Genomic DNA, 144,179 nt, shown 5'->3' with positions numbered 1-144,179 from the left:
GTGAAAAGGATTAAAAGTTTAAATGTATTTCATATCAATCATGTATACTAATTTATTATATCTTGATGAATAAAAATGAACAAAATTACATTAATTTTATATTCGATATTCGAAATTTCGATAATACGGTTAGCATGTGCATGCAAAATGGTCTTTTATTATTTTTTAAAAGCTACAGTAAAATATTTTCTGTGTTATATTGAATTTATAATAAATGTTCCCTATATGATTAAGGGGATAAATGTCACTAAAATCCCTTCTATATATGACAATAAATATTACATAAAACCATTCTATTCTTGATAATATAGCAGTTTATTGAATTATTTCACAAATCGGAAACAGGATATATTTCTAGGGAGGACGAAAATACATTTATGTAAGCCTTCTTAGCTAACATGTGTTCCGAAGATTCTGTCGAAAACCATTAACCTACACAAAGAAGTCTGCAAATTGTCGCGGTAATTTAAGTACGTTAGAGTTTTGTCTAATGTCTAAAATTGGTAGACAAAGATGTCGATTAAGTAAATAATTGTGATTATTTCGGCCTATTTCTGTTTAAATGTACATTGTAGTTAACATGATTTTATTAGTTAAGCGGCAGGCCTAAGATATATGCTGTGTTTAATAGAAACCAAAACATTTCGTTAAATTACAAAACTGTTGTTAAAACAACACTTTATGAGGATTACGCTTGAATGTTTAACTATCAAGTGACAAAAAGTAAGTTAGCTATATACGGTTCAACAAGATAGCTAGGCATAGCCCTTACATCATTACCAAATTAGAGTGATATACGAAAAGAGTCGGTCAATATGCTCTGGAATATGATAAATAAATTTAACAAAAGAGCAAACATTTTACAATTGTCTATTTAAACTCTTCAAAATAATCTCCCTCTACAGAAATGCAAAGTTTCAATCGTTTCATTTGATCTGATTGAAAATACTTTAACATATTTCCCCTTACATATACCTTTCAATATCTGAAGAATGACCAACCCAAACCCATTTCTACTCTTGTAGCGATGCACTGCAAGATGATTTTCTTCAGTCCAGGAAAGAGAAAATGTTACAAAGTGCCAAGTCAGAAGAATACGATATGTGTGTTAAGTATAGTCACTAGTTTTTCGATAATAAATCTACTACAATGCATATTCTTTGTATGCTGGTGCGCTGTTATGCAGAAAACGCAGACGAAAGGTGAATTTTATTTAAGTGTTTTTTTTACACAAAAGTGTATTATACTTGGATATGATAAGACGGTGTCTAGAAACAGAAAATCGGACAACAGTTCCACGGATTTTGAAAAAAATAAGGTACATAAATTTCGATAAACTTGACAACAGTTTAGTCGAAACAGTATAAGTTGGCCTTTTTGGTATCCCTGCGATATGAGCTATCAATTTAATAAGTGAAAGTCTGGCATCTTTGCCAATGATAAGTGTTGTCATTCGTAACCATTGTGCGTTTTCTACAAAACTAACAGGTATCTTTCATTGACTTGTGCCCATTTTTGAAGAATTTATGCATCCATGTTAAAACAGTTGCAAAGGATACTTTATTGTTGCCATAAATATTACATATATCATTAAACATATATAGCAGATTTTCCTTGTTATGTTAGAGATTTTATGTAAGCCCGTATTTCGGGCAATTTCAACTTAGCGATTACCAGCTATTTTTTTAATTAATGAAATAACTCGTGTAAAGTATCTCTAAATGTGAATACATTCTAAATTGGGTTTCCTAAATAATTGTAAGGGTTTTTTTTGTTGTTTTTTTTGGCTTCGGAGGTTCCAGAGATTTTTTACGAGTAAAATGCAAAACTTAGCTTAAATGGTTTGGGCTGACGGTTGTTTAAATTTTTTTCTAACTCCAGAATTGTATATTTCTTGCCAAAGAGGCAGTTTTTACAACGATAACTTTTTTTAAGTTCCATAGTATAATAACACAATTTCAGCTGTTTCGATTATTCCTATAAATGAATCGAAAATTTCAATATTCAATAGGAGATTAATAAACTGATATACCATTCGTTAGATTGAAATGGAAATTAAATCGCACTAGTTTTATTATTATTTTGATATCAATGAGATCATACCATTTACAAAACTATTACTTTTCCATGAAATATATTTGTCAAAAACTGTTATAATTAGCTTTATACACCACCTGTTCCATTTTTTCTTGTTTTCAGGCTGAATGATGTTGTAATATAGTAAGACTTATTTTAAAAGGTAAGTTATAATATCAAATATTTCAGTACGACCGAGAATGTACAATCTTTCACAAACGTTAATATATACAGGGAAGACAAAAATGGTGACATTGACAATGATGACCTTGGCAATGTTAACTTTGACAATAATGCTGAATGTCATGGTTACTCAGGAAAGAATCTGGTTACAACGAGAATATTAAGCACGTCTTATTTCATTAAGAAAGTAATAAACGGAAGAGTATTATGTTTTCTCTTTATTAATTGTAGAGACCAGAAACAAATAATGAGAATCCTTTTCTTTGAAATCATGATGTATTTTATATTGGTCATATATATTAGAACTTGTAGTAAAACAGTAGTGACTTCTCTTAGATAATCATTTTAGATAAAGTCATGTTTCAAGTAACTCATTTCATACAATTTTTATTGGTATGCCATTTACAATGCGGCGTTTTGTTTCATTCAGATAGCATAAATCAAATCAAATTATAAAATTGAAAGGAATTATGGAAACTTGAAAAGTTATCTTGACAAACAAATGTTCGCTCACTTTATACCCATGAATAAGCATAATGTCATTTTAAATAGATCTTTGTTTTTCTTCTGCCGGATATTGTCTTTGATATGGCGCATTCATATTTTAATCACGGTGATGAACTAAAATTTCTTGTGGACCTATGACTTCTTTATTGAAGAAATGAATTTCATATGAATGATTATAATTTGCAATAGTTTTGTGATTTTTATTATCATAATTGAATAGCTGACTCGCGCAATGTATAAAGGAAATACATGTTATCATTTTAACTGCTTTGTTATACTTTAAGAATTATCATCGCTAAAGAATTTTTGTGTGTGTCATTGTAAGGTATTAGGTGCCTTCTATTCAAGAAAATAAATTGTTGAAACCTTTTAAAATACTGCGTAAAATAGAAATATTATATTCTATGAAATGAAACTGAGAAAACAACTTGAACAACAGTTAAATTTTATTTAGAAAATAAAAATTAATTTTAAGTGCATTGTTGCAGAAATATGCACGGTTTGAGTTCAAAGGCGCAGTAATATAATCACGAAGGCCGATATGCCAAAGTGATAACAAAGCATTTGAACGTAAACACGTCCATTATTTAAGAAATAATATATCCCAAACAGTGATTTTATTGCTCTATTAACATTTATTTTTGGAGTTCGGATGAGATGAATTATATCACGAGGGCGTAACAGAACGGCAAACAGATATTTTATCAAGCGAACAAATCACAGATTTGGATATAATATTTCGATTCAAACACGACATCAACAAATAAATGCTGCCGTACCTGATATTAAGCAAAAATGCGCCTGATTTGCTTCCGTACTTATTTTCATTGCGTCGGATTTTTTAGTGGTTACGTCACATGTATAATGATTACGTCACATATCTAAATATAGAACGTCAACAGTGATTTTATTGTAAAAAAAACAAACACTTTCGGTTCTTAAATATTCAAAAGGGAAAAATTCGGCTAGAGTTTGATTATACAATAATGCACGAAGAAATGCTATCTATTTCCATCCTAACAAGTCAAGAAAAATAAAAATAATTATTATATAGTTGGACTTTATGTTTTGTGGTTAAATTTGTTTTCATCTCAGAGTGTCCAATAATAACGTTCTTTAAAGGTTGTTCAAGTGGGTTGGAAAAACAACTGTCGTAAAATCTACCGTGTGTAAAAAACATTTTGAGAATAACGAATTTTGAAAACGTTGATAAAACTTTGTTTGTTTATTTTATTTCACTCTATATTTTTAAGCGAAATACAAAGTATAAAGAGTGAAATAAATGTTAAATTTAATCGTTTGTGATATTGAAATAGCGTTCTTGAGTTGATTGTTTTAGCACGTTCTGTTTGGCTCTTAATTGTGACGTCACGTAAACAACACTTTTAACGTCTGTACAGCGTTAACGACTGAATTAAAAATACTGGTGTTCGGATTCATTTTCTTAGTTAGACCATTTTCTTTCATTCTACATAGTTTTCACAACAAAATTCGACAAAAATTGTTTTTTTATTTATCAGAATTTTCAAACAAAATGGCGTCATGTGCATTCACGCTTCCGGCTTTCTTTGTTTATAAAGAAAAAATTCCGATAATGTTAAAATGATTTCTTATTCAATCGATCCACAGTATAATCAATATCGATTATTCAAAGTAAAATAATATTATCAACTTTATTAAAGATAAACGAACTATTTCCGTAACTTTATCAAAGACAATACATTTTAACGACCTCTCGTTCTTTTGAAAGCTTTTTGATACATTACTAAACGACATTAAATTGGCTATTTTACCATATAATAAGATTGTAATTCCATATTAGGAACACTTTTAAGTAATGTTACTATATGCATTGTATGAAATTTAAAGAACATTTAACGGTTACATTAAACAGTCATTGAACATGAAAAAAGAACAAAGTAATGCATCAGATAATAGTATTTTGTGATGATTTTATCTCTAAAACTATTCAACTAATGTTACAGCTTGTTCATCTTTATTACGGATCAAAAAGTAAAAGACCGTACTATAATTTAAACTAATGATATTGAAGGCAAATTAAGCATTTTTTTTCTGTAGAAAGGGCAAACATGTGTTTTATTATGGATGAAAACATATTAGAGGCATATCACACTGATAGAGTCAAATGTTATATTATTTCTGATCAAGGCAGCCAAATGTACAAAGTTTAGTATTTTAATTTCCTTATAAATTATTTAACACTAAAGTTAAGAAATTGTGTATGATATCCAATGTTTCAGTTAAATCCGAAAATATATATCATTAAAGTAATAAATGAGGCTTCACTGAGTTTTATTTTAGACAAGACGGTGCTCGAAATTTGTGAGGTTTATATATTAACATTTGATGCAGGTCTGGGCCAATTATTTGTGACCAAAATTTCAGATCATTTATTCAATCCTTTTTTCCAGAGTAACCTTTTCAATTGCGCAGAATGACCTGAAAATGAAAGACCGTTGAATGCGTTTAACTCAAATTTGGCTAAGAACTCCGACTATACATACATTTATTTGATATCTTTGGCATATTTTTCCGTTTCAAGGGTCTCAGTTGTTCTTTGTTAGAAATTTGTATGTTTTTGATTGTCTTGAAGACTTTAGAGGAGCTCCACTAAGTGTTCAAATTAATGTTAAATGTTGAATTCTGCTTAAGCCGGTGCTAGGGGGCGTGGACGGTAGTTTGCACTTGACAGTACCGTCCATGAACAACCTTAATCAAACCGAGCCTGCAACATTTTCAATTTTGCCGTGTTGGGCTTTTTTTAGGGATTCTTATTTTCTCTATTTTCTAAATCGGATCCACAGCGATCTAAAGTACATGAATAATCCCCTGCAATTGTAAATGCTTTTAAGGTTCAAACTTCTTAAAACGACAAAATAATTACACTCAAGTAATAAAGTGTTTCTGAACTGCATTGTGGATACCATTGTCACATAATCTAATTGAAGTTTAATGTAAAAGATAATTGACCACGTGTGATTATAGGAAACTATTACAACAAGATCTAAATGGTTTTGGACTATTTTCTGTAATTACATGTCAGACATTGCTTTTAAACGTTAAACGTTTAACCAACTTGCACTGACAATTGAATATTACATAACCGACTTGTTTTGAAGACATGCAAAGTACAATTGACAACTTATAAAAAATGATATTAGAAAAGTTTATCCTTTTTTCATGATAACGTTTGCACGTTATCGCATTTGTTGTCTGGCAAAGTTAACAAATGTCTCCAGATGACCTTTATGGAATAGTGAGAATCGTTATTAACAATTATACTTAACAATCTAAATCCTGAATATTGGTTTATATTGATATAAAATGAGTTTGTTCATAGCATACATTAAACGATGTCACGTCTATTAAGCACCTATGCATCGTTTTTAGGAGTATTCAATGTTCAGAATAAAAATAATTTTAATATAGCAAAGTTTAAGGAACATAGAAATATAACGCTCCTGTGTAGAAGAACAGAGCAGTTGCCTACAGTTGTGTATGTGTTGTCTGTATTTTACGCTAATTTCATTATTTTTGTAATTATGTATTGGCGGCATTTTTCCTAAATAACTTACAATCCTTTTTTTGTTCTTTGTAGATGAGTTGCTGTCTGAAAGTAATGCATATATTTAGATTTTTGTTATTTAACTTCTCTGTCCCATTTGCGTGTTCTATCTAAAGATGTAGTCCTAAATGAATACATTGTCTAAAGCTTTTGTTCCTGGATTATGTATCTGAATAATTTCCGGTTAGAAACATAAACCACTATTATAGGTTTTAAATGCAAATTTTGCAGTTCTTTATGCTGTCACAGGTCTAAATATTCATGTTCCGTGAATGCAAGACAAGATAATTGGTGCTTAGCTGTTAATGCTTTTAATTACTACTTCGTATCCGTTCTTTACTAAAATTGCCTGAAAAGAAAAGCATGTTAACATCAAAATTGTTCTTATAATGTCTTACGTTATTTTTTAATTTTTGTGGAGGAGTAAAACAGTTCTTTCCAGTGCTGGTAAATACATTTTTACAGATAGAATGGGCGTCTAACAAAGACTCGAAGGTGTTTTTATGTTACTTTCAAAAGACCTTCATGTACATCCGAAATCACATTTTATAGTCTATTTTATTTATGTATCATGGAATTCTCCTAGAAAGAATACGGGGAAGCAAGGACGTATACAAATATAATTATAGACCAACAAAAGCACTCAAAAAAAAGAATTTTCAAATAATTAGCTGCTAATTTCACAGTAAACTGTGTAAGTAGGTACTTTTTTATTGAATTTGTTTCATGTCTAGTGGATCTAACAATATATAACAGAAACAAACAAATGGTCTTAAAGTCTTCTAAATATAAATTTATTGGAACAGCTACTTTAAACTATTGTGATGTTGGCTGTATTTTTCTTAGTATGAATGCACTGTACATGGTTTGAAAATGTAAATCATTGTCTTGTGAACCCCATTCAAATATATCTATATTAATTTTCACTGAATAATCGTGACGTGAACCTATCTGAAGCAAAGTAATGCACAATTAACTGAAATTTTTACTGAAATATCGCGATGTAAATCTAACTTAAAAATCGCGATATCAATCTTATTGAAATAATTGTAATATTAGGTTTGAATCTAATTGAAGTATTGAAATTGTTACATATGTATTTGTCATTAAAACATAAAATTAGATAAAATTAGCATAATAATGCAATAAAGTGACGATTATTTTAAGTAAGTACATGTATTGCGTTCACTGAACGCCGTCCCTCCTTGTTTTTCATATTTTGAACCTGTAATTTTGTTCGGGGTTTTCAGTCTTGCAAAACAAAATAAAAACCAAGCAAACAAATAAGATGAAAGAAAAAATAACGAATAAATTGTTGGAAAAAGGTCTCATTATAATAATTTCAAAAGTACCATTGTTTGTAGTTAATCATCAGGAGACATTTAAATGTTAATTTAGCTATTTTAGTTTTTACATTTTTTCATATTAGTTTCTAAGAAGGAGACGTAATTGATCCCAGAATTATAAACTGGTATAAAATAAGTCTCATTTATTAATAATTGTGACCAAATTGCGATATTTCCGAGTTTTGATGTTGTTTTTTTTTTTTTTTTTTTTTTTTTGTTACTTTTTCAGTTCTTGTAGTTGTTTTTTTATTATTCTTAATAAATTGTTGTTTCCGTAACGAAACGTTTTTTGAAAGTTTAAAGAACCAATGCCTTTTTTTATTTTGAGCACCAAGGTAATTTAGGTCAAAAGGCGCCCAAACAGAAAAGATAATTATTGCTTACTTATAAATTATTTTAGAACAAAATATGATCATTCGTCAAATAAAAGTTTTATTGCCTAATTGTCTTCTATAAATACTTATTCCTAATTCACAATTATTAAATTGAACCGCTGTTTTATTAAACTTAAAATTCTGTGACTGGCCATCGGATAATTCCGTTCACACCGTTCGCCACTATTCGGTATTCAAACGTCCCTCAGATTTATGTACGGTAGTGGTTTTAACGTCTGTTGGGTTCATTTGTAAACAGTTTACAATTTAGTTGTAAAAATGTAAAAGTATGTTGTTGCAATATACATTATAGTTGGATTGCAAAGCAAAGACAGAGGTCAAAGGCCGAGAGCAACAGTCCCAAATGTCATCCCTTATACCGAGGGGCAACAGTTTTGACTGTTCAACGAATACCTATGCGATAACTGTATAATGTTCAATGCACTTTAGAACGCTATAAGTTTTTCATTAACTATTTCCTTAGAATTTCAAAATGCAACGTATGTTTGTTTTTACCAATATTTGAAATACCCAAAGCAACTTGCCTCGAGATTCATGCTTATTTTCATGAAAATGTTGAATATTAATTTAAAAATAATTATTGCTATTTTTTATTGTGGAATGTGCAAAGAAAATAGTATATTTGTTCAATTATTTTTATTGTTCAATTATTTTTTTTAAATGTTTTGACTCATTTGGGCGCTTGAAGCTTTAAGGAGAATGTGTCCATTTAAGATGAATGCACTTATCTAGCATAAACAGATATAAATGGTTTTAAAAAAAAGTGTTTTTCTCAGGCGGTTTTGTTTACTATTTGTTTACTGCTTTTGGTTGCATTGTAAATATTTATAATCGGTCAGATTTCTTGTAAAAAATACATTTTAAATTGCGTCAGCAATAAAGGTAAGTTCATCATATTCTTTCTTGTTATTGTTTGACAAAATAAATGCAGGATTATATTTAATATTCTATATCATTAAGCTTTGTGTGTAAATAACGTATTATTTATTGACTCAATATGCTTAGCCACAATCATATATAATAAACAGATTTTGTGCATGCTTTTGTATTTACATTATTTAATGGTTTTACTTCAAATTAATTTCAGATTTCTTTCTCTTCTTCTCTTTCTTTTTCTTCTTTTGCACTTTTTGATTTTGTGTTGTTTTTGCGTTTTATTTTGCAAACTACTTACCTATCAAAAGCTCAGATATAAAGTCATATCATTTATACCTAAAATTGTGTACTATATTGATTTGTAACATTTATATTCTGAAAACCATCAACCAAGAGGAAATGCAAGGAAGTTGCAGACAACTTTGAAATAAATCAAACTAAAAACGTCTAATAAGAAGCAAACTTTAAGGAGATTATTCCTAAGAACCATCATTTACCATGTTGACATTAACTTGCTCTGACATCTGTAAATAGGCTTCATTCTCTAATTTGTAATTTTCCCCTTGCGTAAGCTCAAACTTACTAGAATTTACATCTTGAACATGTTCGTGGCATTTGATAATCCACTTATATAAAGGATTATTTATAAAATGACGGCTAATCGCGGCATGTAAATGCTCAAATTGTCTCTTTAAAAAGGAATGCGTCTGCATATAGTAAACATTTAAAATTAAAGTCTACAAAATTACTTAAAACTATCAATTTCAATAAAGCCAAAATTACATTGTAATAACCTGCCTAGTGTTTATTCACGGGAATGTCAGCTGCTATTATAAGTTTTACGAACATTTCAATTTCATGTATTCCATAGGATCTGTTTTTATTTCCTAAAATGATGTTTAATTTTTTTCAAATGTTCGTTTAATTAGTTTTGTGAAGGGTATAGGTCGATGTTTTTAGACATGGATTGTAAACAAAGAAAATAAACGGATGTGAAATGGAAAATTTATTTTACTTTTTCCAGAATTTATTTCAGACATTACTTGAATTATATAAATGTGTTTTACTGTAACTTAAATGAAATTGAAAAATAATTTGTTTAAGACAGGAGATTTATTGACTTTTCATCGGCAGAATTTCATTTGTTCACAGAAAATTTCAATATCAGACAATTGTGGCGGCTGAGAAATGTCCGCAATTACATTCATTCACAGATGTTATATTTTCGGTTCGTGTGAGATTCTAATAAACATTCTCATTATACCGATGGCTTTTGTTCTATATTTATGTAATTTCTTGTTTCGTGGTTCTTGAGTTATTTTAATCACATTATATAAAGAAATAAATTTATCAATCAATACTTAAGACCATGGATCTTAGCAATTTAAATTAAATGTTGAATATATTAATTTATATTTGTTTGTTTGTGAATTGTTTTGTTTAACAGCTATCTGTATAAAGTATCATTCGGAATATGTGATAACGATGTACGAGTAATTTACATTTCCTACTTTATAACGTCACATGATTAAACTTAACTTAATCTCTCCGCACGAAAGTGTCACATAGAATGCCTCCGAATCACCAACATATTAACACATTTTCAGCTCCTTCCATATTTTATTCATACCATATACAGTCTCATTTTTTAATCTAATTGAGCCAGTGATAGCGTTTATGCATACAAAAAAGCACAACGGAACCTATTAAAACATTATAATTTTCCATATTGTGTCATTTTTAATTGCTTTCTCTTTTTACTGTTGTGGTGAATGTATGTATAAATACTTAATGTTATATTCATTATACATGTAACACAATCATTTTATTTGGAATAACTCCCTGACATAATGACTTTAGCATCATAATTCAATTTTAAGGTAAATTTGATGGTCAAATTCACTTATATCTCAGTGGAATTAATTTGCACTTCATGTGCAAACTAATAAGTATATGTTGGTTTGACATGACTGTCGCAAAACACACTAATTAAAATGAATAAATGACAACCAATTAATAACAAAACAAAAGTATTTATCTAGTTAAATATAGGTTAAACTAAGGCCTGTTATGACCAGAAGACAAAAAGCTGTCGGTTCATAGCAAGAAAGAGTATTTTCTTAAATAAATAGTCATAAAATTTAAAATTATTTTCTTTTCTTTCCTATTAAGGATCTATAACAAAGTGAGCAAACACAGTTTACAAACAAAAGAGTAATCCTTGTAAAAATGCTATATGTAAAACAAACTATAAAAGTGTCCAAATTTCTCAATTCCATTAAAACAGCATACGATCGCCGATTAATTTAATGCTTTTGTACTAAAGATTTAGAAATATAATATCGCTAAAACCGAAGGATTCCCGAAGTATTGTATTTGAATCCATAACTATATTGTCAAAAATTAGGAGTGAGACTAAAATAATGTCTGTGTACTCTGCCGCGCTTGAATTACTGAATGCTAAATCTCGCTTTTGTGCTCATCAACATGCACTTTAAGACGTCTAATTTATCTCTTCACACAGATTTATGTATCACCATGAATGAACAATTTAAGAGTCAGCGAAAAAAAAACGGTATCAATTATGCAAGCGTCTAGAGGTAATTTTCCAAAAATCCAAAAATAAGTGAGTGGTTTGCTATATTTCGAATGCTCGCAAGCATTCTGAAGAATATTTTTGTATAACCATTGCCCAAAATAAAACCATAAATCTTTATTTTTCTTGCTTTAAATATATCAGTTTCAGAAATAATGTAAAAAAAACCCTATCGAACATGTCTTGTTTTGTTTGTATGATTTGTTGGATTTCGTGTCTAATTAATTGACACTGTAAAGGTCATACTTCAATTTTCTTAGCTTTTTGTCTGTTTTTTATCTGAAGAAACTGCAATATTACCAACAAACAAAATGCATCTCATTTAATTTTATTAAGGTTTATCAAAACTTTTTTGTGACGCAGATTTCAAAAATGTCTGTAAAAAGTGCATCGATATCTATTGTTAAATTAGTAATGTATGAGTGTGTTTTGACATTTATAAGATAGCGCTTCTTCCCTTAACCATGAACAGTTCTTCAACATTGTATGCATCTTCTTATTGAAATATTATATTACTATTTGGCAGGGTTTTATGGGGGGAATGAAAATAAAGATAAATATCTAAATACGTCAATGTCTTCTGTAACTTCAATGTGTCTTGGGAAATGATAAAGGATTTGTGGTATTTAGGTGATCAATAGAATAACCTGCACGCTTTAAATATTTTCAAAGCTATTTGTTTGCTTCTTAACTTTCTATATAAATGGAAGACATATTTTTTTCATATCGTTATGCATAAGAAATCAAATCATCGCGAAAAACGATTACTATGCAAATTCAAATTCTAACAAGCTGATATACCGACACAAATTTCCGCTGTATTGCACAATATACAATTTTCTTTTCTAAAGATTCTTTGTATTTAAGATTACACTTTGAAATAAACAAACTAAAAATATATTTGTTTTCACCAGAGTTGTAAGAATAGATTCTGGAAAAAATAATGTAATGAAGAAAGTAATGATAAAGTAATGGGCAAAATAATTAAAAAACGATTTGTTTTTTAATCTTAACCTCTGTGCTAAATACTTGCATGCATTTTTATAAAAGAACAGTAAGAAAAACAAGACATATTTACTTTACAACCTATTCTATAATGTTAGAATTTATTTCATTTTTAAAGTGCGAAAAAATATGGGATGAATTGCCAAAATTGCCCTGGCAAAAAGAAACCGGCAGCTATTTAATGTGATAACTAAACAATTTACATTGATGTCACCCGTAAATCAAATCACCGCTTACACAGCATACATTTTTCTTTTTCTTTTTCAAAAAGAATTGATATGATTAAGGTATATCATACAATGGATTGCTTTCGTGATCTATCAAATAATGATTAAATATATGCAAACGATGTCTGTCTATTTTGTCAACTGTAAAACGATTCTAGATCAGACTGTCTAACCGCTTTCCCTATTGTTCACAACATATTGTTTGTCTTTACAAAGAACATATCCTACTTTATATCTACATACAATATTGCCTAGTCCAAGTCCAAATTCAAATAATGAAGATTTTTACCTCGGATACATTGTGCTACACTGCATTTACACAATTGACGATGTCTAGAAGGTTAAAGCATTTCAAACAGTATCGGAGTTTACACAAAGTCATAAAATGGTTAAGTATTTACGATTGAACTAAACGAACTATATATAAACAAGGAATATTTCATCTGTTTTAACCTGTAAAATGCTTGTTTTTATTGCAAGTTCGGGCTTTAATATATATTAACACTTTAACTGACAAACCTACGTGGCTTTTCTAAAGAAACAGATCGGCTGCAAAATATAGCAGTTATGTAAACACTACAAAGGGTGGCGCGTAATGATGTTGCTCTTCTACCTAAAAGTTGACGATTAAAAAAATGTTAATTAATGTGTAACCAAACAAAAAGACAACTAGACCTTACACATGAATCTTAAAAACACTTAAAAAGTTATAAATTCGGCACATAACAAGAAACGAATATAACCAATCATTTGTCACCAAAGAAAATTGAAGTATGTTTAATAATTGTTAGAGGAGAAACAAATTTACTTGGAAAGTAATGTAAGAATCTATGAGCTTAATCAACGTAACCTAAATGTATTCCTTAAAAGAGCTTCAGTTGCTTAATTATAAGTCAGGAATTCCAAAGCAACTGAGATTGTTTTAAAGATAAATAAATGTTAGTTGACGCTACACCGTAAATGTCAATGTTCAGGAAATCAAAATTCTAAAATTGCCTATTAAAATCAATTAATATTTGGAAATGACGTTAAACACGAGATTAAAACATGTAACTATACGCAATAACGAACATATCCATCCTCAGTAAATCGACATTTAAAAAAAATTTCTATCAAAATCAATTCAAATTTATTTAAATTTTAAAATGATGTAACTATATTTGTCAAAGATATATCTGTTGTGCCAATGCATATATTTACACTTTAGTGATATCATCTTGAAGCAAATAAATAGAAAATGGCAAAATGTCAACAAAGTGGTATTTTTAACTTCATACAAAAAACTAAATTACTATAACTGCATTAATTCAAAGCAATAGAAGCAAAATATAGTTCACGCAATTAGTAACTGGGTAACATTTTGGAAAAAATAACTATAAATATTATTAAATAAGAAATAATGATCATTTAAAATAAAAGCGTTTTGGGGACATAATGGGCCTTGAAGATAAGGTAAAGTAATCCGCAAGAAATGCAATCAACAAGTGACATGTTGAAAAGGCTTATCTAGGGCATTTTAAGCACATTATTTTAATCATCCTTCACTGCTTAATGTAAACAAGATTCATCAATGATCGTTAGATTTTATAGAATCTCGAATCATTCGTTTTAATCTTCAGCAGATTTCTTTCTGTTTGAAGATATCATACGGATTCATTTTTCAGATGCATCTCTGGTTTTACTTCAGAAAGCCTGCTTGAGACATATGTCTTCTGTTAGTTATATAATCTTCTAATATTAATATATTGCAGATGAATGCGTACTTTTTATAGCCGATTATAGAAGATTTTAAACTCTGTCAAATACAATAATAATTTTTGTGAACTCATATTCTTACAATACCAGACGTAAAGCGCTGTGTTGCAACTGTTAAAGGTTGACTCGTACATCATTCTGTTGTACCTTTTTGCTGGCATTTTGTAATTATAATTGATAGCGTTGAAGATTAAATACTGCTTAATAGGCCAGTTCTAAGGGGGAAGTGGTAAGCAAGAAAGATTATTAACTATATTTAATGAACAAAGTCAAACTGGGTCTGCAATTTTCATTTTTAACTTTTTTTTTTCATTGCTCTAGAGGGAGAGCTATACAGATTCTGTATTCTATCAAAACTGGTAACATCTGAATAAAAATCTGTATAACAAGTATGTGCATCATTTAATTACGAATGCCGATTACTGTTTTTGCATGTCTGTTAACGACTCACAAAACTTTCTTTAATACGTTAAATCATTTGCATTCAAAGTAACTGATAATTGTTTTACCAACGAAAATGAGGAAATGCTAAAGCAGGTGTTTACGATATATCGTCTATGGAAGACTCACTCTTATCTTTTATACATTATATGGTTATTAGTGTCTAATTGTAAGGATGCTAATGGTAAGTCTTATTACAGATTTTACTATATAGAATCAATCATCTATAAAACTCTCACAGAAATCTTTGCAGCAGCTATTTGACATCTCGATTACAGTCGTATATTTTCTTCAAATGTATAGTGCATGTGGCCGAGTGGATAAGGTCGTTGACTTCAAACCACTTGCCTCTTACCGCTTCGATCCGCGCAATCGTCTTTGAATTAATCCATGTGAGAAAGCTATCAAGCTAGCTAACGGAAGGTCGGTGGTTCTACTCAGATCTGAAAAAATCCAAAAAGGTGCACATGAGACATTTCTCCACAAGTAAAACTGGAAAGTCCTCATATGACCTATGCTCTGTTGGTGCGACGTTAACCCAACCAAAACAAAAACAAACAAAAACACTTAAAATGTGCACCTTGACTTATTATTCTGTATAAAAAAATGGGGAAAAAAGAAAATTTTTGGTCCAAAATAATTTTAAGTAATTTTGTTTAATTTTTTAATTTCTAAAACTGGGGGGGTTTATTAACCCCTTTTTTTTTGAGCAAACACGGTTTTTTGGGGGTTCGGGTTCCAATCTTTTGTATTAAAAAAAACCTAAAAATTTACCCAAGAAATCTTTTTGACATAGAAAACTTTTAAATTTTTGGAAAATGAAAATTAACTTTTTTAATTTTTACATAAAAATTGTAAAAAATTTTAATTTGTTTATGTTTACCCCCGGGCTTTTGGTTTCTTTTTGAAAGTTTTCCCTGCAAAAGAGACAGAAGGGGCCCCAATTTTTAGTTTTCATTTTTTCCCCAAAGGTATTGATTTTAAATTTTAAATTTCAAATTTCCCAATTTTTAAATATTTTTTTAACCCCAAATTCAAACAGCAACACAAAATGAAACATTTGTCTAGCTTGACTAAAAGAAAAACAAACTGAAATAATGTAGTTTTGTCAATTAATTCCGCAATAGATACACAATTAAGGCAAATTTTCATTTTAAGGCCACGGAATGATAGTTCCAAGGAAATTTATATTGTTTTCATCATTGACACTTAGCTCTTAAATGTCTTCCATTCACATAACTAACAAAATATACAGCCACTTTCTCACGTTCACCAGGGATTAAAACTTCAAATGTTTCATTGTTATTCAATTCCTGTTATGCATGTGTTTATAGTTGCGTATGTAAGCTGTAAATATTTGCTTACACTTATGTCACTTTGAAATTCATTAAACACATATTAAATGTATGTATGGTTGACTGAGAGGCTATTGATGTATTTTGTCAATTTTTCAAAACAAATTGTGTCTTGTTAAGAGAATAAAAAAGGAAATAGTAAATAGTATTATATCCTAAGCGTTTTAATATAAATGTCCGAGTACAATATTTTATATAAATTATTGTAAACATCATAAGGGAATTACTTTATTCTCGATGTATGATGATGCTCGATAAATTTTGTGAAGTTTCCTAGGTATATTAAATTTTCTATCTGATTCAGATACGTATAACCGTTGATAGAAGGCGTTTTATTGCTTTCAATGGATCTTTTCAGGATTTTTAAAGCATCATGCCTCAAGGTTCATCTACTTGTCAGGGAAATTTTGAAAACTTACGTAAAAGAATATTATTGTTAAGTGAACAGAAAAAGAACTTTATATATTGCAAACGACACTTTTAATCCACGTAAATTACAAAAAACTAGGTCAAAATAATCATTACTGTGTTAGACATGCAGTAAAATATACTTAGAAAACTGCAATAACTATGAAATAAGTCATAAATCGCTCATTACATGCAAATTATTTCTTCAATTTTGAATCACTTTACCTTTTTTTTTTTACAAGTAAGTACATTTTTCTCAAGAAAAATGTTGATTAATCAGGAAAAGAAGCATGTAACTTTAATAAACGAGAATAACTAGCTACGCAGTACGAAATCTACGTAATAGACATGGATTGTTTGATCTGAGGAAATATATTGTCAAATAATACGACGATTTGTTCTTCGTTTTAGTGGAATATGGAATAAATTTTCACGAAACATAATAAAATTCCATAAATTTACAAGAGCCGTTATTTCATCATGTCAAGTCATATACCTTCTAATCTCCATTCATTATAATCTACATTTGTATAACATGCAATGTAATGTTACTGTATATATTTCAAAATCGGTACATTCTTTATATTTAATGGATTCTGAAGTTATTAGGTTTAATTATTGTTCATTTGTTATCTAATAAAATTATGTGAATTGAAACCTATGATTAAGTTTTCTGACTATGCTGTGTACATCTGTGTTTTAAATAAATGTCTGGTTTGGAGAACATTTGAAACATCTATTGCTTGAAGTATCTAAAAACAAACATGAAATTATAGCCCAGACATTTGTCATAACGTTTTAACATTATAGCATGTTATATTATTAAACAGAAGCTCTTAAATGCTGTCATTTTGTTTTGAGAAAAATTATTGAATTGCATGTTTCAAGTGAATATTTTAAGAGCTTGCGCAACAATCATAATGAATGTCAATTTCAACATATGAATCATCAATATGAGTCATCCGCAAGAAGAGTTGACATGTCACATTTAAGCGCTCGTCTTCGTGGTTAAATTTGGGTCGTGTGTAAGAAAAAAAGCACTATTCAAAGCTTATTCATTTTTCATCTGATGCTTTTCCTACACTTTTAATCAGTTTGTTTTTAACTGGGTAATACGTCGCACCAACACTGTAATGGACTTATGGTGACTGTCAAGCTTTACTGGTAGTGGGAAACATCTCGTGCACCTTGGTGCATTATTTAGGCAAAAGAGTGCCCTTCAAGAGAACCATAGACACCCTAAATCTAGCTAGATAGCTTCATCACATGAAATAATCCAAGCACCTAGCAGGACATAGACTTACGGCTGCCATCGCAATTAAGATTAAGATTTTATTCCCGCAAATAAGAGAGTTCTAACTGGTATTCATTTGCGTTTGCTATTCACTAATTTGACATTCTTTGTCCTCTACCTTTCTGTTTTTTATGCTCATGTATGGTATCTACCGTTTATATGTGTGCCTTAATATTGTCGTTGTTTCTTAACTTTCATAGACGTAGCTTTTCTCTTTTTTTTTTGACTTAGTCCGTCTGAAAACGGGTGAACTTCTTGTAACATTTAAAGAGAAGAACTCAACACAAGTAGGATTTGCATTGGTCACTTTAAAGTTACAAACTAAAATCAGCGATTCTTATTGGCCATTCTTAAAAATGTATTGTAATATAAAGAATATATCTGAAACGTATACACGTCTACATTAATAAATAATCTAAAATAGTATCGGAAACAAACGTTGTTGTTTAAATTTCTCCAATAGTTGAGATCTGTAAGCCTTGTCCTCCCATTATTACATTATACTCTCTGGTGAAAAGCTAATTCAACAAAATAATTTGCTGAAGTAGTAATGACATTATGTAAGATTTGCCTATTACTTCCAGTCACGCTCATGATCCCGGAAACTCATTTATATACCAAAGCACAGCGAATGAAAAATCCCAAACTGTTCTGGTACTCTTAGTAGATTATGTTCAGTAATCATGATATTTCATGATTAATAATGTGTTCAATTGATATCAGTTACAATATTTCCTAATATGTCTGCAAATTTATAAAGCATGTATTAATGTGTACATGAATACGTATTACCGAAACTAAGGGGAAACAACAGTTCCAAACTATGTGTACATTTAAAGAAAATCAATGCCCCCCTTGGTGGCCAATTTTGACTACAAGGCTTTTATTTGAGCAAACTTGGAAGAAACTCACTACAAGATGTTTTATGCTAAATATCTAAGCTATAGCCATTTGGGTTTTTTTTAAATAAGTTTTTTTAAGCTTTTACAATGTACATATAAAGACAATCAATGACCACATGGGGACAAGTTGTGACCCCAGGGCTTTTATTTTAACAAACTTGGTAGATTCGTTTTTCATAATAAAGCTTTAGATCTTTGGGTTTCTTAAAAGATGATTTTTGAAGTTTTTTCTATATTATGTAAGGAAAATCAAAGACAGCCTGGGACAGGGCCAATTTTGACCTTAGGACATTTATTTAAACAAACTATGTAGAGACCCATAAGAAGAAGTTTCTTGCTTAATATCTAAGCTCTAGCTACTTAGGTTTTCTTAAAGAAGATTATTTTTTGTTTTTGCCTTTATACATATAAGGAAAATCAACGATCCCCTAGGGTGGGGCACATTTTTTTTCCTATATACATATTAGGTAAATCAATGACCCCGGTGCGTGCCAATTTTGATCCCAGAGCTTTTATTTGAACACACTTGGAGGACACACACTAGAAGGTGTTTCATGTGCAATATCATAGCTCTAGCTATTTGTGTTTTTAAATGAAAAGTTTTTAAGTTTTTAATTGATACATATAAGGAAAATCAATTACCCCTAGAATGGGCCAATTTTGACCTTGAACACACTTGATAGACATTCACTAGAAGATCTTTCATGCAAAATATCCTAAGCTCGAGCTCAGTGTTTTTTGTTGTTTTTTTTTTTTTGTTTTTTTTTTTTTAAGAAAACGTTTTAGTTTTATTTTCGGTTGCCATGGCAACCAGAGTTCTGCATGGAATAAAATTCTCTGAACAATTTTTAAACGTGATCCCCAGAGAAGCATACTTGAAGTTTTGCTTTTATTTGAGATACTTTTAGAACTTTGGCAACGTGTAACCTAAAATTAGGCACATGTGTGGATATTGTTAACAACACATTGGTTAAATGGTCTTATTGAGAGTTTTTATATAGAACTTTAACATTAAGACTTACGTTAGATTTCTTTTATTCATTGCAAGTTATGGAATATTTTAGTTCATGTTCATTTTGATCAAGCATACAGTAATATATAGGATAATGTTCTTTTCAATTTGTTGCATTAAATGTTATTTTCATTAAGATGACTTTTACCCTTAGAATTTGTTGCTTGCTTTTTAAATTTGTCTTTTGATTGTGATATACAGGCTTCATAACCTCAGATCCCCTTTCAAAATTCCATTTTATTTAGTTTCGCCCATTGTTTTTTCGTTTAGGGCACACGCATTCTTTACTTTGGGATCATACGCCGCTTTTCATTGAATGACACTACTGTGTCACATTGAAAGTTCCATGATAACCGCCGTGCGAACACATCTGCGGATGTTTCTATATTCGAAATTTCACCACTTCTGTGTTCTGCTTAAGCCGGTGCTAGGGGGCGTGGACGGTAATTTGCAGTTTGCAGTACTGTCCATGAACAGGCTCAAACAAACCGAGCCTGCAACATTGTACAATTTTGCCGTGTTGGGATTTCTTTAGGGATTCTGTTTTTCTCTATTTTTTAAATTTAAATTATTATATTTTGGTATCTCAATAAGGTCAACATAAATACTCTTATGGGTTTCAAATACGCAGAAATGTTAAACTTAAACTGTAACAATTGCCTGGCAAACAGAGTCAATAAGCTTTGAATGAACGTTTTGTTTTTGTTTTTTGTGTTTCTTTTGTTGTTGTTCTTTTTTGCACCAGATATTCGGAATTGCAATCGAAATGATATGCTACTTAAATAATGTAAATTAATGTTAATGCGCTATGGAAATTGTATAGACAGTACATTAAAGCTGGATTTTAAAATAAGGCAATACGACTTTAAGATATTCGATGATATTTGCAAATGCATACAATGCTGTCAGAAAGGCATTATATATGTATTATGGTGTAACAGTGAAATCAAATAATGCATTGCAGACATAAATATTACGTTTTGCATAAAACATATAACCTGAAATATTAAAATAAAGATATATACTATTTAGAATTATAATTTTCATGATATTGTAAAATATTGTAAAAATAAATTCAAATAGCTTGTAAATTTAAAACGACTTAATTACATCTAAACGTCGTGTCCATTAAGTTTTACTTCACTCAGTGTTGTTATATTTTTCTGGTCCTTTGGGATCGTTGATGCCAGCACTATTAAGTGTTGAGAATTAAGTACCTCTCAAGCCGGTGATAGAGGGTGTGAGGGATGCTCCACTTATTCATTATCCCTCATTAAGGTAGTACACCCCTAATGGGCACTATAAGGAATTGTAAATTTGACAACAAAGCACAGTTATATGCCTTAAATGTCACCTGTATGCAAAATTTAAACAAAATTTACCGTGTGGTTAATGAGTTACGGACAATTTTATTTACTAAAACTTTGCCATTAGAAGGGATTTTTTCAGACATGAGGAAACTCTAAATAATCTATAATATCATCATTATGAAAAATGTAATCCTTTTGCTCATTGTTAAGAAATAAATATTGACATTTAGGTAACAAATTAAACAAGCAAAGTTATTGTTTTTAAACGAAATGTTTTTAATATGTATAAAATGTAACCCTACCCCACCCACTTTTAACACTAATTTGACCATTTCCCTATATAAAAAGCCTTATTTAAAATATCCCTAAAATTTTTCAAAATGAGGGGCTATTTTCAAAGTTTGCCTAAATTTTCTTTATTGTATATTGGTTGGTCTTGCAAAATATAAAATACTTTTACCGTTTAGTTTTTATTTTATTAAACTTTGAAAATATCTGGTATCATATTTGCTATTAAATTTGGCATTATTTAGTAAATAAATACCTACAATAATTATATAATTAAAATAAAACACTTTTTTCTTCCATAGGGAGTCTGAGAGATTAATAAAAAATGTTAAAAAGAAAAAAAAGAAAGAAACAAAATTGCCTCTTCTGGGGTTTGAACCCACGCCCCCTCAGTTACAATACACTTTACAGTGATTTTAGCCTATTTGAATACTCTTCAAAGTGGAGACAGTGCATTAGGGGTGTACTACCTTAACATACTTAATCAAACCAAATCTGCCGAGATCTTATTCAAGAAATCATATTTTCGCATTAATCTCTTGTTTGAACCACATGAACATTGTGACAGCTAAATACTATATTTAGAAAAATAATACATCATCAGTTGTTAACAGAGTGAAAACTATATAAGATATAATTATAATTTGTATAACCCTTCTGTTCTTATTTAACAAAAGCAATAATTCATTTTAGAATATCATTAACTCAATCATATTAATGAATCCCTTTGGGAGCTACATAACTTGATAAAATGTTGGTTTGTCAGTGAAAATGCGAGAGTACACCTCAATAATTGACAAAAGAGAAGTGCGCTGTATTAAGATGTATAATAACAAGATTAGTATATCAACAACTGAGACCAAGTAACTGTATAAAACAAAGAAAAACATAAAGTCTATAAAGAACTGTCAAAACGACATTATAGAAAATGTTGGAGTCTGGGTTTTTATCGACGCCCTTTAGCACTAACGTCCAAATAAAAAGCCTTAGAACCTTACACACGTTTTCCAGCCACTGTCTTATACTTGTGCAGAAAAAAAAACAGCCAACAATATATTGTAAAAAAAGTGATTTTATAGAACATATCGATATATTTAATGCATTAAGATCGATTACTACCTTAAAATGACAGAATGCTTTTTTTTATTTGCTGTCAAGTTGTGTGGAATAAGTAATTCAAGAGATTGGCTATTTTAAGTCATCACAAAATAATTACATCATGAAACAATTGCCATAAATCGTAAACTATATTCTTTCGCTTTGGCCAATGTCTCTGTAATTACTAAGTCAAATGTTATTTAAAGTGAATTTGTCCATACTTGAAGGTCCGTTATATATTTACAATTAAAAATGTAAATAGTATTGAGTATCATACATGACAACAAACTATGGCCGAATGATAAATGGATGCTGTGTGTTTCAAATACATGATCCGATATATCAAATCCACATATAGCAGAAAGTAAAGTATTCTATCACAAAATATTATGATTGTTGATAATTTATTACTTACAAATTTTTCAAAAAAAATAAAAGAATAAGCAAATATATTATCGACATATTGCCTTACTAATAAAATGAATTGTAAATGCATTAACACACTTTCCAACGACTTCAATGATAATTATGTAATAAAGTAATAGTTAAGCAGCAATTGGAATTGAAATTTTCACAGGATTTAATGAAAAATGCATCACCTTTTATAATCGTCGACATGTGATTTAGCAGTTCTTTTTAATCAAATTGTAATTTTGGGGTGAAAGCATTTTGATACTCCAACGCGTGGTCGTTATAAAAGCAATATATTTTAATTTTGCTTCAAACATAAACAAAAAAAACACTATTCTAAGACAAATTAGGCACTTGATTAAATTTAAGTGAAACAATAAACACAGGTTCTAAATAGAAAAGGCGTGGGTAACTTAGCAATAAAATAAAAGTGTTAAATGATTGATCCTCTTCCAGAATGTCACCGAATCATAGGAAAAACATGTTTGATGCTTTATTTATTGATAAAATGACAAACAACAGACAAATTACTGTTTTCAGTTACCAAACGACATCAATATGATTATAACAGAGTCGTGTATGTTTCAAACATAACAGACATATCGTTCTATTTTATTCTTATTTTAAACACCAGTAAAAGTAGTTTCTCGTGTGTCTTAGAAACAAAGCAAATTCAAAGGTGCGGAGAGAAATGAGTACTTTCGGCTAGGTAAACATATTTAGATACCCGTTTTAAAGTAAGATTTTAAAACACGGCAGTATTTAAACTCATGTCCGATCTTTTGAGGCGATTACTATAAAGTTCCTTAAAATCAAGTAATAGAAGGGAATAAAACACATGTTTGCGGTTTCTAAATGCTTGACTCTTACATTTTGATAAACAATATTGAATACGTCCAATTCGATATCATATCTAACATTATACACCTTATCTAATCTCAATAAAAAGTAAAAGGACAAAATAATAAATAGCTAGATAATCGTTTTGTAACCTTGTGAAACAATTATTCTCATAGAAAATTATCAAAAGATTCTATTTAGCTTCTTGTGCTTACATAAGGATAAGGTCAGACTTTCTATGGCCATTACTTTCTCATTACGCAAACAGACATAATAAGACATATGGGGCACTCACATAAAAATTACAGCATCTTATGGCATTGCAATCGTCATATTTAGATATATGTCATGAAACGTGAACGGTATTGTTGTACGTAAATTGTGTATCTGACATAATTGTTCGAGAGTGGGACATGATTTTGTGGCATTTGGTTTCATTTATACCTTACTAAGATATATGACAAGACTTCAATTCCAGTTATCGAAATGTATTTGACTTGTCTGTGTTGCATGTATTTAGTCAAGCATTTTTGTTACCATTGGTTATCTGTCAAAGTTAACAAGTGTCTACAGATGAATATTATAAAACAGAAAGAATCATTATCAACAATTATATCTAACAATCAAACTCATGGAACGGAACAGTTTTCTACATTTATTTGTGTTTGTTTTGTCTGTATTTTACGCCGATTTCATTTTATTTGTTCTTATGTATTGGTGACATTTTCCCTAGACAACTAACAAGTATTATTTATTTTCTCTGTAGATGAATTGCTGTCTGAAAGTAATGCATATTATTAAGTTATTTCATTCAACTAATTTGTCCTATATGTGTTGTATCTAAGATGTTGTACTCAATTAATGCTTCGTCTCAAACTTTTGTTGAATAGTAGGCAACGGAGATCCTTCACCCCAGGATAATGTATCTGAATAATTTCCTGTTAGAGAAATGAATCACTTTTATTGGTTTTAAATGCAGATGTTGCACTTCTTGCTGCTGTCCCATACTTAAATATTCATGTTCCGTGAGGGCCAGACAAGAAAATTACTGCTTAATTGTTTATGTTTTTGGTATCTGTTCTATTCTAAAATTGGCTGAAAAGAAAGTTTGCAAGTTAAAATCAAAATCGTTCTTTGAATATTTCAATGTTGTACATGTGTCTCTTTTTTCTGATACTTCTGTGTTTTTTGTTCTTATTTTTTTATCTTTTCTATGTTTTGTCGTTGAAATTGCTGAAGTATAAATTGCATCATTTAACTTTTGACCAAAGTAAAAAGGAGTGCCAATAACACTCATGATTAGGAAACTAACGTGCATACCAAAACACACCATCTTTTTTACTGACTATAATGTCTGCCTCCAAAAATTGTACAAATATTGCATACATACTTTTAACGGTACAACAATATTCCTTATTTTACCTTTTTGAAATCCTTTTTATACTTTGTAAGTGTACTATTTGGTGTTTGTTTTTCTTAAAGATAAAATTTTTGATGATTTATATGGGCATATTCTCCATAAACATTCAGTGTTTAACTGTCATACTGGCCAATAACTAAAAATAATATTGTTTGCATATATTTGTTGCATACTAGGTATTTATTAACGCTTCATACAGAGCAGAGTTTATTCTTGAAGAACTAGTTAAAAAAAAAATTATAACTTTTGCGGCTTGATTTTTTTCTAGTTTTCATCCTTATGATTGATTGATTAACTATCAGATTTGACATAATACAAAATTATTTTGCTAAACAATCCCACTATTTTTTATTTAAAGGGAATGCACGTGTAATCCATTTCTAAATTTCATGTTCTGCATAAAATATATAGAAGGAGCAAAATAGTTTTTTTCTGTGCTGGTAAATACATCTTATGTAAATTTATGTCAATCAAAAGACCTTCAGTGCATATCAAAACATATCTTAATAGTTCATTTTATTTACTAATTACGGATTTCTCTTTGACAATAATTATGCGGAAGCAAAGGCATATAAAATGCAATTAAAGACGAATAACACACCACTCGAAAAAAAGAATAAATGTCAAATAATCAGCTGTTAATTTCACAATTTACTGTATTAGTAGGTACATTTCTATTAAATTTGTTTCATGTTGAGTACATGGATCTTACAATAAATACCAGAAACAAATGATCTTAAACGTATTCTAATATGACTTTATTGTAAAACCTGCTTTGAACTTATAGCTGTGGTGTTGACTGTATTTTTTCTCAGTCTGCATGCACTCCTTCACGATCTGAAAATGTAAATTTTGTACTAAGAAACCTATTTAAATATCTTTATGGTAACTGTAATAGAATTATTGTGATATTTACCTAACTGAAGCATATAATGCTCACCTCACTGAAATAATTACTGAAATATCGCAATTTGGTTTCTAAATTAAATTATTGTAATACGAATCTGAGTGTAATATCGTGGTGTCAATCTAACTGAAATATTGCGATGTCAACCTAACTTAAATTATTGCTATATGAATCTTACTAAAATTTTGTTAATAAGTAAATCTCACTAAGATATTAGAATTGTGTATCTTACAGAAATATCGTTGTTAGAATCTGACTGAAGTACTGAGATTGAATGCATCTTAGTTAAATATCATGGGGTGAATCTAACCGAAGTATGACGTGAATTTAACTGTTATATCTCGCAATGAATTTAACTGTTACATCTCGCAATGAATTTAACTGTTATATCTCGCAATGAATTTAACTGAAATAACTTGGTTTGATTTTTACTATTATAATAATACCCTAGTGTGAATCGAACTGAAGTATTGCAATGTGTGTCTAACTAAAAAACAATATGAATAATTATCTTTGAAAAAATATTTATTTGACATAAACCATTATTAAATGAGCAAAAGTAAAGTATAGCAAAATAAGGCAATAAGGCAAAGTTATGTTCTTTATTTGAAGACTTTAGTAATTCTTACGTTTGAAATTTTGCTTGTGATTTTCTTTAACCTCTGTCACTGTCTTGCAAATAAAACGAAAACCAAGCAAACAACTAGGATAAAAAAAAACATTAACGAATTGTGTGAAGTTGGTCTCATTGTAATACCAACAAGTTACACGATCATTGTTTGTAATAAATCTTAAGCATAAGGAGGTATTTAAATGTCAATTCAGTCTTTTTGGATTGTACATTCTGCTTCATGAAATATTCTGAAAATTAGACGTTATTGTTCCAAAAAATATAAAATGGAACTTAATGAGTCTCATTTTTAGTAACTGAGACAAAATTACAATATTTCTGAGTTTCTATGTTTTTAAGGTTAATCTTTATTGCAACTTTTTGTTTCCTTTCCCTTTGTGAGAGTGGTTTTATGGATATTGTACGTGGGTGTCTTTGTTATTGTGGTTGTTTTTCTGTTGTTGTTCGTTTCATTATGTTTTATCCTAAGCTTGAGATTTTTTTTTGTTTTCAAACTGAAACGGTTTAGAATATTTTCAAGGAAAAGGGAAAAACTGCCTTCCGTTTCAAAATGTGTGATGTTAAGTTTGGTTTTTTTGTTGCATAAACAAAATTAAGGTCAAATGTCGACGAAACAGAAAAGATAAGTTTTGCTATTCTCGGATATTACAATCTTCAAAGCAACACCACTGGACAAAACCACCTCACCTATGGAACTGACGATCACGAAGGGATAAACTGTGGCTACAATCTTTGTGTCTGAACCATTAAAAACAATCACTCAGCCACAAGGGGTAGTATATACATCATGAAATAAAATATTTTAGAGCAAAATATGATCATTCGTTATATAAGTATTTTATTACCTTATACCTTCTACAAATACTTATGCCTTATTCACAACTATTATATTGAACCACTGTTTTATTGAACCGCTGAAATTCTGTGACCGATTAACATTTTTTAACTGTTTCATGCCTGTCATCGGATATTTCCGTTCACTTCGTTCGCTACTATTCGGTAATGGAACGTCACTCAGCTCAGCGTACGTTAGTGTTTTGAACGTCTGTAGGATTCAGTTTCAGTTGTAAACAGTTCACAATTAAAACACTTGTAAAAATGTATAAGTATGTTGTTGCAATGTATAGTATACTTAGTTTGATTGCAAAGCAATGACAGAGACCGAATAGTACCAGATTCATACTGACACTCATGAAAATTTTGAACATGAATTTAAAAGTTAAATATTGCAAAATGAGCACAATAAAAAGTTGTAAACAACTGCAAACGGCACTTAAAATGCACGTGAATAACAAAAAATGACATTGAAATATGCAAAATACCCCTAATACTGCATATTTACACACAAATTGCATATAACTTGAGACTTGAATCGTTTTACTTTAATTTAAATCTTATTACATTTTCTCAATTTTGATTTTCTTAAAATGTTTTGACTCATTCCAGACTAATCCACCAATCTAGCTTAAACAGATTTTAATGGATTAAAACTAAATGTGTTTTTCTCGAGCGTTTGTGTTTGTTATTTGTTGACTGCTTCTACTTGAAGTGTTACAATTTATAGCATGTCATATGCTTTTGTATTTAAATATATTTAAAATTGCGTCTTTTACAATATATTTTTGTTTGGTAACACATTTATGTCTTAAATTTATTCTTTTAGTGTGGATAGTCAACATAAAGCTGAATGTTTTATTTAATCAGCAATAAAGGTAAGTTTATCATGATCTTTATTGCCATGGTATAACACAATAAAATGCATATTATATAACATATTTGATATAAATATAAAGTTGTGTGTGTAAATGTCGTATATGTGCCTGATTTAATAATTAAATATGCTTAGCAACATATTTAAGCAGAATTGTTTTGCATGTTTTGTATTAAGATTTGTAAATAGTTTTACTCCAACCCAAATGTTTCATCTTATTACTTTCTAGTTCTTTAATACTTTGTTTTTGTGGTGTTTTTTTGTGTTTTGTTTTACAAATTAAGTTACTGTCAAAAGCTGAAAAATGAAATCATATCATTAAAGTTTAAAACTTTGTGCTATATTGATTTGTAACATTTATATTCTGAAAACCTTCAACCAAGAGGAAATGCAAAACAATTGCAGACAAGTTTGAAATAAATCAACCCATAAACGTCAAATAAGAAGCAAACTTTAAGAAGATTATTCCTAAGAACCATCATTTACCATGTTGACATTTACTTGCTCTGGCATCTGTTAACAGGCTTCAATCTCTAATTTGTAAGTTTTCCTTGCGTAAGCTCAAACTTACTAGAATGTACATCTTGAACATGTTCGTGGCATTTGATATTCCACTTATATGAAGGATTATTAATATAATGCGGCTTATTGCGGGATCTTAATGCTTAAATTGCCCCTTTAAAATAGAATGCGTCTGCATGTAGTAAACATTCAAAATTCAAGCCGAAAAAAATATTACAAACTTTTACCCAATGAGCATATTGCGAAAAATGGCTGTTTTCATTGAAAAGCCTCCTGTAACAAGTTCAAACTGCTATGAAACTATGAAAAATGCTTCAATACTAATGAAACTTGGCACAAATGTTAACCAAACCATAGCCTCTGTAACAGCATGCTCAATGGTAAATTTCCTGTTACCATGGCAACGGGGGACGTCTCAAAATTGCCAAAAATCACTCTTTTGCATTGTTTTTTTCCTTTTTCCATCAAAACTGATTTCAAAGTACTGCAACTTCTCAATGAATTGAGATAGAGTAAAAGGATTTTCAGCGTCGGTTACTAGTTACCCGAAGCTCGACCTGAGGCCATTTTTAGCCTGTCACATGTCCAAAATTTTCTTGGCGATGAGGGGGACTCCGCCCCCCTTCAAACCACCCAAACAGAAGGGGGCACATCCCCCTTCTGGCAACCCCCTGATGTAATATTTGGATGGGGGACGGCGCCGAAAAAGTGGTCACTTTTTTTAACAACATTTCTTAAACGAAAATCAGTGTTTGGGGCCTAAATTGGGCATTTGTCACTGTTTGAGGCCTCGAAAGGGGGGGGGCAAAAGGCCGTCGAAACACGCTTATATAAGGGAAAAGGTTAAACTATCAATTTCAATAAATGCAAAAATTACATTGTAATTACCTGTCTAGTGTTTATTCGCGGGCACTTACATCCATTCACAGATGTTATATTTTCGTTTCTTGTGAGTTTCTAAACAACATTCTTCTTATGCTGATGGCTTTTGTTCTATATTTATGTAATTTCTTGTTTCCTGGTGCTTGAGTTATTTTTTCACATTATATAAAGAAATAAATTTTTCAATCAACACTTACGACCATTGATCTTAGCAATTTGAATTAAATGTTGAATATATTTATTTATATGTGTTTGCTTGTGAATTGCTTTGTTTAACAGCAATCTGTATAAAGTATCATTCGGAAACTGTGATGAGCAATGTACGAGTAATTTACATTTCCTGCTTCATAACGTCACATGAGTAAACTTAACTTAATCTCTGAACCTATTTTTGCATCAAACATTATAATTTTCCATATTGTGCCATTTTTTATTGCTTTCTTTTTTTACTGTTGTGGTGAATGTATGTATAAATACTTAAATTGAATGTTATATTCATTATACATGTAACACAATCATGTTATTTGGGATAACTCCTTTACATATGACTTTTGCATCAAAATTCAATTTTATGGTAAATTTAATGGTCAAATTCACTTATATCTCAGTGGAATTTATTTGCACTTCATGTGCACACAAGTAAGTATATGTTTTGGCTTAAGCTTGTCAATACGGATAATATTATACTGAATAACTACAATAATTGCTTTCAATTAAGTCCATCTGACTGGAATAAAATACATAGTTGGGTTTTTGACATTACCAATGATTCTTACTTGCAATGGTTTCAGACAAGACTAACACATAGAATATTAGCTACTAATTATCTTCTTTGGAAAATGAATTTATCAGTTACAATTATGCGTACTTTTTGTAAATCAGATCATGAAACATTTTTACACCTATTTTGGGAATGCTCATTTGTCAAAATATTGATTACAGAAATTATTAAAACTGTTAGGAATCATAATGCTTTATTTGGTATTGATTGTCAAACTTTTATATTAGGTATACAAAAAAGAGCCAGTCAAATTACAATATTCTATGTCTATAGATAAAGAAATGTTTATTTATGTAGGAGAAAAATTTATTTTACCAAATATAGATGGATTAGTTAGAAATTTTAAATTAGCCTCTCCACTTATTGATGCATGTGCAACACATACAAAAGATAACATAATGGACAATTGTTAAAAAAAATCATTTAATTCTTTTTAAAGTAATGTAAATTTATAATTTATTAATATACAGCCATTGCTCTTTGTTGAAAGTTTGAGTATAAGAAACAACCACGTAATGTTTTCTCAGTTCAGTGTATGAGCTACCTTTCCTTTTTTCTCTTTTTTTATTTCCCTTGTGATTTTGTTTGTATATTATTTTGTGTATGTACATATGTATATATTATTGTGGAAATGTGAAGTTGTGATAAATACTCAATGACAATGATTGTTACTTAATCAACAAATATTTGATACATGTATATATATATGTATGATAAATAAAATCTTTGTAAGGTATGGAGGGGGATGCCCTCGACCCCAACATACCCATGACGACAACTATCACTTCAGTTAAACGTTTATTTTTATTCCTTAAAACTTGGTGACATGTACATCAGAAAAGCTATTTTTAAGAATATTTGAAGACAGTGTGATATTGTTAAAACAAAAAAAGTACACAAAAACAAGTCTAAAATTTTCCCAATTGCCAAATAGACGAATGCATATCTACTAGACATCGCGCGTGCACGCAGCGTTTAATAATAAGAAATAAGGTATCGGCTTAAATGCATTGCCTTTTTATTATTGCAATTGTTGGTATTTCTTAAGTGTAAAAAATGAAACAAAAAGTACTCAGCATAGCATAAAATATAATGATAGAAACTTTTACTCTTACATGCATCATTTATCAATTATTGCAACTAAATCTGTTAAATAATATCAGGCTAAAATTTTGCTACATGAGTTATTTTATACTTTTATCTAAAAATCTAAATTCTTATCTGAAATTTGTTTTTGATATAATTATTTCTTTTGTTCTTTGGGCATATTTAATGCATTTTAGATCATTTAATCTTGGTCGATAAAACAAGATAGTACTATATCTAATTAAGTACCTAATAGCTCGTTTTAAGTCATCGACCCAGATCTCGGTTTACCTTTTCACTGCCAAGCTAGTAAATAAATTGTTACTTATGTTGGTTGAGTTAATTGTATATGTATATCATTTTGCTTCTTCCATTATTGTTAGAATGTTATGTATCACCATCAATGTTACTATTAGTTTTACCTAATTACCAACCTATGCAATTATTTTATAATATACCTATATTATTATAAAATGTATTGCAAGATCATTGACCACCCATCGTGCTTAAAATAAAGTTGTGTTGAGATTTATATTGGATTTTGGATTGTTATACTGATTTCCAGTTTCCCAACCCGTCCAAAATCTGCGATAAAACACAATATTTAAATTGACTTTTTAAGAGGTTTTTGATATAGAAATTTATCATCAAGACTTGCGTTAGATTTCTTATATGCATTGCAATGTGTGTAAATTTTTTGTTTATTTCAATTTTGATCATGAATACAGCAATATATAGAAATTTGTGACATTCGATGCAATTAATATAAACTTCAAGAAGACTTTCATAGATAAACATCACCATTACTGGTATCACAATAAGGTCAACATAAGTATGCTCGCGGGTTTCAAAAAAAGAATAGGATTGTTGAAACTATAATGTCAAATACCTTTTCAACAAAATCATGAACCTTTAAACGTTTAAGTCTTTATGCAATTTATTTTGGTGCAAGACATGCTGAATTATTATTGCATAAAAAGTTTGAAATGATACGCTACTTTTTGGCAATAAATTATGTTTATGCGGTTGAGAATTGTCTAGACATAGATTTGTCTAGATTTAAGAATAAGGCAATACACTCCATTTAGTATTATAATGTTCATGCTAACTGAATATTGACAATATTGAATTTTATGTCGATTGAAAACGACGCAATTACATGTAAAGGTTGTGGGAGTAAAGTTCACAAAAAACGTAATGAAGTGAACCATTTTAGAGCCCTATACTATGACCATGACGAATTGTTTATCCACTTGACATATCCATAAATAAATATTTTTCATAATATATCTGTTCATTATTGTGATATTACTAAGTTGTGATTTTGATGCAATTTTAAGCACAACATCGGTGGAGTCATAATATTTACCTTTCACCATCAAGAATCTTTAGAACGTGTCAGTTTCGTATATATTTCCATTAAAACTTTCAATTCAAGAAATGATATTCACATTCCTTTTCTCTTGTTTCTCTGATGACATGAACATTGTGACAGCTAAATACTGTATAATTTAGAAATATAAGACATCTCTATTTTTCACAGACTGAGAACAGTTTTTACGAGATTAGTTGATTCTTATTGTACAAATTGTATTTTGTGTAACCTTTCTGTTCTCAACAAAAGTGGTTACTTTTTTCACAGAGTATAAATTACTTGGTCATATAACATAAAGCCTGTGGGAGGTTGGCTACTTAACTTGATAACACGATTAGTGTAATTTAATAATGACCAAGTTAGACAAAGTAGATAAACGAGTGAAAAAAATGGTATCTTTCTAAAAAAGAACTCCCAACGCTTTTAGTGATAGTAACATGTTATAAGCTTTTATTTAAGCAACAGTTAGAATTGACCTTTGCACTTGATTAAATGAGGAACGCGTCACCTTATATAACCGTCGACACCTGATTAAGCAGTCCTGGTAAATTAAGATGTAACAGGTATCGTTCTTCATGAATAAAATAAAACAACAAAATAACTAGAAGACAGAAACATTTCATAACAGGCAGAACATGTTTTAAAGCTTGTGTATAAATGCTTTTTTGATTTGCTATATACATTTTATTTTGAGATGACAGCATTATTTAAAAACAAACCGCGTGGTCATAACGAAAAATGTATGTGTCAAGTTTTGCTTTTAAAATATACAAAAGAAACTTATCTTAAGACACATAAGACTCTTGATCAAATTTAACTGAAACATTAAACACATTTTCCAAATAGGAAAGGGTGGAAAATAAAACAAAACTGTTAAATAAGTGTTCCTCTTCCAGAAAGACATCAAATCCTAGGACAAAAACACATTATTCGTTTATAAAATGATAGACAATTTGCCTTTTTAGTTACTAAACGACATCACTATCATTTGTTTTTTTAGTTACTCAACGACATTCAATATAATTATAACAAATCAGTGTATATTTAAAAAACAAAAACAACAGGTATATCGTCCAATTTTATTCGTGATGAAAACACTAGACGTTTCAACAGTTGCGCGTGCCTGAAACAATTAAATACAAAGGTGCGGACAAATTATCTATTTAATACAGATAGGCATGAATAAAAACCCCATTTAAAAGCAAGTATTTATTAGAAGAGGCAGTATTCAAACTCATAATAGTTCTAATGGGGAGATTTCTTCAAATTTGCTTTAAATTTATTATCAAAGGAATATAAAACACACGTTTGCCGTTTATATAGGAGAAACAAATGTAATTCTTCTGCTCTGAGGGAATGTTAGCTTTTACAAGGGTTTGCATGACACTGCTCGCTTTGTTTGCTCAGTATTGAAATAAAGCTTTGAAGTATTTAACCATTAAAAGCCTTCATTCTGTTGATTTTTATTTAGTTTCAAACTGAAGGATTGATAAAACATTTCTTACATCTATGACTGCTTGAAACTTTCACTTTTTAATAACATTGAATACAACCCATTCCATAAATCTAACATTATAAATCTATTCTAAACTCCAAAAAAAGAATAACGCACATTATATTAAATAAGCTAGATAATTGTTTCGGAACATAGTCAAACAACTATTCTCACAGGATACTATGAATATATTCTATTTAACTTCGTGTGCTTCTATAAGAATAAGGTCAGACTTTCTATGGCAAGTACTTTTTCATTACGCAACAAAAAGAATAATTTACACAACATTACAGCATTTTATGACATTGCCGTATTGACGATCGTCATATTTAAATATAAGCGTGGAATGTGAATGGTTTTGTTGTACGTGAATAGTGTATCTGACACAATGGTTCGAGAATGGGGCATGATTTTTGTGGCATTTGGTTTCATTTAAACCTTACTAAGATATAAGTCAAGACTACAGTTCCATTTATCTCAATGTATTTGACTTGTCTCTATTGGCTGTATTTGATCAAGCATTCATGTTACCATTGGTTATCTTGCAAATTAACAACTGTCTCTAGATGAATATAATGAAATGGAAAGAATCATTATTAACAATTATATCTATCAAAACCACAAATATTGATATTAAATGAGTTTGTTCATAACATATATTAAAGGGTGCCACGTCTATTACTATTAAGCACCTATATATCGTTTCAGTGTTCACTGGGAAATTTTTTTAAAATTAAACAGAATTTAAGGAAAATAGCATAACAATCCTTCATAGCTAAACGGAGCAGTTGTAAACAGTTGTGTTTGTTTTGCCTGTATTTTACGCCAATTTCAATATATTTGTTCTTATGTATTGGCAGCATTTTCCCTTGATAACTAATAAGCATTATTTTTTTCTCTGTAAATGAATTGCTGTCTGAAAGTTATACATATATTAAGATTATTTTATTAAACTACTCTGTCCCATTTGCGTGTTGTATCTTTACATGTTATCCTAAATGAATGCATCGTCTAAAAGTAGGCAACGGCGATCCTTCACCACAGGATAATGAATCTGAATAATTTCCTGTAAGAGAAATTAATCACTATTATTGATTTTAAATGCAGATGTTGCACTTCTTGCTGCTGTCCAACACCTAAATATCCAAGTTCCGTAATTGGGCCAGACAAGAAAATTACTGCTTAATCGTTAATGATTTCAATAACATCTTGGTATCCGTACTATTCACTTTGCTGAAAAATGAAGAAAGTTCGCATGTTAAAATCAAAATTGTTTTTAGAATATTTCAATTTTGTGCATGTGTCTCTTTCTTCTGATACATTTGTGTCGTTTTTGTTTCTTTTTGATTTTTTTTGCCGTTTTTCATTTTTTTTTTTTTTTTTTGCCGTTGAAATTTCTAAAGTATAAATTATATTAATACAATATTTAATCTTTGACCAAAATAAAAAGAGAGCCAATAACACTCATGATTCAGGAAACTCATGTGCGTACCAAAACACACCATTATTTTTCTGACGTTAATGTCTGCCTCCAAAAATTGTACGAATACTGCATACATACTTTTAACGGTACAACAATATTCATTATTTAACCTTTTTGAAATACTATTTATACTTTGTAAGTGTACTATTTGGTGTTTGTTTTCCTTTAGGATAAAATGATGATTTATATGGGCATATTCTGCATATACATTCAGTGTTTTACTGTCATACTGGCCAATAACTCAAAATAAAATTGTTTGCATATGTGTTGCATACTAGGAATTTATTAACGCTTCATACAGAGCAGAGTTTATTCTTGTAGAAATAGTTAAAAAAATCAATAACTTTTGCAGCTCGATTTTTTTTCTAGTTTTCATTCTTATGATTGATTGATTAACTATCAGATTTGACATAATACAACATTATTTTGCTAAACAATCCCATTATGCACGTAATCCATTTCTAAATGTCATGACCTGCATAAAATATATAGAAGGAGCAAAAGAGTTTTTTTCTGTGCTAGTAAATACATCTTTACAGTTAGAGTGGGCGTCTAGCAAAAACTCGAATTTGTTTTATGTAGCATTATGTCAATCAAAAGACCTTCAGTTCATATAAAAACATATCTTAATAGTTCATTTTATTTACTTCTTTGACAAATTATGCAAAAGCAAAGGCATATAAAATGCAATTAAAGACGAATAAAACACTCGAAGAAAGAATAAATGTCAAATAATCAGCTGTTAATTTCACAATTTACTGTATTAGTAGGTACATTTCTATTAAATTTGTTTCATGTTTAGTACATGGATCTTACAATAAATACCAGAAACAAATGATCTTAAACGTATTCTAATATGACTTTATTGTAACACCTGCTTTGAACTTATAGCTGTGGTGTTGACTGTATTTTTTCTCAGTCTGCATGCACTCCTTCACGATCTGAAAATGTAAATTTTGTACTAAGAAACCTATTTAAATATCTTTATGGTAACTGTAATAGAATTATTGTGATATTTACCTAACTGAAGCATATAATGCTCACCTAACTGAAATAATTACTGAAATATCGCAATTTGGTTTCTAAATTAAATCATTGTAATACAAATCTGACTGTAATATCGTGGTGTCAATCTAACTGAAATATTGCGATTTCAATCTTACTAAAATTATTGCTATATGAATCTTACTAAAGTTTTGTTAACTTAAAGTAAATCTCACAAAAATATTAGAATTGTGTATCTTACAGAAATATCGTTGTTAGAATCTGACTGAAGTACTGAGATTGAATGCATCTTAGTTACATATCATGGGGTGAATCTAACCGAAGTATGACGTGAATGTAACTGTTTTATCTCGCAATGAATTTGACTGAAATAACTTGGTTTGATTTTTACTATTATGATAATATCATGTTGTAATTCGAACGGAAGTATTGGAATGTGTGTCTAACTAAAAACAATATGAAAAATTATCTTTGAAAAAATATTTATTTGACATAAACCTTTATTAAATGAGAAAAAGAAAAGTATAGCATAATAAGGCAAAGTTATGTTTGTTATTTGAAGACTTTAGTAATTCGTAAGTTTGTAACTTTGCTTGTAATTTTCTTTAACCTCGGTCACTGTCTTGCAAATGAAGCGAACACAAAACAAACAACTAGTATAAAATGAATCAGTAACGAATTGTGTGAAATGGATCTCATTTTAATACCAACAAGTTACACGATCATTATTTGTAATAAATCTTAAGGAGGTATTTAAAAGTCAATTCAGTCTTTTTGAATTGCACATTCTGCGTCGTAAAAAATTCTGAAATGGAGACGTTATTGTTCCAAAAAATATAAAATGGAACTTAATGAGTCTCATTTTTAGTAACTGAGACAAAATTACAATATTTCTGAGTTTCTATGTTTTTAATGTTAATCTTTATTCCAACTTTTTTGTTTTCTTTCTCTTTGTGAGAGTGGTTTTATGGACATTGTACGTGGGTGTCTTTGTTATTGTGGTTGTTTTTCTGTTGTTGTTCGTTTGATTATGTTTTATCCTCAGCTTGAGATTTTTTTTGTTTTGATACTGGAACGGTTTAGAATATTTTCAAAGAAAAGGGAAAAACAAGTTCCGTTTGAAAATGTGTGGTTGTTAATGTGTGGGGTTTTTTTTGGTGCATAAACAAAATTAAGGTCAAATGTCGACGAAACAGAAAAGATAATTTTTGTTATCTTCGGATGTTTCAATCTTCAAAGCAACACCACTGGACAAAACCACCTCACCTTTGGAACTGACGATCACGAAAGGATAAACAGTGGCTACAATCTTTGTGTCTGAACCATAAAAAACAATCAATCAGCCACAAGGGGTAGTATATACATCATGAAATAAATTATTTAAAGCAAATTATGATCATTCGTTATATAAGTATTCTTATTACCTTATACCATCTACAAATACTTATGCCTTATTCACAACTATTATATTGAACCACTGTATAATTGCACTGCTGAAATTCTGTGACCGATCACATTTTTAACTGTTTCATGCCTGTCATCGGATATTTCCGTTCACGACGTTTGCCACTTATCGGTAATGCAACGTCACTGAGCTCAGTGTACGGTAGATGTTTGAACCTGAAGGATTCAGTTTTGAACAGTTTACAATCAAAACATTTGTGAAAATGTATAAGAATGTTGTTGCAATATATAGTGGGGAAACAGTTCCAAATGCCATCCCTATTACATCGGGACATCCACGAATATGCATTAAATAACTATATAATTTACAATGTTCATAACTTAAGAATTCTTTAAAAAAATCACGAAGTAATTTTTTGGAATTTCAATATCAAACGTGTTTTTTTAATCAATAATGACTCATCCAAGACTAATTCACCATTCTGGCCTAAACAGATATTAATGTTTTGAAAAATATCTTTTAAAGTTTTTTCTCGAGCGTTTCTGTTTGTTATTTGTTGACTGTGTTTGCTAGCATTTACAACTGGTCATATTTTTGTATTTATATACATTTAAAATTGAGTCTTTCAGAATATCTATTTTGTTGGCTAACACATTGTTGTCTTAAATTCGTTTCTTTTAGTGTGGAAAGTCAACATAAAGCTGAATGTTTTTATTAAATCAGCAATAAGGGTAAGTTTTTAATGATCTTTATTGCCATTGTATAACACCATGAAATACAGATTATATAACATAGTTCATGTTTTAAAGCTGTAAGTGTACATGTCGTATAGTTTCTTGATTTAATAACTAAATCGCTTAGCAACAATCATATATAAGAAACATAAAATTTTGGCTTGCTTTGTTTTTACATAAGTAAATGGTTTTACTTCAAATTAATTTCAGGTCATTTTCTTTTTCGTTCTTTTCTTTTTATTCTTTTTCTTCTTTTGTGCTGTTTTTGCGCTATGTTTTCCAAAACAACTTTACTGTCAAAAGTGCAAAAATAAATTTCATTGAAGCCTTAAACTTTTTGTTATATTGATTTCGAACTTTTATACTCTAAAAACTTTCATCCAAGAGGGAATTTGCAGACAAGTTTGAAATAAATCAAAGCATAAACGTCAAATAAGAAGCAGACTTTAAAGAGATTATTCCTTAGAAATATCATTTACCATGTTGACATTAACTTGCTCTGACATCTGTTTTCTGGCTTCAATCTCTTATCTGTAATTTTCCTCTGGCATAAGTTCAAAAGTACTAGAATTTACATCTGGAACATTCCCATGTTCCGGGCATTTAATATTCTATTGAATTATATATATATTTACATAAAGGCCTGCTTATCGCGGGATCTTATTGTTTAGTTGTCTCTTTTAAAGACTGATTGGTCTGCATATAGAAAACATTCAAAATTTAAATCTACAAAATTACTTTAAACTGTAAATTTAAATAACGGCAAAATGACCTTCTCATCACCAGCCTTACGTTAACTCATGAGAATTCGTTATACTTTATATGTAAGCTGCTTTCAGCAGTTTAAGAATCATTTGAATTTCAAGTTTTGCATTGCACCGCACCTTGTTTTTGCCTAAAATGCCGGTGTAAAGTTTATTGTTAGTTATATGAGTTTTTAAGGGTATAGGTCGTTGTTTTGAGTCATGGACGGACATATATAAATTCAACGAATGTGAAATGTAAGTCAGTTTACTTTTTCCAGATTTGATGTAAGTCATTATTTAATTATTTGTGATTTGTATTTATAGTAGATTGTCAACCTTTGCTAAAGGCATTTTGTATGATGATTATTGCAAATAAAATATTGAATTGAATTGAATTAACACTTAAGGAAATATGTATGTAAGTCAATAATACTGTTGTATAATATATCTAATCATAGTTAAAACATCAACTTTCAATATATTTCTCATGTATCCTTTTGATTGATAGTTTCGGTATTTTCATAAAATTGTGTTTTATAGGTAAAAATAAGTGAGTGGTCTGATACATTTCAAAAATTTTGCAAATTTTTGTTTTATATAACATCATAATTCAATATCAAACTATACATCTAAATTATTCTTGCTTGATATTAGCCTATTTCAAAGAAATCATTTAAACAAAAATATATCGTGAAATGTCTGGTTTTGTTTGTATGTTTTGTTGGATTTTAAGTCTAATTGACAATGTATTGGTCATATGGCGACTTTCCCAGCTCTTGTCTGGTAATATACCCCGAAGAAAGTGCAACAAAACAAATGATCAAAATGCACCGCAACTAGTTTTACGATGGCTCGTCTTTTAATGAATCTTTAATCTTTTTATAAGATAAACTAGACAAAAATCCAATTAGCTCTTCAGCAAAATTACGAAACGTTTCAATTCTTGTTTGGTTTCACTAGAAGGTTAACATATGGCTTTCTATTTTTGTTAATTCCAAATGTCACTTCTACACATAAAATGTTAATATCAAAACCGCAAAGTGGCAGTATGCTATCTGCAATTTACAAAATTACATCGGTAAATATAAATGACATTTTGATTAAGGTTTGAGTAGTGCTATCATATGTAGAAAAGAAATGTCTCTAAAATGCTCTCAAAATAGAAAGATGATACTTTTAACGTCATCCAATATAACATTAAGCAAATTACTTAAGGTCAAGTTTGATTGAACAAATTCGGTAATGAACAGAATGGCACTGAAGCCAAGCTTGAAGGAGCGCGTTATTTTTACTGTCTTATGAAAATATTCACTCATTTATTACATTTTAATGTTTTTACTAATATACGTACTAAAGGTACATACCTCTACATGACCAATTTGAAAATATGTCAATAAAATTAAACTTGATAAAAGATGTTCTAAGAATTGAAGAAAGGAAAAATATTCAAAAGTCAAATAATGGTTTACATTTTATATGCGATTAATGACTGATTTTTCATTATTTATCAGTGTATTACAACTGCAAAGAGACGGTAACTAAAATATATATATCATTTATTCATGTTGATATCTATATTTTTTCACTAATGAACATTTATAATAAAAGTTTAAAGTTTGTACTTACTTGTTATAAGTTTGCATTGTCCTTGCAAATTCAGTCATGCTTTTACTGCTTACTTTGACGCAGATTTCATAAATATCTGCAAAGAATGTACTGATATATGTTTTAGTAATGTATGAATGTGGTTTGGCCTTTATAAGAGATTGTTTCATCCTTTTGCCATTACTAGTTCTTGAACATTGTGTGCATCATTTGTTTTGAAATATTACATACATATATGAAAGGATTTTTAGAGGGATATAAACCTTAGGCTATTAATATGCATCTAAATACGTCGATTTCTCCCTTAAATTCAATGTCTCTTGGTAGCCGATAAATGAATTGTGGATGGTAGGCAAACAATAAGACAGCTTGCCAGATCTAAAAACATGTCGTCAAAGCTTCTTGTTTACTTTTTTTATTTTGTATAAATGGAAAACATATTTCTCTCAGATCTTATGAAACCGAACATCTCTTATCACAGCATGCTTAATAGACCAAATATAAATGAACGATTACTATGCAAATTTAAATTCTTACCAGCGCAAATAACGACACAAATCACATCGTATCACACAATGTTAAGCCTTATATAGGGTTGACGCACGTTTTTCGAGTTATGACGTCTGCAGAGTCTGGAGGAACGGTTGGTGCAAGAGCCCGGTGGGGCGAAGGCTCCAACAGTTCCGAGGGACTCTGCAAACTTTATAACACGAAATAAACGTGCGTTGACGCTATTATAGCAAAGAAATTTTAAAAAGATTCATGATGTATATTTAATACAAAACACATACATTAAATCCTTGTGCTTGGAGGTATTAATCAAATTCTACATGTTTTACGTATGCGTTTTATTTTTTCCGGGGCCAACTTCTTGTGAAATTCAAATGCTCAAGACAGTTCGAAAATTCGAATTTTAATTGATTTAACAAAGCTTATCATTGGAGATTAAATCTCAAGCAGAAGAAAAAAACAACATTAAATCATTCTGCCCAAGACAAAACATGACCCTCAGAAATTCTTAGAATGATTTCAGATTGAAAAAAGATAAGTGACATCAGAATCGTTCTTTTTTTTCAAGCTCACAAGTTTAGGCACTAAACATTATTCTCTCAAAGAAATATAAATAGCATTTATCAATATAACATCAATAAAACAACATATTCTCATATACATTTTGTGTTATCTTGTTTTGTATGTTAATTTGAGGGTTAAACTGAATGACATTTATTTGTTTACATTGACAACTGTCCGTTTCTTAGAAAGGGCGACAACCAAGATTAGCGGCGATGTCTATACGCCGTATTTCCGGCATAGTTACTTGAATGCTGCTCGCCGTTATGCGAATGAGGCCCTCGAATCAATAATTTCAATATAACACTTTGGCGAACAGGCCAAATCGTTATTTTTTGTATGTTGACTTGGCCCTGTATGTATTGCGCATAGGTAAAACCGGAATATAACAAGAGCGCGTGACTATGTTAACACGTGGTTTTGGTCCCGTTATAACATGAGCAAAGGAGGGAAAAATAGCCGATTTAATGCAATAATATTCAGTAAAGTTACGTTCAATAGGACTTTCATTTCTCAAAATTCTTTATACTTAGAATTAAACTTTGACATAAATTTAAGAGAATATTTGATTTAACCAGAATTGGAAGAATAGTCTCTCCAAAAAAATGAAAATGTCTTGTGAAATATTGTTGACACATTGCACTTTCAATAACAAGAATACTTTCAAGTTTGGAAATATATTTCTTTCTAAAATGAATGTCTTGAAATACTAATATTGCTATGTGACATTCCATCGTCAAATACCCTCCTGAATGTCATTTGCACTTGTTTGATTCTAAAGCATAGTAATTTATGGGAAAATATATTTCCTTGCGTTCTTCATTCTTTTATTCATTTTATAATACTTACAAGTACGGAAACAAAACCGGAATGTTAAAAAAATAATCAATTTACTTATATAAATTTGCTTATGTTTTTATGTTTCAAAAGCCTTTCACTTTTTGATTCATTGCCATAAAGTCTATATAGCTTATGTTTATATTTTTGTGAAATTCTTTAAAGCAAGCAGCTTTTTCCTATAATTATTACATTCCTACCTTGAAATGTCAAATTACCTTGATTCGAATTTACAATACAAATGTTAGCAGAATGTCAAAACAAACTTATTTTGTAATGCTGATTTGATAATGTTTTAGATATATTACAGTAGAGACGAATTAAAAAAGCTTTTTCAATATAAGTATAGTAATATTATATCCATTATTATCTATAATAGTACTGGAGGAATTTAGACAAGTAAATATAATAAATCAGTTCATGAAGTTCACACCAACTGGACATCTATAACTCAAAGAAAATCTGATATTATTTTGGTTTAAAATTCTTATTCCTCAAACCAAATTTTATCTGTCGAGCTGTCAATTGACATTATAACATGAACAAAAAAACATGTTTAATCAAATAAACGAATTAAAATGTTGATTTTATGAGGATGATATTATGTTAAATGCGTCTTTTTAATAGAAAATACTTGAACTTTCTGTCATCGGTAGAATATTTGGTTGTGTATTATTATTACCCGATTATTTATTTTCTTGTCAAAGCCAGAGCTGGAAGTGAGAAAAACACGTTTCTCAGTACCACACAGTCTCTTTGTGCGTGAGAAAAAACATTTTCTCAGTTTCTCTGTCGACCAGGCTATATCAAGAAAGGGTGTGATATCTAGAATTGAGTAGCCTTCGTATGTTCTGTTACGAATATGCTATTATATATTAAAATGGCGATAGTGCACTGTCAGGAATGCCTTCCTTCTGAAATATAAAATTTATATTCTGTTTATAGCACAATATCACATATTGTTTTGTATTTTATTGAATGTCACATGACTTGTTGGTAGTAAATTAAATAAGCTTCTACAGCACTTGGAATCAATTATTGTTAGTTTTAGCATTTCCCGTATCTATTTGAAGATAAAGTACGGGTAATTTTTCAGATTCGTTTGAGCCTTTTATCCAAAGGCTGCTTGAGATATATGTCTTCTGTTTATTTTAAAATCTTGTAAGTTTAATATATTGAAGATTAACGTGTTGTATTTAAAGTCGATTATAGAATATTTAATACTGTAAAATACTAACTACTATCATTTAAAGAATTGTATTTAAGTAATATGGTTGTCGATTACCCTTTGGCATATTCTTTAAAAACACAATACACTTTGTTTTTTTTAACTCATTTGCATTCAAAGAAACTGATCATTTTTTCATAGAAAATAAGAAAATATAAGAGCAGGTGTTTACGATATATGGAAGACTCAATCAATCATTTATGCAATATTTGGATATTAATGTCTAATGGCAGTAATACCATGGGAAAGTCTTATTATAGAATCATGACATAAAATTATCAATGAAACTTTCAAATTAATCATTGCTGCTGTAGCTGTGGTTACACTAGTAAATGCATTCAAATGCAGCAATATTTACTAATATTTTGTAAAACAAAAAGGTAATGACTTTACATTCAGTAACATGTGTTTAATTAACAAAAGCTATTGGATGTGCAGATATATGTATTTGTACCATTGATTCCAGAAAGAATTAAAAAAAACTTCGGGTAAGATGAGGTCGGTTATTCTACCAGCCGGCTTGTGCCTTAAATGACCAGATATCATTAACCTGTATGACTTGAAACTTCACATAGTTGCAATAGATTTAAATCGTTCCAGCTTCGGTCCTTGGTTGACTGACCTGTCACTATATGCAATACGACCCGAAGTACTTTTTACTTACGTGTTATATATGTAACAAAACATGATGATAAAAATCAATGAGGAGGGAAATCATAGGTTTTTTAAAGGAGAAAACAGATCTCATAAAAATTCAAACGCTAGCATAATGCGCGTAAATATTGTAAATATACTTTGCGATTCTCTTCACTTTTCTTGAAAGCTAAGTAGATTTTTCTCCAGTTTGATTTTCTTGAAATATGTTGGCTCATCTGGAGGCATAGAACTTTAATAAACGAGAATATCTAGCTACATAGTACTAAATCTATGTAAAATATAGGGAATTGTTTTTATTAAAGTAATATATTGTCAAATAAGAAGAGGATTTTATGCTCGTTTGAGTGAAATGTTGAATAACTTTTCACAAAACATGATAAAATTCCATTAATTTTTAAAAGCCGGAACGACGAGTAAAGTATATAGAATTTTATCATGTCTAGTCATATACATTCTAATCTCCATTCGTAATAATCTACATTTGTAACGCATGACAATGCTTTTAATTTCTATTTGTTACTGTTATATACATATAAATTTCAAAGTCGGTACATTCTTTCTATTTAATGGATTCTGGTGTAATTTGTGTTATTTATTGTTCCTTTGTAATCTTATGTGAATTGCAACTATGATTAATTTTCTGAGTATGTTGAGTACATCTGTTTTTTTAAATAATATGTTTAGCCTTTAGAATTTTGAAACCTCTTTTTTTGAAGTATCTAAAACAGACATGAATATATGGCCCAGACATTTGTCATAAAGTTTTAGCATTATAGCATGTAATATTATTCAAGAGAAGCTCTTAAATGCTGATTTTTGAGAGAATTTATTGAGTTCAGGTTTCAAGTGAATATTTTAACAGTTTGCCCAACAATCATAATAAATGTCAATTTGAACATGTTATCATCAATATGGCTCATCAGCAAGAAGAGGTGACATAAAACATTTAGCGATCGTCTTCATGGTTAAGTTTGCTATTCACCAATTTGACTTTCCTTGTCCTCTACCTTTTTATTTTCATGCTCCTGTATGGCATCTACCGTTAATATGTATTCCTTAATATTGTCTTTGTTTCTTTACTTTCATTGACTTTGCATTTTTGTCGGACGAAGTCCGTCTGAAGACGGTCAAACTTCTTGTAACAATTCCCGGGATCCCTATATGTTTTAATAGGATCCCGGCTTATCTGAAAAGCATCTAAGACTGGTTAGTTCTCGGGATCCCTATATATTTAATAGGATCCCGGCTTTTTTGGATGAATTAATTGACAACTTGTGTTTACTTTAGGACTTGTGTCTGTCACTCATTCCAATACTAAATATCATATTACAACTTAACTTCGTATAAAGAGAAATCTTTATGAATTCTACCTATCTAACATTTATTTGGTCAAGGTCAAAAGGCCATATAGTAAATGTGCATAGACATAGGGACTTCATTCTATCTGTTTACATGCATCTTCATATACTAGTATACTCATATTCCTCTTTGTTAAACTGAGTGAAGCTGGCTTCCATAACTTTATGTCACTTTTATTTTGATGTTCGCTGAAGTCTCTTCAGCCAACAGAACTGTCATTTTTACATTTAAACGCACCCCTGGAAAAAAATTACGAAGCTAGTCGCTATTAGCTTTTTTAAAAGCTAACCTTGTTTGTATTTATTGTAGATCGTCAACCTTTGCTAAAGGAATTTTGTATGTTGATTATTGCAAATAAAATATTGAATTGAATTGAATTAACACTTAAGGGAAAATAATTATGTCAGTCAAAATACTGTTGTGAAATTTATCTAATCATAGGTAAAACATCAATTTTCAATTTATTTCTCATGTTTCCTTTTGGTTGATAGTTTCGGTATTTTCATTAAATTTTGATTTATAGGTAAAAATATGTGAGTGGTCAGGTACATTTCAAATCTTCGAAAAAAATTTGTTTTGTATAACATCATAATTTAATATAAAACGATACATATAAATTATTCTTGCTTGATATAAACCTATTTCAAAGAAATCATTTAAACAAAAATATATCTGGAAATGTCTGGTTTTGTTTTTATGTTTTGTTGGATTTTAAGTCTAATTGACAATGTAATGGTCATATGGCGACTTTCCCAGCTTTTGTCTGGTAACATTCTTTGAAGAAAGTGCAACAAAACAAATGAACAAACTGCAACGCAACTAGTTTTACAATGGCTCGTCTTTTAAAGAATCTTTTAATTGCTATTTATAAGATACACTAGACAAAAATCCAAAAAGCTCTTCAGCAAAATTATGAAACGTTTCAATTCTTGTTTGGTTTCACTAGAAGGTTAACATATGGCTTTCTATTTTTGTTAATTCCAAAACGTCACTATACATAAAATGTTAATATCAAAACAGCAAAGTGGCTATGCTATTTGCCATTTACAAAATAACATTGGTAAATATAAATGACATTTTGATTAAGGTTTGAGTAGTGCTATCATATGTAGAAAAGAGATGTCTCTAAAATGCTCTCAAAATAAAAAGATGATACTATTAACGTCATCCAATATAACATTAAGCAATATACTGAAGGTCAAGTTTGATTGAACATGTTCTGTAATGAAAAGAATGGCAATGAAGCCAAGCTTTTAAAGAGCGCGTTATTGATACTCTCTTATGAAAATGCACGCCAAATCATATTTTACTAATATACGTGCTAAAGGGTACATGCCTCCAGATGACAAATTTGATAATATGTCAATAAAATTAAACTTGATTAAAAATATACTTTGAATTGAAGAAAGGTAAAAAGATTCAAAAGTCAAATAATGGTTTACATTTTATATGCGACTAATGACTGATTTGGCCTTTATAAGAGATTGTTTCTTCCTTTTGTTGAACATTGTGTGCATCATTTGTTTTGAAATATTACATAAATATATGACAGGATTTTTAGAGGGAAATAAACCTTAGGCTATGAATATGCATCTAAATATGTTGATGTCTCCCTTAAAGTCAATGTCTCTTGGTAGCCGATAAATGAATAGTGGTCGGTAGGCAATCAATAAGACAACCTTCCAGCTTTTAAAAATCTGTCGTCAAAGCTTCTTGTTTACTTTTTTATTTGGTATAAATGGAAAACATATTTCTCTCAGATCTTGTGAAACAGTTCCACTTTCTTATCTAAGCATGCTTAAAAGATCAAAGCATGGCCAAATATAAATGAACGATTACTATGCAAACTCAAATTCTTACTAGCGCAAATACCGACACGAATCACATCGTATCACACAATGTTTAGCCTTTTATTCAGTAAAGTTACGTTCAATAGGACTTTCATTTCTCATGATTCTTTATACTTAGAATTACACTTTGAAATAAATTTAAGACAATATTTGATTTCACCAGAATTGTAAGAATAGTCTCTCATAAAAAATGAAAATAATCTTGTAAAATATTTTTGACAAAGCTTGCTTGGGTTATATGTCTTCTGTTTATTCTAAAATCTTGTAAGTTTGATATATTGCAGATGAACGTCTTATTATTGAATTATGACATATAATTATCAATGAAACTTTCAAAGAAATCATTGCTGCAGCTGTTTAACATAGAGATTACAGTAGTAAATTGCCTCCAAATGCAGCAATCATACTAATATTTTGTAAAAAAAAGTATTGACTTTACATTCAGTAAAATGTGTTTGATTAAAACAAAAGCTATGGATGTGCAGATATATTTGTACCAGCAAGATATATTTAAAAAATGCTATTTGTTTCTTTAGGGTAAGATGAGGTCGGTTATTCTACAAGCCAGCTTGTTCCGTAAAATATCTAAACATCATTTGCATGTATGACTTGAAACTTCACATAATTGCTGCCATAAATTTAAATCGTTTTCAGATTCAGTCCTTTGGTGATTGGCCGCTCACTATATGCAATATGACCCGAAGTACTATTTGCTTATTTGTTATATATGTAACAGAACATTATGATAAAAATCAATGAAGATGTAAATGAACGTTTTTTTTTTTTTTTTTTTTTTTTTTTTTTTTTTTGTTTTTTGTTTTTTTTTGTTTTTGTTTTTTTTTTTAAAAAAGTAAACAGTTCTAATAAAAGAATACAGCTATGTTGTATAAGTAGCATAAATATTTGTAAATATTCCTTGAATGTGGTTCTCTTCACTTTTCTTTAAAAGTTAGCACATTTGTCTCCAGTTTGGTTTTCTTGAAATATGTTGGCTAATCAGGAGGCATGTAGCTTTTATAAACGAGAACATCTAGCTAAGTAGACGTACGATCTCTACGTAAAAATAGGTGGATTGTTTTTACTGAAGAAAAATATGGTCAAATAATAAGAGGGTTTTTTTTTCCTTTGAGTGAAATATGAAATAAAATTTCATAAATTTTCAAAAGCCGGAACGGCGAGTAAAATTTATAGATTTTCGGTATATCAAGACAAATACAATTTAATCTCCGTTCATAATTATTTAAATTTGAATAGCATGGCAATTTTATTTCTATATGTTATTGATATATACATATATATTTCAAACTCGGTACATTCTTTATATTAAATGGATTCTGATGTAATATGGGTTATTTATTGTTCATTTGTAATCTTATATGTGAATTGAACCTATTATTTAGTATCCTGACTATACATCTGTATTGTAAATATTTGTCTGGTCTTTAGAATATTTGAAATATCTATTGCTTGCATTATCTAAAACAAACATGAATTTATGGCCCAGACATTTGTCAAAAAGATTTTACATTATTGCATGTTATATCAAAATTTAAGCGAAACTCTTAAATGCTGACTATTTGAGAAAAGTTCTTGAAATGCATATCTCAAGTGAATTTTCTAACAGTTCTCGCAACAATCATAATAAATGCCAATTTTAACATATGAATCATCAATATGACTCATTGGTAAGAAGAGGTGTCATGAAAAATTAAGCGCTCGTCTTCATTGTAAAGTTTTATGTGTGTAAGATAAAAATTACTATATATTCCAAACGTATTTGTTTTTCATCTGGTGCTTTTGCTACAATTCTGTGAAGTTTATTGTTTTACTGGGTATTACCTCGCACCAACACTGTTATGGATTTATGGTGATTGTCAAGCTTTACTGGTGAAGGAAGACCTCTTGTGCACCTTGTTGCAATATTTTAGGCAAAAGTGTGCACTTTAAGAGAACCATCAACGATCCTTAAGCTATCTTTATAGCTACGGTACAAGAAAGAATTTCAAGACCCTAACAGGACTCAAACCTACGGCTGCCCTGGCAATTTTAAACAAAGTTAGACGTGTTTCCCTCAAATTAGGGAGTTATAATTGGTATTTGTTTACTTTGCTATACACTTATGTTACATTCCTCGTCCTCTACATTTCTGTTTTCACGATCCTGTATGGTATCTACCATTCAATTTGATATATGTGGCTAAATATTGTCCTTTCTCTGTTAACTTTCATGGCCGTAGGTCTTTTCATTTTTCGGACAAAGACAACGGTATGACTTCCTGTAAAAAGTACAGGGAAGAAATGAATACTAGTAGGATTTTCATTGGTCACTTGAAAGTTACAAACTGAAATCATAAATTCTTATTGGCCATTCTAAAATGCGTACTGTAATGTAAAGGATACAAGTCCAAATTATTAGATAGTCTTAAAGAGAATCGGAAAGAAACTTTCCAGTTTTACTGATATTTGAGATATGTAAACCGTGCTTTCTCCCATTAAACATACACTGCTTTAACAAATTTATAAACTCTGTAGTGAATAGCTTATTCAACATAATAATTTGCCGAATCATATTATGAGAGTTTTGTCGACAATAAGTTTACCAAAATGAATGAAAACTCCAAAACTTTTCTGGTACTCTAAGTAGATTATGCTTTGTGATCATGATTATCGATGTGTTTTATTGATATTAGTTGCAAAAGTTTTATATATTTTTTACATATTTATAAATCTTGTATAAATATGTACATGAATACATAAGTGTAACCGAAATACTGCAGTTTCCTTTAAAAACTTATATTGTAGTGTTCTTAGCTCTAATTGAAACATCTAATGCTATGACAAAACTCCGAAATAACTTTTGTAAGCAAATGCAGTTTACTTAGTCCAAGTGTTTTGTTTTTGTTTTGTTTATCCTTGTCTTCCTTTTGTGTACACGATACGTACAGCTTGATGAAAAAGTGTACTTGTTTTTTACTTAGAAAGTCATTAAAATGTCAGAGACATAAACATGACAGCAATACAATACACACATAAATCAATTAACATTAACACGACAATGCAGACATAAATTAATTAATATAATTAGATAAAAACTCAACAACAAACTGACAAAACAATAAAGACAAATTCTTATACATTCACATAAACTTCACAACAATACAGACATAAATAAAGATAACTCTGATAATAATAAGAAAAAAGACAAAACAATTTGTACCAAAGTATAGAAACTGACTACATTGTAAATTTTTTCCAAAATTTTTTAACTGGTGGGTTAAGTTCAATTTTTTACGGGGAGGGGAAACCCTTTTTTTTAACAAATTTTCAGGTTTAGGTTTGAGAAATTGTTCAATATGTAAAAAAAAACGGGGGTAGTACCCCTTTTAAAACCCCTCTTGTGAAAAAAAATTTAAGCTAACAATGTTTTTGGGCGGGATTTTTAATGTGCCCCCCCCTTAAAATTTTGCCCGGGAATATTGCATACGAAATTTTATGGGGGTTCCCCCCTTCAATTTTTTCCTTTTGAGGGCCTTAATTTGAATTGACAGTTTAGCGTGTAAGATAACACTAGGCACATGTGAAGCTAGTGTTAAAGACACATTAGTTAAATGGACTTATTTAGAGGCTACTCAGGTTTGTGTTTAAAAATTTAACTTGCAGTATATTTCATATTTGCATTGCAATAAATTTAGATAGTTTAGTTTATTTCAATTTTTATCAAGCATACAACATTACATTGGATATGATGCTTATCCATTAGTGGCATTCAATTTAATTTATATAAACTTTATGGTGACTTTCATTGATTTATGGTAGTATTTATGATTTTCCAATAAGGTCATTATTAGTATTCTCAAGGGTTTTAAATGCGCAGAAATGTTTATACTATAATGACAATTGCCTCGTCAACAGAGTCATTAACCTTTAAATGTTAGGCATTTTTTACACCAGATATCCTGAAGTGCAATCGAATAAAGGTTTGAAATGATATACAATGTTTTGGTAATAAAATATACAATAATGTTAATGAGCTATGAAAATTGTCTAGACAGGACATAAAAGCTAGATTTTAAAATAAGGCAATAAAACTAGAAGGTATTCGAAAATAATTGCAAATGCATACAATGTCGTCAGAAAAGCATCAAATTATGCATTACAGACATAAGTAGTAACTTTTATAGCCGTCGACACCTGATATAGCAGTCCTTTTAAATTACGTTGTTATTAGTGAGTATCGTTCTTCATGAATGAATTATAGGAACACAATGATTAGATGAAAATGACTTTTAAATAGCAGCCAAAAAATATCTGACTGATTTGTGCTTTGTGATAATTACCTTTTTTTTGAATTTGATGATGAAAGCATTATTTTAAGACAAAACATTGATACTTACAACGCGTTGTCGTTACAAAAAATATTTTTTTCAGTTTTGCTTTAAAAAAAAAAACAAAAATACACTATTTTAAGACGTATAAAGCACTTGATTGAAATTTCACTGAAATATTTAACACATTTTCCAAAAGGGAAATGTGTGGGGAAATAAAATAAAACTGTTAAAATAATTGCTCCTCTTCCAGATTGTCACCGAATACTAGGACAAATACACGTATTCGTTATAATATTCGTTTATAAAATGACTATATATGTCCAATAACGAAAGGACAGCAATATAATTATAACAAAGCAGTGTATAAATTTTAAAAAAAAGGATATTTGTTCTATTCAATTTTTTATTAAAAAAAAATAAATATAAAAATTACGGGTAGCCTAATTTTTGGAAAAAATAATTTAAAAATTTTTTTAAAAAATACCTTTATTTTTAAAAAGAATGATACCCCAAAGTTTGCCTTTCTCACAGGAAAACAAATGTTTATCCTTTTTTTTCTGAGGGGAAAATGTGATTTTTAAAAGGGTTTCCCTTTTTTGGCTCAGTTTGAATTAAAAACTTTGAAATTTAACTATTTAAACCTTTATTTATCGGGTTTGTAAATTTTTTATAAATCGACCCTGAAACTTTAATTTTTTGTTTCAAACTGAAATATTTAAAAACCCCAAAATTTCCCTTTTAAAATTTAAAAAAACCCATGAAATTTCTTGAAAATTAATTTTATTTTAAATATCATTGAATACATCCCATTCAATAAATCTATTATATGTTTCATTTCTTAACTCAAGAGAAAGAATAAAATACAAAATATTAAATAAGTTAGATAATTGTTTTGTTACCTTGTCCAACAACTCTTCTAACAGAAAACTATGAATTGCTTATTGTGCTTAAATAAGAATAGGGTCAGGCTTTCTATGGCCATTACATTCTCATTACGTAACAAAACTAATAATACAGATGGTGCATTCACACACAATTACAGCATTTTATGACATTGACATATTGACGTCCGTCGTTTTTAGATATCAGCCATGAAACGTGAACAGTTAAGTTTTACGGAAATAGGGTATCTGACATAAATGTTCGATAGAGGGACATGGTCTTGTGGCATTTGGTCTCATTAATACATTACTAAGATATATGACCCGACTTCAATTGGTAACAATACCAGTTATAGAAATATATTTATCTTGTCTGTGTTGCATGCATTTAGTAAAGCATTCCTGCAAACATTGGATATCTGGCAAAGTTAACAAATGTCTCTAGATGAAAATTATGAAACAGAAAGTATCTTTATCAACAATAAAATCTAACAATAATCATCAAGAATATTGATATAAAATGAGTTTGTTCATAACAAATATTAAAGGGCGTCACGTCTATTAAGCACATATGTCACGTTTTTAAGGAGAATGGATTGTTCAGAAGAAAAAATATCTAAATTAAACAAGTTTGAGGAACATTGGAACATAAAAATACTGCTTAGACGAATTAAGCATTTGTCACATTTTTATGCGATTTCAACATATATGTTCTTTCGCATTGGCGGAATTTTCCCTAGACAACTAACAAGTATTTTTTCTCTGTATCTGAAAGTTATATAATATATATTAAGTTTATTTTATTTAACTTCTCTGCGTGTTGTATCTAAAGATGTAGTCCTAAATGAATGCCTGGTCTATAGTTTTTGTTGAATAGTAGACAACGGAGAGCCTTCACCTGAGGTAATTTATCTGAATAATTTCCGGTTAGAGAAATAAATCCCCATTATTGGTTTAAAAAACAGATGTTGCAGTTCTTCACACAGACGCTTGGGGTTTGGAGCTCAAAACGCCTTTAAAATCCAAATAAAATGCATATTTGTCAATCCCAGGACATGTACTGATCATATATATCAAAAAATCTTAATATATGCCGTTTTGAAAAAAAATCATATTTCAACATCTATAATAATACACAAGATAAAAATGTTCGCCGGAAAAAATCCGCACCCCTACCGTCATAATCACCATGTATTTTAATCCATTTCCAATATTTTCACATAATCCTTTGGTCCATCGACACAGAAGATATAATTCTTCACGATGATGGTCAATTTTAAACTTCTGTCCTGGGATTGACAAATATGCATTTTATTTGGATTTTAAAGGCGTTTTGAGCTCCAAACCCCAAGCGTCTGTGGTTCTTCATTAAATATTCATGTTACGTGAAGAACAGACAAGAACATAAGTGCTTTTACTGATAATGCTTTCAATTACTTTTTGGTATGATCCATTATATACTAAAATTGCCTGAAAAGAAAAGAAAGAAGCTCGCATGTTAAAATCAAAATTGTTCTTAGAATGACTCAATGTCTAATGTTCTTCTTTGATTTTCCTTTTTCTATGTTGTTGTTGATGTTGTTCTGTTTGTTTGTTTGTTTGTTTGTTGTTCTTGTATTGTTAGTGTTTGTTTAGTTGAAGACATCCAACATCAAACAATATATAACTACACTAAGTTTCTTGGCCAATGAAGCTTTAAATCAGCATGCCTCTAGATGAGCCAAAATATTTCACAAAAATAAAACTTGAGAAAAATGTATTGAGCTTTTATGAAAAGTAAAACGACTTATTTAAAAGATAAAATACAATTTCCATGTTAATTGCGATTGATGGCCATTTTTTCAGTAATTTTTACCATATTTTTACTAAGTTACTAACGCAGTAAGGGTTAATTTATCATATTTTGACCTCTTTTTTGTAATTTACATTGGTTATAAGTGCCGTTTAAAATTCTCTGTCAGCTTAACAATATTTTACGTTTTAATACATTTTAAAAAAAAATCAAGAACATTAGCAGGAATCTGGATGCGTGCTGCTTTAAGAAATAGCATGGCTTTACTGGACTGTATACAAATATGAATATACTTATTTCTTAAACACATTATAAAGGAACGAAACAAAAATTATTTAAAGATAGCCTTATCAATTCGGCGTGAACGGTTTGGCCCATTATACAAATTTTTTTCATACTGTCAAACCTTTACGGCTAATTTTTACTGTCATTTTTACGCACAGAAAATCTACGGGCAAGTCTAACAATAGTTTCTATTGTTTATATCTTAAACCTGAAAGTAACTTTATGGTCTTCTAAATCAATTAAAATATAAATTCTAGTACTTACTTCTAGCAAAAATATTAAATGGTACATGTCTTAACGCATACATGCGATTTATGTCAAATTTGTACTGCACACAATATATTCAGCGGCAATTGTATGACGTCATCGTATAATACTTAAGTCCGTGAAAGCTGGTAGTAGATATAAGTATGTTTTGCAGGTAAGGTCGGGTTACGCATGAAAATTAAATTTCGAGAAAAAATATCGGCGAAATAGATATATGCATTATTGTTTAATAGAATGTGTGTGTTAATAATTATTGAAAAGTACCAAATAATGTGTTTAACCTTCTAAAATACTATGCTTGGAAATACTCTCCGCACAAGTACTGTTGTTCAATAAGAGAAAATGATTCAATACTCAACATGTATCAATTGGTGGTTTGCCCTCTTATTTTACTGCTGAAACGAAGAAGAAAACGGAACCACCCAAAAACGCACAAAACGGCAAAAACGTAAACATAAATACATATTAGTGCCATAGACGGTACTGTAAAGTGCAAGTGATCCCTTGCCCGGTTTATCACTTAAATTTTTTGAATCTAACAGCCATAGATGTGTACAAAACACGGCGGTAATCCTGGAATTTTCAATGTGACACTTTCGTGATGCCATTCAAAGAAAAGCGGCTTTACATTGACAGGTACTAAGTTACACGGAATATGAACGGTATCAGATATCTTGATGTTATTTTGCGACAATCGTTCTAACACACGACTACATTTATTATAGCAGACTACTTCTCCCATCTATCTTACACTGTTATGTTATTCAAAGTCTAAATTACGGTCACTTAATTCCCATGTTGCTGCGTTTTTATAATAATCGCTCCAAACAACTTCTAATTGGCATTGTTGTCCCATGATTTTTGTTACCAACCCTTCGGTGTTACAGATTAAAGCAACGTCTGTGCAAATGTCTCCGTTGTACTTATACTTTTGTTTTCTGTGCCGTTGCTAAAGTATAACTTACATTCATTAGCGTGTGACCAAAATCAAGACTACAAAAAACGATTATGATCCCGGAAACTCACGTGCATACCAAAACACACCATCTTTATTTTGTGACGTAAATGTCTGCCTCCAAAAGTTTTTTGAAAACGTTTATTGCTTTGACAGTACTTTTATATGTTGTTGGTGTTGGCTTAACCTTTGAAATAAAATTTGTGACTGATTTATATGGTTTATTATGATTTATTCTGTCTAATAAATCAATGGTTAACTGTCATACTGGCAAATAACTAAATGACAATATTGTTTGTATATATTTGTTACTTGCTATTTGTGAAACCTTCATATGGAGTAAATGTGTTAAAATGTATTTTAAGAGACTTGTTAAAAACCATTTGCATTTTATGCTCGAATTTTCTTACCTTATGATTATATGATCATTTGTCAGATTTGGCATAAGTTAATACAAAGTATGGCTTAACACACCTTTATTTTACATTTTACGGTAATGAACGTCTAAGCCATTTGTAAATGTCATGTTCTGCATAAAATATAGGAGAAGTCAAACAGTTCTATTCAGTGCTGGTAAATACATTTTTACAGATAAAGTTGGTACTAACAAAGACTTGATGTTATTTATGTAACTTTATGTCAATCAAAAGACATTCATTTACATCCAAAAACACATTTTATAGTCCATTTTATTTATTTATTACGGAATTCCCCTAGAAAGAGTACGCGGAAGCAAAGACCAACAAAAACACTCAAACAAAGATTAAATGTCAAATAATTAGCTGCTATTTTAACAGTAAACAGTAAGTAGGTACTTGTTCACTGAATGTGTTTCATATCTAGTTGATCAACTTATAAACAACAGAAACAAATGATTTTAAAAGTCTTCTTAATATGAATTAATTGGGACAGCTAATTTGAACTCATGATTGTGATGTTGGCTGTATTTTTCTCAGTATGCATGCACTGTACATGGTTTGAAAATTTAAAGCATTGAACTGTGAACCCCTTTCAAATATCTCATTACAATTTTAACTGCATAATCGTGACTTTAACCTAACAGGAGCATAGTAATGCACAACTAACTGATTTTTTACTGAAATGTCGCGATGTGATTCTTACCAAAATATCGTATTGTAAATATAACTGAAACACCGCGATGTACATTTAATTGAAATAATTGTAATATGAGGTTTGAATCTATTCAAAGTATTGGAATTGTTACATATGAATTTGTTGATAAAACATAAAAAGAGATACAATTAGCATAATAATGCAATAAAAATACGATTTTTAGTAAGTTCATGTATTGTGTTTACTGTTTTTGTTTAATTTTGTTCGGGTTTTTCAGTCTTGAAAAACAAAAAAAAAACAAAGAAAGCAACTGAGATAAAACAAATAAAAACGAATAAATTATGGGACATATGTCTTATTATAATAAAAAGAAAAGCATCATAGTTTGTAGTGAATCATCAGGAGATATTTAAATGTTTATTTAGCCTCTTTGGTTTGGACATGTTTTTAATATTATTTTCTACAAAAGAGACATTATTGATCCAAACATTATAAACTGGTATTCAAGTCTCATTTCTTAATAATTGAAATCAAATTGCGATATTTACGAATTTTGATGGGTTCTGTTAATCTTCAGTCCTTGTTATTGCTTTTTTATTTTCTCTTTGTGCATGTGGGTTTTTTATGCTTTTTGATAGTGCTTTTGTTATTGTGTGTGTTTTTTGGTGCTGCAGTTCGTTTTATTTTGTTTTATTCTTATTACATTGCTGTTTTCATACTGAAACGTTTTTTGAAGGTTTGAGGAAATTATGCCATTTTAATTTTGAATACCAACATAATTTAGGTCAAGAGGCGCCAAAACAGAAGAGATATTTAGAGCAAATATGATCATTCGTCATATGAAATTTTATTGCCTAATTATCTTCTATAAATACCAATCGCTAATTCACAATTATTGAATTGAACCACTGTTTTATTGAACCGCTGAAATTCTGTGACCGGTCATTGTATATTTCCGTTCATGCCTTTCGCCATTTTTCGGTAAACAAACGTCCCTCATATTTATGTACGGTTGCGGTTTTAACGTCTGAGTGATTCATTTGTAAATAGTTTACAATTTAAACAGTTGTAAAAAGTAGAAGTATGTTCTTTCAATAAATATTACAGTTAAATTGCAAAGCAATGACAGAGGCCGATAGCCGAGGACAAACAGCCCAAAATGTCATCCCTAATAGCGAGGGGCAACAGTTTTGAAAAGCTATAAAATAACTGTGTAATGTTCAGAACGGTATCAAAATTCGCATTTTACAAAATGTTTTGACTCATTGGGTGGCTTGCAGCTTGAAGAAGAATGTGTCAATTTCAAACGAATGCATTTATCTAGCGAAAACATATTTTAATGCTTTGAAAAAAAAAATTTATCTCGAGCGGTTTTGTTTGTTGTTTGTTGACTACTTTTAATAATATTGTAAATATTTATAATCGGTCAGATTTTTTGTATTTATATACATTCTTAATTGCGTCTTTCAGAATGTCTATCTTGTTTGGTAACACATTTTTGTTATAAATTCGTTTCTTTCAGTGTGGATAGTCAACATAAAGCTGAATGTTTTATCAAATCAGCAATAAAAGGAAGTTTATCATGTCCTTTTGTGCTTTTATATAAACAAAATAGAATGCAGATTATATAACATATGTAATTTTCTAAAGCTTTGTATGTAAATGTCGTAAAAATTCTTGATTAAATAATTAATGATGTTTAGCAACCATCATATTAAAGAAACAGAAATATTTTTACATGTTTTTGAATTAACAATTGTGAATGTTTTTACTTCAAATGAACTTGTTTTCTTATTCTTTTTCTGTTTTTATTCTTTTTCTTGTTCTTTTGCACTTTCTTTTTGTGCTGTTTTTTTTTTTTTTTTTTTTTTTTTTTTTTTTTAAACTACTTTACTGGCAAAAGCTAAAATACAAAGTCATACCATTAAAGCTTAGAACATTTTTATTTTATGGCTTATATTCTGAAAACTTTCAACCAAGAGGAAATGCAAAGAAATTGTACACAATTTTGATATAAATCAAAGCATAAAAATCAAATGAGAAGCAGACTTGACAGAGCTTATTCCTTACAAACATCATTTACCATGTTGACATTTACTTTCTCTGACATCTATTTACAGGCTTTAATCTCTTATCTGTAATTTGTCTCTTGCATAAGTTCCATCGAACTAGAATTTGCATCTGGAACATTCCTACGGTCTGAGCATTTAATATTCCATTAAAATAGGATTATTTATATAATGACGGCTACTCGCGGGATCTTAATGCTCAAATTTTCTCTTTAAAAAAGTAATGTGTCTGCATGTAGTACACACTCAAAATTAAAGTCGACAAAATTTCTTTAAACCGTACATTTCAATTAAGTCGCAATGGGTTTCTTTCCACTTGTTTGACGTTAATTCACGAGAATTAGTTAGTTATATATATATATGTCAGCTGCATTCATCAAGTTTTACGAATATTTCAATTTCAAAACTTCCTTTGCAGCTGTTGTTTTCCTTAAATGGCAGTTTAAAGTGTATGATTCGCTTTATTAGTTTTTAAAGGATATAGGTCGTTGTTTTGAGTCATGCCTGGCAAAATAGATTCAGCAAATGGGAAATTGAAAATTAATTTACTTTTTCCAGAATGTATTTAACACATAACTTGAACATGGTTTACTGTATCTTAAATGAAATTAAAAAAATAATTTGTTTAAGACATAAAATTTATTGACTTTCATTTTAGGAATTTCATTTGTTCACAGAAAATTTAAATTGAGGACAAATGTTGCGGCTGTGAAATGTCAGCACTTACATTCATACACAGATGTTATATTTTCGGTTTGTGTGAGTTTCTAAACAACATTCTTGTTACGCTGATGGTTTTTATTCTATATTTATGTAATGTCTTGTTTCGTGGTTCTTGAGTTATTTAAATGAACACTTAAGACCATTGATCTTAGCAATCTAAATCAAATGTTGAATGTATTTATTTATATTTGTTTGTTTGTGAATTGTTTTGTTTGAAAGCTATCTGTATAAAGTGTCATTCGGAATCTGTGATGAGCAATATAAATAGCATTAACTGTTTTATAACGTTAACTTTATCCATACGCACAGAATTGTCACATTAAATGTTTTCAAATCACCAAACTATAAATACATTTTGGACAGCTTCTTTATTTTATATGTACTACATACTGCTTAAATGTTTATTATACACTAGTCAGTACTAGCGTATATGCAAACAAACAAGCTCAATTGAACCTATTTTGCATCAAACATTATCATTTTTCTACATTGTGCCATTTTTAAAGGATTTCTCCTTTTACTACTGTGGTGAAATTATGTATAATATTAATGTTATATTCATTAAAGATGTAGCACAATTATTTTATTTGGAATTTATATTGTAATATATAGGGTAAACTAAGGCCTATTATGACCAGAAGACAAATAGCTATCAGTTCATAGCCAAAAAGAATTTTTTCCTTTCATTTCATAAAAATCTATAAAAGTTGACAAACATAGTTTACAAACAAAAGAGTAGTGTTTGTAAAGACTTAATACGTAAAGCAAAGTCCTGACGATTAAAGTAATACAAATTGGAGAAATAAAATAATAAAATAAAGTATTTTATTTCAATCAATTTAACTATTATCAAAAATAAGAAGTGAGACTAAAATAATGTCGAATGCTCGATAAATGGCGAGCTTGAATGATTTAATGTTAAATCTCGTCTTTTTAATCATCAAAATGCACTTTAAGACGTCTAATTTATCTCTTCACACCGATTAATAAGTCAGCATGAATGAATATTTTAAGAGTCAGCGAAAAAAAGTGGTATCTTTTTTCTGCAAGTGTCTAGATGTAATTTTCCTAATAAGTGGTTTGCTATATTTCTAATTTTCGCGAGCATTCTTAAGAATTTTTTTGTATAACCATAATTCAATATAAAACATTAAACATTAATTCTTTTTGCTTTAATAATACCAGGTTTAGAAAAAATGTCTGGTTTTGCTTGTATGGTTTCTTGGATTTTATGTCTAATTGACACTGTGAAGGTCATACGGCGATTTCTTCAACCTTATCTCTGGTAACATTCTCTGAAGAAAGCGCAATAATACCAATGAACAAAGTGCATCGCAATTAGTTTTATAGCCGATCTTATAATTGCTATTTATAAAATAATCTAGACATGAATTCAAAAAGTTCTTAAGCAAAATGAAACATTTCAATTATTGTTTGGTTTCTGTAGAAAGTTAATTTATGGCTTTCTATTTTGTTAATTCCAAAATGTCACTTCAAACAAAAACTGTTAATATCAAAACCGCAAAGTGGCTATGCTATCTGCAATTAACAAAATTACATCGGTAAATATAAATGACATTTTGAGTAGGGTTTGAGTAGTGCTATCATAAATAGAAAAGAAATGTCTTTAAAATGCTCTCAAAATAGAAAGATAACGTCGCCCAACATAACATTAAACAAAATGCTGAAGGTCAAGATTAATTGAACATGTTCTGTTATAAATAAAATGTCACTGATGCCAAGCTTTTAAAGAGCGTGTTATTACTGGCTACCGAATGAAAATGTACACTGAATCATCATAATATTATATTAGACATTATGCATACATTTATAACATTTAATGTTTTTACTAAATAAATATATTTGCTAAAAGTATGTGCCTCCAGATGACCAATTTGAAAACATGTCAAGAAAAATTAACTTTGAGAAAAATGTACGTATAATAATGCGACTAATGACTGCGTTTTCGTTATTCATCAGCAATCAGCATATTGCTATTGCATGCCTAACGCAAAAAGGGCTAAATACATTTTCGACATTTTCATGAAATGAATCAAGAGTTATGCTGCTTTAATGAGAAAAGTGACAAAATTTAATTCATAAGCAACATAATTTATCCATGGAATTTTATTAATCAAGAATATTTTACTGTAGTTGTACATTTGATATATCTATATCTGCAAATGCACCTGTTTACAAACCTAACTTAAACCTATATTTTGTCCCTATAAGTTCATGTTGATACTTTTTCTACTTATGAACACTGGTTAAAGTTTCTAATTACTTGTAGTACGTTTACATTGTCTTTTTAAAATTAAGTCATGACTTTACTGCTTTTTCAAAAATGTCTGCAAAAATATATCGATATCTATTTAAATAATGTATGAGTGTGGTTTGCCATATAAGATATTGCTTCTTCATTTTGCCGTAAATAGTTCTTGAAAATTGTATGTAACTTCTACTTGAAATATAACATTAGTATTTGGTAAGTGGTGAAATAAACCTAAAATATACATCTAAATACGTAACCGTCTCCTATAAATCCAATGTCTTATGTTCATCGATAAAGGAATTGGGGTCGTGAAGCAATCAATAAAACAAAACGCTCATCAAAGCTATTTGTTTGTTTTTGTATGTTTTCCCGACCAAATGCCATGTAAAATGAATTATTGGCTGTATACACATGTATTACAGGGAAGAACTGAATATAAGAAGTATCTTTCATTTGTCACTGAACAATAAAAAACTGAAATCCGTGTATAGTATTGGCTATTCTAAAGTAAGATGTTGTGGATATTTCTTGTCATTTTTAAATTAAATTTTAAGAATAGTTCTAAAATAAAATATAAAGGATGTTTCTTGCAATTAAAATTAAATGTAAATGATGGATTTAAAATAAATTTTACAGGGTAGTTCTTATTTTAAGTTATTTTTTTAACCATTTACATCTCACTACATTTTCTTGTAAATAAGAACTAACTGATTTTTTACGCATTAACTAACGGAGTTTTAATTTTGTCCAAGATAACAAGACCATTTATAAAATCCAAACTTATTTTTTAAAAAGTTTATGATGTTAAATAAGTGTCAAATATATTATATCATCATTGATGTGTTCAATTGATATAATGTATATAATTTTCATATCTTTTTTACATATCAATCAAGTATAATGTCCATAAGTTTTATATCTTGCATATTTTTTAAATTTTATTATCTACCGACAGCGTAGATGGTGGTGTTGGAAATCAAGTTTTTTACCACGGCATGATTATTTAGGAACTGATACATTTTACAATGTTCAATTGTTCGAGATTAATTAGCCTACAAGAAATTATTATGTCATTAAGCAAGCATTCTGAACATTACTGTTGTATATGTTTGGAAATCTTAGAAATTACATAGTAAATAAGTTTTACTTCGGCCGAGTATCTTATTTAAAGATATTTCTTGTTTATAAATGGATGATATCTCTCATATCTTCTTGAATTTTATCTCTTAACTCATGCCAAAGAGATCAGACTATTGCGAAGAACAAATTAATGACTTCTATGCAACATGATAAACAAGATCAACAAGGAAAGGCGGCGTTCAAATCACATTCGATCAAGCTGCTTCACCGACACAAATTCCATTTACATAAAGTAAAGTTTTATATTCAACGTGAACTACAACCTTCATTTCTAAAGACAAATGAAAGCAAAATGTATAAACAGACTAGGTCTGTAAAGAAACTAATAATTTGCTGATTCAATAATCTTTGTGGAGAATAATTCAAGCTTTTTAATATTATTATAGTGATATTTTATCCTTTATTGTTAATAATAGTACTGGTGGAATTTAGACAAGTACATTTAATATATCAGTTCACAATGTTCACACTTAGGGACTAAAAATAAATTTTATATTATATTGGTTTATAGTTATACCAACCAAATTGTATCGGTCTATCTGTCAATTGCCTTTTTAAAATGAACCAAAACATTTTTAATCAGATAAACAAATTTAAATGTTAAAACATGGTAACATTATCTAAATGCGTCTTTTAAATAAGTTGAACTTTCTGTCATCGGTGTAATATTTGATTGTGCATTATTATTCCCCGATTTTTTATTTTATTGTCAAAGCCAGGACATGCCAAAAGTACGTTTTTCTGTTTGCCTAACAACTGTCACTAAAATCAGTTTCTCAGTTTCTCTTTCGACCAGGCTGTATCAAAGAATCTAGAAACCTTCTAATTTTTCTCTTACGACTATATTATTTTAAAATGCTGATTGTGCACTTTCACAAAGAATCGAATAATTTCCTTCTGACATAGCATTAACATTTAAGTGTTTATACATGGTGATGTTAAACTGAAATAGAAGCATATCAATTCAAACCAGGCAGGTCTATATTGAGTATGTATGGCAAATAAGAGTGAACTTGTGATATTACTTTTTTTCTAGTTGTCTATAAAATGGCAGTCTGTCAAAACGTGTCCTTTTTAAGTTATGTTTGATATATTTACATGTATAGATGTATATATAATCAATGAGGTCAATTAAGAGCATGTTGCGAACTTTTGAAAAAGTCAAAATGAGACAAAATAACTTACAGATGTTCGTGAAAAATGTTCTAGTTATTCTGCGACTTTTTGTACTATTTCCCATAAAGGGCTTAATTTGGTTTGTAAAGTAACAAAAAGATCGTGCGAACATTTATTATTTAAGAGGAAAATGTAATCGGAATAAATCAACATCTAAGTTACCAAAGTGGTCTTAAAATATATTGTTTTAAAGAATGGCTCATTTGTGTCACTATTGTACTAAATGTCGATACTAGTGTACGAATATAAAATGTAATTGGAACACGATGTAAAAAGATATAAATTTGTACCTTAAACTATAGAGAGCTAGGCATTTTTATGAAATATTACACAATCAATTAATAGATTAGGATAATTTCAATCAAATTGAATAATGCAAATAAAATACAAAATGATGGAAAAATAAAAATTAGCGAGCCAGCAATACATAACAACGTTGTGTATATGACTGTTTATACCGTATAATCACTTATTTTTGTGTATTTGATTGTTTGTCACATGACGTGTCTGTAGTAAATTATAAAAACTTATACAGAACCCTGGAATTATTCATTGTTAGTTTCAGCATTTCTCGTATCTATTTGTAGATAAAGTATTCTAATTATGCTTGCGATATATCTCTTCTGTTTATTCTAAAATCTTCTAAGTTTAATATATTGAAGATGAACGCGTTGTATTTATAGCCGATTATAGAATATTTTACACCCTTTAATCTTTTGTGACTTTTTGTGAATTACTCGACATATAAACTTTCTATTCTTCAAAATTTATACTCACTTTAGCAGATGTTAAGCGATTTGTTGCAACTGATAAAAATTACCCCGTACATCAGGCAGTTTTAGTTGTATTATTCTGATACTTCGAGATAATTGACAGCGTTGAAGACTTAATACTACCAAATATCTTTAAAGAACTTACTTGAGTCTGGAAATCTAACTTTGTAACTATGTTTCCATTGCCCTCTAGAGGTAGGTGTAACCTCCTCCGTGGTCGAGGGGTTAGAGTCGATGACTTCTAATCCATTTACCTCTCTCGCGTGGGTTCGATCCCCGGGAGATTCTTTGGTAGTTTAGCGTGGAGGAAGGTAGTCTAGTACTGGTGTAACTCTCCAGGAACGATGGTTAGGAAACTACCCGCCTATATGACTGAAATACTGTTGGGAAAAGGCGTAATTGAAACAAACAAACAAGAGGTAGGGGTCTTTCCTATTAGTTTTAAGATGACTGTTCAGTCTATTAGAACTTGTTACATCTAAATAAAAAAATCTATCATTTCATATTTTGGCATATTTGTTCATAACTTGTTTGTGTGTCTATTTATAACTTTAATCATTTGCATTCAAAGCAACGGACCATTCTTTTCCTTCTTTTCCTTTAGAAACTAAGAAAATACAGAAGCAAATGTTTACGGTATATGGAAGACTCAATAAAATCATTATATAAGAAATATTTGGTTATTAGTGTCTAATGGCAATGATGCCAAAGGAAAGTCTTTTTATAGAATTTTGTCATAAAATTATCAATGAAACTTTCACAGAAATCTTTGCTGCAGCTGTTTGTCATAATGGCCACAGTTGTAAATAGTTACCTTCAAATTAATTGTACAGCAATTCGATTAGTTTTTTATGTATAAAAGGGTATGTATTTACAGTTAGTAAATGTTATTTAATCAAATTTATATATGGATATGTAAATATAGTTGTACTATTGATTCCAACATTGAAAATGATAAAATGTTTTATCAGGATTGGAAAAGGTCGGTTAATCTACCAGCCAGCTCATGCCGTAAAATAATCAGAAACCATTTACCGGTATAACTTGAAAGGGGTATTCACGTATATTTTGCAAATGATTTAAATCATTTTCTCCTTCTGTCCTCTGCTGACTGATCTGTCCCTAAAATGCAATACTGCCCGAAGAACTATTTGCTTATGTATTATACCGTAATTTAGAAGAGCATGATGGTGGGATCAATGAGACAGGACATCATTCTGGTCAACAGAAGAAAACATTATCAGTAAAAAATATATCGAAAACCTTGACAGCTTTGTTGTATGATGCATGTTTTGTAAAACAAATCCTTACTGTAATATGCAATTAGATTTTTTTTTAGATCCAACAAAAAAACAAAACGTACAAGTGCCTACTATACACTCTTGTCTGATCGCTGACGTCATCGTGTATCTTTTATTATTTAAGTTCGCTTATATTAGTTTGAGTTCGCTGATACTCTCGTGTACATAAACAAGAAGTACCTTTTATTAACTTGCATATGTATGTTATTAGTTTTTACCATGCAAAGTCATAAAGCAATGTAAGCATATAGCATGCATAACAATGAAAATTTCTTGTAGGGTTATTAATCTTCAAAAATGAAACAAATTTATTGTTTCTAACGCACCTGTCATGTTTCGGTAAGTGAAATCAATTTCGAACACCAACATCTATGCTTAATAAGCAAAAAAATATATAAATTTTAAATTGAATCCTTTTTCACAACAATAATCATATCATATGTTAGACACTTATTGAACATTAAATACTAAGGGTACCTGATAATTTTATATTATTTTTTGGTCGTTTGGACAAAATTTAAAACTCAGATCTTGTAAAAATATAGCTCAGTAAGTGTTGCATAAAATAAACTGTTCAATTGCAAATTTAATGAGATCTTAATGCGGTGTGAAATGTTTTGTGGTAGGAACAATTGTTTAACAAAACTAAAAATATGAACAATTTAACTAAAAATCTAAAGAACTATGCTTTGCATTTTATTTGAGAACTATCCTGTACATTTTAGTTGAAAATGTTTGTTTTCAAGATTTATTTTAGAATGGCAGCAATTTTCCTTTACAATTAATTTCATAATGGCCAATGATGTTCTCAGATTTCACATTTCAATTTTATAATGACCAATATAAACTCTTCTAACATTTTGTTCTTCTCAGTAAATTCTATAGAAAATCATACTGATTTAAACCGACTTTTAAACTTAACAATAAAGACATTTATGTAGAGTTTACTATAGTACAACAATTCATATGATTATATTGATATATGAGTCCATGGCAGGTGTCGTAAATTTGGTTTCTAAAGAAAAAAGAGAGACGAGGCACCTTAGATCGTCTACCACCAGAAGGATTGAAATGCATCAAATTTCCACTAGATTTACGGTCATTCAATCAATAAAACAATAAAACATTTGCTTTGCTTGACTAAAAGAAAGGAAATAAAACTTAATAATATGTTATGTTAACTCATCCAACAACAGATACACATTTTAGACAAATTGTCATTTCAAGGCCTTAAAACGATATTTCCAAGGAAATTTACATTGCTTTTATCTTTGACATTTATCTTAAATGCACTCTCATTTATATTAGCTACATTCTTTACAGCCACTTTCTCGCGTTCACCAAGATAAACTTTTTCGAATGTTCCATTATAAGTCAATTACTGTAACGGTTATGTATTTGTTTAAGCTGTATATAAAGGATTACACTTACTGTATTTTGAACTACATTAAACACGCATATTTATTCGTGGTTCACTAAGAGGCGTTTGATGTATTGTCCGTCAAAAGCTAAGAAGGAATAAAATATTATCCTTAACATATAGATGAAAATTTGCAAGAACAACCTTTACACACGATAATAAGGTGCTTAGTAAATAAAGAGCTAGATTCACTTACCATGGAATTTTGCCCAATATGTTGGCAAATAATAAATTTTAAGCAACTTTTTTTTTTGTTTTCTGATTTTATTTATCAGTTTAAACCCTTTAACTTTTAAAAGCATATACATTTTATGTCAAATGTTTACATTAAGTATGATTTATGTTCAATGTAAATACCCCTAATAACATCTATTCTTTCTCTCTTTTTTTTCTCTTCTCATTCTTCATTTATCTTTCCTTTCTTTATACACTTTCTTTTCTCTTTCATACTTACTATGCACTTTATAGTACTATAAGTTTTTCTTAGCACTCATTTTCTTCTGTCAAAATCTTTTATAAAAAGATCTTAAGATACAAATATTCTTGTCATAATCTGATAACATTGATTTGACATAGACATATTTTTATGTATTCAGTACAATTCATGAACTATGATTTGAATGTTTGTATATTATGATTGAAAAATAAAAGAGAGAAAATACCCCTATTATCCGCAAAGTAAGAAAATATTAACGTACTATTGGCATTTTAAAAGAAAACTATAGTACCAGCACTTTCCAACGTCAACAAAATGTTTATACCAGTGTTTTGTAATGTACCAAAGTCTTTGGTAAGTTTGTACAATATTTCCTAGGTACATGATAGATGTTTTGTTCTGGCCCTTCCAGTTCAATGAGTCAGTAAAAGATTTTATACCCCCTTAAGCCTGTGCTATAAGACTAATTTTGGTTTATTCAGTTTGACTGCACTTAACATTAAAAAAATACTGTTTCCGGACAAAGGCTCCAATCCGTTTTGATTGATGTCTAGTTTCTTTATGCTATTTTGTTTTGGTTGACTTGTTGTTGTACAAGTGATTTTTTTGTTGTAGTTGTTGTTGTTGTTGTTGTTGTTGTTGTTGTTGTTGTTGTTGTTGTTGTTGTTGTTGTTGTTATTGTTGTTGTTTAAAGCTTTTAAACATCTCAGGTTCTGTTAATAGCATTTTCAAGTTTTCATGCGATGTTTTTGAGACTGTCATTTGTTCGCTATTATAAGAAGGACATCTTTTATTTTAATTAATGACTGGTCTTTAAGTATCTAAATCCAACATGCATTTATAACCCAGACAGTTGTCATAACGTTTCAACATCATTGCATTTATATTATTCAAGACAAGCTTTTAACTGCTGAACATTTCAGAATTTTGAATTATATGTCTCAACTATATATTTTTTTAATTTCTTGCGTCACGATCAGACAAAGGTGTATAGTGACCACCTAAATAGGTACTAACACGCGTTTGTCGGATTGCAACAATCCATAAAACCACAAGAATTATTTACAAAACGCGCATCATACAACATAGCCATCAAAGTTTTGGATATTTTTTCCAGTAATATATTTCCTTATAAACAATATGATTTCCTGTCTCAGTATATTACTACTTCACTTCAATTTGACACATCACTAATCCTATAACACATTAAACATTCATTGAAAATAATAAGTTCCTGTTAAGTTCTGTTTTATTCTCGTTATTTTGGAAAACTCTGTAAGTTTTGAGTAAAATAAACGAATCATTTGAACATGTTATGAGATCTGAATGCAGTGTAGAATGTTTTGTGAGAGGAAGTATTGTTAAAAAGAACCTAAATATCTGAACAATTTAACTAAAAATCTAAAGAACTATTATAGGCTTTTTATTTAAGATCTATGTACATTTTATTTTATAATGGCAAGATCTATTTTTTCAGATTTATAATAGAGTGACAGCAACTATACTAATCAATTTATTATGGCCAATGAGGCTCCCAGATTTCATTTTGTAGTTTTAGAATGACCAATGAAAACTCTTCTTACATTCTGTGCTTCCCTGTAAATTTTAATGGAGGTCAAACTGATTTTAAACCGTACTTCGGCCGGAAAAAATTAAAGGTTAACTGTAATAGTACAACTGATATGAATATATTGATAGCTGAGTCCACGGCAGGTGTTTAAAAATTGGTTCATAAAGGAAAAAAGATATACGAAGCAACTTAGGTCGTCTTTCACAAGAAGGATTGGAATGCGTCAAATTGCCAGTAAATATACGCTTCATTCAAACAGCAACATAACAATATAACTATAAAACATTTGCTTTTGCTTGACTAAAAGGAAAGAAACAAAACAATATAATGTGTCAACTCATTTCGCAACAGATACCAAATAAAGACAAATTGTCATTTCAAGGCCATAAAACGATATTTCAAAGGAAATGTTCATTGCTTTTCTCTTTGACATATATCTTAAATGCACTCCCATTCACATTAGCAACAGTCTATACAACCACTTTCTCACGTTCACCAAGATTAAAACTTTCGAATGTTTCATTATAAGTCAATTACTGTTGTGCATTTGTTTATTAAGATGTATATAATGGATTACACTTACTTCACTTTGAACTACATTAAACACACATATTTATTCATGTTTCACTGAGAGGCTTTTGATGTATTTTGTCAAGTTATCAAAACAAATATTGTGTTATTTAGTGAACAGACAAAAACAAGGAGTAAATACAATATGAACCTAAACATTTCAATTTCATTGTCCAAGAACATCATTTAACACGATAATAAAATGCTCAGTAAAAAAGCTAATTTCACTTACCATAGATTTGTGCACATAGGTTCGGCGAAAAAAATAATTCTTTGCAATTTCCTTGTTTTCTGGTTTTATTTAAAAGTTCAATACTTCAAATGTTGAAAACATATGATTCAATGATCATTTGCTTACATTTAGTATGATTTATGTTCAATGTAATAACATAATTATATTTTCAGCAAAATAAGAAGAAAAAATATATCGCTAGGCGTTTGAAAAGAACATTAAACTATCAGCACAGTCCAGCACCAACAAAACGTTTATACCATTGTTTTGTAATGTATAAAAGGCTTCGGTAAACTTGTAAAACCTTATTGGTACGTCAGTTTCTTTGTTTTTCTGGTCCTTGAAATTTATTGATTCAGTAAAATATTGAATACACCCTAAGCCAGTTCTATAGAAATACTTTTAATACGGTTTATTTTAATAACATTTTAATTATACTTAGACAGGGGTGAAATAAAAAGGTCCCAGCTTATTTTCACTGTTTTTAAGGAGTTTTTTTTTCTTGTTGTTTTTTTTTTTTTTTGTTGTTGTTGTTTTTTTTTTTGTTTTTGTTGTTTTTTTTTTTTTTTTGTTATTGTTGTTTTTCTTGTTGTTGCTGTTGTTTTGTTGTTGCAGTTGTATGTGTTGTTGTTTTAAGCTTTAAAAGATCGCAGGTTTTTATAAAAAGCATTGTCAAGTTTTCATTAGCTGTTTTCGAGACTGTCATATGTTCGCTATAAAGGAATATGTTTTATTAATTAATGTCTGGTCTGGAAAATCGGTATATTTATATTTAGTGTATATTGAAGTATCTAAAACATTCTCGAATGTATAGTCCAGACAGTTTACATAAAGTTGGAATGTCATTGCATGTTATATTATTAGCAATAAAAGCAAAATTGAATTGCATGTCTGAATTACATATTTCCCTTTTTTGCGCCGCAATCATAATTAATGTTGTTTTCTTCTTGTAAATCTTCAGCAAGAAGTGGTTGCATGCGAGATTTAGAGCTCGTCTTCATGGTAAAGTTTGAGGTGTGTGTTAGAAAAATCACATCAGTTATGTGAGAAATGATGTGACACAATCATATTTGAAGGTTTTTATTAAACTACATGTATATTTTTTTACTTGTGAATCGTCAGCAAGAAAATGTATCATGCGACATATTTTGCGTTTGTCTGCATAGTAGAGTTTGAGGTGCGTGTAGGAATAAATACTTCATTTTATGTGAGAAAATAATGTGGCAAAATCCAATTGAAAGGTTCCAATTGACCTATATCTGTTCTTTAAAGCATATTATTTGTACTGTTATACCCTTTTTGATAGGCGTAACACTGATTTTCTACAATCCTACACGTTATACATTATAATGTTTTTACGAAGTGAGAATATTGAATTATTAGTTGTACAGAAAATAAACATGGTTCATGGAAAATATTACTGCTTTAAATAATTAAATCAAACGTGCTGCTGCAACAGTCAAAGGAATCTCTAGTTTTCATGTAGCCAGATTAAAAAAGAGAAACGTCATTTTCAGTCCATTTTTACTTCCAAATAATTATACCTTTTTCACAATATATCATGCAAATATCATTTGAAGACCCAAATTCTATATCTGTCCCACCAATTTTACGTAAGTTTTGCACTTTGATTTGATGATTCATGATATAAATTAATTAAAGATGTTTCCTATTGGATCTACATATGTACGCGAAGAACAAAATATTTTAACTAGTAAAACAGAATTTTCTTAAACTTGGCATTATTAAAGAAAATCATAACTGAACCAAATTTTCGGAAAAAAAAACATGAAGTACTATTTTTGAGCCATCTTGCCACAACCTCCCACCCTACTCGAAAGAGATGATTTTACTTTTTTAGGTAATTTCCAAAAGCAAAAATGCCATAAATAAATAAGTGAGGCGCGTTTTCTGACTATTTTAACAAATTTTCACAAAGTTTTGGAGTCTATGCATTTCTTAGCTCCGGCAGGTGAGGTGGTTTTGACCCCTGGTGTTGCTTTAAGTTTGTAACACCCGAGATTAGCACAAATCAACTTTAGTTTTTGATCATATGACCTTAATTGTGTGCTGGTGCACCTAAAAACCAAATCAAGCATAAATTGTAGGCAAATGTTATGAAGATATTTGAAATTTCTTGCTAGTTATGCATGAATTTGATTAAACGATTGTTCTTATCATCAACTATTTTAATCTTCTTTTCGTTCTAAAGACTTTCTTCTTTTTGCTTATGCTGACATCTGCCATAATGAGGACATTTCTCATATGTGAGGGCATTGTTGTTGAATGGATAGCCTTGAAAGAAGATGATCCATGTAAGGCTTACATAAGATATGTCTGAAAATTGAGGAAGAAAAAGTATAAAGAATTGTGTACAACTTCCTGGTTATAATGGTATATAATGGGTTTCACCTTTCTGGAGTTCCGCTCGTTAACGGGAAGTTATCTAATCATTTTTAACTAGGCAGGCTGAGGTTTCTTACAAATGTTTGGAAATGAAACTGAGTACAAAAGATTTCAGTTTATTATTTCAAGTAGATTGATTCGATACCGTTTTGACAGATATGACCATGTTAATTTCTTACAGAAGATGTATTAAGTTAATTAATTATGTAATTAAGTTTGCAATATTCAAATTTTAATCATTTTTATCATTTAAAATCAGATAGGATTAAGTTTTGTAAGTTTCTTTACTTTCGAAACAGGCATCACTTTCTATAAATATCCGACCAAACTCACGACAGAATTTCCATCTTGCCCAGACACTGAGCAAGCCAACTACCGAGGAATAAATTATTTAGGGACCTTCTTGGCCGGAAAGGAGAGGTCAACAATTGTGTATTAAATTAAAATTTGTGTTTCTAAGAAGTCAATTGTGTTGAATATCATACGTTTTGAAACAAAATAAACATACTCGTAATTATATCTACCGTAAACAAGACGAGAATATCTGTCATTTGTCAAACCCAAAATATTCAGTTTCTATTTAATTAAGATTTAGAGGATTGCATTGCCGTCAAATATCAAATATAAAAATGCAGCAGTGAAGTTTGAAAATCGCCATATGGCTATAAGTGTGATGGTGTGACTTTTTTTTAAAGCTGCCTCCAAGAAACCAAACTTGATAAAAATGTTCTAAAATTTAAAGGTAACAATTCAAAAAATAATTTAAATGTTCTATGTTCAATGTTCATTGATGAATGATATTGCAGTTATTATCACCATACTTTTACCGTGCTACTAACGCAGTAAGAACTGACTATTTATGCATATTATTTATATATTCATAAACATATGCATGGATCGGGAGGCATTTATGCTTTAATATTAAAAGATCTCGTTATATGAACAAAAATTCTGTTCATGATATTGTTCACTCGTTAGACTATTGTTGCTTATATTGAAATTTACAAGTCCTGGACAGACAAATACGAGTCTGATTACACTCTTAGTAAGGATGATATCTTGACTAAAAAGCGAACGTTCTTTGGTATTGAAATGACTTTTTAGCTATATCACACAGAACCCTTGCTATTGTGCCGGCCTACCACATGCTGGGTCTCTTACCAAGCATTGTCATAGTTACAATTTTAGCCATATCGATATCACTTATGGACGTCATATAATTTCAGCCATATCACATATGGTTAGATTTACATTGTCAGTTTTATCAATTATTATCGTAGATACATTTTCAGCCATATTGATATCATACATGGTCGCTGCTACAATTTCAGTCATTTCACACATGGCCGGTAGTACAATTTCAGTCATATTACACATGAGGGGTATAACAATTTTAGTTATATTACACATGGCGTGTTTTACGATTTCAGCCATATTACACATGGCAATTATTAAAATATAAGCCATAAAACAATTTCAGTCATATTATACATGGCGGGTATCAAAATCTTAGCCATATTACACAAGGCCGGTAGTACAATTTCAGCCATATTACACATGGCGGTATTACAATTTCAGTCATATTTCACATGGCGGTAGTACAATTTCAGCCATATCACCTATAGCGGTATTACAATATCAGTCATATTATACATGGCGGGTATCAAAATCTTAGCCATTTTACACAAGGCCGGTAGTACAATTTTAGCCATATTACACATGGTCGGAATGAAATTTCAGCCACATGGATGGTATTACAAGTTCAGTCATATTGCACATAGCGTTTAGTACAATTTCAGTCACTACAGATAGAAGTCGTAGTTACATTGTCCAATAAATTATTTTTCAGTATGACCCTAAATTATGCTTCAATGACTCAAACAATTTCAAATTAAACACAATATGACAAATAAAGCAATACATTAAAACAAACTAATTCACTGTTATAAATGGTGTATTAGGTATAAATTGATGTTGAATATAAAGTATTTCAAAACAATCAAACACATCTAAGTGTAGAATATATAACAACTATTCAATGGTACACAGCAATTTTGTTTAAAAAAAAACTCAAATGCAAGATATGATTCATCATTATTAATTAATGATTTCAAATCAAAAGACTTTTTTTCTTTGTGCATTTTTAAGCAGCAATAAAATTAAACAATTCGGTGATAGAAAAAAAATAAAATGCATGAAAACGACCAAAAACTTAACAAATAAAAAAAAATATTTCATTAAAAAAAACATTTGATAAAACATTGTTGTAATTAAACACACTATATACAGGTGAAACAATATACATTTTTTACAATATGGTAACCGTAGTTTAAAGTGACATTATATTTTATCTTTTTGCTTTAAAAGTTATATTTTCCAAGAGATTGACTGTTTTAAAAGTAATTAACCAATAATTTACATTGAAACATAACAAACTATTTAGATAATAACAAAAATGCCCCTACTTCTTAAAAAAATTAAACGCTGCCGATATTTTCTGAACGACATTAATAGAACTGTCTGTTGGTCACGTGGATTGTCAATTATTTTGCATTGTAAATTAAATATAAGATTGAACAAAATAATTGAAAAAAAAATGAAAACTTATTTCGAGTCTTTTACCTGTGCACTCACCATTTACACTTGGATGAGTATAATGTCACGTTAACCCGTTACCTACTGAACTAAAGTAATGAATTTGCCATGGACAACCCATTTGGAAATTCAGGGATTTCGCAGCAAAATAGAAACAAAAGTAAGCTTCCAACTGTATGGAGCCTGGCAAGTCTGCAACGACGAATATGCTGGCCTAGCTCTAAACTGGTGACAAAGGCATATCGGATTCCATCAATTTAATGGTAATTTTAAAGGCACATTATGCCTCAGATAGGAATTCCGTTTCCTTCTTCAGAAAAGGCAATCATGAGTTTTATAATTTTCAAATAATTCTGTAAGACAATACTATATTCGTAGCACCTGAAGAAAGTAGCGCTAAAAGTAGCAAAATGTTAACAAAGTAGTATTTAAACTTCCACATAAAATACTCAGTCAATATAACTCAACTAATTGTCAAAAAGCAAAATATGGATTTAGGTTTTTAGCCAATGAGTAACTTTTTAAAACTAAAACAGCATACGAAAAATATGGAAAAAAATTAATTAATAAGAAGCATTTCTGGGGCATAATGGGTCTTTAAATTTAAAACACATTTCAATTTACTATGATTTATATACATACGATACTTAAAAACAATACATTGTAATTGTTACAGTTAGTCTATTAAGAAGGAAAATCTTGGAATTGTATATTTCAAAATGTCAAATTTACATTTTTAAGAAATATTGTTCGGCTTTGTTGTTGTTGTTGTTGTTGTTGTTTTTGTTGCTGCTGCTGCTGTTGATGACATACAAACACATGCATACATTAAAGTGGGTGGGTCTGCATTGAACGCATATTCCATAAGTATTCCAAATACTGGTAAAAAAACACGATCGAAATGTATCATTTCGATATTCTTATGAAATATTTTTGAAAACAAAGTGTCATTAGACTTCTAAAGTGATTTAGTATAAACTTTTACATGATAAATAATTATATTTTGTTCTAGGACTCATTATATTCTGCCATATATAGATATGCTATATCGGGTCTACTATTGAACACTTATCAAGAGCACAACAGCACCTTTATCATTTTCATTTCTCAAAAACTTTTTTTTTATATCTTTTGTCCAAAAATTACTAATTACTAGTTTGCGATTTCATTGAACTTAGTCTATCTTTGATCCTTCTGCTTTGTCGGCAATTGGTAAACTTATAGCGAATTATAATTTTATATGGAAGTCAAAATACTATTTTGTTTACACTTTACGACACATAACTGCACATTCACAGCAGCTTTCCTCAGCTTTCCAACATCTAAAAGGCTCTAAATCCATTGTTCAAACATTATTAAACACATGTTTGACATTTCTAAAGAATCTTATAAATACGGATTTCCTGAGGCATAATTTGCCTTTAACTGAATTTGATGTTAAAAATGTGTTTAGCAACTATAAAATTAAATGATCTGGTTAAATATACAGTATATATGAAAATGATGTAAAGCATATTCAGGGAGTGAATTAGTTCAATAAATCGACATGTACAATGATAGCAAATGAGATATAATGTAAGTTATCTTAAATATAATACAATAAAAGAAACACTAACAATCATTTATATTCAAATACTATACACACAAAGTTCTTTCTTAAATTTGTTTTTTAATATAGAATAAAAGTTTTAAAAGTAACTTCAGAATGTTCAATCCTAATTTATTGAATTACATTTCCTCTATCGGTTGAAACAACTTATCAATGCCTTCTTTTACATTAGCATAATGATCTTCTTCCGGCCATTCATCATTCTCTACCTTAGGCACTGTAAGATGAATCTGCTCTTCTTCTACTTCCGGTTCATTGTCGGGAAATCTTTTAAGATGTGCTAAAGGATAACTCACATTAACGTATCCTTCTTTATGTAACTCTAGAACAGTTGTGGTATCAGCTTCGTTTTCATGAGCGTGGATCTTCTTACTAGCCTGTCTTGACGACGCACCGAGATGTGTAATCTCACGATGAAGATTTGCTTCTTTTTCTTTATTCCGTTCGATGCTTACAATTGCTTGAAACTTACCAGGTGTGTCATTTGCTAAGTTTAGTTGAGTTAATTTAAATGCTCTTCCCCATCGTCCTCTAATGACCTCATTCTCCTTTTCTGCAATAATTTGCTTTTTTGATATGTTCTCTTTCATGGTCTTATCCCTTTTCATCATAGCTAATACGTGAAGTGATTTGTTCCTCATTCTTTTCATGTGTGCTTTCTTTTTTATACTCTTAAGATCTTGCTCCTGTGAAAGGAAAATCAACAAACTCAAAAACCGCATTTTTTTCAATGGCAACTTAATGAGAGAGTGAATGGAATGCCACACTCAAATGTAATAGGTGACGCTGAAGGTGTAAAAATGAAAGTAAAAAGATCTGAAAAAAGTGATCCCTCGGAAATATTAATCACAACAAAATTACAGGAAAATTGCAGACTTGCAAAAGACTTGCTTTTTGAACAAAACATATTATCATTTATCAATTTACATGTCTACTCGTATATATTTTATAAAGTAATGTCTACAGGCTAGACCTGGGTTGAAAATGCTCGCTTACGAAACATCGTTGGCCGTCTGTGCCTGAAATAATGCGCGGAGGTGCATATTAGGTCTTCTTTCACCAATAAAGTTGGTGCCACGTAAGAAAAGGTTACACATAAAGGCTTGAAAATGAGAAAAGAAATGCGACACATTTCTCCTGTGCTCCAGAAATGTTGGAATATTAAGTCAACGTAAGTCATTTAAAAAAATACGTATTATAAATTTATTGGCATTATATACTTATAACGTGTAAACAAATTCTAGTACTATCCATTTATTACTCCATTCAAAATTTGAATATCCCTTTTGAAACCCGAAAAGTGGTTAACTATTTTTCTTAATTCAGAAGTTAAAAGCTGATCGAAAAGTAATGATAAACAATAATATGATTTTTTTACGAATCGACAGAGCTTTAGTTAAGTCCAAAGAAAACAGAATGAATGAGCTTTTACTGTAGATAACCTTTTGTAGCTGAAGAAAATCCTTGACCCTGCAAAATAAGCAATACGTGACCTTGCAACAAGTGACAGAGTGGATTACAAAACAATTGTTATATTTAAAGTCTTTTTGTATTTAGATATGTAGCAAAGAAAGAGATATGTGGCGAAACAAAGAGAAGACTTAATCGAAAGTTTGCGAGATTTTAAAGTGCCTGTCCATAATAATCATATGATAATGTTTAAACAACGCGCATATTTTTATCTATTAAAGTAAATATTTTGCCTACAAATTAATGTTTGTTCAATATTTTTGAAAGACAAGCTAAGTTAATGAAAGTTTTTAGATATTAAGCAAAAACAAATTGTGTATTAAGAAATAATGGATGGACAGAAACTTTAAGATATAAGAAAGAAATTATAACTTTCTTTGAAGCTGATAATGCATTGCTTCACAATTCAATAAATCTTTTGAAAAGAAAATCAAGTTTATAATAGATCTCACCTGCCGCTCATATATAATAAACAAAAATACGATGTTTCCTTTAAAATTGATCCATTGAGCTGTTTGCGTTTTATTCGCTGATGAAATGTACGAGACGGAATAACGGTCTCGGTCTCAAGTCGACGTAAAACTTGTATTGGGCATTACATGATTTAAACATAGAAGTGTGGCTTTAGCATTATTTTTATTATTACTTATTACTTAAAAATGTCCCAGAAATTTCATAATGTATTGATTGTAAACTGTTTTCCATAAAATACTGCCCCAGACCTTGCCTGCGTCTTTTTAGTAAATTGATGTAAACCATTATAATAATTGTAGAAAATACAGTTCTGTCATTCAAGAAGTAAAATTGAATAATGATATACAGGAACAATTAATACGTAGAGGGTTATGTTATTGAAAAGTAAATGTTTGCTTATCGTCATTATTTTACAGCTCCGAACCTCGTATAACAATGATATACAGCTGCATAATGAGTAGCCCTTAGCCCATTTAAACAACGCAAGTATCCGCTGGAAACACAGCTGGTTCGATACGCGGGCGAAGCAAAATTTTTTCTTCACAATTTACGTCTGACATTAAGTGTAATGGTCAATTGCCTCTCACCGCTGATTCAGTTTCATGTGGGGCAAGTAACATGCGGTGAAATAGCTTATTTCTGCTAGTTGGCGAGGCCATTTGACCGCCAAGATATGATCAGAATTTGTCAAAATCGGCAAAAAAATCCCAATTAACAAATAATTCAATGTAATTATATCTGCTGAGAGGCAATTAGGTAATATATGTTAAGTTATTTAAAAACTGAAGTGTCTTGAAAATCTGTATATAAATTTATAAAAATTTACATGCAAGAAATGTGAATGCTTAAACTTTTGTTTAAGACCACCGAACTTTAGAACAATGTGAGTCGTAAACATTGATTCAATGATCATGAAATAACAAATAGAGAAAATATATATTTATTCAAAATTCATTATTGTATGTATAAAAAAATGCTTCAATTTTTTAAACATAACAACACATGCATGGTCAAGCATTTATATCAATCCCAAAAATTCACCTTACATAAACTATAATCTCTAGTTATGTAAATATATTTTTAAAAACTAATCAAGCATTATATGATAAATAAATAAAAGTTATCACTTTTTTTTGGCAATTAATAGTATTATTTTTACTTAAGTAATAAATAGTCTACCATTTTGAACTTTGATACATGCATGCTTTAAATTCAACACATGCAAACAATAATATTCATACAGAAATAAAAATTGGATATAAGTATAAAGAACTTATCATTAACAACAATACATTGATCTTACATGTCAGTACAAAAGATTAATAAATAATGGCAAGATAAAATTATATCGGTTTGTATAATTACAATTTCTTATATTTCCGATTATTGAAAGATTGTTTTGTTTTTGCTTCGTCCCACGTAGTACATTCTTTAAAAACGATATAACAATTAACAGCATTGTATGCTTTTGGTAGTTTTTTTTATGTTATCGAAATAATATTACTATCATTATTCTCTGTTAGATTTGTTCCTTGCTCAGTAATTTTAAAAATTGACACAAATACCACAAATAGCGCAGGTGTTATTCATTTATAACGATATGATATTTGCCTAATCATTCCTGCTGGCTACTCAAACCATGTGTCGCATAACAAGTTATGAAATTTGTTAGTATAAAACATTTATTATCACATAAACCGCGGCGCAGGAGTGTAATAAAACCATTTAATAAAAACGATATTACACTAGTGTAATAACACTTTGACGTGACGTCATTTGCGCTATATATAAACATAGCGTTAAAGCGCGCTAATGTTAGCGTTACGCAATAGACGCGTCGTTTAAAAAATTACTCATTTTAACAGTTTACTGTTCTTATTTTATAAATGTGATAAAAAGAATATTATATTCGTGTAAATTCAATACTAAATTTATTGAACTCGTTGAATAAAACAATATTATGCTCGCCAGGCACGCATAATATGATTTTATTCAACTCGTTCAATAAATTTAGTATGAAACTACACTCATTCAATATCCTCTATGTAAGACATGAATGGCTGCTACAGATTAAAGTTTCGTAAAATTCACAATAATAAGTGACCTTCAGCTGAAAAATTTTCTTTATCAAAGCACCAAAGACGTTTTAACTTAAACATTTTTCTTTACCAAAGCACCAAAGATACCTAAGCACTACAATAATTTGGAAAGCTGTGAACAATTACGTAACTTTAGCTTGAAGCATTTTTAAACCATCAAGAATTAGTTTAGATAAGAAATATATATGTCACTTACAATAAAAACATAAACTAGAAACTTGCAAAGAAATAATGTGGTTTAAAAAATTACAGACATTACAATATTATTTTGCTTTCAACTTCAAATTGTTTTAGGCAGTCAAAAACATATATATTATTTTTCTCAGCTTCATATAAGAAATTGAGCGAACTGAGCCTTTCCAAACAAAATTTCATATATAGTGTTCATTTCTTTTGTCAAGCAATAAAAGTTGTAATTGTTTAATTATTGTTTGCAATAATACATTTCTCAATAGTATCATTAGAAACGCTAGAACCGACTCAGGCGGTATTCATCCTAATTATTAGGGTATTGTAATCTGTTCTCTCGAAAGGCTAGAAATATATAAATCTACTGATTAAAATATTTGCAGCGTCAGACATTTGGTGTCTGTCTTTTGAAATTCGCTGCTATGAATTTAATTAGTAAAGTAAGTCTACAAAAGAAGACCACTCGAACGAAATGAAAAGCAGTCACTCTTAGAAATCACAATCCTGAAAGTTAGCATTAAAACCAATTTTAAAAATAAACACGACATAAACACGTCGACTAGTACTAGCAATATGGCAAAAATATTTTTTACTAACTTCAAAACAAAAAAATCAAAATGAAATCACAAGAAGTATTTTATTCCCGATTATTGACAATCAATACTTAAAAATAAAAGATAAAGTCAAAAAATAAATATTATAGAAGCACATGTTACAGTTCATTAGGCTGGTTTTACTCCATTTTGATAGATCTTGGTATTTTGTTTCTCCTAAACAAAGTTATACATCCTGTCATGATATTTATGTCTTTTGAAAATCTGTGCTAACAATCGTCAGAAAAGAACGTCTATTGAATCTTGGACTGCAGTATAATGGTCATCATCGGGCCATTCATCAGTTTCTACCTTAGGAATACCAAGTTTTATATCTGCTGCAGTGTCAGTTTCATTTTTACTTGAATCAGCAGCCTTTTGTGCTCTCAGTTGACCTATGTCGGATTGGTTATTTACTTCAGCTATATTTGCATAATCGGGATTATCATTGTCTTCCCGGTGGACCTGAATTTCATGTCGCTCGACAATAGGTGACGATTCACCAATATTTTCCAATGCCTGGAGGGCAGCCTCCTCTTTCCTCTTAATAATTAGATGTTCAGTAATATCTGAAATCTTTCGTTTTCCTTGATTCGTGTTAATTAAAGCTTTTGATACTAGTCCTTTAAATCTTTCTTTAGCCACTTCTTTTTTTAGAATTTGCTTCCTGGATAGCCTGTCTTTCATTACAGGGTCTTTCTTCAGCATTGCCAACGTATGCAGGGACTTATTACGCATTCTGTTAAAATGGATTTTCTTTTTCAATGCTTCAATTTCTTTTTCACTATTTATGTCCTGAAAGAAAATGAAATACCAAATAGTTTATGTTGGTTTTGTAAGATCTTGCCAGGAAACTTATAGCCCAATACAAACATGTGTGTTTGTTTTGTATGTTAGTTTGTTTATGTGTCGTTATGTGGCAAAGCGAATGTGTATTTCATGTAGAAGTATTAAATGGCAAAAAAAGAAACAAACATGAAAGTGGTCAACTCTATTCCACGAAATAAAAGATAAAAAAAGATAAATGTTTCAGTGTTTCGTAAGAGTGCAATGAAAATATCTGAATTTCCTGCCCACGTTTTAAAATTTTAATGAAAACTTCCCTCATAAATTCAGAAATTTTGCATCATTTGAAGATTTATTTTTCAAAAAGAACTTCAACAGGATTATGCTTCCAATAAAAATATCAGTATAAGCAGTAAATTTTGACATCAAATAAAAAAACTAAATCGTATGTATTCAGTTAAATGTTGTACGAATTAAATCAATTTAATACGGACGTTTTTTATGATGATGCAGTAATATTGAACACGAAAATAGCTAGTGATTTATCTAAGATATTATGCAAAAAACCTGTGATAGCATTGAAAAAAGTTAAGATCATTTTTATATTTAAAATAAGTTTCTGTTTAACACAAAAAACAAAGGTCAAAAAGATGTAGATGCATATTGTGTCAAGGTCAATGTAGGAAAAAGAAAGAGACATTTCCCAAAGCAAAGCTAAAAGAGAGAACTTTAGCTGTAAAAAAACTGAAAAACACTCATTTTCACAATCTTCTCTGCAAGAATAAAATAATTGCTTCGCTTTCGTCGTTGTCCTCAAAGCAAAAATGGATCATTCAATGCTTTTCTTGCAAATAGGTCAGAGATTAAGTACACTTAATTATATAATAATATAAGTGACAAAATATATGTTTATCATATAACATATGCAACGAATTGACATTTCAAAATGTATTTGAAATTTCTTGCATTACTACAAGAACTACTTATGAAATGTATGTTACTGTCTAACATAAAGAATGCAGACTGTTCGTCTACAGTATATCATTATTACACTTGAATTTTAGTAAAACTAAAACTTCAGGAAAACTAAAAATCTTTATCAAATCAATGTATTCTATTTGTCAAAACATATATTATATAATTCTTGAAAAAAAATGAAATCCTGCATTTACAAAAATGAAAACAATTATTGTAATAAAAAAAAGCTAAATTGCTGTTTGACAACATCTCAGACCCTCTGGCACCGTTTTAGGCTGTATGAAACTTTTATTGAAAACCAACCTTTTTATTATACCTGTTGTCAGTCAGTAAGTTAGACGAATAAAAATAAACAATGGGTGTTTGTACTCTATAATCATTTTAAAACTTTGATAGACACAACGATTTAGGAAACGTGTCAAAAGTTATGAATCCCTAATTGGCTGTTACTTTAGTAACAAAATACATAACGTTCAGAATAAAGAATATAATTAGAAAGCAAATAAATTGTTCGTACCTCCGACTCCTCAGTTAGAGCTGATTCAGAAGTTTCTTCTTCCTTGAAGTAAGATTGAATTCTTCCAAGATTTGTCTTGAAATTTTCGCCAAGTGTGTTTTCATGAACAGTACGCCTTTTCTTCGCCATTCGTTTCCACCTGTCTCGTGCTTCCCGCTTCCTTACAACTGTAAACAATAAGCCAAAAAAAAACGTGATTCTTACAGTTTTGGTCCCAAAATGTTGAATGAGTAAACACATTCCTAATTCATATATTTTTGATTAAATCAGAGGATTCGGCGGCTTAACACAGAACTTTGTTCTTAAACAAAACAAGAAACAGCACTTTTAAGCATTGCACTATGTTGGATATTTAAGACGAAATATGAAGACCGGCAAAGTTAAAATTTGACAATGAGAATGAATAAATAAGTATTACTTTCAACAGAAGCATTAAATTCTTATCAAAGTAATGCAATATGCTTTCAGTACTTCAACTCAAAAGTATACTTTCTCAGTTTAGCATATTAGTTTTTGTTTACCAAAACTATATCATTTTCCAAGTTTCTCTATTGTTCATTTTGCTTTTGTGAACATGAAAATTAACATGTTTACTGATACAGTTTTCGAATTTGTTTTTCTACTGGAACCGAACAGTTCTTCTGGATTTGAAATTTAAACCCCCCTTGAAATTAAATGGACTACAAAACATACATTCAGCACGTTAAGGACTAGCGTATATAACTCAATTAATAATTTTTTGCACCAGTATTAGGTGGAAAGATTACGATTTAGGTCAAATATAAAAATATAAATTTACTTGTGTCCTCATCCTCCTCCTCGATGTCACTTTGACCTCCAAAACTGGACTCGGAGGTCAAAGAGGCTGTATCAGCATCTTGGTCTTTCTGTAGATCTCGAACAAACTCGTACACCTTTCAGAATAAAACCAAAACAGATAACATTGGGCCCTTCTAAAACGTCATAAAACAGCACAAATAAATATGTCGCAGACTCGGGTTGATTTAGCCTATTTAAAGACGACAGCGGTAAATGCAAATTATTATAAAAGCAATGTAGAATACAAGTACATGTATTTAAGTGACTTAATAACATGTACGTCACACCTCGGATCGGTAGGCAAAATAAGAAGTTTAACACATAGCTTTAAGTCAAAAAAAAATAACAAGATAACAGGTTGTACTTTTTTTCTATCCACACTATAAAATATATGAAAATACAAAGTAATCTGTCTTTAGTGGACTGGCATGCATTTATTCATTTTTCAAGAAGGTTAATTCTTTATAAAGTTATAAAGAAAATTGTCATCAACATAGATTTTTATATATTTGACTAAATGATGATTCAAAAACAATGATAGAGTCATATAAAAATAAATGTTTTCATTTTGTGAACTTATTACCTGAGATGAAGACGTCCTCTGATGGCATTAATTGAAAAATAAATCGTAAACAAAGCAGGTATGAATTAAATCAAATGACACGTTTGGACATCTGATTTGATCATTATTGGGATTAGTTAACTATTTGAATTTGACCAATGGTAGAACTCCGAAACGTCATGCTCTCCGACATAAGCATCTGATTGCTTAAAACGGAACAAACATTCTCTATGCTTTCAGCATCTTATTGGTTGATTATCGTCTTATGAATTCAATCAAATTGTTCCATTTTCAAAATATCTCCCTTAATGGAATGTCTGCTTTAAAAAAATCTACACTTTCATCAGACTATATCTGGACTGTTGATAGATTTTTTTTGATTTTTTTTTCTTAGACTAGTATGCTGTTTTAAAGCAAATTTTTCATTTGAAATTGACTATTCTGTTCCCTATGTAGAAAATCATTTTACAATGATTTTAGAATGGCTTTTGGGCATAAAATTGTATCAGAGATTTACACTCTAATGCAATGCTAATTTAAGACACATTGAAACTTAGAAATGAATAGTTTTGTACTTTCTGTATAAAATGCAAACGTATTTTATTTTCGTATGTAATTTTGTAAATTTAAATTAAGAGCTATTTTTGAAAATTGCCCAGAATATAATATGATACTTGTGATAAAGGCAAAAATGAGAAAGAAACCGTACCTTAACTAAACATCAAATACAAAATCACTTTAGCTGCACAAACACGCTAGCTCAGACAAATCTGTATAATGGCGACTGCGTAACGTCTTGAAGAAGGTAACTAGATACCAATATTAAAAGCTTTAGGGAAAACAAGAATTGGAGTTTATCAAGACTTAACCGACATAGGGATCTTTAAAAAATAGCTTTATTATAAAGGCTTGTTTAAGTTACCTGGTCATAAGACATAGCTTGCGCAGTTTCATTCGCTTCTTCAGCTTGCTCTACATCTTGCCCTGGCATTTTAAACTGGAAACAAATGTTTGTTTTTCATAATGTAAGTCTATCAAATTATCAGTTAATTTTCTCAGTGATTACCTTATAGTCAAATTTTACTCTGTACATGTGTTTTCTGTTGCAAAAAATCTTCCGGTAGATCAAAAAAGAAAATGCTGGTCTTTAACAATTTATGATCTATATACATGTACTGAAAGTCGACTCGAGTTGTTGAGATAGTTTTTTTTCTGAACGATCGTACATGTTCTCCTAGAACATTTTTCGTCTTTCAAAAGATAATAATTTAGCAAAAGAAAGGCATGAAAAATGTCACAAGTAAATCATCAAATACTCTTTTATTAAAGAGCTCTATGATAAAGACGCTTCGGCAACATGAAATGTTTGTTTGATTGATTGGGGTTTACGTTGCATTGACACAGTGTAGGTCATATGACGACTTTCCAGCATTACTGGTGGAGGAAGACCTCATGTGCTTTCCCTGCATTATTTTAGACACGAACGTCCACCTGGAAAAATGACAAGTATAAAAATTTAGAAATAAGCAAAGTTTCTTACTGATCGTTTCTTTTTGAATATTTCCGTAGCGGCGCAGATGTGAAGAAGCGTCGCAAGTCTATGCATTAACATGCAAATGAATTGGACGAACAGCAGGACCCCGAACACTAATGTAAACGCTACGCTGATTGGTTCAATCTTTTGACCTTTTTCTACGGTTTCACCTTTAACCCAAGGTAATCTAAATGACAAGCTGTCACCTGGAAAATGAAGGTAATCATTGTTATGAATTGTATAATTATTCTATAATTTTATAAAATAACGTCAATATAATTTTCAATACAATAAGGGTGAGTTCTATTAAGTTTTTTTTTTTTTTTTTTTTTTTTTTTTTTTTTTTTGTTTTTTTTTTTTTTTTTTTTTTTTTTTTTTTGTTGTTGTTGTTGGTGTTGTTTTTGTTTTGTTTTTTTTGTGGCGGGTTTGGGGTGTTGTTTGTTGTAAGAAAATGTTGTACAAAACAATATAATTTCAATAAGCAATCAAACCATTTAAAAGTTACTATTACTAAAGAATATTTTTTCAAATTGTGTTTAAGATTAATTCTTCTTTCTGTATAAATAAGCAAGAAATCTGTAAATGCGCTGCTTGAATATAAAAAAGCGAGTTCTACAAAAATTTAGGATAGTCTTTGCAATTGTGACCAATGTTTTAATCATATTTTACTTACTCTCTGCAACGACTTGTTGAAGGCTGAATACCACGATGATAAATAACGAGTTGATAAGTATAAAAATCAAGCACACTTTGTTCCTCAATTCAATCAATTGAGCTTGAATCTCTTTTTCTTTAGTCTTGTTTGCATCAATTGGTCTAAGGTACTCATCAATTAATTCCTCCCAGAACTGTGTCTCGTCTGCACTTATTCTGTCGGTTCTTAAATAACGAATTTCTTCGTCTTCCTTCATCCAATAAGGGTCTTGTAATCGGTCACGTGGCTCTTGCTTCTCCTCCATGAACATTGGATTTGCTGAAAACATAAACAAGACAATTCATTAATAACTCACATATCGTTTACAATAACTGCTTCTTCTTTTTTTCAAATGTGTATGTGGCCTAGCTAAAGAATATTACATATATTTTAGTAAAGACATACTAAAGATTATTAATTGAGGAGAAAAAATATACCTCTGTCACCCTGTCCAGAAAACAACTCTGTCTGTTCACTAAATGGTATTTTCGTTTCATTGTCACCAACAATATATGGGGAACCAGCTCGCACGCTTATAGAATCATTAAATCCCATGTTTGATCTATTGCTCCCGATGGTACTCAATTCTCGGATACCAGCTTCAACACCGTCTAGCCTGTCAATAATTACACGTAATTTATCGTCTTCTCTCTGCTTGAATATCTCTCCCCAGGGGCAGCAACCAGCAAACGCCGCAAATACTCCAGATAGCCTCCCCTCTTCTTTTTTCTTCTGTTCAACTTGTTCGGCTGTAAATAAAAAAAATTCTTAGTTGACAAGATACTTTAAGTTGTTTTTTCTTTTTTTCATACACGTTTTAATTAACGTTTTTCATATTATCCTAAGATGTTTTTTTTTCTTCCGCATTTAATGGTTCAAAATTGGATATTCACCAACTAACAAGAAAAAATAGACACAATCTGATTTCGAAATAGCTATTCTAAAATATGTATATAAACACAATAATATTTTTTTAAGTTTCATAATCATGGCACTACAAAAATAGTACAAAATTTAATAAAGCTGCGAATAGTCTCGCACAACAGTCCCTACATTAGTTCGGGTGGTAATTAGCAATGCAGAATCCTTATTTGTAAGTCAACACTCCCAAAACGGAAAATGACCTTGAGGTTCTAAACCTAGGTAGCTTAAGCTCGAATCATACTCGTGTAAAAACAATGTTTCTTCATATGCCTACAGTAAAGTTAATTCCAGGAAACTTAATCAAAAGATGCAAGAACTTGTTTTCCAATCTAATTTAAATTGATATACGGTTTCACGCAAAGTTATGCTTTACACCTAGTTATTTAAATAAAAAAGATAACAAATAAAAACATTCCTGTAAAACAAAAGTCGGGAACAAGTTTGGGCAATATTGGACGCCAATTAACGATTTCATGGTCTTTGATCACTGATTGTGACATGTCTCGTAAACCTTTTACTCTCTTAATCAATATAATATAATATAATAAAAGGTCAGTTTGCTCATAACTATAATCATTTACCTTTTAAAAATTCATATTTTAGTGCATCACTACTATGCAGTGAAAACGGTCATAAAAAATGGAAGACATTTAAGTTAGCTCAGTCAATTGCATAGGGGATAATTAGCAAAAGAACCAGCCTATATAAAGAGGCAAGTTTTCATTTTTCTGCTAACTTGAACTTTGCCGACTTACCTGCTGTTTTGTTCTCACGTGTTCCCCAGGAGACCACGTGCAGATTTCCTAGAGCGTAAAGCATTAGTATCATAGACATTGACGGAATGGCTAGGAAATACAGGAATCCGTGAATAATACACCAGAACTCCTGCAAATATATCCGAAATTAGAATTAGATCATAAATAATGCAGCTAGTATAAGAGTAAATAACAGGAATTCAACATTTTAATGGGCAATATATTATAGAAATACGTTCATTTGGCTGCAAGAAGTCCTGTGGTAATTTCATTTATTGGCTTTAAGGTGCATAAATAGTGTAGAATTGGCAAGTATAGCTAGAAGAAATTGCATGGAAAAGTGATGGATATTTCTCATTTGGTACAGCGGCTAGACTATATTTATTTTCAAAATGAACAAAACTTCCTAATTGGCAATTTAACTATCTTAAACACAACATCTATCTTCATAACGCATGCAAAATATTCGAAGAAAATTTGAATTTATTTACTCATTTGCATATACATTACAATTTTATCTTAATTTTAAAAGGCCATTACAGTAAATTGTTATTTGATTGTTTGCCTATTGAATGATTTACAGAAACGAATGCCTAATTTAGCTATTTTCATGCTGATTTGAGCTATCTTTTAAGGTATTTGATCCATCAACATTATCAAATTACCGGCAACTGTTATTTTCCGTACACAAATTTTATTAATTGTTGAGAAGCGGGAACTATTCTATAAATTCCTATAAATGCATTTTACAGATTTTTTTTTTATTCTTTGATTTTGACATGGAGTATTCTATATACAGTTACGTAAGCGTTCTTGAACAATAAATATACAATAGATTGTCTTAATTATTCGGAACCAGTTTCTAAGAAAGTGTTCACAGTGTCTTCTTCTAGTTCAAGAAAGGTCAAATAACGTTTCCAAAGAAATGTACAATAACCAGAAGTAGCAGATATATGTAAATTCAATGTTTCACAAAGAATTAATGGGCTTGCATGGATACTTTTTTTATTCGTTTATCCACTGTAGGTAATTATACAGTATATGAATACAATATATGAGTACAAATACGAAAATTGAGCGTTTCAACAAATTTTTAGTAATAAATTCACTGCACATGAAGTATGTTTGTGAAGTCACGTGGTATGAAGAAACTTACAATATGAGTCACCATAATATACATGAATGTACAGATATAATGAAAATAAAGAAAATATATTCTAAATGTATTTCATACCTGTGGATGTATAAAGGCTGATATGACAAACACGCCTGCCACGAACATTAGAAAAACCGTTGTTATGGACTCAAATCCAAACTCTGACGCTTGTTTTAGAAGCCCCACAATTACTATCATCATAACTAAACTGTACGCCGTTGACAGAATTGCCGCATACAACAACTGCAAAAAGTAACAAATATTACTGAATACTCAATACCTACATAAATTTACAACTACATGCATAAGAGCACTTATGCACGGGACTCATTTGGAATACTGACGTCATTTCTAACATCATAGCTGACGTCCCATTGCTATGTTATTTATTTGCTACTGGAGAGCTTAAATCGCTGTTTGATGAGGTCATAAAGATAACAGTTCGATTAAATTTCGTTCGTTCAATTAATGAAAGCTTATTGTAAAGAATGATTACTTGAATAACAATCATGGGCAGTAAATTACAAATTACCTGTGTATCACCTTTCGCCTTGAAGCAGAGTAATACCATAATTGCAACCGGGATTGCGTTGACAAGAAGGGCCATCCATAGTTCTATTTCCGGATACGCAAGGTTGATAGCACCTAGTACCATCAAAAATATAGTCCCTGGCGTAAGAATAGAGGAGACCATCAACAGGCCCTGTAAGGGAAAAAATTGTAGAACATAGCACAATATTATTAATGATAGAATTTTATATTACGAAATTGCTGTTTTCGGCATTTTTATGTGAAAGAACATAGACATAATTGTTAATGCGGAGAGTGCTTATTTATATCTTTAACCGGATAGAAACGTGTAAACGACTGTTATTTCCGCGTTCCTATCCCTAGTAGAATATGTAAGCGAGCGTTATTTCGGTGTCTTTTCACCTAGTAGAAACTATAAGCAACATTTTTTAGCGTTTTGTCTGAACTGGTTAAAAATGTAAGCGAGTGCTATTGCAGCGTTTTGTTGTAACGTTTTGTTTTTACCTGGTAGAATATGTAAGCGAGTGTTATTTCAGCGTTCTTCTTTGTAACATTTTTCCAGTCTGTGAGAAGGTCCATTATGTTGGCCATGGTAGATGGCGTCCAGCGACGTCTTTGATTAAAGAACTCATAGAATCCTTCTGGGGCATATGTAAGAGCGTCCGATGCGGCGCAATATTCCACCCTGTGACCTTGTTGTAGCAGAAGTGTGCATAGCCATCTGTCTTCACCTAGATAATAATTTAAATATAGATCTATGTATATCATCAAATAACGTTATGTTATAAGAACACTATAGCCATGAGTCGAAAGTCCATGTAACATTACTACGTTTGTTTAAAAACTGCATTATTAACTGTTAAAGAGAAAAGTTTTTAATTCTGCCGTAACATTTGCTAACTAAATATAATGAGTAATTTACCTTGATATGCATTTGTCCATTGTTAGTTGTTAATGTCTTATAACTCACTTGAGAAAATGCTCAAACTATAAACAGTTTTACAGGAATATCTTAACTTGCATTGTTTCGTAAATTCGTATAATAAATACAAGATTGATAATTGCTTACGGTTTGAACGATCTTGAAATCCCTATAACTTGTATTTGGTTTTTCAACATATAAAGAAGTGATAAGTTATATAACAACAACAACAAGGTTGGTTCATGATTTACCTTGATCGTACTGGACATAATGTCTGGGCTCAGACGGTGGTGTGGTATATTTGTTCATGACATTATCATCCATCAGGGAGGAGCCTCTGAATAAACTGAAACATCCGGGGCTACATAACACACATCCAAATTTGTCTTCGGCTGCTTTCTGAAGCCAATGGCTGACTGCGTACTCAAACTTTTGGTACCAAACCATGGCACCTGTTGTTTAAGATATAACACTATAATTATTATATCATAAATGATGACATAAAATAATTTATTGTACATTAATATTATTAATGATTTAATTTAACAACATATAAATGTGATGATCTGTAGCTCCTATAAAATTTGAAAATATACCGTTTCCGATTGGATGAATTCTTCCGCACGCCGCGCCCACATCCGGGTTCTTTCGCATACGATCGACCAATAGTAAAACAGCTTGTGGATGGAAGTCTACATCTCCGTCTAGCGCAAGTAAATATGTGTTATCTGCCCTCTTCTGAAGCTGTTTCCTTTTTAGTCCTTTGTTGAAAAGCTCGTATCCCAAGAAATAGTACATGTACATAACCTGAAATAATACATTCTTTGTAGTGATTAAAAGTTAATTTTACATATGGATTTTAAACATAAAATATAGCATGAAGAACAAGTGATTGAAAGAGAAGCAAAGCACGAGGCTATCTGATTTGTACGAGGGTCTTTCTCTTTTGTATCATAGGCAAAAACAGCGCTTTCCCTAGCCGTCCGATTTGAAACTCCAGAATTAATGAACATATATGAAAGCATTCATCAATTGTCATATTGGCCGTGTATCGGCGTTTTTTTACATTTGAAACTTTTCTGGGGCAAGAATCTTGTAATACGGCTTGTCATCTATACAGACATACACTTTTCTCTTTTAAATATTAGTGAATTAAATAAAGTGAATCTGTTAAGTGATTTCAGTGTCAAAAGAAAAATGCGATGTATTGAGCTACCAACAGAGTAGAGCCATGTTAGATTAAAGGGAAGTGTTTGCTGTAAAGAGCTTGTTAGACTACAGGAAATGCTAGCTGGACTTGTTGTGTATTGCTGTTAAGGCTAATCACTTTCAATTTCAATATGGTAACTTCGGGCAAAACATATTTTGACTATACCTGACTCCACCGCTTCCTGTGCCGGATAAATGTTTTGTCTTTCAAATGTGCAATAAGTTTGTTACCACCCGGCAATGTCCATACAAGTCTACCACCATATGGCGTGGCTACTGAAATAGGCGGTTTCTGCTTGAAACTTAGTCCGTGAATTGAGCTGTGAAAATAATAATACAATAAATGAACAAATATCATTACTCTGTAGAAATTTGTGGCGTTTTTTTATAAACAAATTAGAATATACAACAATGTAATAAGATTTCAAAGTCTTCTGATGTATCAAACATATCATACATTATACAAATACCACATTCATCTGAGGGTAAAAGATTGAATTGTTCACCCGAGAACGCCGGAGTTGAGGTTATTTATATTTTATTTTATAAACCCTAGAAAATTGGAATATTTGGTTTTTCAGGGTTCAAGATAGAGAAATATTAATCGGTATGAGCTCGTAATGTCAGTGTTTGAAATCGTGATGCTGTCATGTGACATTATGAATAGTTACTTTCTGACATTAATTTAAAATAATCGCAGGAGATAATAGGAAGTATAATAATATTTGTTACAATATCTGAAAAAATAACACAAGTAACGAAGCATAAATGAGAACTGTTTTGTTTTTGTTGTTATTGTTTTATTAGTTTTATTTTTCTTTAAACAAAACAATGAAAACAAGCTTTATCTCTTGTTGTTAATTTTGTTAATGTTTCAGTAACTATCTCCAGTACAAAGTTGTAACGGCTGCAGGATTCAAATTTTGAAGAGGATATGAGTACAGTTTTCAATTAGGAAGCCGACCGAACCTCTATCTACAAATTATTAGATTAATAAACGGCCTTTCAAGTTTCAAAGCGAATTTTAAATTTGACCAAATATTTACCTTGCGGACACCGGAATTTGTTTCATCAACAATCTAACGTATTCATTCACTTTAAATTCATACTCGTCCTCTTTGTGGCCTTCAAAAGCGTCATCAAAAAATATATGAGCTGTAAAAAAGGGGAATATTTTAATTAGAATTGCATAGAAAACCATATTGTAATAATGCATTGTTAAACTTTGAATACTGCCTAAGATGGTGCTGGCGGGCGTTGACGAAAACTTTCACATGTCACTTGCGTCAATTGACAAGCTAAATCAAAGCGTGCCTGCAATGTTTACAAATTTGTCGTTTTGAGCTCATCGTTAAGAAAACCAATTTTTTAAATATGTTATTTATTACAGGAGAAGAACAATTATTTTTATATTCATAAAATGAGACTTGTAACACACTTTTGAACACATTTAACACCAAATTTCTCCGCTTCAACATTTATTTTATTGTGTTACTGCCATACCCCATTTTCAATTATGTGGAGAGAAAGAACAATAATTCGTTCAGCTTGATAACTTATGTTAATTAGGTGTATAAGTATCCTGCAGATTTAAAGTGTGTATATTAAATTAGATTTAAGTAAAGAGTCAAAAAGCCGGCACCTGAATCTAACTTTAAAGGCACATTATGCCTTATAATTTTCAATTTAGATTGAAATTAATTCTTTAGAAATGTCAGATATGTGTTCATTAATGCTTTGATAATGAACGTAGAGCATAAGATGTTTAACAACTGAAGAAAGAAGGACTGAACGTGCAGTAATGTGCGCAAAGGTAGGAAAATGTAAACAAAGTAGTATTTTGTCTTCCATTATGGGCCTTAAAAAGATGTTGACAATTTAAGATACAACTGTCAATTTGTCAAGCACAGATAACATTTACATTTTTAAGTATTTTCTACAACAAAAATGTTGACTTGTCTAAATTTTATTACAGCCAAGCAATCACAGATCGTAATTTCAAGTAACTTATTAACGAAAGACATTAGAGCCGTGTTTTTTTCAAGGCAGCATTTCTTTCGATTGAAAAAAGAAATTGAATTAAGAACAGATTTGCAAAGGTACTGATGTCTTCAATTTCCTTCGAAACAATAAAAGTTTTTGTTCTATTAAATTTCTAATCGAATTTGAACGAAATACTTTCACTACTAAAAAGATTTTTACCACATTATGATATTATATAGACAGCAATTTGAGCCTCAAGAAAATGCATTTATGCCTTAATTGGTGAAAGAAAGTCCATCCAGTTACACAAAGGAGTAATTATAAGTGACTAAAGGCAAACATCGTTTTAAGACGACACTTTGCAAGATAACGGTTGTTGGTAATGACCTTTGGGCAAGAATATATATCGTCTGCTCCATTTTAACCACTTTAGTTTACAAAGTCGTCGTAACTTCATTCCACCACTAAGTTCATTTCTAGTGATGAATATTTCTGAACTTTTGACACAGTTTCGAAGAAAAACAATATGTCCCATTTTAAAAGTCGCGAATTAATATTACATTTGTGGTTTGAAGTATGTTTTGACATTTCAAGGAATATAATTCAGTGTAGCAACAATACAGGTAAAATATGTTATGAATATATATTTTTTTCAAAATATTGTAAACCGTTTCTAATGAATTGAAAACACATGTATTTACCTTCGAATTCGTAATAATCCGGGTCCCTCCTACCAACCAAAAACTGTGCATACTTTCTTATACATTGGTCCTCATCCGTTCTGTAAAATATATCAACAACTTTACAATTGTTAAATTACTTAAAGCGCCTGGAAAGAGTCTTAACAAATGCTGACTACAACACAATTATTACTATACCGCTGAAATATTAATAAAGATACAATTAGAATTCCCATTGTTGTTTTTGCAAATTTAATCATCGGAAACGTAAATAAGAGAAGTATATTAGTTAACGAACAAGTAAGTGAGTTTATCGGACAAATTTGTTTGGTTTAACGGAGCACCAACACAATTTAGGTCGTATTACGCCGAAACAGGCAAGTCATTTAGGCTTACCTTGGGTGTTACAAACTTAAAGCAACACCAGGGGTCAAAACAATTTCACCTGCTGGAGCTTAGCGGTGGATAGACTCCGGTTATTCGAACCAATTTACGCGCCTCTTGCAATTACCCTTAAAGACAATCCGTCAGCCACAATGGGGTTTCGGACATGTAAATATTGTAACCACTTTTAGACGTTATAACTGTACATGAAGAATGCAAATATATCCCTCGTGGTTGCCTAATCATTGTATTTTGACCTCTCCATATTTTCAGTGAATCTTAGATTTATATGCAAGACTGTGAGATGGCCACAATCTAAGTAACTTATGTTTGCTACGTATAATGAGTATAACTTTATTTTATTATGTTTCGTTCTACAATCGACCCTCCGTTGAATAAATGCTTTCGTTACTATTTATTTGTTCGTACAAGTCCGACACTTCAACTTCGGTGGTGTCCTTTATCTTAATTTAGAGCGAGGTAAATGAATAAGATTTTCGTTTTTCTTGATTATCATTGCATCACGGCAATTGGCAAAGTGTCCCGAATATTCATAGTAAGGTTTCTAGATATTTTTACCTATAAATAGATTTCAACAGTTGCGTCATTTCGTTTTCTGATTCGTGCCACATGGTTGCACACATGTATATCATTGGCGTCTCCGATGTTCTAAAAATAGATTTCTCATTGTCGTCTCCGTCGTCTTTCATTTCATCAGGTAGTGGTATCTTTGTCACTTTGGTTTTCTGCAGTTAATTTTACATTTTCATACATAAAAACAGGAAAATCATACAAGAATTATATTATTATTTACATTTCATGACTGATTCTGTTACCGGTTACGGTTGTAACATGAATATTGTTGCCTGCAAACTCGATCACAATTACAAAATACTCCAAATGTTATAAATCGATTCGGCCCTATATTCAATAAATATATATTATAAAATTGTATAAACCGTTTCAACAGCATTTCTAGATTTGCTTCGCCTATTCCATGTTACAAGAATTTTTCAATCAAAATGTATTTGGCCGATATTTTTATTCCTCCGGCAATGTAACATTTGAAACATCTACTATATTATAATCCAATCAAAATAAGACTTTACAACTTTTACCCGCAAGGTTTGATATGGTCTGACAAGAAAAGGTTTAGTTAAAAAAGACCTATTGGCTCCACTTTGAAACACGTTTCTGTGAACATATTTTATCACTGGTGTCATGGGAAGAGACATGGACTGTATCAGAGTATGGCTCAAACCCACGCACCATAGGCGAGTGACTGAAACCATAACCATTACGCCTCGCCAACTAATACAAACTTTATTTCAATATCTTAATACAATGGTGTACTGTTTATGGCACCTGGCCAAGGAATAGACCAACTTGCCAGCGTTGTCAATAAATAAAACACTGACATCACCATGATGAATACGGTATACTGCCTCAGGCAAAAAATACCGTTATTTTTTGTAATAACGGATAACACAAAAGTAATACGATACCTATACAAAAAGAAATGACATGCAAAATACTGCAACATAATGTGCTTTTAAATAGTAGTTTTTATTTATAAAGGTCTTACGACTGCATCCGAATGTTTCGCTTTTTCGATTCGTCTTCTGTTAAGCAGCATTGACTGGTCCAGAAATATTCCACAATACAGAGGTTGAACAAAGAGCCTGTAAAATATCCATACTTTCATCAAAGTTAAAATAGCATTTGCGATCACTAGGGCGTCACTTTCCAATACTGTATGTGAACAGGCTCAATCAAAGCAATTCTGCAACATTTTCAATTCTCTCGTTTAGACTTTCTTTAGGGATTCTTTTACTCTCTATTTCAGTACCATTCGAAAAAGCATTTCCAAAAAGCATTAGCAATCCGTGTTTTGCAACCCATACCGTGCTTGTTCTATTGCAATTGTTATAATTACAGACAGACCACTATAATGGCAAGCGAATACCACGCATTGCAATCGCTAAAGTAGTTTTATATCATTATATAGGATCACAATGCCTATCGTATTTAACGCCGTTTGATCATTTTAGCAATTTTAATCAATACCGTAAAAGTCTTTAAAGGATATTAGATAATTGCCGTTTGATGATCACAATAGTAAAATGAACCCATACGATGACCAATAGCAAAAATAGTTCTTGTTGTTGTTGTTTTTTGTTTTATGTTGTTTTTTTTTGACAATTTAAAAAATCATGGCGATGTCTAATGGTAACTATGTTAATTATAATGCATTTAGTGTGATCCCTTTAATCAGTTATAATGTATTTAATGTGATCCTTTCATCAGTTATAATGTATTTAATGTGATCCTTTCATCAGTTATAATGTATTTAATGTGATCCTTTCATCAGTTGTAATGTATTAAATGTCATCCCTTTAATCAGTTTTAATGTATTAAATGTGATCCCTTTCATCAGTTGTAATGTATTAAATGTGATCCCTTTCATCAGTTGTAATGTATTAAATGTGATCCCTTTAATCAGTTGTAATGTATTAAATGTGATCCCTTTAATCAGTTGTAATGTATTCAATGTGATCCCTTTCATCAGTTGTAATGAATTAAATGTGACCCCTTTAATCAGTTGTAATGTATTAAATGTGATCCCTTTAATCAGTTGTAATGTATTAAATGTGATCCCTTAAATCAGTTGTAATGTATTAAATGTGATCCCTTTCATCAGTTGTAAGGTATTTAATGTGACCAGTATATTAACTGAAATGCATAAATGTGATCACTATATTAATTGTAATGTATCCTAATAATGTGATAATTTTATTAATAAATATAAAAAACATTATCGAGTGATCACTTTTGTTATTGTCATCAATGCCATACAATCACTAGAGTCATTGTTTTCTCCCTTTGTAAACCCGTGTTATGGGATCAAAAATGCACCTTGTATATTTGCAGTATTATTGAACATTTGTAGACATGCGCAATGATTATATTCTTTTCTTTTTATAATCATAATTATAGTGTACCGATTCATTAATATGTTGTGCATTTTGTTTTATTTTAAGAGAATCATTTATCATTTATTGATCTTCCCTTACATTACAAACAGCATGATAGCAAAACTTAGTCCATACGCAGCTTAGTATCACGTGGGTTCACCTCTCTGCTTACTACTTCCGGTAGAATATACGGCGCGTTTGATTGGCTGGTCCTTCAACCAAGGCATTTAATTTAAGTAAAGAATGTAATATTTTTTTATATCTATAATACAAAGGACGATAAAGAAACTAATGAACAAAAAAACAAATGAGCCGCGTCACGACAAAACCAACATAATGGGTTTGCGACCTGGTCTGAATCCATGCTGGTCGCAAACCCACTATGTTGGTTTTGTCATGACGCGGCTCAAATGTAAAGAGAGGCAATTGTTATTTTGTAAAATAGAAACATAGTTTATGACAACAAACGCTTACTAGTAAGTATTGAAGCAAAGTAGAGGGTGCTTACTTGTCGGTCCTTTGAAGTCGTTCTTTACCAGGGGTCCAAACGTGATTAGTTATTAGCAGAAGAGAAACAAAGCCAATTAGTCCTGCTATAATCGGAATCCAAATCTCAGGATCATCTAAGAAATGTCCGAAGTATACTTTGGCGCCATCATTTTTGGCCCATTTCGGAAACGGTATTTCACAACCAATATCGTCCGTCGTTAGAAATCCACCGTACATCCACAGAATAATTCCGATAGTTGTGGGCGTGGTTAGAACCAAAGGCAATGAATAGTCAACAATCTGTGTCATTATCTTACACGCGACTTTGCCGACCTTGAAACAGATGCCGCTGCAGAGTATACCAATAGCGGCGACGACAAGGGGTAAATGATTGTTGCATTTCCCGAAATCTTTTTTCGAGGTCAGATCAATATGACCAATACCAGAGTTCAATTTGGCAACATCGTGCTTAAAATACAGGGTATTAGTACACTCACTATCTGTCCCACACTTTACTCCATAAATAGCGATTGGAAGAACTAGGGTTAAAATCATTTTCCAGAAGTTTGCGTATAGAGTCAACTTTGTGCGGCTTTTCCTCATTTCTCGAGCTAGTCGTGGGATGCCATATGAGTCTTTTTTACCTTCGTAAACATAGTTCTCCCACCAGTACACACTTGTGAAAATGGGGGCAACGATCATACATGCCGTGTAAGTGGTGCCCGGAAACCCTTTGTTAAATTCTAAGTAAATGTGGAAGAGCCAAAAACCTAGAACAAATCAATTCATTACATATAATCATTAAACAAACAACATGTGAAAAGTATTGAAACTTAATTTAAAACAAAACATCGAAACGCTACAATTCTAGTATTTTCATGTTCCGTCAAGAGACCTTTTGTTTGCGCATGCGCAGCACAATGTCGGATATTACTAACATTTTCCCTTCAATTTCATTATTTAAATATAACATATATCAAGCTACAATAGTTGGCTGCTTTGACATACATTATTGTGTTGTATTTAAAATTTTGCATTTCAAATCAATTTTAGATATCTATGTAGATCAAGGTCATTGAGAGACTATGACGTACATGTACTTATAGTCATCGCAAAAAACTTTATGTAACTATCTACAAAGCAAAGAATAACTATGGTGGCTGATGCGTGATATGTCTGGGTGCGCAATGCAAAAACATGAAAATACGATAAAGTAATGACTTTAATGTACTTTCGCTTTTGGTCACTTTAACACGAAAATTCGACAATTATCACTTTGTCGTACTTTTGCTGCGCGGGGCACCAGGCGAAAACACGAAAGTACATCAGTATGACCACAACATGGCGCTAATCAGCTACCATAGATATCACTAGGCTGATTTCATTTTCATTTTTATCTTTAAATTATCAAAGTTTTAATCATTGGTTGATGTTTTTATGCTTGAGGTTTTTTAAACGTTTTTCAATATCAAAGCTATATCAAGTCATAACAAAAAATTTGTTTTTATAGCTTTTGGCTTTCACAACAACAAAGACTTATGTTTAACTTAGAAACAGACTCACCTAATGCTACTAACTGGCCAGCCGCCCCGATAAAGCTGATGACGGTGACGAAGATGGATGTTGTGCAAGACGGCCGTGCGTTTGTATCTCTTAGTTTGGAAGGTCCAACAGTAGGGTAAATGATCTGTCAAGAAAAGATATCTTATTATATATTATATTCTGAATTAGATTTATAATTATCTGATTGCAATTGAGAGCATTGGTATGTTTATATCATTTAACTATCTTTACTGGACGACAAGATTGTTCAGACTTCGTCTTTGCATAATAAACGGAGATTGCCAAATACTTTTCGATCAATTTTCATAACGGCACGGATTTATTGCGATCGTCAAAATGATTATTATACAGACGTAGCAGAATATTACCGAACTTGTCCGGAATTGAACATAAATTTTTATAAAGATGGCATTTTGATAAATAAACAATGATCATTTTATCTTGATCTTTTATTGTTGTAAATTAGTATTTGTAATTCAAAGAAGCAACATGAGCATAAATGAATCATACACGAGAACAGAATAAACCATTAACAGAAATATGAATATCTTAAAGAAATTATAAAGATATCGTATCTAAATATACATTTTTATAACAATGGTTGCTTTCATTGTAAAAGTATGAAGTATACTCACCTTCATCAAGCCGGGAAACGCGCCAACGCACAGCATAAAAAGAAGCCCGGATAAAGGATCCAAATTTGGTACAACAACAAATATCATCAAATTGAGACCTATTGAATGTATTGTTTCAACACCTAAAACCTGTAATTAAATACATATGGCAGTAAGAATCAGCCAAACTATAAGAATACAACCCACTTTCCTTAGAGACAGGAAATTCCGTAAAATGTCGTGTAAGTCAAAAAACCGGTTAAAGCAAAGTATCGGTTAAGGAGAACTTTAATGATTGTCGGGACTTTCATTATCATACTTTTCATTGAGTCATTCAGAAAAGTCATAATTTTAGAAAATGTATTTTAGAATCGAAGACTATCAACTCCTGAATTACAATAACTTGCTTATGTAAACTAAAACCAAATCTAGTCCTTTAAAATTACTTTCCTGTAACCCTGGCTTTAAATTTTTAAATTCATTATAATTTTACTGTAGTGTAATATAACTTTAAAATCAATTTTTCATATTTAGGTATTTATAAAGCATTTCTGTACTTTTGATAAACCTTTGACCTTTTTTTAATATACAAACATACAATATATGTACCAAAGTAAATTTGATCAAACTTATATGCATATATACATGTTCATTTTTTACTTCAAATTCACCCTTATCTTTTTAACGTAATAATTTCGACATTAACCTAGTGTCGAAGAAAGCTTTTACTTTTGAAAAAATTTAAGTCTCATATTTACGTAACTTTGCAGTAACATTGTGCTCTTTTTTTAAATTATGAATTTATTTCAATATAATAACTTATCCTGCTCTTTTAGTTAAGGCATTAGCAATTTATTTAAAAAAAGCCCAGACATTTACCCCAAGTATAGCTTGGTAAGTTGGTGATCCTCTCCCTGACATCTGAAAGAGAAGTCGCCATAAACACTTAAAACAGGAGAATAAATAAGGGGCTCCTGCCATCATAATAAGAGCCCATATCCATTGTACATTCGTCTCTTCGTGTGTATATTTCAGCGTTCCATTAAGCGTTTTCAAATTATTTAGTGGCGGCGAAGAATCCTTTCTCGGGTAAATATTTGCGGTTACTATAACTAGGCAAATTTTACTGATCACCGCTGTTCCAAGAGTGAAGAAAAATAACAAAAAGCAAACAACTAGCTTTGTTATTACAAAAATTTTATCCCAGAATTTTATATCTGAACTAGAAATGTTTTCTTTCGTTGACGATGTGAACTTGTCCCATGATTTTTGTTCCTTCTTTCCCTTGTTTCTGAAAAAGAAATGATAAAAATAATCATCATCTTCATCACTAAGATGCTTTTTGATATATTTTTAACGTTTTTGGTGGAAGTGCAAAGGTGTATGTATAAATTATTATTCACTCATAACTAGCAATGGAGAAAGATCAAAAGTATGTTTTAAAAGAAGTTTTGAAAGAAGTATATTTATTCTAGTCTTACATTGCGGTATAACTCTTGAACTGCTCTTCAGTTGGAGATCTACTTCCTGTTTGATTCAGAGTGGCTTCACTATCTTTATATTTTATTAAAAGTACCTGCATGTATAGTGTAAAGTTCCGTGGTGTAAAGTTTTAAAAAATTGGCATATAAGCTTGCTAAACTGCTATACTTACTGTATTGGTGGCATGGGGGCTGCGTTTTCCTTTAAATCGTCAAAGGCAACGTTAAAATTTTTACCGCCATTTGCAACGGCGCCATTCCCCAGTTTAGTTTTCTGCAATGATTCGCTGTCATTGATGCTGCAAATCAATATTGATCAATAATGATAATAATAATAATAATAATGAAAATGATTATGAAGATGATGGTCATAATAAAAATAATAATGATGATGATGATGATGATGATTATTATTATTATTAATTATTATTATTATTATTATTATTATTATTATTATTATTATTATTATTATTATTATTATTATTATTATTATTATTATAATGATAATGAATGATTATGATAATGATAATGATGGTAATGATAGTTATAATAATAATAATAATAATAATAATAATAATAATAATAATAATGATAATGGTTATGATAATAACAAGAAGGTATAGAGGATATTTGTTTAGTTCAGTGTAAGATCGGAATATATTTCACCGAGTCAGCACCAAAAGGTATATTTCACGAGTGGCGCAGCCACGAGTGAAATATGAACTTTTGGTGTTCACAAGGTGAAATATATTTCGATCTTACACTAAACTAAACAAATTTTCTTTTTATCATATGCTTAGTAACGTTTTAAAAATACAATAAACCTAATACTGAATGAAAAGCGCGCCAAATAATAATACAACGTGACGTCATTTACGACGTCACGTCATTAAGTTGGTACCCAGTACTGTGCACGCTGGTATGTCACTGAAACAACGTAAGGGGCTTAAATTCAAAACAGTGAGATTATCAAAGTGGTAATTTCACTGTTTCAAGCAGTGAAATTACCAATTTTATATCACTGATATATTTCTATAAACCACCGAAAAGCATGTAATAAAATGTGATAACTGTATAAGTGCACGTGCGCAACTGTGTTGCAGATTTTAAACACTAAATGTAATAGACACTGATGCTCTTTTATAATTTAGTTCATTTTATATTGTATCATGAATGTTTTTTATCATCAATTATTGAGCCCTTCACCGTATTAAAGTCAATCTTTTGAAATATATTACTAATTAAACTCAACATGATATGTGAAAAAGTGAAGATAATTATATAATGAAATGTTCATTCTTGGTATTAGAGGTTTCAACACTAAAATTTATGAATTTGCAGACGACAAACTGGCAAGATTGGTTTTGTTCTTAAGCTAAAAAAGTTAAGCTAGTAAACCTTCTTGACTCCGGTGTTTGTAAATCAGTCTCCACGTCAGACTCCCCAGAGCTCATGTCACTTCCGCTGTTGCACGCGAGATCTTGAGAGATGTCGTCATCGTCGTCATCGTCTTTCACGTAAGCCGGATTTGTGTGACCTAAATATGCAGTCGCATTTTTTAAAATATATAATTTAGAAGGATACATTATTTCACACAGAGTTGCTAGCAAGGAACTTCGAATTGTTTATTTTTAGCAACTTTTGTTGCACAAGAGTATTTTCCACTGTGACGTCATTATATCATTAGATACCAATATGGCGGCTGATTAACATGCCCATTAGGTTCCGTAATCCTTCAAATTTACATGGAATTTTGTACTAGACATTTGTTTACGTACCATGTTGAATAATAATACTAGTTGAAAGTTTTACTCTTACTACAAATAATTCGTTTTAATATTTATTCAAATGAGATAAGAAAGGACTTCAATAAACTTGCATTAGGTTGCTTCCGACTGTGTATAAATTGTGTTAATGTCATGTATGTAAATATGTCCTTGTATGTGACAAATAAAATATGTTTAAATAAAATTATAAGATAAGAATGGACATTAAACAACAATATGTTAGAAATTACAATATGTATTGTTAAAAGCAAAAACATTTGCTGCATATACTTATGTCTTACTCTTCCAGTCTTAAGATGGCTGCAAAATTAAAGGGCATATATAATTTTTTCACTTATGTTTAATAACAGAGGCCTTTTTATAAAGTCCTCTTCCCAAAAGAAATTTTTTAAAAATCATGCAGTTCTCAACTAAGTGAAAATTAATCACTGCATAATACTACTAACACTCTTACACTTATCTTTTCATTTGGACCATTTGCCAAAAAAATTTTTTGGCTGGGCGAGGGGTGGAATTTGGAATTTCTCCGCAGAAAGCGATGAAGCTGCCCAAATTTATACCAAAGACATTTAAGTTTGATAATCTTAGTATCAAGTGGCGTAAACAGTTTATTGCTTATAAAAACTTAAGACGAAATGAGTACTTAAGTAGTAGAAATAAAACAATACCTAGAGAATTTCTCTTCAATGATTGAAACATTGCAGGTTGTCCTCCTTTAGGAAAGAACTTCTTTTTAGATTCACGATCAGCCATCCCTAATTCAGTCGTCTGAAATAAAATGTAAACAAATCTTGTATACGTATAATAAAAAATTTTGATTATGCAAGAAAAAATATCTTTCATATGTTTGCGGTTCGGATCGGAATATCCGTCCCTCGGGAACCCGCCCATGGTCGGTAACTCGGCAAGCCTCGTTACCGCCCAATGGGCGGGTCCCCTCGGGACGGATATTCCGATCCGAACCGCAACATATGACAGATATTATGTCCAAAGTTTATTGCCCGTTGCATATATGCAAAATATCTACCGATTCTTTTATTTTTGTTTGTTTGCTATTATATGTTTGTTGTTGTTATTATTTGTTTGATTTATTACTATTGGTGTTTATTTTGTGTTGTTTTGTGTTGTTTTTCTTTCTTTTTAGGGGTCTGTTTGTTGGGTTAATATTATCTATCATTATTTTTGTTTTTTATATTTACTTTTTTTGGAGGAGGGGGAATGGTACCTTTTCATATTTCAAGACTTCATGAATCAGACATATTTTATATGCGAAAAACACACTTGTCTCACAATTTTTTATGATCATAATAAAGAAAAGCAGATGCATTAGAAAATGATTCGGGCTTTATTTGGTATTTAAACTCGCGACCACCAGTTTATAAGCGAATATTACAACGCCCAAGACAACTGAGTCAAGAGAATAGATTTCATGATGGGGCTGCCGGAGGTAGGTGTGCACTCAACCGCAACACTTGATAGAAGTGACGAATTTCTCCTTTTTAACTTCACTCTTCGTCGGCGTCAAGGTCTAATTTCTCAGAAAGTACTAAAGCTATTCGCTTCAAACTTCTTATACATGTTTATTGTCAAAAGTGAACACAATTCTAAATGATAATCCTGAAACTATTTTCCCTTTTTCTATGTTGCTTTTATCTTACTTTCTGGCTTATAGAAAAGTGGAGCGCGCTGTCTGCGGGCTGGTCTTGTTTATCAATCGGTAAGTACTACTAATATCTTAATGATATATTGTATATACTTTACATTTAAATTAGAAAAAAAAACTTCAATGATCACTTGCCGACATTCGGCGCTTTCTGCTATTATAATATCCAGAGATGAAAAGAACATATGCCATTTTTTGTCAAATAACATGGCCTTACATTACAGACCCCCTGGATTCGTTAAACATTCGTTTATATAATTTAACGTAAAAGATAATTTATAAATGTAATAAGAAGTGCAGAATGATTTGTTTGTAGCTTATTAAGACGGTAGAGTGCAATTTATAACAGCTTTTAGATATTACGCCATGGCAAAATATAAACAACTTCATTTTTCGATTCTAAACACAACAATCACATCTCAAGTATGTGTTTCACATTGATATATAAATACTTTCATTCTCCCTATTTTCGCAAATGTTTGACAGGATGAAGTATTTATATCTAAAATGTCGAACGTTTTCTTGAATTACTTAACGTTATTGCCATTTTGCTATAGAGAACACGTGCGTTACTTGCATAATTACATAGACCCCGAACAATGATAGAAAAATAAGCTTTTTAAATCTGAAACATTTAAATTATTATCAAAATTCGAAATTTAGCATAACGCGGGAAATTTAAGCCCGACACAAAAATAGCAACTTAGCAGAAGAACCCAGCATTTCATATATATTATATTGATAAGAGGGTGCCTAAAATAAATTTCCCGATATTTAACATCCACTTATTGATGTGGTTAGATCTAGATATGGTGACTGATTTGGAACACTTTTGTGCGTCGTGTTGTCGCTGGCGACAGCAAGACAAAGCGCCAAATGGCGCGTTGCCGCACTGACGTCCTGTCGCTAACGAAGCACAGCAAACGGCGGGTTGTCGTGCGGCGTGATGTCGCGATGTCACATTTTTGCTCGGTTCAAATCGACGAATTGTTTATTTGTATATATATAAGCCAAGCGACATCGCCACAACGCGCCGTTTGGCGTGCTTCACTAGCGACAGGACGACACGGCGACTGTGCGACAACGCGCTGTTTGGCGCGTTTTGCTAGTGACAAGACTACATGACGCAAAGGCGATAACGATATAGGTTGTGTTGTTGCTGTCGACAACGCAACGATCAAAGTGTGCCAAATCAGCCACCATATCTAAATATTTAAAAAAAATGTTTCCACTCAAGTAGCCATAATCGGATTTCGAAACAAAAAATACATTGCATTTTTCATAAACTGATAAGTAGGCGGTAAATGACAAAAATATCTTATCTTTAATCTAAAGGATTAAGCAGTAAATATCAATGTCAAATTATATTTGAGATATGAAATTATATCCAAAATGATGAATAAAGTTTATGCTCAAAACACGACCGGTGTCGCGTAATAATCACACGGGCGTGGGCAGTTTCACGGTTTTAACATGTTCTACAAAAAAAAAAATCTGCGACTTTTTTTTAACAATAATTTTAAAATTATAGAAACCTTTAGCAGAGAAACCCATTTCTATGTTTCCATGACAGTTTACTGACAATATTTACTTTCTTAGAAATAGGACATGCCTATATGCGACAAAATGAGTATATTCGCCATTTTTTATAGCAACCGTAGGGCATTGGTTGCTCATGTTAAATTTAAAAACACAAACACACATTGCATTTGAATATGTTAGTTATAAAAGGCATGCCAGGACACCAACACATGTCTGTTATTTTAGTTTCAGGCTTCAAATTATTCTGCAGTGAATATAGGAGCACAGTTTTGTCAGTGCAAAAATCGCTATCTTTATGCAGGATTAAGATGTTGCATGAAAATCAATTCACATGTAAGTCTTGTGCTTAATTGATAAGAAAAATCAATATTATCGATTGTTTTTAAAAATCCAAAGATTACAATACACAGTGCAGAAGATTATTGTCGATATTTTCATTTTATTATATACCTATAAATTTTCTCCCTAAAATACACGCCAATATTGAAGCGCAAATACGTTTCATCGGATAGAAATGTTCGTATTATGTTAGTGACAAATACGGTACCATATATGGAAGTGACGGACTATTATTGACGCTGGTTCCGAACTTAGCTTTGTATAACGTTGCATTTGGAAACGGGAACCAAAATTATTAAAGGCGTGGCCGGTTTTCAAGAATTACGTTTTCATCCGTCAGTCATGAATTTATTTCTTGACAACTACATTTCATTTACTGAATAAACCGAAAAGGTATATAATAAAAGGAAAATTATGTTGTGGTAGCTTTCTGAGACTATGTATTTTTCTACTCGCATCGTTGGAAAATTGATATCTCGCTCGACCTTCGGTCTCGCGAGATATCAATTTTCCACCGCTGCTCGTAGCAAAATACAAAGCCACAGAAAGCTACTACAACATAATATTCCGTATGGATCAACTGTAAAATGCCAATATCTTACCAAAATGACAATAAGTTTTTTTTCTAAAGTTTCATAAACATGCTATTTTAAGTTCGATTTTATCCAGTTAATATAAAATATTTAATCTATGAGGATAAACCATGGGGGAATATTGAGTTTTTAAATATGTTTCTGATTTTGATCCTGGTGAACACTGGGCCTGACGTCATTGGGCTAGAGATCTCCCTCAATCAGTAAATTTAAGCTGAAAATTTGGTCGGTGTGAACTTAAAAATTTAAACAAATTGTATAAAATCTCGACTTTGACTTTATTTATTAAAGTATCTGTACATGTAACCTTACATATTTTACTTCTCTTGATAAAAATATGGACCTTGTTTCAGATTAAATAATAGTGGGGATTTGTACATGTATATGTTATAATAGCAACCACTTGACTTTGAGACTTTTGACTTTGCAGTGATAATTATATCAAATGCCTACGGTGTCGTATCGTAACATTGGATAACGCGGCTGTGAACTACAGTATTCTGTAGGACCTATTTACATGTTCGAATTTGAATGAAAAGTTTTGACACGCAAAAGCTTTTTTGAGTTGTGGTCTATCACCGCTAGAGAAATGAAAACATCTTGAAAGTACGTTGACAAAAATCCGAAAGAACGATGATGAAAATGTTAAAGTACGGTGATGAAAATGTGCAAGTAATAAGGTTATGTGACAAAAATACAAAAAAAACACGTGAATCACGATCATGAAAATTTTAAAGTAATTTTGGTGCTTTGGCGAAAATACAATACAAAAAAACGTGAACACACGATGAGTGAAATACGATGTTTTTTTTTTGTGTTTTTTGTTGTTTTTTTTCGTCATCGCTACCTCACGTTGAAGTCATTGAAATTGAGTCGATACTATATAACATTTTGGCCTATTCTTTATCGTTCTTTCGAGATTGTACGTTTTAAATTGTTATATTAACATGGTAAGAACCTGACATAATTCCGTAGTGCACATGATATCATTTTGGTATACAGGTTATTTGGTAATATATGTCAGGACTTTTATCTATTGCAAGTTTATACTTGCAACTGTATTGCGTGACACGAGCATGTTTAAACGTTTTTAAGCGTGATATATGTCTATAGTTATAAAATAATAAAAAGATATATTAACACATATTGGAAGGGAGAAATAGTGGATAGAGCCGCGACCCAGTTTTATCTATGACTGGGGTTCTCTCGCGTATTTGATATAAAAATGCCAGCAGCCACTTTATACAAGACGTGCGCTTTTTTTAATTTATTCGTTTTTATTCGTTTGTTTTTAAGTTTCGTGAAAGAAGTGAAAATTCAGTCTTTTTTTTTTAAAGATGTTCTACTACGGATGTTTCAGACAATTTCTAACTTAACCTAAACATATAAACAGCTCACAGGCAGAAAGGAATAGCTCGCAGGCAATAAAACCCAGTTTTTTTTCTGTGTTAAGTTCAAACATACCTCAGGTGGTCATCTTTACTCACCCTCCCCCTAACCGGCCTCGTCAAACATTAATTGCGGACAACTCTTTTAGCTGTTTACCTTATAATTAACATGTGTTTTCATGATTAATTGAAAAGTGATTAACATGATATTCAGGTGTAAAAACGTTATGGACTTAAAGATAATGTATATGCATGGGTGGTGATACTTTTTTAATTTTGTGTTATAGAGTCGGCTGCCTTATAATTAAATGTACGTGTAACCGTTTTGACACGTTTCGACTCACATGAAAAACCCCCACGCCTATGGACATCAACAGGACAAGATAAAATTATCAAAGCATCTTCACTGCGTACACAAAAAAACTAATGTTTTTCTTACCCTTTATAATTGCACTAGCTATTCTTCCCGAAAAGTCCGTAGCGTTTTAATTCCAACTATCTTGTTTTGTCTCAAACATATCTTTCACTTTTAAGAAGAACAGAAAAGAAGTCATATCTCACTCCAGATGGCATTTAAAAGCGTACTTTCAGTTTGATTTATGTCTTAAAAACTAAAACCCTTTTTTTTAATTTACAACGTGTTTGTGGTATGATAAATTTCCATATGCAATCTAACCCATATTTTTTAAAAAATGAAGTCAACGGTACGGTATGTTATCGTACAGTGAGCTGAACGACAGTGTGAGAGCATGTGAGGCCTGCTCTCCACTTTTATATAATTGATAAGATAACACGCCATTATCTTTAAAACTTTTTTTTTTGCTTTAGTCATGCCCGTCCCATTTGCTTCTAGGAAAGGAAAGTTAAAAATGACATTTTCATATTTGATGATACATGCATACCAAAAACACCGTATGAGGTTTGGTCTGTCAAATAAGAAACTCTTTTATTAGTCTTAAATCTTCCCCCTACCTTTCGTCCAATAACACGACCTCAATTTGAAAAACTTTGTCATTCTATTTCGCATAAACTGTCTTTAGTAATACTTATCTAACCGATCGTCTATCTGCAAAAAAAGCAAAAGAAAAAAAAGCGCGTGCATACGAAAAGTAGCAAATTGATTAAGTTAGTTTGATGATAATATGAAGAAAAAAAGCCGAAGTCGATCTTACGTCTATCATATTGAGCTGTGTAAATCGTCATTTTCGACGCGAAGGAAAAAATGACGTCATCAATGACGACTTACTTATAAAAACATAACTTCCGTTTTATAAAGAAATGATACTCTGCTATAATTATAAAGGAGGCTTCTTTTTATAATAAGGAACCTGATTTCTTTTGCCTATCTCTTAGCAACAAATGTCCCACATTGCACCGAGGGGCGGGTTTAGAATAGATTGGTGCATAATGCATGTATACCGCGTTTCTGGACATTTTTTTAGTTGGCTTCTATCGCCGTTAGTGTCAAAAATCACCTTGTCAACATGACCAAAATGTATTTGCCTTCTTGAGAATAAATATCTCTAAGTTCCACATTCTTTAATTCTATTTTCTTATGTTCACAGATAAATATATTAAGACACAAATGGAAAAAATAACATAAAAAAACTCATAACAAAAGTTGTTTTTTTAAACACTGGAGTGAAACCGAAAGAGCGTTATTTCTTTGACACATATGTAATGCAATTCCACTTAAATAACAAGTGCAAATGACTTTGCTTTATGAAAAAGTCTTACTTGCCCGCAATTTCGTTCAATATCTAAAAGTTTTCTTTAAGTCATTGTTACTCTATAATTAATATGATTAACATCGTTTAGAAAAAAGAATGCCCTACTCTGTTCAGAAAAAAAACCTCCAACAACGATTTAAATCAGACCCTTACATAAATGAAGGATGTTAAAAACTAGTATGCATCGACAAATTGCAAATATTTCATAGACTGCATATTTAGCTAAATCATTATAGATATGATAACCGTTTATCATATTTATCATTCTTTTCGTGTAATTGATAACCATATCTGAAAATAAACAAATTGCTTTTAATCGACATGTTTAAATTAGATCGACAGCATGTCAAACAGATACCATTTTATATCATCTGTCATTTCCACCAAAACTTTTCGGCCCATTCCGCCAATTTTCGGCGATTGACCTCGAACACAATAGTTAGAACGGACACGGTAAACCGGTCTAAACTACACATGAAAACAAATGTAATTTCTGGTATTTGTTTGGATGAGTTTTTTTCTTTGAGTCCACTGAATGAAGGTAATTTATTATATTAAAACATATTTTAGTTTAATTCTAATTATCATATTATTAAAGAATTAAAGAAGTTAAACCTATGGTAGCTGATTTGGAACACTTTTGTGCGTCGTATTGTTGCTACCGACAGCACGACAAAGCGCCAAACTGCGCGTTGTCGCACTGCCGTCTTGTCGTCCTGTCGCTAAAGATGCACGCCAAACGGCGCGTTATCGTGCGGCGTGTTGTTGCGTTGTCGCATTGTGCTTCGCTAGCGACAGGACGACAAATTGACAGTGCGACAAAGAGCCGTTAAGCGGGTTTCGTAAGCGACAAGACGAAAAGGCGATAACGATATAGGTTATGTTGTCGCTATTGATAACGCAAGGCGCACATTGTAGCAAATCAGCCAACATTAAAAACTGTAGGATTTAACTCAATACAGGATTGGAGCAGTACCTCTAGACGCTTGCAGAAATCATGATCACAAAATAGACAAATATCGTTTTTTTCGCCGAATTTTACATTTTTCCTTGATTATCGTACTTGATTCGATGTGAAAAGATAAATTAGACCTGTTAAAGTTCATTCCGTTGGATAAAAAGACAAGATTTTAGCATTTTATCATTCAAGCGCCTTGTCCGGTATATACCGGAATACGGTATTTAGTGTGGTGCTCCAATCCTTTTTTTAGTCACAGCCAAAACTGTATACCCGTTTACGACCCTACGTATATAACACTGTCTGTCTTCGTGTAAAACGTGTACAACGGAAGTCACGTGATAGAACTACTTTAAATCGGTATAATCTCAGAGATGATACTCAATTTTTGACGAGGTGCTTCTTATGATAAAACACATTTGTTTTGTTTTAATTTGTTTTGTTTTACGGCACACCAACAGAATTCAGGTCATATGGCGGCGGAACAGGAAATATGATTTTGGCTAACCTCGTGTGTTACAAACTTAAAGCAACATAAGGTGTCAAAACCACCTCACCTGCTGAGGCTAAGAGATGCAAAGACTCCACTGACGATCACACAGGGATAAACCGTTGCCGCAGTTCTGATGCCTCAAACCTTAAAGGCAACCCCTCAGCCACAAAGGATACTGGCTCCTCCGCCCATGAGCAAAAACATAAAAAAAACATCTAACTTTATTAGCGACTTGACGGCGTTATTTAGAAATTAGAAAGTGTAAACTCTAAATAAAAACCGGGTAGTTCCGGTCGTATTCATATGAAAGTAAAAATATAGCTTAATCAATCGATACCAGAGCGAGTCACTTATATGGGTGTCTGGAAGGGAATTAAAGCAAACAAACGCATGAACCACACCATTCCTTTTTTAGAAAAAAAATCCCAAAAGAATGCCCACAACAAAATATTGAAACAGCAGTAGTACGTGCAAGCTACAGTCCACGTCCCCATAGCACCGGCTTAAGTAGAATTCAATATTTAGTAAACATGCCTTTGGAAACGTTTGTAAAAAAGGAGTTTACATTTCAGGAACTCCCGATGACATTAATAACTAAATTGAAGAAGAAAAAACTCGACTTATCGAATCTTTTGATATCAAAATATGGCATACACTTTAAGATAAAGAACATTTTAAAATTGAACATTAATCATTTAAAATTAAAAAAAAAGAGATATAAAGCAGTGCCAACTTCCTGATTCGATCTGTGTTTGATTGGTGGGAATGTCAGTAAGAAATTAAAACGGGGGATTTTTTTTCCAAATATTTGAATCAACGGGATCGATATAGATAAAACGTCTGACAGATATGATTGTGAACTTTCATCAACCAGGAAGTGCTGTTGTCTGCATTACATAATGTGCTCCTATCCTTGTGTACATAATGCAGCAGATAAAAAATCAAATTGAAAAATAAAATACAGCGCAACACTTGTGTGTTCAACTTAACTGATAACGTTTTATCAAAGTTAAGAACGACTTTAGATTTATTGGACTGATTTTGATTTATTGGACTGATAACTGGGTATTTGCGGTTTTCGCTACCGATTGTCCAATAATCGCTAATTCCATGTTAAGCTAACATCAAAATCAAAGTTCCAAATGATAAAATTCAATAAAATATTCAATAAGTGACAAAGTCTACTTTTTTACGTAACCGCATTGCCACAGCATTGTCATGGGACTACTTTAGGCATGCGCAATATTACCTTCCGTTCACGACCGGATATTGCCGATATCACGCATGTAAAAATCAAAATAAATTTTATTATAACAACGTTTGCATGTATCAATGGGTATATTCTTTGAATGACAAATAGAATCAGTAACTAGAATCATAGTAGATGGGGGTGGAAAGTGGGGGGTACGTGTGTTATTGCTTTTGTTTTTGCTAGAATAATGGCATAACAATATTATGCGAATTAATGATAAAATGTCGCCAAATATATAGCAAAATATTCAATATTCCTTGATTAAACAATTTGATGGCCGTTCCATTGCTAAAAAAAGCATCATCGGGCAAAAGTTCGAAAAGAAAAACAAACGACAAATTGCTTAAAAATGTCACTTCAATCAAATAACGTATTCTCTTCGCATAGTTTGAAAAATGTACATAAACGTTCAAAAGAAATGCTTGTAACATTATGTATTTTCAATAAACATAGTTACTATATGTAGTAACATTCATTTTTTTCTATCTCTTAAAATGCTTCAATCAAAATGCTCATAAGAATGATATATGAGTATATAGATGAAATAAAATGCGTGCGTTAAATAATTACTCATTTTTCTGTTGATACCTTAAATATGCTTGTTTTTTGTTGTTGTTTTTTTAATCTGTTTTATAATATTAATAATAATATAGTTTCAGTACAATAAATAACAGTTTCGTGTTGTTTAAAAAACATTTTTTGTTTATACAAAAGTTTTTGAATATTCAAATTTATACATGTATATTGTAATAGTAACATAGACCTTTTTTACAACTACATGTATAAAAATTGACTGGATGTAGTATTTTCTTGCGCATGCGCAATCTGCGTAGAGCAAAAGAACTTCGCCCTACATAAAAATGCAGCAGAAAGTTCATAAACAGTTCCGAGTAAGTTAAAGGTAAACAGTATGAAATTATAAAAAAAGTTTTTTTACAAATACACAAAAGATGCCTTTATAGCTGTGATACTGTGGCCAAGATTGCCATAAAGAGACATTACAGAACAAATGATATTTTAAGAATCCCCATTGCGATCACGAACTTGACATTTGAAATTACTCTTGTAAAAATGTGGAAATATATTTATTACTAAGAATAGAGGTCAACTTAATTGTTGTTGAAATGGTTCATATAAAAAACTCAAGAGATTTATATCACATATGAAATCGAGGTTAATTAATGCAACATCCGTTTCTATGGAGATTTCGAATCGCAAAAAAATCTTTATGTAAATATCTTAACCGGCTTGATTAAAATATATCGAATATGTGTCTCGTATTTCACGTCACGTGACTTAGATACCGAATTGTCAGACATGTAACATGTTTAATCTTATCTTAAAGTGCATTATCCATTTTTTTTAAAGATAAATCTTTATTTTAATTGTATATTTACATATCATTTGTATCCAACCTGTAACCGCCTATATGTAGTTTAGGCAATAAATGTGAATGGACTTTTATTTCATATTTGCAAAACAATAGAATCTATTTAAGATTTTTTTTTCTTTCCCTTGCCTTCTGTGTAGATAGAAAGAGCACCGAAACACGAGGCTATCTGATTTGTACTATAAATCAGATTGCCGAGTGTTTTGGTGTTCTTTCTCTTTTGTATCATAGTCAAACATAAAAGCACGTTCCCTGTTGTCACAATATGAAACCCCGGCAAAAATGAACCAATGAACGAACATCTGCATATGACATTTCTGTCGCTTTCCCTTTCTCTGCCGTCACAATATGTAAACCCCAGCAAAAATGAGCCATTCTAACACGACCCGCACTTTTCCCTATTGAACATAGAAGAACAGAAAGTGTGTGTTATATGCAACAGATGCACAGTTTGACGTTCTATATTTAGACATGTGACGTAATCATTATACACGTGACGTTACCACTAAAAATCCGACGCGCTGAAAATAAGTACGGAAACAAATCAGGCGCAAATTTGCTTAACTATCAAGTACGGCAATATTTGTTGATGTCGTGTTAGAATCGAAATAATATATCCAAATCAGTGATTTTATCGCTTGATAACATCACTGTTTGTCGTTCGGATGCGCATCATTATATCACTCGGGCTACGCCCTCGTGCTAGAATTCCTCGAATCCGAACTCCAAACAGTGATGTTATTGAGCGATAAAATCACTGTTTGGGATATATTATTTCTTAAATCAATGGGCATGCTCTGGAGTGCGGGTAACTAATACCCGCACTCCAGTTAACGCACTGTGCATGTATATGTATACGATTTAACCCTGACTCATTTTCAACAGAAAGGTCCCCGAACTATGATACAATTGCTTGTTGTTGTTTCTGATGTTGTTTTTGTTGTTGTTGTTGTTGTTGTTGTATTTTGCAATTGTGCATGTTTTCTAAGGCATTGAAACGTAAATTAAAAAAAAATCGGTCAGCAATTGTTAATACCATTCAAACTAGAAAATACGTATAACCAATCATTTTTTATTGTTCTTTCTTACCTAAAATTAAACTGTTTTAAATGCCAACTACTAGTATTATGTGTGCGTTATGTTACTTCTATCTAATTGATAGTCATTCTAGATCTATTGTAATTTATTGCATCAGGGAAGACATGTTGAAATGTTGAGAAAACTTATGGGTCAACCCTTTTGCCAAATATGTTATCGAAGAACTGACTTGAAATAGGACTTTCAAAAATAAAAATAGCAAATATCCGTCCTCATTTATGTTTCACATTCCAGTTCCTGATTTATTACGAATAACTGCACCAAATATGCATTTATAACTGTATTTTGTCTTTTGATTGGCTGACATTAAAATTTATTGCGTAATATATTTAAAAGGATTTATGTAAAGTTTTACAATATGCCATAAATCGGACAGAAATAATACATATACCAACGCCCTACTCGTGATCAAAATGCACGCAAATACTTCTCTTCATTATATACTAATGAAAAAAAAAATTGAAAAATATTGATAAAATGAAATGCATATTTTCATTCACCGAATTTTCACTTATTTTTTCACTGCAGTGAAACATATTTTCCGTATTTTCACTGTCTTGCCGGACTACTTTCTTCTAAATTCAGCCAATATTCGATATCAAAACAAAACAAGAAATCACGAAGTTCTATTTTGAACATATAATGGCATTCCTTGATTTGATCTTGCTGGAAACGCATGGTGGTGGTGTGACATGGGTTCGAGTCTTCACCAGGGACACAGACATACATGCCTATCCTCATATGATGTGATTTGTAGTTTTCACTCAGTATAACGGCAGTTAGCCACATTGAATTTACCAGACTGGCAGACTGGCAGACTGTCAAGCAGTTTACCAGTACTAGCTGCCTTCACTTTCGCGAGTAACTGATAACTTCTGTCATGGCAGAGCAGAGGTACAGTGCAAAAGACCGTAGAAAGGATTTCATGATCAATCACAACGAAAGTGCCCTGGTTTCATATGCTTTATATATATATATATATGTATAATTTATTTCTGCGCATGCGTGTAAGTAATGCTAATATTGCTTATTAAAATCACTTCACTAATAAGTACAAATCAAGGATTTATAAAAACAGTAAATATTAATACTGTTAACTTATATAACATACATTGTTTGTTTTATACAATGATATATTTTGGCGATGATGATGCATTGCTATTCTTCTGACGTACGTGTCTAGCTATTGTCGGAAATGCAAACTTAACTAAAATTTATAACAAAAATTGCTATATAAATATAATAGAAAATTTATATATTATATTATAACCTATTGAACATATATCATTTTTACAAAATTCATCAAATTATTTTCCTTTAATATTAATGTTTGCTCCCGATGTCTGGCATTTTAAAGATGATATTGAATGTAGGCCAAAGTTTAGACGAGTATATTATACGTTACGTGATGTTCAAATGCTTCACAAATTTAGTCACGCAATGTCTATATCTTTTTATGTGAAAAAAAAATATTCCAAATGCAAACAATATTTTATATAAAGAATGATAGATAGAGAAAATATAGAAATTACTAGAGCCACGTAATGTGCTGGTTGTTTGTTTTTTATATTGTTGTGTTTTTTGTGTTTTTGTTGTTGTTTTTTTGTTGTTGTTGGTCTGTGTTGTTGTTATTTTTTATTGGTTGTTGTTTTCTCCTTATGTGACAAGAGCAGAGTGAATTTAAGTCTACTTTTATACTTGCACGTTCCATGCAAACAGCTTGAAACTGCCTTAATTAGATACTTTATTTAAGTGAAATTGAACAAAAGGCAGTATCTGGTGATGCTAAATGTCTTTTTAACAAGAGAAAGTGCGTAATAAAACTGTAACACACGCAAATTCCATGCATGAAAATGTAATTAATTTTGCATTTGTTAACGTTATCTAAAGATTGAAGTAAAATCGAACCATTTGATTGTTACTTGTCATATACATGTATAATGATGATAAACAGCGTTTGTGTTATCGCCTACCCCATAGCACATTAATTATCTTAATTTTTATTGGACTTAATTGGACTGGATCATATTTCATTCAAAACCATTCATCATTTTTAGAGAAATTGTAACAGTTAAGAACCCAAAATTGGTTTGATTTCATCGGCCGGCAAATGATATTGAACACAGTATTTTTCATTTTTATCATTTTACAAAAGCAAGCCGTCAAATTTTATATTTGAATCATTGAAATGTTTAATTTTTTCCAGAATGTTTTCTAGAAAGTACAACTTCTGTATAAAATATTTATTATAAAAGTATGCTTGCAAAATCAAGAATGGCATTTCTGTTCAGAACTTAAATCTGAAACATATTCAAAGATATATAAAAATTGCCTTCAAGACTTTGTACTATAACAGTTTGATTTCGATACATGTAGAATCTTGTTTTGCCGATGTTTATTAATTTGCATGAATTGTATCAGTATACTTTCTTGTTTTGAAACAAATGCTTGCTCCATCCCTCAAGGAAAAAAATAAACTCAAACTATCACGGAATCATGTAACTGAAGTAGTTCCAATATGTCGCTTTATTTTTAAGAGGTCTATATCAAAGCAAAATAGCCGAGGAGATCAGATTGGGTGGAGTAATGACAAAAAATCAATCCATTACTTCAGATAGATAATACATTTACAATGATAGTTGATATAGTTATATTGCGGGAATAAGGCCAGTGCCATTTTGGTAGAAGTATTGGTCGAGAACTTGGCTGGTCGAGCACAGGTACAAAAACTTGCAATTTGTTACAATAAAACTTACACTTAATAAAATAACAGACAGGACAAGTTACTGCAGGTAACCACCAATAATACAGATCACCTAAAACGTCATCCGCTGATATTTAACAGATCCAAAAATGTCGATTGTTTTTTCAGCTTAAAGTTCTCTGGAGCCTACTAAAGTGACACTGTACAAACATTTTGACATACAATGTATGTACCTTATTCACTCGTGAAAAAATAACAAATAGATCAAGTATAATGTCACTTAATTGCCTCCGTATTCTTGACATCTTATTTAAAGGCGCATTATGCCTCAGAAATCTATTTCTTTTTTTAATTCTTAAGAAATGTCAAACATGTGTTTTAAATCAATAATGTTTTACAAATGGATAACGAGAATGTTGAAATTTTCAACAACTGACGAAAGTTGCGCTGAATGCGCAGCAATATGTCTTAAAGTAGCAAAATATAAACATAGTAGTATTTTGACTTCCATACAAAATACTCACTCACTATGTTTATCTCCATTAAAAAAGTAAAAGGTAGTTCATCTATGTGACAAATGGGTAGTTTTTGAAAATTGTAACAAGATACCAAAAATAAAAATAATTAAGAAAAGTCTGAGGCTTAATGGTCCTTTAAAAATGTATAATTTTCACAACGGTGACCAATGTTTACATACCATGCCACTGTAGACGGTGGAAAGACGCGTTGTGTCACTTTCGACATTTGGGCTGTTAAAGTCGTACTTTTTGCCTTTGAAGTTCATTTCGTCGGAATCTACTTCGTCTTGTTTACCTCTGCAAAAAGAAGAAGCATTTTTTAATGAAAGATATATATCACATATATACGGTGGCATAAAGGGGCCATCAGAAATATTGTATCTACCACGTGCGCACGCAACGCGCAACATATTACGTGAGCACGCAAGAGCTATTACGTAATGATTGACCAACGTAGGGCTATCGCGTGCGCACGTGATAGATAAGATATTTCTGATTTCCCCTCTATGCCACCGATATGGTTCTAGTACAAATGTAAATCGGATCAAAGTAAGAAAACAAGAAGAACAACAAAAAAAGAAAAGGGAAATCAGACACACTTATTTGTCTTACAATATCACAGAGTACTACTTAAAGGCACATTATGTCCCAGAAATGATTTTATTTCAATTCATCGAAAGATTATTTTTTTTGCACTGTTATAATTTTCAGAATGTAACTAATTGGACAATTTCCTTTGATTGCATTTATGCTACTTTTATGACAAGTAATTTTATAATTTCAAATTCAGCTCTACTTTCCTTAGGTGATAAGACTCCTGCATGTTCTAAAACAATTATTTGAATGTTATAAAATTCATTCATAAGAAGGAAATATATATATCTTCATTTCTGAGTCATAATGTGCCTTTAAACAATGTCTTAAAGCTCTTCATGATAGAAAAAACAAAATCTATCAGAAAGAAGAATTCTGCTTTGCGCCTTCAGATTTTGAAATGATTATGTTACATATGCGCGTGCGTTGGTGTGCGGGCGCGTGCGTTTTGATGCGTGCGCTAGCGTGCGAGTGAATTTGTTAAATGGATATAGAAGAAAATCAAATAATGATTTGAACCTATTGTCTTTCTATCTATCATCAAGGTAATGCGTTTATAAGGTAATTTTGCTGTCTGCAAAGAAACGAGTTTTTGCAATATAATACTTGAGAGTCTCTTTCACCGCTGATAGAAATGAACTTATTGAAGCAATCCTATTACCGACTTGAAAATAAAATTGTATTAATTACTTTTATTTCAAGCAATAAGAAGCTTAAAGGAGCGCCAACGGGGTTAAAAAAGGCTTAAAGTAAACAATATTTTTACGTAGATCAAGCGAAGTACTTAAAATGGAGACAATCTGCAAAGGATAATTATTTATAGAAATATATCCAGAATTAAATTGAAAAATCGACAATTAGTGCTATTCTAAGCCCGATTAAAGTGAAAAACGTTACAAAGCTGTCATTCCTTGGGTCATTCTGCACAATACAAATAATTATTTTGGTCAAACGGGATGCGGGAATGATCTGAAAATTCGCGCACAAGTTATTCGTTCAGACGAATTATTTCAAGGCATGTCATGTCAAAATAAAATCCCAGAAAAAAGAGCATTCCTATCACAGAAGACGATGTCGCTTTTATATCCCCATACTTTATCTGAAATGGCATTCTTTTAATATTTTCAAAGAAACATATTTCTGATAAAGATGATATTTTGCGAGAGTATTCGATATGTTAGAAGATTGAAATGTAACGTTAAATATCATTCAAGGCTAACGTTTGTGTATTACACCATTTGTTAAAGAAAAAGAAATCAATTAAGATATAGAATTGTTCAAACCATTTGTTTGGATGCTCTTATTCTCTCTAAAAGTTTAATCTGAATTTTTTTGTTACAGAATGAACTTGAGCTTGAAAGCCATTAGTTCTTAAATCACATGGTAAAACGTTGATCATCTATTTTTATTGTTCTCTGCAAAATTCTCTGGAAATATGCTATTATAATACTAGGAAGTCAAAGACTTTATCCATGAAGCGGGCCCGGGCTTTGGCTTGCCCGGCTATAGAGACTACATGTGTATATCTAAAAGAAAATCAAATAAAAACAATTAAGAAATATATAGATTTCTATTTTAGTGAAATTTTCAGTGTCATGTTAGTTGTGCGCCGCCATTTTCAATGTAACTCAATGATAATAGGCGGAGTATTCCGTGAACGGGACAATCGCAACTTTTCGGCTTAATAATAATCGTCGGGGTGCTTCAAGTGAAAACGGAAGCTATGCATGAAATGCCGACTGACGCCTATAATACGGAAATAGTAAAGTAAAACATGAACGACTTCCCCTCTAATTTCAGATTATTTGTTCTTGAATTTCATTGTAAAAGTCGTTTAACCTGGAATTGCCTAATACCTACTTTATTCTAGAAAGATATGTGTTATAAAGTGAAATGTTCAAGAATAATTTTTGTTCTAGAATTACATTGTTAAAGTCAATTAGTCGAGAGTATGTACAATAAGTTTTATATTTATTATCTTAATATAGTTAATTGTTATACAATATCATTTGTTCTAGAAATATCTATTTGTAGAATAAATTTTGTTCCAGAATAAAAATGTATTCGCAACTTACCAGAAAGCACCTATTTTTTCTTGACATTAATCAAATCAGCATTATATACATGCATTGTCATTTTTTCACATTTTGCTCAGTTGTTTGAGCGAAATTTCCATGCAACTTTATACACAATTACCCCGTCCAAGTTGTCCTTGTCTAAACTTTCAGTTTCTTACACCATTTAAAAAAACAACTGACAAACCATCTTAAAGATAATATTTTAATTTACTTTTGTTTGGCCTTTTTTCTTCTCTTCCTTTAATCTTAAGATAGAATAAAACAAAATATCCGAGTAACCTAATAATTAGAATGTCAGAACAACTTGTCGCCACTTCAAACTATAGATTAAACATGGTTTCTATGTTAGAAAAAAGCGTAATATTATTTCATTTCATAGATAAGCCTAACTTAGTTTTTTGTGCGCAGACACTATCGTAAAGTTGTTTGTTTTTAGATTGATAACTTTGTACCTGTTATCAGCGCACACTTGCATTTCAAGTCCTTTTTTAGATAGTAAATATCATTTCAATATGCAGATTTATTGCAACGTTTATGAACAAAACAAAAAACACTCACTGCACAAGCATGTATAAAAATGATCGTAAAAATGATGAAATTAAAAAAAACACACACAAAACCACTAACACACTAAAACTAAAAAAAAAAAGCTTGGCGTGTCTTTTCATTGATTTCTTCGTTTTATTTCAGTTGATAAGCCATTTACTCTTTGAATAATACGATGTCCTTTTCGGACATATTGTATACATTTGCTGCTTGCTACAGTTTTGATTTATCTACTCTTGAAAATTGACATAAAATAAGAAAAGAAATTCACGTTCAGTGGCAGATTACTCAAAAAGTTGTTTTCATAATTGTGTTTCCTTTAAGATTCCCTCCGATAATCTTGCAAAGTTTAAGAAAAATGTTCTGCTCACCTAGGTTAGAGTTTTCTTCTTTTTCTATGTTTAAAAAATGAAGAAACTATAGGGAACACCTTAAAGCAGTCGCTTGTAATATGCAACCTGGACTTTTCTTTGAGAGCGCTTAGTTTAATATTCAAATTTATTTATTTATTTATTTATTTATTCATTTATTTACATTTATTTATTTATTTATTTATATATTGTTTTGGAAGCTATAAGCTTCATGAAACACACTTCTGAATCCGTTCCTGGAACCATTCAATACTATATAAGCAATGAGTGAAAAGTGTCTTGCTCACAGAAAAGAAGTATTGCTACTCCTACGCTGTCAAAAGTGTGTGTTTGATTGAGTTTTTTTTTTTTTTTTTTTTTTTTTCATTTTTTTTTCTTGTATTAGATCTATATAACAGATTGAATATTTCTCTTATCTATGTTCATATGTTTTCTAAAATCGAATGATCTGTCAAGTGATCTAAATAGAGATTTTAACTGTATTTGTTTTGTTGGCAGTTTCAAATTGATCATTTATATTGATAAGATTGTAAAAAAGTGCATAACATTCTCACGACTTCCTAGTTCTTACGTCGCACCGTCTGGAATTCGTTTTGAAAAATTGAATGTTTCTCTTATCTATGTTCCTATGTTTTCTAAAATCGAAGGATCTGTTAAGTGATCTAAATAAAGATCTTAACAGTATTTGTTTTGTTGGCAGTTTCAAATTGATCATTTATATTGATAAGACTGTGAAAGAGTGGATAACATTCTCACGACTTCCTAGTTCTTGCGTCGCACCGTCTGGAATTCGTTTTGAAGAATTTCCAAATTTATCTTTAAGTATCTCTTAAAGGTGCATTATGCCTCAGGAACGAAAAAACAACGTTCTGTCTTAAAAAGGGCCTGACATTTGTTTATAACGTTTAAATAATGGGTCTAGGGCATGTTAATTCCTTATCACCTAAAAAAAGTAATACCGAATGTAAAATTATTTATGATTTAAGTAGCAAAATGTAAACAAAGTAGTATTTAGACTTCCATACAAAAAAAAACTTAACTTCTTTAACCGTACTTATTACCAACATGCAAGAGCAGCAAGTCTGTTAAGGTAATTGGTCACTAAATAACTTTTTTGACACTATTACAGACTCCAAGAATTGAAAAGCCTTTATGAAATAAAAATAAAATCATTTCTGGGGCATAATGGGCCTTTAATATAATACTCATAAGAAAGACCGATAAACATCTGTCATAGTTTAAGTGTCACTTATTATTTTACTGCGCAGACTGCAGTGAGTTTCTGATACAGTCAAACATACGTTTAAAGACACCAGTGCATTGGCCTGATAAATATTGTGCTTGGAGTGTCTAAATTTTGCACACCGTTTCCATGTGTTGTGATAAAAAATTGTGGTTTACACTTTCCGGTTATGACGTATAAACAATATTTCTTTGAATTTTTAAACTAAAACAACGATCGATCACGACGATTTCCGTTGAGGCATTTAAAACAAATCGAAATATAGTCTTTATTTCTATTTTTGTTGTTGATATTGTTGTTGCTGTTCTATTTGATTATTAACCTTTTCCCTTATATAAGCGTGTTTCGACGGCTTTTTGCCCCCCCCCCCTTTTGAGGCCTCAAACAGTGAAAAAATGTCCTATTTAGACCCCAAACACTGTTTTTCGTTTGAGAAATGTTGTTAAAATAAGTGACCATTTTTTCGGCGCCGTCCCCCATCCAAATAATACATCAGGGGGTTGCCAGAAGGGGGATGTGCCCCCTTCTGTTTGGGGGGTTTGAAGGGGGCGGAGTCCCCCTCATCGCCAAGAAAATTTTGGACTTGTGAGAGGCTTAAAATGACCCCAGGTTGATCATAAAGTAACGTGTAACCAACGCCGCTGAAAAGCCTTTGACTCTATCTCAATCCATTGAGAAGTTGTAGCACTTTGAAATAAATTTTGATGGAAAAAATCGAGGCAAAATAGTGATTTTTGGCAATTTTGAGATGTCCCCTCGTTGCCATGGTAACAGGAAATTTAAGACTGAGCATGTCGTTACAAAGGCAATGGTCCAGTCAACATTTGTGCCAAGTTTGATTAGTATTGAAGCATTTTTTATAGTTTCATAGCAGTTTGAACTTGTAAGAGGAGGCTTTTCAGTTAAAATGGCCATTTTTCACGATATGCTCATGGGGGAAAGGGTTAAGGAACATCAAAATACCCCGAATATACAAAATTGAAAATGCTTATTAAATATCTAAAACAGAGAGTGGATAAAACAGCGTTCAACCTAGAACAAAATATTTAATTTCCATTTTCCAACTTGAAAAAGAAAGTATGAAAATTATTTTCTGCAAGGCACAGTTTTTGTCCGGAACAACAAGTCTTTTGCTGGCAATTTTTGTACTGTCCGTCATTATTCAAATCTCGGACTTCTTTTTTCATAACCAATATATTACTACGCGCCGTCTACTATTAATAAAACCAGGGAATACTTCTTGATTATAAATCTAGTTCTCCATGCCATTTTTGACAGTTATTACGTCTTGAACACCAATGTAACATTCAATGCCGCAATTACATTTTACCCGGGAAGTACTTGTTCATTAAAAAAAATAGGCACTTAACACCGCTGATAATCATAAAAGCTCCGTAGGTGACATAATCACTTAAATAACATTTAAATGATTTATTCAGAGCCAATCACAATTCATTGATAAAAGAATTCAATATTTCGGTCGCGTTGAATTATAAAATGCGCGAGAATTTTTTAGCTTCGTCATTAAATTTTTCACTGTGTTTGAACAATGATAAATGATGACATTATCATAAATATCACATGACCAACGTTTTTTTTTATCATTATTTTTTTTTTTAATTTCATTTTATTTTGCATCGATTGATTTGTTAGTTTAAACATTTATTTTAATTATTATAAGCTCCGTGACAAAAGCTTTGAGGACATCGCTGAGTTTTTTTGTTTTGTTTTGGGTTTTTTTGTTTGCTTTTATTATTATTATTTTTATTATTATTATTATTATTATTATTATTATTATTATTATTATTATTATTATTATTATTATTATTATTATTATTATTATTATTATTATTATTATTATTATTATTATCATAATTATAAATATAACTGGACTTTTAATACTTTTTCGATATGAATTTTTCATTTGATGAAAGTCTACACAAACAACATGTGAGCAAATTTCAGATCATTCGCATAATCAGTTTGTTCAGCATGATTACTCTACTTGTGAAAAATCATTCGGAACTGCCTCGGCTATTATCTTTAATAACCTCGGAAACAATACGGATTGAAAGTAGTTTCAGATGTAAACAGAAACAGTGATAATGAAAAAACGAATGTATATATTTGACATCTACTGTCTGTTCCGGTAGTATTGTGCATGAAAATATGTCTTACAACAATTTGTAATTTAAATATGCCCACTGATGTTCAATTTTAAACAAATCCGACTAAATGTCAACAGGTTGGTTTTTTGTACTTTCGGTTTCTACAGCCATAATAATAAATAATGTATTGTTTGCTTTTGCACCTATGAATTCACTTATTTTAGGTGGACTTTTACTACATATATTGGAAATAAACTTGTCAACAAATCCCAGCATTAAATTACTATTTGTTTACATATTTATTTTCTTAGCGTAGGTTAGACTGAAATACCGCATCCGTTCTGTGTATTTATACTATTGTGTTCGAGGTCCTTATCCGAAGACTGACGGAAAGGGCCGAGTAGTTGCGATTGGTGAAAAATGACCGAAAAATTATATAAAATGTGGCTAAAAATATCACAAAAATACGAAGTTTTACAAAGTACATTTCTTAATATTCGTTTGCATATCTTTCTGTTTTACGAGCTGCCATGTGTTCTATGTAAGGTTTTTATAATGTAAAAAAAAATCATATTTATTTATTTAGTTTTAAGACTTCAGTTGAGTTTCTTTAAGATCTACAGCGTACCCGTTTTTATACGGTGACAGGACGGATACGCAGAAGACAACGCCGTAAGGAAAGACCACCAATAATCGTGCCAGCAACCTGGCACGCTCGTATTCATTCATGAAGCACTCAGTTGCTTAACGTGAAGCATATGCTAATAAACCTATACATAATTTATTAATAAGTCAAGTATCAACATATAAAAAACTTATTTCGGTCAAAAACTACCTAGTAATTTCCAATAGGTGAAAAACTTCAGCACTTCGCCGCCATATTGCTGAAATGTTTGGTCACGTGATTACGAGATTGACCTTTACGGGTTCATCTGCACGAACTGTTAAGAAAATAATACATCGAGCTTTTGACTCTTTTTTTTCAAAAATCAATAATGGCGACTTTCTGACTTTTATGAAGTCAAATAAAGAGACAAAAAAATGTAATGACGTTCCAATATAATGTTTGTACTCTAAGCGGTTCGCGCGAATTACGACATACGGGTTCTCGTGTAATTTCCTAAGTGTCATGGCCGACATCGTTTTAATTGATGTATTGCTGTGAAATAGGCAATTTTAATGACAGTACATCTAATTTGATACTTTAAATGGTAAAGAATTATGTTAAAATAAATCTTTTCTCGAATAATGCGCATTTATCAATTGTGAAAAGAGAATTCGACAATTAAAACGAGGTTAAACGGATGTGTGTTATTCAGGTAAAGTTTCATGACGGGTCTGATCCTAAACTTCTCATATGCCAAACAGACGAAAGAAAAATAAAGTTTCCTTTTAAAAGGAAAGGCTTGCACAGTTGTGTCTTCATCCCAACCCTTTAAAATTGTTTGTTTTTTTTTTTTGGTTTCAATTTATTATCACATTTTTTTTGAATTACGGTATTTGTATATCATAAAGGGTTTATTTAGTTTTGTTTTTTTTTTTGGAAAAACGAATATTTTTTGTCAAAACGATTTGAAATCTATTCTCTATTGTATAAAACTAATAAAGAAAATGATCAATCGTAAAAATACTAACGTGGAGATCTTCATACTGAAGGGAAACAAGTGTGCACATTTCATTTCCCCTTTTTCGCAGAGAAATCATTCGTTTGCTTTATAGACAAGTAAATGCACTAAAATACTTCGTTACGTGGTACCAATTAATAAGCATGTATCAACTATGTTACACGATCACAAATACGATGCGCTATCTGTAGATCAGCACGTGATACGCATGGGTTATTTTATGATTACCTCGTTCAGTAGATCTAAATATAACTCGATCATGCGTGATTTGGTAAGCAGGACCACCCTTTGAAGACGGAATACTACTACAGTCACCATTCTCTATTGTATAAAACTAATACAGACAAAAAACAATTATAAAAGAAACTAACTTTTGCGTCTTGAAAACCAATTGAAACGGAACAATTTCGTTTATAATTTATTATGGTTTAAACCGATAAATCAAGTAAAAATAGAAATCCTATTTATATCAACAAACTGGGATTACCGAAGTAACTAAAATAGCTTAGATTTCCGTAATATTACTTCGTCTGATTCCGCAGTATGACGGAATCGCCCGAATTGTCACGATTGCAATCGGAACTACATCGGCTATTATCATTAATCCGAAGAGTGACGGAAAAGGCCGAAAAGTTGCGATTGGCACGATTGCAGCTGTTTTCCCGTTCAATCATGCACTAACAATTGGACCACCTTACCGGAACAAGTTATTCAAAACAAATGGCTTGCAGCCGTGGCTGCAAGCCAAAAATGTAAAAAAGCGGCATGTAAAGTTTTAGAAGCCAGAACTAGGTTACAAAGAATCAATAAAGAAACGTTCTGTTCAAACTTACTTTTCTTTTTTTTTTTTTCTTTTTTTTTAAATTCAATATTATAAACAAATCTCCTTTATATATTTGAAATTATTTAAGTTAAATGCTTAATCGCAAATAACTCCAGTTATTTTGAAGAATTTAGATAATAGGCTTATTGCACTCTCATGTTTAACATGATAAAAGGACGTCATGCAAACTTGCAAACTATTAAGTTAGCAGACGACACTTAAAAAGCATAAACCCAACAATCATATAGCTTCCAGATTACATTAAAATCTAAAAAAAAAAAACGAAAAAGAAAACAGCGTTCTACGTAGAACAACATATTAAATTTCCTTTGCAACTAGAAATGTCTAGAATTCTCACAAAAATACAAGAAAAAAAAACATTATAAAAATATATACAGTTGCGTTGCTATATTTTATACCGAGAAGTTAATGTAGAATAATTTATCTTTTTAATTAAAACATTTTTCAATTGAATAATGGAAATACTCAAAAACCATCGAACTTTCCCTAGTGATTGATATTTTCAGCTGAAGATATAACTTCCCCTTATGGACATAATCGGATTATTTTAATGTTTTTTGGTGTAATTGTTATCTGATTTTACATTCTGATCACGCCAATGGAACGTGATTCTTTTTACCAGAACTTCACCTTTAATTTATCGGTATTTTCCGTCATGATACGGATAAGCTGTGGTGCACCGATCGCGAATTCTTTCGAAAATATACGTGCTCTCCGTGATTTGCTCTTTACACTTATCAGAACAGAACATACACTTCATTTTGAAAAACTAAATATTACAAAATACGAAATTCTGCAATAACATTTGTGCGCATTAATATACAATGGGATAAAAGCTAAAGGAATGGCCAATTATTCGTTCGGGAAAGAAATAAACCATAGTAATCAATCAGTTTAGTTTGCCTAAATGGGTATTGCTTTGACTGTTATACTTTAGATATCTTATCCAAATTTATTATATTTTTGCTATATGATAAAAAGTAAAAAAGAATAATAAACTGCGTATTATCTACGTATAACGCCTTTTGGAATATAAGACTACTTGGTTAGGCTGTCAATATCCGAAATGTAGATTTATAAAAATATTCAATTAAAAAAAATTAAAAAATCAACAACAGGAAAAAAATAATTTGATTTGGTTAAAATGGTGAAACTGAAGATATACTTAAATATCAACCCCTCATGCACACCTAGGGTCGTATTGTTATACACTTAAAGATATACAATGCTTAAAGATCCTGTATGTTTTGTGATTGATATTGTTACTGTGTGTATACCACACTTGCAAAAAGATATATATGTATATAATTATGCAAATAAAACAATTTTCAAACATCGAAGAATATGTAAAATGTGTACTGCAAATATTTGTGCACATTATATTTAATCAATAAATTACATGCATTCATTTCTTATTGGAAAATTTGACTTAGAATGAATAGAAAATAAATTTATATGAAATGTTAAATTGGGTAATATCTTTACAATTTATGCTTATTGGAACTTACAATATTGACAAATCTTAATTTGATCATCATATTTATGAAATAAAACCATGAAAAAATTGTGTTGCAGGATATGTAAATTTAAGATAAGAAATATTGCTACACAGTCACTTTGTAAATATAAAATAAACATGTTGTGACTTCACACTAGTAGATATGTTATTTTTAAAATTCTACACACTATAGGTGGTCACAATATGAATATATACAGTAGTGTCATTGGAAACTGGCAGTTTTTTTTAAAGAAAAAAATCAATTTTGCTTGGCCTGCAATAAGAAACACAGCTTCCCATACATAGTTTATTCATTATTTCATTCAATTTAAACCTAGTCAATAAAAAATTCATAGATTTCAATACATTTCTGTGGTTTAAATATTTTGCTCAAGGATTAGCATAGTATATCTTTTAAAGACTGCAGTATTTTATCACGATGATTTAGAATATTTTAGATCTTAACCGTTAACCTGCTTGGACAGAATTGGTTAGATTTTGTTATCAGTATAAAATAAGGCCAGCCCGCACTGTTGGCAGCTGTTGCTATTTCTTTTTATCTATTTATTTTTTTTAAGAGTTTTTTTTACGATATTGAAATTCAATAAACTTTTAATGAACTTATTTCAATATACAGGATGTCAAGTCAAGACTTGGGCATAAACATGAAGAAGAGCACGTCATCCATATTTATAATTGAATATTGTTATGATTCATACTTGATATAAGACTAAATGTATTTCAAGTTCAAATGTGACCAAAAGTTCCTTCATTCCAAATGTTGTTGTTTTCTGTTGTTGTTTCTTTCATCTTTTGTAAATTATGATAGTTAAAAAGATTTTTTTATTTCCAATATATGATATTTTTACTAATTTTTTATGCTGAAAAAGCTTACTAGTACGATTTTAAGTAACCGATTTTTTGTAAGTGATAATAATTACAGTTGTAATTAAATATATATTCACTATATATACATGCATTTTTTTCGAGTGGTATGAAAATTAACATTTTACGAGTGTCTGTAGCTACGATTGATATATGATTATTTTCATATCAGATGTTTTTAAAATAAATCCTGAATATATAAAAAGAAATTTTCAGTTTTCTGGACTGATGATAAGTGCGTAACGTAAATAGAGTTATAAGTGAATAATGTTAATGAATTAATAAGTGAGTAATGTTCATGGTGTGATAAGTGAGTAATGTTCAAAAGGGGTATTCAAAATGTGACATTGTCAATCTGCCTTTCTTCTTACAGGCGAATTGCCCGACAGAACAACAAACTGCAATAACAAAAGTTTCACACTAATCTTGTTCTTAAAGGGTTTTATATATAGTTTCATTTATAACAAACAAATAGGCTATAAAATTGCATATTTAACACATAATTAAGTTTAACAGCTGTGAACTTAAAACGTCTCTTTAACGTATTGGTAGACAGTACTAGCTTGAGGGCAATTAACATTGACAAAAATTATATTATGCAATTTATATGAAAATAAATGACATTTGGGACAAAATAGATACCATATCACTAGAATCTTTAAACGTATTTGACACAAACGTATGCGTCTAATGCTCATTGGGTCAAATACACATAGACGATATCTGACGAAAATATTATTTCATCTATCCTATTAATGTATGTATCTCTTAATTAAGCAATCTTTCTACTCTTCCGACTATGGTGGCTGATTTATGCCATGCCGTATTTTCGCAAAGAAAAGCTAAGTCGTATTTTCGTTTGTCCGCCTTTTGCTCCGCGGGACACCAAAACTACACATAAAAATACGACAAAATAAGTATTTTCGAGTATTTGCCTTTCGCTGTGCGAAGCGCCAGAACAAAACATGGAAATACGACAAAATGACGACTTTGTCGTACTTTCGCTTCGCGGGACACCAGACATAAACACGAAATTACGACACTGTGACTACTTTGTGGCACTTTCAATCTTCGGGGCGCCAGACGAACTTTTACGGTCTGTCGGAATTATTGATTGAAGTCTAAATACTTTTAAGCCAGTGCTAGAAGGCTTCAAAGATATTCCTTATTAATTATTTGGTATGAACAGAGGAACATGTACATGTATAATCAAAACAAAGTCTGCTTTTTCACCATTTTAGTTTTTTATTGCTTTCGAATCAATAACATTCTTTTTCCCATTTTAAGTGCCCCAGTAGATCTACTTTAAAATTTGATTTTTACGTTTGTGAACCTCAGTTTATCTCCTTTATAAAACTATAAAACTATCATCAAACTATTAGTTTATTTGTATTCTCCAGCAGTGAACCGCTTACGTGACTTCCTTGTAAAAAAGAAATCTGTTTGATTACGTAAACTTCCTTCTGTGTCTGATAGTTTGAAAATTAACCACCTGGCTCTCAGATCACAAAGGAAAATGACAAACAATTTAAAAAATATATAATAATAATACAATACCACACTGTTGTTCATAGGCATTGGTAAACCTCTCTGTACTGGTTTGCCAAAACAAAGAAAGCAGATTTAGGACTTTAAAAGAATATTTAGGAGCATATTTATGACTTGTAAAGCATATTAAGAAGCATATTTATCACTTTAAAAGCATATTTAGGAGCATATTTATGACTTTAAAAACATATCTAGGAGCATATTTACGACTTTAAAAACATATTTAGGACGTTCATATCTACGACTTTAAAACATATCTAGGAGCATATTTACGACTTTAAAAACATATCTGGGAGCATATTTACGACTTTAAAAACATATTTAGGACGTTCATATTTACGACTTTAAAAACCTATTTAGGAGTATATTTACGACTTTAAAAAATATATTTAGGACGTTCATATTAACGACTTTAAAAACATATCTAGGAGCATATTTACGACTTTAAAAACATATTAAGGAGCATATTTACGACTTTAAAAACATATCTAGGAGCATATTTATGACTTTTAAAAGCATATTTATGAGCATATTTACGACTTTAAAAACATATTTAGGAGCATATTTACGAATTCAAAAACATATTTAGGAGCATATTTACGACTTTAAAAACATATCTAGGAGCATATTGACGACCTTAAAAACATATCTAGGAGCATATTTACGACTTTAAAAGCATATTTAGGAGCACATTTACGACTTTAAAAACATATCTAGGAGCATATTTACGACCTTTAAAACATATTTAGGAGCATATTTATGACTTTAAAAACATATTTAGGAGCATATTTATGACTTTGTAAGCATATTTAGAACTTTAGGACTAAACCATTTTTAAAGAAGTTCAGCTGTCTTTCATATTTCATTTATAATGAATTATTATAGTTGCTATTTATATTTAACATATGTCATTTATTTTAAACATAGAACCACTCTCTGTAATAAAAATAGATAAAATTTCTATTTTCGGCAGAGGCCATAAAGCTTGATCTTTTTTATGGTCTTGTGTACTTCCTGTTTCATTTTTTAGGACTTCGATTACCCCGCTACGACACTCCTTGTCTAGATAACAGGCAATGTTTGTTTTTGCTTCATGGATACATTCAAGTGTCTATCTTTGTGTAGGAGATAAATATATGTGTCTCGATTGACAAACAATGTTTATAATTAGATAGTAAAGATAATAAAATATGTTATATTGGACAAACTAAATACCGGTATATCGCCAAAGAACAAGGTTCACATTCTTTCTATATGTTCGGCTGCTGATGTATAACAACATATATACAATCTATTTCGTTATGAATGAACGTAAATAAAACAACATAAAATTGCATTCGACTTGGTCAACTGAACGCACTTTAGGTTGTTCAGTTGTTTTATTATAAAATAGAGAAAAAGGGAATCCCTAAAGAAAGTCCAAAACAACAAAATTGAAAATATTGCAGGCTCGGTTTGATTGAGCCTGTTCATGGACGGTACTGGAAAGTGCAAGTTACCGTCAACGCCCCCTAGCACCGGCTTAAGCAGAATTCAACATTTAACACGCAAATGGTGAAATTTTGAATTTAGAAACATCCGCAGATGTATTCATACGGCGGTTATCATGGAACCTTTCATGTTACAGGTTATATATTCCAGTATCTATAATCTTTTATTTAACACCGTACAAAATGTAGCCAATAAACTTTAAGCATTTGAACCACGTGAAATTCGGATAGAAAATATAATTGGATCCAGTCTTAACAATTTAGCCTCGTTTTCACTTCTAGAGTCCAAACTGTCCAAATGCATAATTATAATACCCAATATAGCCTCGTTTTCATTTTCAAAAATCTATATCAGATGCTTATCACTCTACATCTAGCCTCATTTTCATTTTTGAAAGCCCAAAAATCCATATCAAATCCTTATTGTACTTAAGGTAACGAAGTTCTTTTATAAAATGGTTATTTGAAATAAAGAGATCGTTATACTTTGTTGAGAACAATACTGATTCTTATGAACTCATACATAGCTACAAAACCAATATCAGACTGGTCCGATATAGGTTTGACAGAATTGTACTCGTTCAATTGAATTCAGTATTGTATCCATTAAATAAGAATAACAAGTAACGAAAAGAAAACGTCTCCCTAACTTGTCGGAACGAGTGAGCTCGGCGTGGGAACGAGATAAAAAAAGTAGGGCAAATTGCTGAAAAAAGTATAAAAGTTCATGTCCCCTTCTATGACACCGTAGATTACTTAAATGTATTAGTCTTTTTTCTTATACACGGACGATAAATCATGCCAGATCTTAACCCCTTCGAAGTTGGTATCAGTTCACGTATTTGATCACTGGTTGCTTTGTTTTTTTTCTTCTTATCTTATCATAAATTAGTTTTTTTGTTTGTTTGAACAGTACTGAATGTTATGTGTACGGTCACAATAACAAAAAGTAATATTTCACCGAATAGGGACATTTATTATATAACTATAAATGAAATATTGAGAAATATTGATTGAATAAAATGCGTATTTTCATTTTCCATATTTTTACAGTAAAATTCATTTTTCACTGCAGTGAAACATATTTTCCGTATTTTCAGAGGTGTCTTGCCGGACTACTTTTCATTCTGCCAGTATACAAACTCTAGTTGTAATGTCAAAAAAGAGAAAATGTATTTAATATACAGAAAATTCAAGTTATAATCAATAAAATTAATACAGGATTTATTTTTTTATCTTGTGGTACGAAAATTATCATATTTCAACTAATCCTACCGCCACTCATAAAATATTTATTTTCATACCACTCATTTATTGCATTTAAGGGGAGCTGTGGCCTAGTGGTTAAGGTGTCTGCCTCTCAACCCAGAGATCATTGGTTCGAGCCCTAATCGGGTCACAACCATGTTTCTTCATATGACACCATGGACCAGTACTGGTTGGTTCCAGGAAGCGGACTCGAAAGTGATTAATATAAGTTGCAAGAACATGTTTCGCAATCGAGCTTAAATAGATATGTTTAAACCAAACCATTTATTGCAGGAGGCAGACCTTAACCTGCAAACTTTTAGCAATGGGGTTTACAGCTTTCAGTGAATCAGTTCATTTAAAGTTTAAGGGGTTTAAGTATAATTTACATTAATGTTTAACTATCAAGGCTAGTATTCACGGTTGTGTCGGCTGCTCTAGCTCTATATACCGGTATTCAAGCCCTATCATTTTCTATTCAAGCTCGTTAAGGACTGAAGTACTTGACAGTCTTCCTTTTTTAATTAAAAAAATTAGTACTGAGAGCAAAAGTCTGACAATTATTCAAAGCATGTTGTTGTCATTTTTTGCCCTCTCTGTTCTAGTGTTGAAATAATCCAATACTAGTATGTCTTAATAAAGGGCATAATTAGCATTCTAACACTATCGGATTTTTTTCTAAATAAACAAAGAAGGTCCGAAGCGTGCATTATTCTACAATTATGCACTCGCCGTTCTTATTATCTCCCTGTGTATTTTCACATTGACGGCGCCATTTTGTTTGAAAAATCTGATAAATAAAACAATTTTTTGTCGAATTTTGTTGTGAAAACTATCTAGAATGAAAGAAAATGGCCTAACTAAGAAAATGAATCCGAACACCAATATCTTTAATTCAGTCACTAACTCTGTACATACGTTTAAAGTGTTGTTTACGTGACGTCACAATGTAGCGCCAAACAGCACGTGCAAAACAATCAAATCAAGTACGCTATTTTAATGTCGCAAACGAGTCAAGTTTTACATATATTTCACTTTTAATAATTTGTATTTCGCTTGGAAAATTATAGACTGAAATAAAATAAACAAACAAAGTTTTATCAACGTCTTCAAAATTCGTTATTCTCAAAATGTTTCTACACACGGTAGATTTAACGACAGTTTTTTTCAACCCACTGGAACGGCCTTTAAAGAACGTTTCTTTTGGAAACTCTGAGGCGAAAACAAATCTAACCACCAAACATGAAGTCCAACTTTATAATAATAATTATATTTTTTCTTGACGTGTTAGAATGGAAATAGATATTAATTCATCGTGCATTATTGTATAATAATGCACGTTTTTCGTTCTAATGCTTTGTAATTAATCACTCAGGCCTATCGGCCTTCGTGATTGTATTACTACGCATTTGAACTCAAACCGTGCACTATTCTACAACAATGCACTCAGAATTGATATCTATTTCCTAATTCTAACACTATCGGATTTTTTTCTATATAAACAAAGAAGGCCTGAAGCGTGCATTATTCTACAACAATGCACTCGCCGTTCTTATCACCTCCCTGTGTATTTTCACATTGAGGGCGCCATTTTGTTTGAAATATATGATAAATAAAAACATTTTTTGTCGAATTTTGCTGTGAAAACTATCAAGAATGAAAGAAAATGGTCTAACTAAGAAAATTAATCCGAACACCAATATCTTTAATTCAGTCGTTAACGATGTACAGACGTTTAAAGTGTTTTTTAGGTGACGTCACAATGTAGCGCCAAACAGCACGTGCACTACGCTATTTTAATGTCGCAAACGAGTTAAGTTTTACTCTTATTTCACTTTTAATAATTTGTATTTCGCTTGAAAGATTATAGAGTAAAATAAAATAAACAAACAAAGATTTATCAACATTTTCAAAATTCGTTATTCTCAAAATGTTTCTACACACGGTAGATTTAACGACAGTTTTTTTCAACCCACTGGAACAGCCTTTAAAGAACGTTTCTGGCGAAAACAAATTTAACCACCAAACATAGACAAAGTCCAACTTTATTAAAATAATTATATTTTTTCTTGACGAGTTAGAATGGAAATAGATTCATTACTATATCCCAGAGTATCTCACTTCTCCCGGAGTATTTCGTTCAAATGCTTTGTAATTAATCACTCAGGCCTATCGGCCTTCGTGATTATATTACTACGCATTTGAACTCAAACCGTGCATTATTCTACAACAATGCACTCAGAAATGATATCTATTTCCTAATTATATTTCAATATTTATCACAAACTGACACAATTATTTTCATCGTTCTTGGAGTATCTCACTTCTCCAGGAGAATCTCACTTATTCCAGAGTATCTCACTTCTCCCGGAGTATCTTACTTCTCCCAGAGTATCTCACTTCTTCCGGAGTATACTCACTTCTCCCGGAGTATCTCACTTCTCCCGGAGTATCTCACTTCTCCCGGAGTATCTCACTTCTTCCGGAGTATCTCACTTCTCCCGGAGTATCTCACTTCTCCCGAGTATCTCACTTCTCCCGGAGTATCTCACTTCTCCCGGAGTATCTCATTTCTCCCAGAGTATCTCACTTCTTCCGCAGTATCTCACTTCTCCCGGAGTATCTCACTTTTCCCGGAGTATCTCACGTCTCCTTGAGTATCTCACTTCTCCCTGAGTATCTCACTTCTCCTGGAGTATCTCACTTTTCCCAGAGTATTTCACTTCTCCTGGAGTATCTCACTTCTCTCGGAGTATCTCACTTTTCCCGGCGTATCTCACAATTCCTGGAGTATCTCACTTTTCCCAGAGTATTTCACTTCTCCCAGAGTATCTCACTTCTCCCGGAGTATCTCACATCTCCTGGAGTATCTCACTTCTCCCAGAGTTACTCATTTCTCCCAGAGTATGTCACTTCTCCCGGAGTATCTCACTTCTCCCGGAGTATCTCATTTCTTCCGGAGTATCTCACTTCTTCCGCAGAATATCACTCCTCCCGGAGTATCTCACTTCTCCCACAGTATCTCACTTCTCTCGGAGTATCTCACTTCTCCAGGAGAATCTCACTTCTCCCGGAGACTATCTTACTTCTCCCGGAGTATCTCACTTCTCCCAGAGTATCTCACTTCTCCCGGAGTATCTTACTTCTTCCGGAGTATATCACTTCTCTCCCGAAGTATATCACTTCTCCCGGAGTATCTCACTTCTCCCGAAGTATCTCACTCCTCCCGGAGAATCTCAATTCTCCTGAAGTATCTCACTTCTCCCGGAGTATCTCACTTCCCCCTGAGTATCTAACTTCTCTCGGAGTATCTCACTTCTCCTGGAGTATCTCACTTCTCCCGGAGTATCTCACTTCTACCGGCGTATCTCACTTCTTGCAGAGAATCTCACTTCTCCCAAAGTATCTCACTTTTGCCGGAAAATCTCACTTTTGCTGGAGTATCTCACTTCTCCTGCAGTATCTCACTTCTCCAATAGTATCTCACTTCTCCCGGAGTATCTACCTTCTGCTGGAGTATCTCACTTCTCCTGGAGTATCTCACTGCTCTCGGAGTTATCTAGCTTCTCCCGGAGTATTTCATTTCTCCTGGAGTATCGCACTTTCCGGAGTATCTTACTTCTCCCAGGGGTATCTCACTTCTCTCGGGTATCTCCACTTTTTCTCGGAGTCATGTAGCTTCTCCCATAGTATCTCACTTCTCCCGGAGTATCTCACTTCTCCTGGAGTATCTCACTTCTCCCGAAGTATCGCACTTTTCCTGGAGTATCTCATTTCTTCCCGGAGTATCTCACTTTTCCCGGAGTATCTCACTTCTCCTGAAGTATCCCACTTCTCCTGGAGTATCTCACTTCTCCCGAAGTATCTCACTTCTCCTGGAGTATCTCACTTCTCCTGGAGTATCTCACTTTCTTCCGGAGTATCTCACTTCTCTTGGAGTATGTAGCTTCTCCCGGAGTATCTCACTTCTCCCAGAGTATCTCATTTTTCCATAAGTATCTCACTTCTCCTGGAGTATCTCACTTCTCCCGGAGTATCTCACTTTTCCCGGAGTATCTCACTTCTCCCAGAGTATCTCACTTCTCCCGGAGTATCTCACTTCTCCCGGAGTATCTCACTTCTCCAAGAGTATCTCATTTCTCAAAGAATAATTAGAATATGTCTAATATAATTTTTATGCAATGTAGGTTTTTTTCAAGCAATCATTATACATGCATGTAAAATAGTGGTAGGAACAGAGACAGAAAGCTTTAGAAAGAAAAGTTCTACTATGAACGACCAATAAATTATTTTAAAGAAATTAAATTCTAGTGAACGGAAAAATGATAGAGTGAATTTGATATTCAACATTGAACGGGAAAAAATACGGATTAATTAAAGGTGAAATTCTACAGTGAACGGAATGTGCATTGACTAAATGTAAAATAATGTAGTGAACAGAACTATTTGTAGAATGTAAAATTCTACAGTGAACGGAAGATGTTATTGAATGTAAAATTATACAGTAAATAGAACAATTCTTGAATTCAATGTGAAATTCTGCAGTGAGAGGAAGATGATATTGAATGTAAAATTCTACAGTGAACAAGAGAATTGATTGATTGTAAAATTCTGCAGTGAACCAACGATTTTTATTGAATGCGAAATTCTACAGTGATTGAATTTAAAATTCTGCAGTGAACCGAAAATTTCATGTTCAATATAAAATGCTGCAGTAAACAGAAAAATTTATTGAATATGAAATTCTACAGTGAATGGAAGAATTTATTGAATATGAAATTCTACAGTGAACGGAAGAATTTATTGAACATGAAATTCTACAGTGAAAGAGAAAATGAATTGAAAATATAAATTCTGCAGTGAAAGGAAAAAATGAATGAATGAACGGTATAAATGGTAAAGTCGAAAACGTGTTCGAAAAACACGGATAAATGAGAAAAAGATAATAAATAAATAAAAACGGAATAACTAACCGTTTGTTTGGTACTAACGGTTTCTCCATATTTAAAGTACGGCGTCTTGTCTGTTCCTTTGTAGTCTTCCAGAGCTAGGTAAAGCCCATCTCCCTATATTGTCCTTTTTTCCCTTTACTAATGGAATATTTATTGTCAAGAGAGAACGAATTATCACTTGATTGGAAAAGAAATCATTAGATGATACAAGAATAAAACAAATATAAATCGAGCATATCAGTTATTTTATTTTAAATTATGTATTTTTGAAGATTATAATATTATCCCTTGTTCCATTTTTATTTTTCTAATCGAATCCGATATCTAGTAATATGCGCAATAAATTCCTAAAACACGAACGTTCTCATGAGATAATACCCATTTTTACCTTATCTTAAAATCTCTACCTTGATATCAGAGGAGTCCCGCGTGATATCTTTAGTTATAATTTTTAAAACGTTATCTATCAAGTGGCAGTTTTTTTATTTCTCTCTCGCCACAAAAAGATCGAATATCGTGGTATTGTTTAATGAAAGATTAAAGTTTTAGATTTTTTAAATTTTTCAAATAAATCTTGGTCCCTGAATTCACAAAGAAAAAAATATCCAAGACTATAATGGTGAATTTATTGTTTAAATAATGATTACATGCACAATACGGATATCAGACGAAATTTTAAAAGAACACCTTACTTTATTACTAGCAACGCATTTAAGATCAAAGTTCGAAATACCAACGA

The 144,179-nt window shown here is 30.9% G+C and overlaps 1 protein-coding gene across 4 annotated transcripts; it reads right to left on the bottom strand.

The window, feature by feature from the left end:
- Positions 1-76,306: 76,306 nt before the first annotated feature.
- Positions 76,307-143,824, bottom strand: LOC132742395 (chitin synthase chs-1-like). 4 transcript variants are annotated; one of them, XM_060730806.1, is made up of 27 exons: positions 143,462-143,824; positions 122,590-122,707; positions 107,411-107,510; positions 106,354-106,492; positions 105,129-105,254; positions 104,354-104,765; positions 103,496-103,624; positions 102,861-102,984; positions 101,317-102,067; positions 99,419-99,515; positions 98,413-98,579; positions 97,471-97,550; positions 95,833-95,941; positions 94,953-95,106; positions 94,174-94,384; positions 93,829-94,029; positions 93,160-93,386; positions 92,657-92,827; positions 92,203-92,367; positions 90,969-91,098; positions 89,727-90,038; positions 89,269-89,568; positions 88,602-88,801; positions 87,984-88,058; positions 86,480-86,594; positions 85,681-85,847; positions 76,307-79,260 (listed from the first exon to the last, which is right to left on the bottom strand). In XM_060730806.1, the coding sequence occupies exons 1-27, from the start codon at positions 143,488-143,490 to the stop codon at positions 78,694-78,696; spliced, it is 5,376 nt and encodes a 1,791-aa protein (XP_060586789.1). In that variant the 5' UTR covers positions 143,491-143,824; the 3' UTR covers positions 76,307-78,693. The 4 variants fall into 4 exon arrangements, with proteins under 4 accessions (XP_060586789.1, XP_060586791.1, XP_060586792.1 ...); XM_060730808.1 differs by lacking the exon at positions 143,462-143,824 and adding an exon at positions 125,080-125,413; XM_060730807.1 differs by lacking the exon at positions 76,307-79,260 and adding an exon at positions 81,443-84,194.
- Between the last annotated feature and the right edge of the window lie 355 nt (positions 143,825-144,179).

Source organism: Ruditapes philippinarum, unplaced genomic scaffold (genome assembly GCF_026571515.1).
Source record: "Ruditapes philippinarum isolate M1 unplaced genomic scaffold, ASM2657151v2 ctg1533_1_1_1_1, whole genome shotgun sequence".
In the NCBI taxonomy this organism is placed as follows: domain Eukaryota; kingdom Metazoa; phylum Mollusca; class Bivalvia; order Venerida; family Veneridae; genus Ruditapes; species Ruditapes philippinarum.
Note: the sequence above shows the minus strand (reverse complement) of the source record. Positions and strands in the feature narration are given on the sequence as shown.

Coding starts and splice junctions, on each gene's coding strand:
- LOC132742395 (XM_060730806.1), bottom strand. CDS start 143,490: ATGGAGAAACCGTTAGTACCAAACAAACG. Junction 97,551..98,412: donor CTGTTGAAATCTATTTATAG/GTAAAAATATCT, acceptor TATATTTTACAG/AACGGATGAGGACCAATGTA. Junction 95,942..97,470: donor GGATTATTACGAATTCGAAG/GTAAATACATGT, acceptor CCTTTTTTACAG/CTCATATATTTTTTGATGAC.